Source organism: Ammospiza nelsoni, chromosome 4, assembly GCF_027579445.1.
Source record: "Ammospiza nelsoni isolate bAmmNel1 chromosome 4, bAmmNel1.pri, whole genome shotgun sequence".
Taxonomy (NCBI): Eukaryota; Metazoa; Chordata; class Aves; order Passeriformes; family Passerellidae; genus Ammospiza; species Ammospiza nelsoni.
The window spans coordinates 15,481,307-15,625,485 of record NC_080636.1 but is presented as its reverse complement, the minus strand read 5'-3'; the positions used below and the strand labels follow the sequence as shown (position 1 = coordinate 15,625,485).

Sequence of the window (144,179 nt, the reverse complement as noted above, 5' to 3'; positions counted from 1 at the left end):
GAGTGCTGTGGAGAAGAACTGCTTACGTTGCGAACAAGTGAATGACCTCCTTCTAATGGTGGCTGAGCTTAGGGAAGAAGTTGAAAGATTAAGGAGTATTAGGGAAAGTGAAAGGGAGATAGATTGGTGGAGTTCAGCACTATCATCTTTAAGGGAGGTTACTAATCAAGAGACTGAGGACTTATATGCCTCCCATTCTCAGATGACAGAAGGGCATTTGGTGGACGAAGAGGAGTGGAAATGGGTCCCTGTGTGGGGTGGTAAAAATTAAAAGACCTGCCCCCCTCCATCATCCAGCCAAGTACCACTACAAAACAGGTATGAGATATTGGATCCAGAGATACAACTAGATGGTTTAGGAGAGAATTGTCTGCCTAGTGAACCTCCTAATTATGTTTCACCTGCAACACGAATTATTACCTCTAGTACCAAGAAGAAAAGAAGGGTAATCGTCGTAGGTGATTCCCTCCTGAAAGGAACTGAAGGCCCTATATGTCGACCAGACCCATCCCACAGGGAAGTTTGTTGCCTCCCTGGGGCCCGGGTACAAAATATTACTGAGAGACTTCCTACACTGATTCAGCCCTCTGATTATTATCCACTGCTGATACTTCAGGCTGGCAGTGATAAGATCGAGAAGAGGAGCATTAAGGCAATCAGGAAGGACTTTAAGGTACTGGGTCAGGTAATTGACAAGGCAGGAGCACAGGTAGTGATGTGCTCAGTCCCTCTGGTGGTGGAGGATAATGATGAAAGAAATAGAAGAATCTGTATCATTAACAAGTGGCTGAAGGGTTGGTGTCATCGACATAAGTTTGGATTTTATGATCATGGCGAAACTTTTACAGCATCTTCTTTGCTGGAATCAGATAGGGTACACCTCTCCGTTAAGGGCAAAAGGATTTTAGTTCATGAACTGGCAGACCTCATTGAGCGAGCTTTAAACTAAGCTTGAAGGGGGAAGGGGAACCAGCTGAGCTAACTGGAAACAGGCCCAAGAATTGCAAGCGTAAGATAGGGGTGAACTCAGTTGCCCAGATGAGGTGCATGTATACCAATGCACGCAGTTTGGGCAATAAACAAGAAGAGCTGGAGGCCATGGTACAACTGCAAAGCTATGACGTAGTTGCCATCACGGAAACGTGGTGGGATGACTCATATAACTGGAGTACTACATTGGCTGGATACAGACTCTTCAGGAGAGATAGAAAAGGAAGAAGAGGAGGTGGCGTAGCTCTTTATGTTAAGCAAACCTTCGATGCCATTGAAATTGAAACAAAGGAAGAAGGTGTTGAATGTTTATGGATAAGAATCAAGGGAAAGGGCAACAACGCCGACATCATATTGGGAGTCTGTTATCGTCCACCCGATCAAGAAGAAGAAGTAGACGATTTATTCTATAAGCAGTTGTGCAATATTTCTAGATCATCAACCCTTGTTCTTGTTGGTGATTTTAATCTACCAGATATCTGCTGGGAACTTAATACAGCAGTAAAGAGGCAATCCAGAAAATTCTTAGAATCAATGGAAGATAACTTTTTGTTACAGCTGGTAGATGAACCCACTAGGGAAGGGACTACATTAGATCTGTTATTTACAAATAGGGATGGGCTGGTGGGAGATGTGACGGTTGGAGGTCGTTTGGGGCAGAGTGACCATGAATTAATAGAGTTTTCAATACTTGGCGATATTAGGAAGAGCACCAGTATAACTCGTACATTGGATTTCCGGAGGGCGGACTTTGGCCTGTTTAAGAGATTAATTCAGAGCGTCCCTTGGGAAGCTGCCCTTAAAAATAAAGGAGTTCAGGAAGGGTGGGCTTACTTCAAGGCAGAGATCTTGAGGGCGCAGGAACAAACCATTCCTGTATCCCGAAAGATCAGTCAACGGGGCAAATGTCCAGCCTGGCTGGGAAAGGAGATCTTGGATGAGCTTAGGAATAAAAAGAGGACATATCAGAGTTGGAAAAAGGGTCAGGTCTCCAAGGAAGTATTCAAGAGGGCTGCTAGAGTATGCAGGAAAAAAATTAGGGAGGCCAAAGCTCAGTTTGAACTCAGGATAGCGACTGTTGTTAAGGATAATAAAAAATGTTTTTATAAATATATTAATAGTAGGAAGAAAGGTAGGACCAGCCTTTGTTCCTTACTGGACAAAGGTGGGAAGTTAGTATTTGCAGACGAGGAGAAGGCAGAAGTGTTCAATGCCTATTTTGCCTCGGTTTTTAATGGGAAGATGACTTGCCCTCAAGACTCCCGTCCGTTTAGGCTGGTCGTTGGTTTTAGGGAACAGAATGGTCCCCACATTATCCAAGAGGAGGCTGTTATAGAACTATTGAAATCCTTGGATATTCATAAATCTATGGGACCAGACGGGATCCAGCCTAGGGTAATGAGAGAGCTGGCAAATGAGATTGCAAAGCCACTCTCTATCATTTACCAACAGTCATGGATCACTGGTGAGGTTCCGGATGACTGGAAGCTGGCCAATGTGATACCCATTCACAAAAAGGGTGCAAAGGAAGATCCTGGCAATTATAGACCAGTCAGCCTGACCTCTATACCTGGCAAAATAATGGAACAGTTTATATTACGTGCCATCATGCAAAATTTGCAGGACGGCCAGGGTATCAGACCCAGCCAGCACGGATTTAGGAGGGGTAGATCATGTCTGACTAACCTGATCACCTCTTATGATTAGGTAACCCGGCTATTGGATGCAGGGAAGGCTGTAGATGTTGTTTTTCTGGATTTCAGCAAGGCCTTCGACACTGTTTCCCATAGCATACTCCTGGACAAACTCGCTGGCCGTGGTCTGGATAGGAATACCCTTTGCTGGGTTCAGAACTGGCTGGAGGGCCGGGCCCAGAGAGTGGTGGTGAATGGTGTCACATCCAGCTGGCGACCAGTCACCAGTGGTGTCCCTCAGGGGTCTGTGTTGGGGCCAGTTTTGTTCAACATTTTTATTGACGATATGGATGAGGGCTTAGAGTCTTTTATTAGTAAATTCGCTGATGACACTAAATTGGGAAAGAGTGTAGATCTGCTAGAGGGGTGTAGGGCTCTGCAGAGAGATTTGGAAAGGTTAGATGCATGGGCAGAATCAAACGGGATGAACTTCAATAAGTCCAAGTGCCGAGTACTGCACTTCGGCCACAATAACCCCCTGTACCGATATAAGCTGGGGACGGAATGGCTGGATAGTGCCCAGGTGGAAAGGGACCTGGGGGTGCTGGTTGACAGTCGATTAAATATGAGCCAGCAGTGTGCCCAGGTAGCCAAGAGGGCCAATGCCATCCTGGCCAGTATCAGAAATGGAGTGGCCAGCAGGAGCAGGGAGGTCATTCTTCCCCTGTACTCGGCACTGGTGAGGCCTCACTTGGAGTATTGTATCCAGTTCTGGGCCCCTCTCTTTAGGAGGGACATCGAGTTACTTGAGCGTGTCCAGAGGAGGGCAACAAGACTAATAAGGGGCTTGGAACACAAGCCATACGAAGAGCGACTGAGGGAGCTGGGGTTGTTCAGCCTGGAGAAAAGGAGACTAAGGGGCGACCTCATCGCTCTCTACAACTTCCTGAAGGGTGGCTGTGGTGAGCTGGGGGTCGGTCTTTTTCTCCAGGCGATAACAGATAGAACAAGAGGACACAGTCTCAAGTTGCGTCAAGCGAGATGTGAGTTAGAATTAAGAAGCAAATATTTCACAGTAAGAGTGGTCAGATACTGGAATCATTTACCCAGTGAGGTGGTGGAGTCATCATCCCTTGAAGAATTCAAAAAAAGACTGGATGTGGCACTTGCTGCCATGATCTAGTTGAACAGTTAGAACATCGACTGGACTTGATGATCTTATAGGTCTCTTCCAGTCTTGAACTTCTGTGATTCTGTGAAAAAAACTCCAGAATTCAAAATGTCCACTTCCCTGTAACACCTATCACATCTTTATCCCACTCACCCCAGGTTGTTGTCAAAATAGCGCAAGAGTTCTATTGTCATTACATTGCAAAGGTTCCACATTGCTAGAGTTTCATACCTCTTCGATATTTCTTGTAGGCAGCTCCTCCAGGCACTGACTCTGCCTTATCCTCACAGCAGCCACTGACTCCAGTTCCCCTCAGCCAACCATTCCACTCTTTTATAACACTCTTATGATTGGCTACAGCTGTGGCCTGTCAACATCAGGCCTGCACCTAATCTTCAGTAGTTGGTTCAGCTGTAACTCCTTACGGAATAAGATTACTTTCTATACTACCTACATTATATTCCCCTACATCTGGTAACTCAAATACAAGGTTTAACTTTCTTATTTGCTTTTCTTCAGAAAGCAGCAATTGAATGGTTCATACAGTTTGTTGTTTAACTTGTTAAATATTAAACATTTTTCATGTCAGAACTCAACTAAAGTTTGAAAACAAACTTACTTTCTATTGGAAACATGGGGGGAAACAGCAAAAAACAAAAAAAAAAAAAAAAGACCCAATATTTTATCTTGAAAATGGTTATAGAAAAAAAAAATAAAAGTGTATTTCTTTAACATTGCACTACTCAAAGTAACTTTATTCTTTAGATAGGCTCATTTGTTTTCCATTATATGCTGTTGTTTTCCAATAAATAGATACGCAGAATATATCTTAGAAGATGTAACTGTTATTTCCAGAACTGAGAAGGAAAAATCTTAGATATTTAATTGGTATCTGAGCTCAAATGAGGTCATGACTCAACCACCTCCTATCTCCTGAAATGAGTCTCAAGACTTCAGCCCTGCTCTACTGTCCCACCCTCCCCTTTACCCTCCCCAAAACCATCCCATTGCACAGCAGCATCACCAGGAAATCACCTCCTCTGAAACGTGACTTTTCATTTCAGCCCCTCCATTACCTCCTTTGCTTCCTGAAGTTTCCATTCCTCACCAATTCCCTTCTGGTCCATGGGCATGCACCACATTTTCTTTGGACATTAACCTCATGTTTCCTCATAAATATGCAATTAAGAGAAACCTTCAGAAAGAAAGGCAGATGATATGATAAAACTCAGAATCCGGGGTATTTTGCATTCTTTGTCTTACTGCTGGGGAAGGCAATTTGCTGTAGGTCTGAAGAGGCACTGAATTAATCATTGGCCTTGACCAGCAAGGTGCATATAAATATTTCTATATAGTACCATTTCAGTCAAGATTATGCTTAATATTTAAAATGTTTATCACACGGTTAGGATGGTTTGTGTAGAAAACTATGAAATGCTACAATGATGATGGCAGCATTGGAACTGCATGGAAAACCATCCATTAATTTTTCTACATTAATCTTAATATTTTTCAATACTGTGTCAGAATTGTTTACCACTTCAAAGCAGCAAGTGATAAATACAAAAACATAACTCCTGTGAATAGCACTTTGTAGATTTCAACTGCATGAGCTTCATAAGAAAAAGGCAGTAAACCTTCCAAAATGTTAGGTGATGTTTCTAAAAACATCCTTGTTATTAAGGAGCTTAAACATACATCTTTTGAACTTGCACTTCAACAATTATGAAAAATATCATAAAGTAAATATAAAGAAATGTAAATTGTTGAAATCTAACACCTGAACTAAGTTCAAGCCCTGTGGAATACGTTCATTCTTTTAAACTTAGCTCAGGATTAATAAGTAACACAAGTCAGAGCCAGGGTGAAATATGGAAACTGTCATATTGAGAGATGAATGCACACTACAAGCTTACAGAAACAGGTCTGGACTTTCTGCTTATATAATGGGTCAACCAGACAAAAGCTGTAGCTCCAGGTTAAAGGTACATATTTATGAAACAGGTGCCACCTTCCTCCTTTTCTTCTACTCCCAGAGCATTTCTAACACAGTGGAGTTTTGTCTGCTGCTGGTTTTCAGTGCTATGACACTGTAGTGACTTGAAGGTTGGACCTCTAATTCTTTAGCCTTTGGGAGAGAACCAGCCCTTCAGCTTTTTTACTTATTTACTCCATATGTGACTCATAGCTAATAGCAGTCCCCTGTTTTATTCTCCCTTCTCAATACTGCTCAGAAAAAAAAAAAGAGCATAGTTCCTGTGCAGCTAAGCCCCAAAAGAATTATGATCTCTTTGGCCTTCTTGAAACTGGGACAAGTCAAGGAGTCCTTTGACTTTGAGGGTTTGTGAATCCTGTCACAAAGCCAACAAATCAGCTCAGAAGATGTAAGCAGTGCTTACCATGTGCTGTGTAGTTTATCCAGGTCTGGCATGCCTGGCCCTGAGACACTGGAACATGTAGCTGACCCATGGTCCAGGACAGCCTCAGAGTGCTGGGCTCACAGGCTGGAAGCTCTTGTTCTGTCACCTGCTGCACAGCCTCATCCCAGCCATGGTCAGCAGAAACAGGCCTACCCTGTTCATTTCAGCTACAGCTCATTGTCACAAATCCCACTCACTGTGTGCAGGTGACCAAGTGTCTCCGAATGCAGGACCTGCTGCAGCAAAAGGTAGAGCCCTGTCTGTAACTGGAAATATGTCACAGCTCAGCAACACTGAGGACCAGAATGCTTGGATTAGGGGAGACAGCGAGTGTCCACCTTGGAGCACTTGCTGCTATTAGTGTCCAAGAAGTGGTTGGGTGATGTTCTTAGACAAATAGTTTCAGTTCAAGGTTGCTCTGTGTGAAGACTGGGTTTGGACTCATTGATCCTAAGGGGTCCCTTCAAACTCAGGTTATTATTAATCCAAGGAGCTGGGTCTGGGGTGACTTCATGGTGGTGGAAGATATCTTATTCAGTGCTCTACTCCAGTAAATGAGCTTCATATAATCCTTTCATGACAGAGATGATTGGCATAAACCCTGCAAGGTCTGCAATTATTAAAGGCTGCTTTTAAAGGGAACAAACTGCTGAGAAGTAGAATCAGCTGGGACAGTAGTGTCCCAATATAAATATTTTGCTGTTGTATGTGGACTGTCATTAACTTCTATATGAATGAAAGTTTCACAAACAGAGGTTCCACCTCCTTCCAAAAAAAAAAAATAAACAACTATGGGTGAGCCAGGGTAAAATTCACATTGTAAGCAACAGAGTTCAATGTGCTAAAAACCATTAATCATGCTGAGGTCAACCAGTGCTTTACATATTTCCTCCCCAAACTCTGTCTTGTGGGTGTCTGTATCCTAACAGATTTTGTATTGCTGAGTTGTAAAGCGTTCCTGATGAATTGTTTTTGGCACTCAGTCCAAAGTCTTGAAAGCCCAAGCCCTTGAAAATAAAAAGCAGAACCTTACTTCAACATCCCTGTTGGACACAGCACTGGAACACACTCTCTACATTGTGTGCATAACAGGAGAGGAGTCTATTGCCTGTGCTTTGGTTTGTCTGTGATATCAAGGAGGCACGAGGCTATCAGCAGTGTTATAAAGAAAAGCCACTAAGAAATGAGAGCACATTTGAAAGAAAGGCTATTGGTATTAAATTTATTCCTCCTTTATTCTACCCCAGTAACTCTGGAACTTGTTACTACCTAACTCCCACCATCAGACAGTGATCCAGTACATTCTTCCTGCTGCCCTGTTACTCTCCCTGCCTTTCCTTAACCTCTCACTCTCATTAGTTTCCTCACACTTCTGACAGAAATGTGCCTTACTCTCCTTCACTGTTTGAAGAAGAAATGCACAAAACCCATTCTGGCTTCCATCCTTTTATCCTGCCTTTTCAACAGTTGCCATGAACAGGCATTCTGAATTCTTCCCCACTGACCTCATTCTTTACCCAGTCCAGTGTGACTTCTCCATTGAAATTTCATCCTTTCAGATACAGTGAAGTACACCTCCTACCTGAATCCAGATGTTCTTATTCCACCTTTAGAGTCCCTCAATTTTTATCTCTTTCTCATGCTTCTCCTTACATCCAGCCTTCCTTTGTTATTTGTGTTTTGATTTGGCATTCAACACATCATGCTTTTCTTTCCAACTTTCAACAAAGAATCCCAACACTCCATCTTCTGTTTATGCCCTTTCTCTTTCAGCTTCCATACCTTCCATACCACCTTAAAATTGCAACCCACAGAATTTTTTTGAGCAGAATAATTTTATCAGCTGTGTATTAAAGAGTCAAATTCACTACATTCAAAATAATTAGTATTGAATTCTGTCATTCTGTAAACAGCAATGTTCCTAGACTGCAGAGAAAGCAGAGCGCCTCTTTTTCCTTTTATTTCTCTCTCATATAAAATTGTTGTCTGAGAACTGCTATGGTATTTTTAAGCAGTAAGCATCAAAGCAATATATAATTATCTGTCATATGGCATGTTATGATATGTTATACAGTTATACCTCATCTACACATATTCTGTCAAAATTTATTTTGTCCTTCAGAAGACCACTCAGAACTTCCTACCTTATCCATAATCAATAACATAAGAGGACAACTCTTCTATTCTCAGAAAAATAAAACTTCAATTTATATTCCCTTTCAGGTGTAAAAATTATACTACTAATGTGCCTTGTGGCTGGGGGTTTCAGTGTGTTTAACTGCCCAGGCTAATTTTTCATGAAACTTACAACTGGATTTGAAAGATCATTTCTCTTTTTGTTTTTACAAAGGTCAATAGGAATCTATTCCTGGATTTCAGCAGAAGCTTGATCAGACACCTGTTTTCTGTGATACTCAGCTTCATTCATCACTGTTATCTACTATTTATTCTTCACCACTTGACTAGGTTGTGATTAAAACACAACAAAACTAAACAAGTCAAAGAAAGTTAAGAGACTTTAAAAATCATGGCAGCTTTAATTAAATAATAAATGCAAATAACTGTTCATAACATAAGAAAATATATTCTGCATAAGAATTAACAAACTGTAATGAAGAAAAATTTAATGGAATTCTGCAGTCTTCATTCCAGCAAAAAAAATTGTTTAAATACAGCATACAATAATTTTTTAAAAAACAGTTATGGATTGTTCAGTGGGATTAAAATTTCAGCTATGACTGTAAAAGCATATTAATGTGAGGATCATCTCTTGATGTAAGTTATTACATTCACTTAGTTATCCTACTTTTTATTGGATTATGTCCCCATGTCATGTCTTGTCTTTTTTTACCATTAAATGCTCAGAAATGGAATATTCAACTAAATGTTTATAAATAACTTAGCACAACAGGACCTCCATCCTGGTTATGAGATTCAGAAACAATTCAGCTCCTAATTTTAGTGACTTCATCATTACTCATGGCCAGCCACAAGAACAGTCCCATTTAACTCTAGTTAAATATGTCTGTAAAAAATATTGGTGCCAACCCCTTGTTTTGTGTGATAAAAACTATAGAATAAATGAATGAGCATTATCATTTTATCTCTCGTGTATGTTTTTATACAGCCTCTTCTGTCAATAAACTGAATGTACCATTTAGTTCTTCATGGAAATCCCTGATTGATGTTCCACCTGGACATTGCTACGAAGGGCTGTGTTGGCCTCTAACCTCGGCTGCCCCGGTATCTGCTGGGGGTAAGTGGATGCAGCAAAAAATTTCTTGGTCCTTGGAGCTTGCCAATGGTCTGATTTAAAGCAACCCACGCCACATCTGAGTAGCTGTGACCCCAGAGGGCTGCCTGCCAGCTGGGATCTGCCAGAACATCGTGTGCTTTGGACATTCCCCTGTTCCCACAGTAACGGCTTTGCCGGGGGCTGCAGGGAATGTGCTAAGCAATGAGAATACCCAGCTGAGGAGACACAGCAGTTTTCCAGACATCTACAATGTAAAATAAAAGAGCTCAGACTGACACACTCCAAAGCTGTGTGCAAAAGCAAACTCTCTTATTCCAGGACTGAAAGATCTCACCATGCTACACCAGCTGTGGCTCTGAAGGAGAGAAGGGGCAATGTTGTCAATGAAGGCATTTATATTTTAATTTATAGGATAGCTAAGATAAACAAAGAAAAACTGCAATTGTATTCAGACAGAGAGCACTAAAATAAATCCAGATAACAGAGATCTGTGGTTTCAGGGCACCATTCTGTCTTGAAGCAGTACTATCTTGTCCACAATTTTACATGTGCATTTAAAACTGTCCATTCATGGAAAAAATCATTTTTGTAAAATCAAAAAAAATGAAATATTTTTACATCCCAAGTATCTTTGCAAGGTAAAATACATACTTGGGATGGGCCTAAACCAATACATATCAACATGTTAAATTACATGTTTCTTTAAAATAACTTTTTTTTAATAAGGCCTAAAAGCGAGGCTCTAACTGCAAAGAGCACTTAAAAGTCCCAACCCATTTCTAATCAACCATTCCTAATCAACTACCTTGGCTCATCATCTCCTGCTCATTCACTTCCTGTCCCAATCGACTACCCAGGATTGATCAAAAACATTGGGTGGTTATTGAATTCTTCTCCCATCGATCATGGTGCTCCAGTGCTGGGTTTCTGGAGCTGTGAATAGTTTTGCAAATCCCTGATGAAATGCAAAAAGCACTTTGGGGGAAAGTTGATAAATGAAAGCTCCATAGAACTTTTTGGTTTAGCACAAGATCTTAATGGAGCATGATCGTGGTGGGTGGTGTTCACCTTCCATGGGGGGCAAGGAGCAAGCCAGAAAACAGTCTTGCTGAGAAGAAGAAGGCAGGGACAGTAAACATGCAGCCATGGGCTTTGCAAGAGATGAATTTTGAAACAAGCCTATTCCAGTATGCAACACATATTTTCTATTGCTTTGAAATTGCATCTGCTTTTTGTAAGATTATTATGTAACAAAAGCCTATTTGCCAGAGTATGTGGTTACACATTTTCTACTGACTTTACAAATTGCTCAAATTTCAGTATTTGTTGGCTTCATTATAGACCAGTGTTATTACTGGCAGCTACTATAAGGTATTATAAAAACTTTTTTTATTGCTACCATAGTGTGGCATTAGGGATCAGAAACTCATCTGAAATAAGTGAAAGCTGAAAGGGCAGGAGTCAATTTACATTGTATTACATTTTAAAATCTTATTAAAATAAATTATATTTTCCCAAAAGGTCAAGGTACAAACAGATCTCCCAGATGTGTGATGGCTTCTGAGGTGCCCTCAATAAGAGCCTTCTGTTTCAAACCAAATCCTCCCTGATTATTCTGCTCAGTTGAAGAGGCTCCGTTTGGCTGGCCTTTGTGCTTCAGCTCACTTCCTATCCAAGGCACTTTCTGGACTCATTTACAGTTGATCTTCCCCCCAATCTTTCATATTTTCTATTGGTTTTGATCTCATACTTGCTGAACACAGATTTTCCACCACAATCACCCATAAACAGACACACTAAGGAGGAAGCCATGGTGTGATGAGCCATGCACACAGAAGCTGAAGGGTTGGCCTAGGTCAAATCCAAAACAACCAGCCCTATTCTAGATAAATTGGCCACTGAGGTGTTTCAGTGTCACACTGGGGGAGGTGTTTCAGTGTCACATTTCTGCCAGTGTGGCACACTCTGACAGGCAGAGGAACCAACAGATTTCAACCAATTGCTAATCTAAGTGGCTGCTAACCTAATTTAATTGCTCATCTTATTTCCCACCTGAGTGGCACCAAGCACCAGGCAATCCTGCATCAGAAATGCAGGCTCCTTTGCAGCATCACAGAGGGAGCACATACAGCATTTTGAGGAAACTAGAAAATCAGAAAAAATTCCATTCCCAAACAAGATGGGTTAAATCTGTTCATTGCTTATGTTTTTGCTTTGTTTCATCAGTAAACTAAAACAAAAAAAATTGGTTTATAAAATCTCCAATTACATACTCAGGTGTTTTCCTTCAAAATACTAAACTAAATTGTAGAAGCATGTGGAGTTTTAGGGCAGCAAACCTGTGCCTACATTGACCCTGATAAACTGAGACCACAGAATGCTCCTATATTAATTAACAAGCAGGAAAATTTCAGGCTGAAAAGAATAAACACATATGAGAATGTTACACAAGCTGATGATTTGGAAAACTCTACAAAAACATCAATTATTTTTCTGTCTTTGAAAGTAAAGTGGTTGAAGAACATGATAATTGTTTATAATCCAAATGCCCTGAGTATGTGCAGGGCTTCCCTAACTTTTCAGGGACATGCCAAATGCAGGGGCTGAACTATTTCACTTCACAGAGCTGCCCTGAGTGCTAATGTCAGCAGAAGCCACCGCACACCCCTGAGGGCAAAACTCATCAGGTCTGCTCTCAGGTCAAGACATTCAGAAAAATCAGGTTTAAGGTCAAATGTGGTGGGACAAAAGGACAGAAAACAAAGCCGAGAAGCCAGCAAAATGAAGCTTTCATCTCAATTTATGGCAGCACGATATGCAAACTACTAGAAAGTATACACCCAGTTTGCTAAGTTTTACTGGGGGAGAAGGAAGGTCAGAGGAGTGCATGGCTTTCTGCAGCATTACCAGCCTGAGTAAATGTCCAGTATCTGCTGGTTTCACTAGATTTGACACAGCATCTGTAATACAGGCACTTACAGCATTGCCACTCTTGATAAATTGCCACAACATCAGCTCCATTCTTGGGTAAGGACACAAGACCCTCGCTGAGCCCGCTCTTCATGAACACTGCACGAGAGAAACCATGATCGGTGTCACACTGCAGTGGTACAAATGACAGGTTATTTTGACACCTACTGGCCAACTCCACGTACAGCATTGTTAAATTCCCAAATTCCCAGGCTTCAACAGTGCCAAGAGAAGGCAGATGTTTAAGTCAGACTCAGTACAATAAAAACTATTTTTCTTTCCTTTTAGGTTTTTTTTTTTTCTACTGGAAGTCAGTGTATGATTGGGAACTGTAAAGGCAGGACTGACTGCTAAATATCCCAGGCTAGTCTGAATCACAGGTTTACTTTAAAATAATTTGAGAAGATAAGGACAGGGAGAGGATAGGAAGGAAGAAGAACACAGGGACTGGGAAGCAGGATGCTGCTTGGAGAATGTAACATTTACTTTGTAAGCATCAGTGTGGTTGGTGGCTCTAAAATAGCTCTTATGCACTGAGGCATGAAATCCATTGCCAGGTCCAGGTGTTGAAAAAGGACTTGACTGATAAGAAAAGGCTGGCCAGAATCGAGAGCACCACCAATGATATAAACAACTGTCATCTGAGGGAAAAAAAGGATTAATCACAACTGGAAGCTAATCAGAACACCATTGCCCCTAAATACAGTTAGAGGATTATAGTATCAGGATCTATGCAGAGAGAGGGTGCTGGTATATTACAAGTCAGTTAAAATGCATCATGAAAGTAAAACCTGTGGATTCAGGATGAAAAGATTAATCAACTTTACAAGATTTTGACTCTGGGAGTCAAAAAGCATGGTTACTGTCAGTCTGTCCTGGTAGAGAAGCAGTAGATGCAGACAAAAAGTGATGATTCTGATTAGTTAGTTGGAGCTACAAAATGGAGAAATTATTAATTGTTAATACTCTTCGAGAGAGGAACTGAGTGTGTTCATTTAAGCACCAATCTCTGGATTCTCCAATCTTCTTTGCAAGAACTTCCACACTCCACATTTCTCTGGCTGTGCAGCTGAACAGAAAAGGGTTACCACAGAGAAATGTTCAGTTGAAAGAGAACAAATTTTCTATCTTTCTGCTCTTCCCAGCCAGTCCTTTGGATTTAGCTACACTGTAGAAAGCTCAAGCAACAATTCTTACCATATCTTTTGCAAGTTAGGACTACAGCAACATATTGCAAGAAAAAGCAACATTTTGCAAGAAAACAAGACAAACATACTTCACAATTTTTTTAACCTATGAAATTTAACGATTAGCACCATATATCACATTATGCACAAAGGAGAGGTGAGAAATGGGCAAAATAATAGATTCTTAATAGTTGAGGTCTAGTACTAGCTCACCTTATCAGCCAGACTTGGACATGCAGCAGCTGTTCAATTGGAACAGTAAAGAAGTACATTTATGATAAGAGATGGAAAAAATTTTCCAAGCTGAAAAGTTTGTGAAAAATCTTCATGCTGAACACTGGAAGGGATAAAAGTCTTAATTTTTTTTCTTTCTTCCCTCTCTTATTATGCTAGGGGCAATTTATTTTCACTCTGCCATTAAATGGAAACTTGTCCTCCATGGATAAGGAAACTGGTTTGGGCCCAGCATGGTGATTTCTCATATAATACAGAGAGAACAGACATTTTCATACAAATTTCTGCCCTTCTTAGTCCTATTTCTTTATCACCCTCAACCTCCATATTTTTTTTATTTTTTAGAGAGAAGAACTCCATTACTCTTTTTTTTTGCTTTTTTCCCACTGATTTTTTCCCTGCCCTTTTACCATACTGTTGAAATGAAACATGAACCTAGTAATGCTCAAGATTGAGCTGAACCTTGAAAGTGATGACATCTGAACAGGTTTCAAATATGACAAAATGAATTCTTCATTCAGTTGCTTAGGAAAAGATATAAACCTGTTTAGAGAGATGTGGAGACTGACTTATGTTTTCAAACAACACAGAATGTCTTTACAAGAATTCTGTGCAGTATTTGGGATACTGAGTCATTGCAGAAGGATTTTGTACCCCACAACACAGAGGGGTCCAGGAACTCACACAGAGTTCCTATTTTACTTGGGACATTTTTTAGGCAATGAGTTTATCAGTTAATATCACCTCTGCATGGTTGCAATTAAAAAATCAAAGCAAAGCCAAAAATGAAATACTATGAGAACCTCTTTTGAAGGTTGTCCTTATCTGGAAAAATATGTCTCCTCAGGCTGTTTATCCCACTGAGATGGGGAACAATTTTTGCTCTCCTCTGAAAATTTTAGTCCCAGTAACATAAAGCATTGCGGTGAGAGTGATACAAGCATAAATACGGATACAAGAGGAATTCCAGCGTGAGGATTTAGCCTGTGCCTGTAAGCAAGGGCAGTCATTGGCATCTGCAGAGTAAGAGGTGTTGACTGCAGTTCCTCAAGTGTTGTTAAACACATTATTCTTTGTATTTGACTTCACTGGATGTGGACATCAGTGTATTAGTTGTAGCCTGACCCTGAGCAGAAGAATGATCTCCATGACAGAAACATTGCGATTCCAGTACCAGACAAGAAGGTACAGAAACTGCAGAGGTACAAGAAAAGCATAAAGAAAACTGAACAAGTCATCTTGAGGGGCAGCAATCTCAGGGGCCAGGTGCTAATACTCTTTTTGTAGGCTTCTTGGGAAAACAGACTTTTAAGAACTGATACTTAAAATTCATCTGCATGTAAAGCCAGTGTCAGTCTCTCCTACTCAATAAAACAATAAGAAAAATTCTTGAGTTTATGCCCTCTAGCTAATTCAGCCAAAGAGCTAGAGGGAGCATCCATTGCATCTCATTTTAGCAGTGCAGAATCAAGGTTCTTGAAACTTTATACCAACAAATGGTGAAGCTAAAAGTCCCTGGTAGCCATTGAGCCTGAGGTCAGATACTCCACAGCTGCACTCCAAACACAAAAAGAACTTTTATCTTAAGCCTCCCATGATACTTCAGATGCCTTAAGCAAAATTCTCCCCTTTCACATGCACACTGGGTTTCATCTCTACTGTTTTTGCCCTCCCCCTGTGGGCAGTTAGTGGGATTCCGACTTGAACAGAGCAGGCAGACATGATCTCTTGATTCCTCAGGGAAAGAAGTTTTATTTTAACAAGTCTGCCCAGGAAGATCTGAAGGGATGATATTATTACTATTATTGTTGTTGTTGTTGTCACATTCAACTCCTTCCAGCATCAAGAATGCATGTACCCATTCCTGTTGGAAGAACAGGAAGATTGTGAAAAAAATTTGTGGCTTCATTCCCCTTCCTCACCAAGATTTTATCTCCTCATTGTATCATTAACACACCACACTTTTACTGGATAAGGAATGACACTGTCCTGTGTGTCGACACATACCTGAGTGTAATAGCTCGGGGATGGGTTAAGAATTACACCCAAAAGCACTTAATAAAGCCTTTATTTCCAGTGATGAAGGTTACATGCAGGTGCTGAAGAGTACAGGGATGACAAGACTAGTATTGTGTGCTGCTTGCTGTGCAGCTGCAGTTTGTACAAGCAGAAAGAAGCAATGTGTCAGAAGAGAGGAGAGAAGAGGGAGTCAGTAGTTGCCCAAACTAATGCAATTTTGCATCTGTATGGGTTGCAGATATATATATGGGTAAAACAAAGGAAACCCCAGAGCCCACTTTTCCTTCCACTAACTATCCGGCCTCTGAACTCTGATCATCTGCTCCCCCTACAGCTATAGTTCTCTTGGCTTGTTGGGAGGATTTAATTTCAAATTATACATGTGCAAAACCAGGCTGAAATCCCATTTTACCACTGGTTTGATCACTACTGCCTGAACTATAATTCTAAAATATAGTGACTGTAATGCAGTTATGCTTCTTGTTTGCTCTTTGTAGTATAATAAGATACAGAAGCCAGGAACCCACTGTGTCAAGCAATGTGCAAACATATCCCTGTACAATTCTTCCTCCATGAGTTTACAATTTAAATACACAAGGGTTGAACTATGTTAACAGTACTGCTACTTCCCTTTTTTTTACTAGGCTCTGAAAGACCTAAACATCAAGTTGACTGTATATGTTATAAACATTTTCTAAACATTATTTACCCAAAAGGCAGGATAGCAGCTCTGAAAGTATAAGTACAACACAGAGTCACTTAAAACACACATAACTTTCCCATGCCTCTCCCTGGCAATCCATTTAACACAAACACCCACTACTGTTTTCTCCTAACACCTTTATGTTAAATATTTCCACCAAAACCAGAGCTTCCCTTTAACTTCAAGGCACCATTTGGCAATCACCTCATCCCTTTGCCCAGACAGCAGTTTCTCCTAACTGCCCCATTTCTGACTGTGGTTTTTCCCACACTACCATAAGTTTAGCTGAGCTTCCAGCTAGACATGGCAGAATCCACTTCAAGTATTTCTGTTGCAAGCTAATTTCTCCTTGCTACACTTAAAAGAGAGCAGTTTCTGTACTGTGCTAAATTACCTTTTTTGTCTTAGGTGATACCCAAAGATGGCAGGTCCTCTAGGGCCTATGACTGAAATGGCTCCAATGGATAGCTTGACATGGAAACAAAGCTGAAGTTTATGATAAATATAATGCCACCTTCACTTCTGAATTAATTCCATCTTCTTCTTCCCAAATATGTAACTTGAAATTAATCCTTTCAGCATGTTTCCCAGTGCATATTCTCTTTCCACCTTTAAGCACTAAACTGAATGAGCAAGGGACTGGTTCTGTTTTGTATCTCACATGGAACTGAGCAGCTCTGTAAGTTGTGATGGATACGTGAAAGTGAACAAGGGAAAATACCACCTGAAGTTTCCATTGCAGACCACTGACTAAATTCATACCCAGACATTAAATATTGATTTCCAGAACAGACTGAAATAGTTTCCCCTTTGTGACCCACTAACAGACCTATTGTAATTTAGCTTTTTTCTTTCAGGAATCATGTACTTAAGGTTTAACTGGTTGATTGAAGTTGCATAAATTTAAGATCTTGATGGAGGTTCTCATTTGTTGTAAAAATATATGTTTCTTACCCTATTAAAATTATTTAAAAGTCATTTTAATGAAAGAATACCTCAGAATAATATTTCTGTCACATGTACATTGCTCAGGAAAACTTTCTACATTTTAAGCAGTTTACCCTTATTGCCATCAGTGCCTTCATCTTCATATATTGAATATTAAATAGCTGATTCTGATAATTAAAAAGATCCAGACATTTATTTAATGGAGATTTATTTGCTGAAGAGGCTACCATTTCAAAGCTATTCATCATGTGTTAAGTAGTTTATTACATGTAACTAGCCCATTCAAAATTCAAGGAGCTTTGATTTCACTAATATTAATATTTGTCCTAAGTTACTACTAATGATGGATACCAGTTTGAAACAATCTCTTTTCCTTTATATATATGACCTGCAACCACCCAAGCTGTGAGCCTGCTGCAGATGCACCAAAGTATTCATCTTCTAGTTACAGTCATGTCTAGGTTTTCCTCTTTGCTCTATACCTTATCAAAACAGCTGTAGGAGTTTGGTGAGAAATGAGCAATCTGATTTTATTGTGTATTCTAAATAGTTGACTACTCAGCCAAAATAAACTTTGGCCTTCTAGTAGCTTAAAGGCAGTATTGGCACATGTAAAACAAAACACACAACAATACATACCATGATGAGTGCCAGATGTTCCTGGCCAAAAACACACAGCTGTTGGGCTTAGATCACCTGGACTCATTTTAAAGCCAAAGACAGCAGTCACTTTTGTTGAGCTGTCAGATTAACAGCGGGACTGCAAAGACTGGAAGCAAGGGTGGGTCGTCTCAGTTACACTGAAGAATGCCAATTTATGCCTCATCAGCCAGCTGTCATGTAAAATTCCTTATGATAGACAGAACTAAAAATAACTCATTTGTCTTAAATGCACTTATGTACTTTGAAACAATCTAGTTGTAGTTACTCTTCTATCAGAAGTGGAATGTTTCTCAAGCTAAGTGCAAAACTCAATAGACCACAATTCTTCTGTTCTTCTATCCAGAAATATCATTGAGCAGTTCAGAGAGAACTTATTCAGGAAGACTAAATATCACCATGCCATGAATCAAAAGCAAATGTACTGCCAAACCCTGAATTCTATATAATAATAAAATAATAGCTAGGAATTACTATTATCCTTCATACTCAAACACAAGATAAATATTGGGTGATACATATCCCTGATATAGAGCTTCAATAAAGGTTAATAGATTACAGCAAACAATTGAATTATTAAAAGTGGAGTTACCCTCTTGCTGGAATAAACTCTGGTAAAACAAGTCCTCAGAAGGGCACTTCCCTTAAAAGGATATAGCTACAGGATTTTAAGTCATTTTGATGAAAACCAGTTGTAAGACTAAACACAATATTCATTCCCAGTGCTGAATTGCAGTAAAAGTAATAAATATTTTCCTCAGTTTTCTGAGCATTCAAACATCAGGATCGTGCATTTTGTAAGGATTCAGGAGTTACAGTATTTGGATTAGTGATCTAAAATTCTGCTAGCTTGCACAGACATAAACATAAGCAAACTATTTGCAAATGATAATAACCAAGTGAATAGTCTATTTTCAAACCTATTTTTCTTGATATTTATCCTACTAATGTATCTAGTGGAAGGCACCTAAAAACATGTTGTGTTTACACTTGTTTCAGTTCTTTCTCTGAAATTCAGTTGGGGCCAATTCCACAAGTATGTTTACCTGTGTGCTTTATATTCTCATCTTCTTACTATTTGACAAAATCATCTTTTGCCCTTTTTAGTTACATTAATACATAAAATAAAACTCCTTTTGGCAAGATATTCTTGCCTATAGTAAGAAATTTTAAAGAATTCTGATTACATAAAGAAGCAAAGCTTGAACAAAAACTATCTGAACTGGCAGCAATCATTCTACTTAAGAGACTAGAGCACATCTGGGATGTTTTCCCTTACTGAAGAAAAAGTAAAATTCACATGGTGCTAGTTCACAAAAGATTTGGCTCCCAGAGTCCACACCTTAAATTCCTTCTTCTCAGCGTCCATGTGCACATCCATATTGAATTTCCCCAGGACAACTCTGTAAATGGTAAAATTATACACTTAAGTTTTTTAGTTTTGTGTCTCTTAAGAGGACTTACTCTGGCCTCACTTAGAACTAATATGCTCTAATATTTGTCTGATATGGAAATTAGGTCATGATAGGAAGTTCAGGGTGCATTAAACATTTTCTGAAAAATTGAAATCAGCCTTTATGGAAAGACTTTATGCAAAGAATCTGTGAGGCCCATCTGCTTTGCATAGGGTATGAGATTCTTATAGTTTCATATTCTGCTATTAGGTAAGGACTTTATTGCTTCCTAAATAAATACAGCAATTCAATCCATAAACTTACCACTGTATAACATATTTGGTACGACAGGCCTGACATTACCCATCTGAACATGTGATTACCAGAGACAGGTGAACAATTCTTCCTTCAAAGCACTGTATTTCTACATGTGCTGAAAGAAACATCAAGAAAAAAAAATGAAACTATCGTAAGGAAACATAACAAATATCTTAAATATTTTCATTGCTGTAAAATCTCACAGGTGGTCTCATGGAAATACCACTTTTTTATTAAGTCTAATAAATTCAATGCTTCCTGCAGTTGTAGCCTCAACTGAAGAATTTAATTGCTAAAATAGCACAAAACATTTATTCACACATCTGGTTGGAATTCCTTTTCTCTGACAAATTTAATCAGTGTAATTATCTATTTGACAGACACACAGACAAGGAGAAACCTCAGCAAGATACATGCTTCAATTAATCTTTACAAAAATTTGTATAATCTAACAGATGGATCAAACTTTATGCAAGTATTTGACCAAAGGCTATAAATCAACAGTGACATGTTTTCTTCCAGGCAAAGAAATATTAATGTTGTTTCACAAAGTTAGACAACGGAATTGTTAATCTTACAATAGTTCCCTTCCTATCTACTACATAGAGAATATTAATGATACAGCATTCTTAACCATGGCAAAGAAAGGATAGGTTTAATATGTGTTATTCTTGTTAAGTAATTTTCTTTTATTAATGTAAAGAACTTTATAGCTTTGCACTACAGCAAAATAATTCACAGTAACACCGATGAACAAACAGTAAAACTCCCTGAGAGGCAGACCCACAGCCACCATCTAATCTCACAGCATTCTGTCAAAGCACAGGCACTGCTCTAGTTTCAAACTTTTCACTGCATTTTAAAAAATGCAAAAAATTGTGATATGAAAATAAAATTTGACCAGGAAAGGTGTCAGTATTGTAGGAAAAGCTCCAAAAGATGATTTGTGCTGTATAGGAGGGAGGTCTGTGTCACTGCTGCCCCTGCCTGTGACAGATGTCACCACAGCACTGCCTGTCCCTGGCCAGGAGTTTCTGCTGCTCCGGTGCCCGGGGCATTGGCACCACCAGGGCCGGGCTCACCTGCAATCAGGGCTCTGAGAGCTGCTCTGGGTGTATGGGCTGAAAGCCTCTCAGTTCAGATCAGCCTGGACCTCCCAGGCTGCCCTCAGAAGGAAAAGTAAACTCACAGCTTCTCCCCCACTAACCAAAACACCCAGCAGCTGAGGAGCCGTGGTCTGCTGCAGGTCATGTGTCACCCCCCTCGCTCCCCGTGCCCCCACACACCCACCTGGCCACGCTGACAGTGGCACCCAAAGCCTCAGCAGCCACAGGAGCTCCTGCCACCCCCCAGAGGAGTGACACACCAGATAAACAGCAGATCTCACCAGGGAAGGGGGTTTTCTTGCAGCTGAGCGCCTGCAGGCCCTAGAAATGTAGGTCCTATAGTGCCTGCAGGCCCTACAGAGATGCAGGCCAGGCCCTACAGAGATGCAGGCCAGGCCCTACAGAGATGCAGGCCCTATAGTGCTAGCAGGCCCTACAGAGATGCAGGCCCTATAGTGCTAGCAGGCCCTACAGAGATGTTCAGAACTGCTGCTGCCTTGTACACAGCTGTTGCTGATCAGCTGGGTGCTGGCACCTTCCTACACACCAGCTCAAGCAGCTTTAAACCAAGGGAAGAATTAAACATGCAGCTCTCTCCTGCTATGAGAGTGAGCACCATGGCTAAGACGAATGCCAAATCCATTCATTATTCAGGCAACCTTCAAAATGAAGCCTTGTTCCTCAGCAGAGCATGCTGCTGTCACAGTATGCTTTAAGATTGGTACCTTGGAGTGGCAATACTTCTTACTCCTTTAAGCAAAAGTGAGAAGCCACAGGAAGAAATTTTATCTGGCATAAAAATGTAATCTCTTGGTTATGACCTTCAGCATTCTGCTCTGTGAGAAGTAATAGGAGCTTTGACAGCAATTAAGGAGCTGGCAACATGCAGAGCAATTCAGACAGTGTAATGTAGAATTGGGTGGGAAAAAGAATTTCATTTAAATCTTCCACTTGTTAAATACATCTTTCCATCTGTCTCTGAGTCAGCAGCATCCCACTCAAGGCTGACACAAAGCTCAAGAGGAAACAAAACTGCTCCAAAATATTTTTGAACTTGACCTATCAAGCCAAAATTTAAAACCATTTGAGCTTCACTCACTCTCAAAGAGAGGGTGGGGGTATTCCTTTCTGAACCATGAGTGGACTTCAAAGGTGTACTCTTTTTACTTCAATGTGAAAAGCAGACCTAGTCCTCTAAAGCTACAAAGCCCTAACGCCCTTGATGTCTTAAAGATTATTTCAAATCAAATCAAAATTAATACCAGATGGGGAGGGGCAAGAGGGCCAGAAGAAGTGAAAAAAAAAAAACTTTGTTTTATCTGCAGTTATTTTTGGCATTTCATAGAGGTACTTTAATTTCTTTACCCTTTAGCCTGCTATGACTAACTAATTCCAAGCTTTACTGGTAGTGACTATTGGCAATTTTGCTCACTTGTCAGATAATCACAGCAGTTTATTTTCCCAGATTTTTTATTTAATAGTGCTAGGCAAATACATAAAAATTTATTTGCAAATACTATTCCCTTGTCGATTATGTCTTCTGCTTCTTCTGCACTGTTATTTGCAACCTGCTTCTTTACTTGGGCCCTGGATCCTGCTGGAGCTTGTGGACAGAACTTGCTGCTCACATGGAGCCAGGTAGTGGGACTGTGCATGAATCAAAAGCCATCTCATGCAGACCATGAATACATGTGGTTAAACTGCATTTAGAGAAAGAAAAAAAACCAACTCTTATTTCACAGTGTAGAAATAGCTATTACAAATTCAACTTGGAAACACAGAGCAAGATAGCACATTTTTCAGTCCTATGCTTTCCATAAGGAAACAAAAAGAATAATGTGCAAAACCAACAAATGATCCTATGGCACGAAAAACTTGCAGTAACCAGCATAAGAAAAAAAACCCACAGACTAAAATTAATTTGCATGGATTACTGATGGAACTTTAAGAACATGAACTCATTCCCAACACAACCTGTTTGTGGTAACTTGGAATAATCCTGAGGGATATATTTTAAGAAGATGAAAAGGTCCTTTTTTACAATGTTGCTAGTTCAATCTAACTGAAAACCAACAAAAATATAGGATAATTTGCTTTAAAGTCTACTAAACTTCTCTTGGCAGCCTTGGCTTCACCATAGCTTATTTATATATGCATGTATATTATATCAAACATATATATTATATTATACTATATTATACTATATTATACTATATTATACTATATTATATCTATAATATAATATAATATAATATAATATAATATAATATAATATAATATAATATAATATAATATAATATAATATAATATAATATAATATAATATAATATAATATAATATATAATTAATATAATAATCAAGGAAGCCATATGGAAAAACCTTAAGGCTCAAAAACCAGAAACAGGAAAGTTAACAAAAAAGGCAAAGTTGCCTGTTCATGCCTATACATTTTGACCCTATCTCTCATTACACAACCACTTACTCTTTCCCCTAAAGAAAATCTCACCCAGATACTGGATGAGATATTTTCTCCCTCCCTCACCCAGAAAGGTGTGGCACATTCTGTTACCTGCTGCCTGAAAGCCTTGCTGGAAGGGCAGGATTCATTTCCTCAGTGGTGGATGTGGTGTTGCACATCCCCATAGTAACTGACTGCTTCAACCACGTGTGCATTTTCACAACACCCCTGTTTCCATCCTCCACCACTCTGCTTGCTCCCAATCCCTTTGGCAGCCTGTCCCCTTCCACAGTTTCATGCCCCAGTCACCCAATTCCTCACACAATCTTAGTCTCAGCCACACCTAGAGAATAAGGTTTCCATCCAAGTCATGACTCCAGCAGAAACAAAATTTAGAAAAGGTGGGGTTAGACCCAGACTTCCTTGAATTTCTTCTCATGAGCTCCTCTCCAGCTCCTGAAGACCCATTCAAGAGTTGACCCACAACAGCCAAAATTTAGCAAAATTTTTAAAAATCCTGTGCAGAGAATTGGAAGGGATAATTTCATATGGTGAATCATTACAGAAGAAGTTGCAGCAGCTATGCCAATAATTTTTATACAAGGAGACATCAGTTTTTAAGAAAAATAAATTTGAACTGAAAAAAAAAAACAGCACATAGGGTTAAAAACACCCCCTAGTAGAGGAGGGTGTTTTTAACACCCCCTAGTAGAGGGAAGCACTCACAAAACCCACTTTCAAGATACTTCATTCTGCACCACTTTAAGGACCAGTTCTCAGCAAAACATGCCAAGGAGAGAAAAGTAATTTTATAGAAAGCAGGCAACATTAACAGTTGTAGTGAGAAGTTATGTATATGTATTTTCTAGTTCAAAAAACAAAATATATTACATATTCTGAATTGACTCTTGCTATCATTTCAGATTTGAGGTTTTTTAAAAAAATAATATGAAATGACACTTCATTACTGGATTTGTTGGGGGGCAAGAGTAATGTTTAAACACAATGTTACAACTTCTTGTCTCTACAGTAACTAAAAAAATATTCTTGGAAACTTTCTCCCATTAACATCATTTTGGTGGTTAAATCAGCACACTCATGCATGTTGAGGAACAGCCTCTGTTGATGAGCTGGTCACTCACAAACACAAATCCAGATTCTCATTACTAAGGCTGTGTTCCTCTGCATCCCTGCCTGCAGGCTCTTCTGGAACTGACAAACAAAGCTGCATTACAGGATGTGATCTGGATAATTCAGGCAAGCCAGACATGGGTGCATATCCAGGACGAAACATATCTCTTCTGCATATTCCAAGGTTGAACTTCATGATCTTGGAGGTCTTTTCCAACCTTAATGATTCTATGATTGTATCATCACTGAGTGCCAGCTCCTAAGAGGAGACCATAGAGCCACATGGGAAACACTACACTAATTCAAAATTTTACTGTCCTAAAACCTAATGGTCTGTCCTCTATTGGCCTCTGGACAGATGCCTCTGCAGCCCTCAGAGTGTGGCACTGTCTCTGCATCTTAGAGTTCACAGTCTGAGTGCAGATGCTTGGGGCCAAGACTGGCAGCCTTGGATCCAAGTGCTGGAGGTTTGTGTGCACTCCCTGGGTCACCGCTGTCCCCTGGAGCTCCCCTGCTGAGGACAGCGCTGCAGCTGAGCTCCTCCAGTGCACTCCCACGGCCAACAACAAAACACTTTCATTTATGTAGACTGAAAAATGCCACGGCAGCATAGACACACTGGCCTTTCACTCTGCAGTTTCACCTCTGGTAGCACATCTCTGTTACAGGCATGAACAAAACTAACCTTTTCTTTTATCAAATAATTTATACAAGAATTCCACCTGCAATATCAGCTTCCAGAGAACTCACAGCAATCAGGAGCATTCGGACTCTATAGGAAGCCTCCCCACCTCCAAACATCATAGAACAAGGCAGATAAATCTTTTCTACTTGCAGCTTTAAGAGCAAGTACAATATGTCAAGTAAAAAAATAAAAAAATTAGCAGCATACTGAAAAAAAATGAAGTTGGGTTTGTTTCAGTATTATCAAATCCCAGTAAATTTCTGGAACATTTATTCAGCTGTTCTGGATAAAATGTAATATCTTAAATATTTTGAAGTATCATCAGATATAAGTCTCTCTCATAAATTACAAATTGAAAGGTCAATGACTCTGTGAGTGTAAATGGTAACCAATTAGAAATCAAAGGCAGAAGTCCAACTATTATGAAATCCATCTCCTGACTCTACTAAGAGGAGATTAAGTAATGTGTATCTCCATGGATAAACTCTTATTTATTAAAATTTAATAAATGGTTTGAAGGCCACATCACCTTAGTATAGGAACAACCTTGGATCAAGGAGCCTCTGCTTTTTGTCCATAATTACTTTATAATTAATACTTTATAATTGCTCATCGTTTTAACACTTTCTAAAAGAGCCACTCTGCAGGCAAGGGACATAAACCCTCCTTAGGGTGGTGCCAGCCGTCTCCTTGGGTAGTGATGTATTGATCTGAAGGAATGGGAAACTTGTAATCTCAGAACACAACACGTATGGATTTCCTGAGCTGCTGCTGCATGTCTGTCACAGAACCAGGGGGAAGTCCAGACCTCCTGGCCCTGATCCAAGAGCTCTGTCCATGGCCCTCTTTTTAAGTGCCTGATGAACAGCGTTGAACCAGAATTCCTTTCTGATGGGGATCTGCCTAGGTGTCACCATTTAGCACAGAAGAAAGGATTTTTTATACAATAACACAGAAGTTCCTATACAGTCAAGGCGTCCTCTGATCCTAGCAGTGATGGCTCAGGCAGTGCCACCAAACATGACAGTCATGTCCCTAGCTCTTCCCTCCTACTCAAGACAGTGTTGCAATGCCACCATGTAACTTCTTCATGTTGAAAAAATATTGTGGGCATTGCTATCCACACTGCACATGAATGTAGCATTTTGAAGAGCAGAAATTTATGGACAGACTTCCTTTGCTTCCCCTGGGAATCCAGGAAGCCTTTTTTGGCCTCCACCTTGAAAAATGGAAACAGAAGGCCTACTCAGCCTTTACCATCTGAACAAGTAATTTTAATGACCAAACCCAGCATCAAGAAGCATCACAGATCACAGATGAGCTCGCTGCCTTTGTTCAAATCCCACCACAGAGCTTTTTATTTCCCCCTCTAAGGGTACATCTGAACCTCTCTTCACCCTTATCTCTCTGCATCCGTGTTTGGCTCCTGACTCCTATTTACAATGTGAACTCTTTGTGACAATGCCGTCATTTGTTTTTGCATTTGAACAGCAATCAACTTTTGCTAATTCCAGAACAACATTGGCATTTTAGCACTTTTTGATAAAGATAATGAATAGATATTTTTCTGTTTCCCCTAGCAAAGAAACAATGCCCTGCAAATCATAAAGAGGAATGTCTATATTTGATTGATTTGACCAAATGTAGATCATTTACATGGCATCTTCACTTATGTGGCATAAACATTTACATACATGACATACTCACACAGCAAATACAAACTAGCAGGCTATTCCTAAGGATTGTAGTTTCCATACAAGAGGGCAACTTCAGCATTGGTGCAGGTGGGCATAATGACATTAGTTAGTGACAGCCATATACCAAACACATGATTCTCCCTCATGGCTGTTCTTGATCCAGGAACAAAACTACACAAGAAAGCTTCTAACCACTATGGAGTCATATATGCCATAAAGTTACACTCCCTTCCTCAGGTCACTTATTCACCTTCAGATGGACAAGAGAATAGAAAGGTACACTGGAAACTGCAACTGTTCCTTTTGTGAAAAAAGTGCCAGAAAACACAGGGATGAATGTAAAGTGTTTCTTTGCAATGGATTTCAGATTGGCTGAAAGGGGACTCTGTGCATGTCTTCTCTCTTTCTTCTCTGCTGTTTCAAGAAACCACTAAAGAGGTACAGAAAAGGAGTAGGTCATTTTTGCTTAAGGTAATCATCTTTCTTCATTGAAGTTTATACTTTAAAAGAAAACACAAATTATTTTATATAAAAAGAAGTTAAAGATATCAATTTTCAAAACCTGAGGTAACCCTAGCCCTGCAATCTGATTCTCAAGTACTCATCTCATCTTAGGCATCTGAAATATCTCCTATATGGAACACAGTGAGACCTGTCTTTTGGTGCCAGATATTCTTTGATGAGGCAGCTGATTAAAAAAACTTGAAAATCAATATCTGTTGTGTTTATGCCATTAACAGCAACATGAAAGGGAAAACAAATGATGGCTTGAATATCTAGAGCCCGGGAAAGGATGTGTTTGTCACTTGTCTTTACAACTTTTGCATGGCCTGAGGACTGCAGGTGCTAAAAAGGTGTACATTTTCCCAGGTCTGTGATTCCATGAGTTGTTTTCACCTAAACACTGACCAGTAGTGCCTCTGTGCTCCAGCTCACTGTCACCTCAGCCATGTTTAAAGAATGCATGCCAGGCAACATGGATCCCATCTTCTAATGCTCCTCTTCCATATTTTTTAAGCTGGATCATTTTCCCAGTTTATATTATAACATAAATAATTGTGCTGCCTTAATGACAGTGAAGCGGAGTGCAAATTTGAAATACTGCAATCTGATACTGCTGTGAACATCCAAGTGCTTTGGTGAAATGACAGTGAGAGTTGGTTTGCATTCCCATTCTCCAACCATCTTCCCATTGCCCTAGTTCCCACTGCAGTTCTTTCTGCACCATGTAAATAAAAGAAGAAGGTGAGTTCTGGTCAGGAATGGTCTGGCCATTTTTGCTCCACAGCAAACAACAACATTCCAGTGCTCCTTGGACCTGCTTTATTTACTGTATTGATGTAGTCAACATAGCTTAGAGATGGATATATCTACTATCTACCACTAAATACTGCAGCTATTTCCAAATTTTAGCCATGTAGTCTGATATATGCTTCTAGCAGTACTGAAACACTTGGCTTAAAACAGTAAATAGAGATAGGTGGAGAGAGAACCCAACACCTAAAACTTTGCTAGCACCAACTACCAAGACACTCATTATGTGCCAAAGTGTTTGGAGGCTCCCATATATTTATAGGCACACAGATGTACGTGTGTGTGTGTGAGCACAATGTCCTGCTAAAATACACAGGGATAGAAGAAACAGCTCAGAATGATTGCTGCTGAGGGTGGCTGCAGGTGTGAAGGGCTCAACAGAAACCACTGCTCCAATGAGCGGGACAGTAAAAGAAAAAAAGTGGTTTTGGTAACTTTGTGGCTTTTACAAAAATAATTAGGGAAAGGAACAGACTAGAAAAAAGACTATTTTTTTTCATTAATTTAAAGGAATCCCAAGATTGACTAAAGTGATTAAGGCACACTTAGGCAAAGCATTCATCTATCCCCAGGCTTTGCCGGAATGCCTCAGTGATAACTTGCATTAGCCTTCAGCTGCCAGTTGTGTGTCTTCAGAGCAGAAATAGACAACATCTTTCAATGTTTATGAGTTGCATGATGTAAACAGTCAACTAACCTTGCTGGGATAACTCTCATAAACTTGGGCCTATTTGTTACCTGAAATACACCTTGTCCAGGTCCATCCCAAATATTTGGCTACATGAGGGATACCATCAGACTGTACACTTGCACAATGGCAGCATTGACAAGAATCCTAGAAAATATTGCTTGATGCCTCCCATGTCTAAACAAGGAACCAGTCAAAGCTCCCGCTCCACCACAGTACACAGGCACAGGACATTCCCACAAACGCCCACGGCAGCTTGCTGGATGGAGTGCTGTGGTCAGCCTGCAAAGAGCTCCAAGACATAGACAGTTTAAGTGGTTTGTACAAATGCACACAGGGAGCATTTGCAGCTCCTCTAATTCAGAGCCAAAGATTCTGCCTATTTCCATTGAAAATGCTGGTCTGCAGTGTCCTGTTCCAAATAAATTCAAAGATATTATCATCTGAATTTCTTGGTGAATATGTGACAATTAGACTAATAAGATCCTATAAACAGGCAAAAAAACCCAATTCACCAATCACCAATTTTTATTGCCTAGCACTAGTACCACACCAGGAGGTTAGGGGCAGAGAAACAATCACAAAGACCAGAATTATTATGAGCTGCTTGTAGCAGCCCCTTTGAATGGATACTGCAGCACCATACTGAATGCTCCTCAGAGAGTCAGCTAATGAATTGCCTGCACAAGCATCAGGATTCAGACTTTCTCAAAACCTGCATCAGAAACTGTGTCCAACCTGAATCAGTATGGTTCTTAACCAAAGAGGAAAAGACTGCCCAAAATAGGAGGACACAGAAACATCCAACCTGTTGTCACAACTAGAACAACTACAGTAAGTTTACATCTACCCGAAAACAAATAATAATTTTTAAAAGTCAGTTGGTGTCTTATCCAAAAGACAGTGGAAGACATTCAACTGCTGCTGACATGTGCAAATCAAACTAATTGTGTCTCAGTCAATTAACTTACACTTCCCCAGCTGCAGTATCTGGCTGAAGCTTCTCCAAGCCTGCTCAGCTGCACTTCAGTGTCACCACTACCTGTCACCTGAGTCTCTGCTGCTGGGGACCTGGCTGGCACCAGGTGCCCTTGACAAAGGAGATTGGGAAGCCACCTCATCAGTTCAGCAGCTGACCATATGGAAACAGTTAGACTCTGAATTTTCAGAGGTTGGTTGTTTAGTCAGCAACATTAGCAGAACCTGAGTGAAAATAAAAAAGATAGAGAGGACCCTCTTTAAGAGTCCTGATTATATCCAAGCTTACTGGCAGAAACACAAGTTGCACTTTTGTATAACCTGTTGAATACAGGCTATTTGCATCCCTGAATTTCTGCATGATAAAACTATTGAAGAGGTTTAACTGAAAAAGTTCCATTTCCTTTCTTGTGTGTGATTCCTGGGGGATATGATTAGTTTTCTTGTAGTTTATGCTAGGTTGTGAGCTCACTCCCTGTTATAAATGGGTTGTCTGTATAATTGTTACCAATTACATGCAAATTGCTCCTAAATGGCACAGACAGCCCATTTGTGCCAAACGTTGGTTTACACTTTGCTCTCTTTCCAAGACAGTGGAGAGATAAAAAAGCAATTGGATTATTGAGTGGGATGTCAACATTTCTCTCCAGTTTCCATTATGCAGTTAAACATTGCCTCACCATTCTTTGACAAATACTGGAATATTTCCAGAAATCACACTTCATTTTTTCCAAGATGGTGATCAAATACCTCCCCAAATCTGAGTAAGGAGTACCAGCTCTTGTTTATCCTCCATGTCAGATCTGCAATTCAGACACTACAAATGGGAACTTGATATGTTTTCCTGCACAATCAGTTGGAATTCAGTTTGCAATGAGACTTGTCAAATGCCTCCGGATTCTTTTGTTTCTGATTCATTTTGGATCTGAGAAGCATTTGTTCCAAAAACAGCACTTGCCCAATGTCAAGTAAATATTCTGCTCACAAAACTGAACCACATTTCAACTTCTATTTTTTCAATTTCCATATCATTCATGCTAGAGAAAATATCAGAAAAACAACTGATCATATGAGAAACTTTTTCTTTTTTTTTTCTTTTTAACTTGGGAGTGGCTTTAGTTTTAGTGGCTGTAGTGGCTTTATACCCTTCACAATGGGTAAAAAAATCTAAGAAACACTGAAATTCCTGAAAGAATTTTATCCTCAAAGGCATTTATTTCAATGGAGCCAGAATTTCTGTGTCAGCAAAGTATGAGAGAATGTATTTAGCTTCAAGTGTGTACTTAAACAGCATAGACTTCAAGGGAACTTAAATACATGCTTAATTTTGAGCATATGCTTAAGTGTTTTTGGCGAATAGTATTGAACCACAGCATTAATCTCTTTTTTAAAGGAGAGAATGCCTTCCAAAGCAACATTTACTTTTCAGGGCACAGTGTGTATTTTTTAAATCCTCCTTTGATGTTTCTTGGTCTACTTTGTTTTTAAAAGCTCACTAGAAATCAAAAAGGATTAGTAGGTCATGATCCTCCAAGCTACCTGGTATAGATCAGCCCAGGAAAGGACAGAAATGAAGTTTAGCTAGCAAAGAAAAAATGCTTGCCTGAAGCAGTTTGAAGGACTTTTTCTGAGTCACAAATTAATTAAAACTGCTTTGGTATTTTGTTTTCTATTTATAATCATTATCATTTAAAGAATACTTTAAATAAGAAAAGGAGAAAGCAGAATATGGGATATTTAACAGATCATAACAACCAAATATGAATATTAATGTGCATTAAATATCTTCAACTATGCCACTGATATTTCATACAATAAGCAGTTTTTTCCACTCATCCTTAAAAGAAAAACTTTCCTGAACCAAAGTATGCTTACCACTTTTTTTTTTAAATAGAGACTTGAATTAATATTTTCTTAAAAGCATTGATTGCTAGTATGATATTATAGAGTAAAAGTAGAGGAAGTCTTGAAAGTGATATTAAAAAAAGCTCTGGATTCCTACTTCCTCCAGAATTCAGGGCTCTAAATGTGGTATCTGAGCAAACACCAGCTCTTGACCTCAAATCTATATTCTTCGCTGAGGTTCGTCCACTAGGATAAGGACTGCTGTGTAGCAGTTAAACACAAAACAAACCTGAAATTTGTACCTTCTGAGGTTTGGTTCTGACCAGCCTTTGAAACAAGATTGCTTTCAGTCAATCGGTTATTTCAGCACTTGACATCACCCCCACATAAAACAAGGCAAATGGCCAATTAGCTAACTGGAAGTTTTCCAGTTCAAAATGGTGCCAAAATGAATGAAGATGAAGTGGAGTAGGAAAAAAAAAAATAGTTTAAATTGGCTGAACAGTCAGCTCTCTATGGGAAGCTGAAAATAGAAATCAGTTCATGGAACTCAGGAGCTTCACTATCTTCTATTTGGGGAAGATCAAACTTCGGCATTTGCAAGTTAAACAGGGATCCCCAAGGCTTCTAGAGAGTACTTTATAAAAAGAGGTTTTATACAGGACCTGTGTATTTTGCAAATAAAACTGCAGCACATTAAATTCTAATCACATTCTATTCATAGCATCTGAAATCAGAGTATAAATTTGCTTCCTACAGATAATTATCTGGACTGGAGTTTTAATCTTATACGTATGCCATTACCCCTATGCAAACATGGATAACTTTTAGCTTTTTCTTTTCAGCAACATTCAGCTATTTTGACATTTTAAGTGGTTATGAGTTGGTTTTAAATAAAGACAGCCTAAAGAAATCAGATTATATCTTAAGCAATAGTATTTGAACTGAGAAAGAAAAGAATACAGCCTTGTAGAATAACAACTTTGCTTGGGAAATAATGTGCAAATTCCAGAAAGAAAAGTAGTTAATCATGCCAGCTTTGTAAATATAACTTCTATAAAAGTCAATGCTGCTTTAAATACATCTATCAGGCCCCTCAAACAAACTGTTAAGCTACATCAGAAATGCATATAAGTATCCTAAATAGGAAAAATTCCCCTGCAGAAAATTTCCCATTATTATAAACTTGTTAGTTATGTTACAGAACAGCACTTCAATCTTCTGTCAAAACATTAGCAGCACACTACAGTCCAAGTTAGATATACCAATGTTTACCTACTAAATTGTACCCTCTAATACAACTTTGTAAAAATGTCAAGAACATCATGAAGCAAAGATTATAAATCTTTGTGAAAAAGCAACCATATTCCTGATATAAAATAAATTTTAAAAGGAAAAATACAACTGCAATTTATCTAAATTGTCATTCTCAAAAAAAAGCAGAATAACAAACTTCAAATATTACTATATTTTTCTTTACAAAATTATTATAAAATTTTGGATATCAGGCTATCAGGTGCACCTGCTGACAAGCAAATTAGCTCTGCATTTAAAAGGTGCTGCCTGATGCAAAATTCATTTTCTTCCAGTGAAAATCAAGCAGTGATTTAAAGAAATGGGGTTTTCAGATGCCTAATGATGCAGATAGAACTGACAATTATCAAATTCCTCAAACAAGCACATTTCACATAATTTGGTGACCTTGTATGTGTCTAAACTTAAAAAAATGTCTGGTTAAAAAGCAGCTTCACATGTTTTTATGACTTTTATGAACTGTCAAAAGAACAATGTATTCAGAGAGATTGTGAACTCATCACAGGTTCTGGCACTCACAGCATCCCATGTTGCAAGGGAAAAGAACTTCACACTGTTGTTTGTGAAACAGATTCAGTTTGACTCACCAAACTTTAGAACCACAAAAGACAAGTTGCATGAGTCTAATAATGCTTCAGATCCATGTTTTAAAAGCACTGATATTCAACCATGCAGCCAGACACAATGAACCTCCTGGTATCCACCACATCACAGAGGCTGACCTTAGCAAGGAGCTGAACTTAGCAACAACCTTTAACTGCAGAGCTGTTACTGAAATGATTAGTTACAACAGCTCTGAGCAGGCAGATCACTTCACCAGTGTGCATCTGTGTAAGATCAGGGCCTGAACATGTTTCTTCCCTTCATCTGGCCTCAGCTTCAGGAAAAAACACGTTTCACTTGTCCCAGCCCACTCCCCATGTCAGTGGACATTAAGCACGTCGCCTCACTTTTGGAGAGCGCTGCATTTTTTACCTCGTAACTGTTTGCTGAATTGCCTTCCACCAGTTATCACCTTGAAAAAAACTTTTTAAGTGCATTAATATGGTACAATTCAACTCTACTATACATGAATCACACGAATCAGCAGTGGGACATTACTTACAGAAGGCACCTGGACCCAGAGGAGTCCTTACACAGTCCTTCTCTAAGCAGATTTCTGTCTATCCCTCCAGTCACCAGAGCCCTTGCCTTCCCTGCAGAACACTGTCTATTCCCTCTCTCCATACTGCTTAATGCTTCAGAATCATCTCTAACCTTGCTGCTCTGCCTGGAGGAACTTGTGCCATAGCACCAGCAACAGCAGTGCTGCATCTTCAACCATAGCTGCTGCAGCACTTCAAAAGCAGCTACCACAGCCCAGGATTTAGACTGCAGCTGGAAATTGAAGGCTCAAGGTGGGGTCCCCAGGGCTGAGCAAAAAGAGCAAAGCTCATTTGTAAGGATTAAAAGGTGGACAGGTAATGGATCTCTGTGGGGCAGGAAGGAGAGGGAAAAGCAGAGAGAGTGGAAGTCAGTATACAATACAAAAAGCTGAGGAGGTTAAGAGGGGCAGCAAAAGGAGGGGCTGAGGGCACAGAAGAGAGGAGATTCCTGGTTAGTGTAAATAATATACATGTATGTTAGGGAGAAAGAATGAGGGCAGTCTGGAAACATAAACAAAAATATCTTCAGAGAAGGTAGGCCTTTAACATAGCAGTTGGTGAAAAGATCAAGAGGAATAAAATACAAAAGGATGTACAAGTCAAAGACAGCTAGAAAAATAGGCATTGAGAGTAAAAAACTGTGATGAGACCAAGACATAAAATCCATCTGTAAAACAGCTTGTACTGGGACACATAAAACATTTTTCGTACAGCAGAATACCCAAAATATAAAAGCAAAAATTTTTGTTGTTCAAGACGATAATGGACTCTGCATATGAAGTTATAAAAAAGCATTTTCTTTTGAAAAGTAAAATTAGAGAAATTTTTTAAAGAAAAAAACTTAAACAACTAAAGAAGTTGGGTGTTTATGATCATACTACATATGACTTGGGAAGCAGGACCACGAAGATGATACACCTGGACTAGAGAAAGACCACAGCCACCTGCCTGAGCTACATTGTGCTCAGCTTCTCAGAGGGGGCAGTTCTTGTCAATATCTGAACATTCGAGCAGAGCTGAGGCCACAAACACACCAAGAAATGTAAAGATTTAAAAAACGTTCCACCTGCCTTGGAGGCCATAAACTTGTGAAGTGAGTAACTATAAAGAAAAACTCTTTGAAGATAAGTTCTCATTTGGTGGTAGTGGAAGAGAGTTCTCCTCCATAGCTGCAGTTAACTATACAGTAAAGCAATGCAGTGGGACACAAACCCTATGGGAAGGAGCAAGAATTCAGACTAGAATGAATCATTTACTGCAAATCACACCTACCTTAGTGCAGCATAATTTCTCAATATCTCAGCTTCTTAGAATTCCCCAGATCTGAATGCTAAACAATGCACACTAAGTCATATCACAGAGTTATATAATTATGTGTTAAGCTAATAAATAGGATTTTTTGCCATCTGCAATTTTTTGACATAGTTAAAACATTTTAGATATTTTGTTAAACTGCTAATAGTTTAATTGTTCCAACTAATAAGTACTTGCTTAAACAGCTTAACATTCACTTGAAGAACCTCATAATTTTCACTTGCAATATACAAGCCTCCTTCATAGCCTCATTACTCTCTGAATCTCCAAATGTTTCCTTGTAGTTATTAGAAAGCACATTCTAGAGTTTAAACAGGAAAAGATTTCCAGTTTGGGCATTGAGATGGCTTAACTTCTCTCTCTTCTTAGCTTTCTGTTTAGATGTGCCAGCAGAGAACTGTGTGCGCTGCTAGAAAAGCAACAGGGAACAAGTGTGAAGATCACAGAGCACACAGTTTTTTCTTTGTCATTTATTCTATATTCGAAAGAAAAGAATACCAGGCCAAAAGTCATTCTGTTAGTCATTTAAAGTGACTGATGCTAATTGATCTATCAACAGTTTCTAATGCATGATGAATATACCACTCATCATTTACAGACCAAACTGTTGACTGAGATTCATCCATGTTCATAAAGACATATAAGCCTATTTATTAGTGCAAGAAGAAATGCTGATGTGGTGATAAAAATACACAAAAACACTAGCATTTTTCAGAGCATCCATGGAGACAATTTCATAGAAATAACTACTTTTATAATAACAGCTTTATTTCAAGCACTGTTTCTCACTGGATACAACTTATACATTTTGTGCTAAGTGTATATATATTAATTGAACACTTTCAAAATTATCCCTAGATAAAATATATATTATGTGTTTAAAGTTATTCCAACAACAGCTTTTCCAAGTAACATTTTGTTGAGTGTTAGTTCAAATAACTGGAGAAAAAAATTAAAAATGCTTTGGCAAAATACCATTCCACGGTGATGTCTTTAAAAGCATTTTGAGTGCAGGGCTTCCTCATCTATTTTTATTCTGGTATCAGACAAATAGAGAGGAGGAAACATAAACACAGTTATACAGTTTCATTTAAATATAATTTTAAAGAATATAGACTGAAATTTTTCAAGTGTGTTGTCTCATGTTTGAATTTGAGCCAGTCAAAAAACTGCCTGCTGCTTCCTAATGGACAATGGTGAAGATGTTTCTGAAACCTCTAATGGCATTGTTGTGCTGGTCCCTGTTAAAACAAGGTCCTGGAATCCCAGAGCCTGCATCAAGGCAGGAGCACTGCAAAGGTATCGAGCCAGAGAAGAACAGGGTGGTCACTGAACTGCACACATTGAGCTCCTGGAAGGATTGGCGGCTCTTGTCACAGGCTCCTGACTGTAGTTGACAATATCTGCCTTCACCACTCTCTGTCACAAAAGAAAACACAGTAACAATCAGAAAACAGAAACTTCATGCTGGCAAAGCATTCAACAGATTTTGATGAAATACAAAGGGGAAAATAACAAACAAATCAGTATTTTTTTTCCACTACCTTACAGGAAACCTTATCAGGTGCTAATGCTTGTTATAATTCTAGGTTTATTCATGCTAAGCAGAAGCAAGTGCCTTGGTAGGTTATCACAACACTACAAAAGGACTAGAATTTTCTTCCTAAAGCAGTGAATAAAGTTTTACTTCCATGAAAAGTTTTCTGTGTCAGAGTAATAAAACAGAATTTATTTGCAAAAGTTGTGCCATTCATTCTTTAATAATAACTGCCTAAATTGTAACTGGAAATTGTACCTAAGTCTTTTTGTCTTTACTCCAAGCATTTCATCAGAAAATATGGACAGAATTCAAAGTAAATTTTAAATACAGCAATATTTTTAAAAAGCTTTGATAGGCACACTAGCTAAAGATTATATGAACCTAAAAAGAAGCTCTGCATACTATATTTATTCTCTAGTACAATCTAACAGATATTACACATTCTATTTACAAAGCACATGATAAGACTGATGCTCTCTCCTACACAAGGAGACAGAAATATACTATTTTGCATACATTTCCATCTGAGACAGCTATGTAATATTTTGAATGTACAGCACTGAATACACTAACATGAAGCGTTTCAAAGTTTCTACAAACTGACTATTAGAAACACTACATAATTAATTGTAATTAAAAAGTTCCAAAATAATATGTTGAGTATTACAAGTACTTACACGTACAATACACAATCTTCCAAAAGAACTTACTTTAACAGTTGTTACTTCATGTAAAAGCAATGCAGCTCATAAAAAAGAAACAAACCAAGTTTTCCATCAATACCTGAACTACTGCATTGAGCAGACTTTGCTCTGGCAGTTGGAAGTGTGATGTTGGTTATCTTCTTCAGGATATTTCACTAGTTCTGCCCTGACAACATTCTGTTAACCATGTATCAACATGATGGATAGAGGGCAAGGAGAAGAATGTAAAAAGAAAAGAGAAGGAAAACAATGGAGAGATTAATCAGTAGTTGAAAAGAATGAATGGATAACATAAGATTATGCAGAAGCAAAAGGAAAGTGCATTTTCAGGCCTTAGGCAGATACAAGAGCAACAGTCTGGCTGAAAGCAGCACTCAGCACCAGGGCTGCCTGTTGAGCTTTTTCCAGAACATGCCCTCTCAAAGCACCAAAGTGAAAGGCTCATACATGCAATCAACAAAAATGTATTAAAGCTAGAGAAGGGACAGGATAAAAAGGCAGGGAATTTAGTGGAAGAAAAGATGACAGTGGCCTATTCCTACTTTAAATCAAATATACTTAAATACTACATTTTTAGCACATAACAAGTGCATTAGCTGTACACATGAATCTTTTTCATCACATAAGATGGAAATAAATATCTAATCCAAAAGCAATGACCAAATTAACAACCACATATCAAAATGCTATAAGTTTTGATTTATCTTTGCTTCATTTAAAAATAAAAGGCTCCCATTTTTCCCCTTAGAGACAAACCAAAAAAACTGTTTTCTTATTATTAATACAGGTAATAGATACAGGGTTCTCATTATTAATCCAGGGTCAATACAGGGTTCATGCAAAGGGAAGTAAAATTCATGGAACAATTTCAGCAAAGAAGCAGCAGAGGAGGTAAGTCTGCTATGAAAGATACCCTAAACCAGTTTAATACTTTTTCTTAAATACTTCAACTTTCCTACAATATATTCTCAAAGTTAAAATGAATTCATAAATAATTAAATTATATTATTTTAAGGGAAACAATATATAAACTGGATTAGGAATATATAAACAGTATACATTAAAGATTACCTCTGTAAATAAAACCTGTATGTCAAACAAGCAACAATAATCGAATAGGCTTCAAAGGACCTGGATTTATGAGCTGCTGAAGTACTCTTCTTGAGCTTAATTCATCACATTCATATTATCTTATCTAGTGGACAACACTCATGATTTACTGGACTCCTGGCCTGATGTTATCAAGAGAAAGGTTGCCAAATCCCATGTAGGGCAGTAGTAGGAGTTTTAGCATTAAACAGCATTATCTGACCTCACAGGACCTAGTTTCTTCATACCAATCATTTGACTAGAGCTGAGGGGCAAAAAAAAAACCCAAGAGAAAAAGTCCTGCAATCAGCAGGCAATTAATTGTTCCTCAAACATTGGTCTAAATCCCATCCTGTAAACACAGGCAGGTTAGTGACCTATGCTTACCTACACTGTAGCAAAAAACTGATGATCATAAATGACTTGGATTTTCTAATGGAATTTCATCCAAATAACAGTTTAAAAATATCATTCCAACATTTCTTTCATTAACTTTTTGGTAATTAAAAACTTGGGCCTCTTTGCATCAGATCCTACATCAAGTGTATCATTGCCATGGTTCAAATCACTGTCAATAATGAGAAATAACCTTTCTTGGTCCAGGTGCTCCGTATTCCAGTTCTGACTTATCTGCCAAACACTTTATTGTACAAAGCTGGCACACACACACTGGTCTGCTGAACCAGTATTTAGTTAGAGAGAAAACTACACATCACTTCCAAAAATGCTAGCTCTTGCCAATGCCAAGGAACAAAGCTGTACCCCATGCAGTTTTTACACTATGGTTGGAAGTAAAAAATACAGAAAGAAAAACATTTGATTAATAAAGGAGCTATTTCCTCACATTTCATCAGACCCTTGCAATTTAAAAGGGAGAGTATTTTGAGGACTGAAAAGTCAGACTCTGCAATTTTCTCATTTTGAAACTGTTCTATTTGAAAAAACATGCTCTACTTTCCAGTCACACATGAAAAGTAATCTAGTTCTTTGTTTCACCAGTTTTGTCCAAATAAAGGTTTGATTAACAGCCATCTCAGCACGTGAACAGACAAGGTTTAGTAGCTCTAGCTGAGATAGTTTAAAAACTTACCACCCCCAAATGTCTGTCCTACTCCTCTGCTGGAGATCATTGCTGCCAAAGGAGAGCTGCTGGAATGTAACGTGTACTTGCACCTCATCCACTTCAGCAGAGTCTGGCAGCTTCTCTTTAAAACAACTTTCAGCAGCAGTTTAAGCTAAGCTGCTCAACTTCACCCTGATGTGGCCAAAGCACATGATCACCTTCCATGTTCTGATTCTGATGTGGGAGCAATACATTCCAACAAAAGGACAGCAGCAAATAGCTTGGGCTGCATTAATATCTTAAACTGCTGCAGCTGTTTTCTGAAACAATGCAGAGTAAATATAATTCAATCTCCAAGGCTTGTTCTTGCAGTCAATTAACAGAAGTTGTGCTGCTAATCTGAAGGCAACCAAGAACCTCACATACTTTTCACAAGAGCATCTGCAGTTCTGCTACTCATCAAAGCTCAAAAGTCATGAGCCAAACCCCACAAATTCATACAAGTTAAAATAATATGTTTGGGAATTCCTATTACTTAGTTGTATCCACCTATGAGTCATATCTAAAATCTTCTAGACTATAATAATCATAACTGAACTCTAAACACAAGAAATAAGATCTTCAGGCACAAAATCAAGCACTAGAAATAACTTTAAAGCATGTTCTCAATACTAGACAATAAAAATACACATATAGCATTTGACTGTTGGCATTTTACACAAATTCAGTATTTAATGCCTAGATTGAATGAACATATCTGATGTTGTCTGACAAACAGATTCAAGCAAGAAATATCTCAGTTTTTAAAATAAGGAAATCTCACATTACACAAAATATGGAAAACACAAATATATAATCCAGTGTGTAAATAATGCACATTTGTAAAAACCAAAATCCTTATTTAAAGATTGAATCCAAGTCAACACTTGTATACTTTACAGATAAGTCACACTTACTATTGTCTTGTATTTATTAGATTCTTTATAGCATTTATCTAGCATCTGGTTATCCACTGATCTAATTTTATAGCCCAGTACCTAGAGTATTCAATGCCTAAAAACTTTAAGGAACACACATCATATAATTGACCCACAAATTAAGGAACACACATGCTCATTTTAGAGATGGAAGAGGGAAAAACTCACACCACCACCACACTGAAGGGACCTGCATTTGTCATACCAGAGTCTATGGTAAAACAGAAACCTGATTATGGCATTGTCCTCTAACTCCACCTCCTTCCAGCCAAGAGAACAGCTCCATGCTGCTGGCAAACAGCATCTGCACATCACCTCAATTAGACTTTTCTACTGCAGACAAATGAATTTCTCTCAAGTGAATTTATCTTCCTGAGGATATGAAGGTTCAAGTTTTCACTCTCCAGATTATGAAGAGACTTTCACTTTTCTGTTCTTATGAAGTATTGGGGGTGTTTGGTTCCATACAACAATGAGCCTTAAGATACAGCTAACAGACTTTCCAACTTTCTCATTGGGGAAACTCTTAGAATCCCTTCAAAATAACCCTCTCAAAAGGAGCAAAGGTTTTACTGATAACAAAGAGCTATTGCTTGATTGGAGTAGATTAAAATTATGCCCCATTAACAGAACTTTGCAAATTAAGCATCTCACACTCCTTAGCTACAAACACATGTTGCACCACATAGTGACTTCTGCTGTACCTGAAAGACAACAGTGAAGTTCATTTTCTGTCCAAATTCATTTACTGGCTTTGTTTCTTCTTTTGTTGCTTATTTTGTCAGTGGTGGTTTTTCAGAGTTTTTTTTTTTTTTTCTTTTTTTTTTGATAATCAGAGCCTAGATTCACATCAACAGTAATATATGCCACAACATTTAAATTATGCAAATTAACTATTTATAGGCTATTGCTAATGCAACTTGTGTAATATCAACTGACCCATATATTCCATTGATCTACTCAACAAAATTAAAAGCTAATTACAATACTAAAGTAGAAGGAAGCCTACTTAAATCTGATACCAGTTTGATATAATTATGTACTCTTGAACTGGGGCCATATGGAGTTCCTGCTTTAAAAACAATCTATAACCAGACCCTTTATTTGGAAAGATAAAGTTTTCCGTATAACCTATTATCTCCTTTAAATTTAATTACACACCTTTCTACAATCTTACACCTGAGTTACAGAACACCACTCATAGCACAGAAAGGTCTTGGACTGATAGTCCAGTGCTAGCTAAACAACCAAAGAAAAACTGAAGAACTCTATGTGCTCAATTATTTAGAGACAAATAATCACAGAGCTCAAAATAATAGATGAATAGTACCTTAGCAGTAAAAGAACATTTAAAAGACACACTTAGTATTTCTCTGCCTATAAATTACAGCTTTTTAAAACTAATTTGTTTGTTAAGTATGCCCTGTAAGTTTATTTTACAATTTTACTGTTTGCAATACAGTTTTCTAGTTAACCACTTCAACACAGATTGCAAACACTGCTGTGGCAAAGCACTTTCAGAAATTACATATTTATTGTATAGTTCAAAAAGAAGGAGACCAAGCTGTGCATAAGAAATGCTTTGCCATTTATTTTAAATAAACTTATAGGCTTATTTTGTGGTACTTGTTTAACACTGGTATTGAAAAGCAGATCTAGGATATTACACCATTTTAGAATAGCAACACTTGGGTTCATTAAGTAAATTTAAATAATTGTAATCTCAAATGTCATTACACAGGGTTGCCTCAGTAGTTTAATCTTTCTTTTTGAGGTTTCTGAAACTAGGCTGTAGAAAAATTTTTCAGTTTAAACCGTATGATACCATAATATCATTAGCATATAATTTCATTAATATCTTCCATGCTACCTGTATATGCACACATATTTAATTTCCAAACTAATCTTAAGCGCTATTTTTAAACAAATATCCTTAGAAATAAATTTTTTTCTTCATTTTTGAACATGTTCTTTCTTATTTCAGGGAGTTGATCATGATGGACAAGTAAGGAATTATCGTATTTCAAAAAAGCTGTTATGAAATCAAATATTTACCTTCAGAACAACAGATGAAGATTTATTTAAAGAACAGTTATAAATCCACAAGATCACTTTTAATACTAAATAAAATACCAAAAAATCCATGTATTTGTGGAAAATCACCTGTGATTGTTCCAATTCTGCTTTGTTTAATTTGATGCCGAGTATGTCAGCAGCAATTCTTTGAAAACACAGGAAGACCTATGGAAAGAAAATAAATTGCATTTCAATGATCAAAAACAGACATCTTTGAGGTTCTTTCAAATATATCAAACCATTCCTGAACAGTAAACAATGATATACAAAATTATGACCTGTGCAAAACAGATCTGAATAAAACCTCATCTGGTACTTTCAATTTTGTTTAAAAATTTGAGAAAATAACTCAACAATGGTACAAGGAATGAACAGTATGCTGGATTGTTAAGCAACACTTCTACTTTGCCTCCAGAGACCTAAGTTTAAACAAGCTTTTACACAACCCACCTTTCAAATCCTACTCTTGGTGCTATAAAATATGAATAAGGGTATTCACTAATGTTGAGCACAAAAATGTATTACCAGTGTATTGTGAAATAAGAGATGTAGGTTTCTGAAACTGAGAATAACAGAACTGCACATCTACATCACAAAAATCTCTACCACATATGTCCAAAAAACAGCAGTATGAGAGAGTTCTGAAGACTCCCACAAAACATTCACTAAATAGAAGTATTAGGAACAAGCAGGACGTTGTACAGCCTGCAGCAGCAGCCTGGCAGAGCTAGACTTTGGACATGGTTTAACACATAATACTGGGTGGCAATGCTGTTTTAAACAAGTGCTTTAATTCATCTCATGACAGTCTACCTATCTCACTGTTTAGGTAAAACTGCATTTTAAATGTGATGAAAGAATATGACATGTTCAAGAGGAGCAGCTTAAGTGTGCAGTCCTGCTAAACACTGTATTGCCAAGCTACAAGTTATATTTTATCTGCAGGGCTGTTAACAATGTCTGAGCTCACCATCTAAACACCTAACAAACATTGGTTTGCATCATGCAGCTGCCACCCACAAAAAAAAAAAAAAAATCTATGTACATGCTCACCGTCATTTTCAGTGAAAATTAAGAAAAATACTATTTACACAATCTCTTCCAACACCCCAGATGGAAACCAGAAATAAATTAGTGGCACAACCAATGAAGTGTGGTCACTTCCAAAACAATTGCTCTTTCTCTCAACTCCTTGGTGTAGTACTTGTCTGTTCTACCAACATGTACACAACAAGAAAGGGCACACTGAACAGAGATTCTGAGGCTCAGAGACCTAGTTTAACCCACACCAGCTCAGGAGCTCTCAGCTACATCACCTGCCCTGAGGACACTCTGCAAAAAACATCAAGCACAAGTCCAGTGCTTCAGCTAAGTGATTTGGTGGACAGTAACACACTTAGTAATAATAAAACTGTAATAATAAAATTACATTAAATTTTTTTGCCCCTGAGATGACTTTCAGATTTTTCTATACACACAAAATCAGCTTTTGCAAATAAGTCTGTTGAAAAGATCTGACAGAAACAAAACAAATCATATAACTAAGACACCTCTAGTCTATATTCACAGTAGCAATGGATGCCTCTTCTAAAATCACTGTCTAGGATAAACACTCCATCTTCTAAATGATCAGCGTGCAGCAGCAGTGAAAGGGATAATTCAAATTTATATTGAAACTAAAAATGAACTATTGAAACTACTTCTTTTGTTAGTAGATATTTAGGCAGAGATTTCTTGTTAATGTTTTCTAGTCATGTTCAGATTTACTTTTATTTTAAACAGTAAATTATGAAAAGTAAAATCGGTATATATAGTGGAATGTTGATGTAATTAATGACTTAAAAAGCTGAAATAAAGATTCTGTCATAATTAGAAATGAAAAATGTATCAATTATAAAATTAATTGATTTTGGTGGTCTCCTTGTGAAAAGAATATATTTTATCAGACGCACATTTTACTAAATGTAGTATTACAAATTTTTTTTCTGTTTCTGGCATAAAAAGCCTGTATTTTCACACTTAAAACAAAAAAAATATGCCAAGGATTTAACACAAACTATAAAGAGAATCAGGACTCACTGCATTTATAACAGCAGCATTGTTAGGCTTTACAGAAAAACAATTATCTTACAAAATTAGGCAGTTCACTGCACAAGATTCATCAAAGAACTGAACAAGTCATTCCATTTGTGGACTATACTTCCATGTACTTGACCATGGTCTTGCTATTCAATCACATTAAAGTAAACTTTCTTGTCAACAGTAATATTAAGGAGACAGATACAAGACTGTTTTATGGCAATGACAAACTCATTAGGCATGAGACAGAAATCAAGCAAAACAATACAAAATTATTTAACTTGACTGATAGTGTCAACTGAAAAAGAACCTTTTCTTTCATATGCTTCCAACTAAAACAAATAACCCAGTTAGCTCAGAGTCAAATAATTGTTCAAAAATGTACTCTGCAAAGCATCTGGTACAAATGTCAGAATGTTCACATTTCAATGGAGCTGCAAAGGGAATGTCTCTCATGGCTCAGGACTCATATTAAAATCTTTTATTGCAACAGGGTCTTGTCACATTATTTACCAATTGTTGGAAAATTCTATATTGATGGTCTATAGATGGGACTCCACCTGGAATAAAGAAATATACTTAACTACAGGCTGACAGCAAACAGAGATTTAAACTGGTCTCAGTTTTTTCACACTGATGTATAAGCCAGAACATTTCCATTAAAATCTGTACCTCAAACTGAAAATCAGATGAGAAACCACTGTAATTTAATAAGAATAGTACACATTCATACAATAATCTACTTTTCATGCAACAAAGGGAGTCAAAAAAGGGCCTGCAGCACTCTGAGTTCTCAACAGTTGTGAAGAAAAATATAACTGCTGCATCTTGAAAAAAAAACACAGACATCTACAAGTTTGGGGTTTTTCCTTACTTACAGAATCTCCTGTCTTGGCTGACACAAAATGGCTACTGAAGTTGTTTTCCTGACAGAATCGCTGGTGCTTGTCAGCTTTCACTGTGCGAATATGCTCCAAGTCAACTAAAAATAAGTTGAAGAAATGAAAAATTGTTACACTGGATCCTGTTCAGTTACTGACATTAGAAATTTTTCATTGGAAACACCAGATATAATACTTTCCTTTACAGGTAGATGCAAATGCAAGTCTCTTTCTCTCTGTAATAATTTGCTAAAATAAAAGCAATTAATTCTATCAGACTAATTTTGTTTGCAAAACTGAAATAAAACCACAACTAAAATTTTATGGCCAAATGCAACAAATTCATATGTCAAAGTACAAATTTATTTCTGCATACAATCAAATACTTTGTAAAACTCTGCTGCTAGCTACATACTAAAACAAGACAGAACTAATATTCCATATTCTGTTTGAAGCAAGATGCATATTGGGGATTCCAGTGTAACTTGAAGACTTATACAAAATAAATTCACCAGGCACATCTGAATCGACATATTTTTCCAAAGTAAAAATGTAAATAAGTTATAAAGAATTTTATTGCAGAACATGGCAAAGGAAAAGCATTCACTATAATAAAAAAATTGACTGAGTAAAAGCAGTGATGCTTAGTTACTTACATATGAGACTTTCAATTCCACAAAGGTGTGGTTCAGAAAATTTTAAAGAGTAAAATGCACATTTCAAGACACATACATATTTTCATTTTTATCACTTTACAACCATTGGAAGCAGAGTAAAGCTTTCAAATGGTATTTTATGCTGAAAAGTACTGGTTCCTTCCAAAATCTCACAGAACTCAAGCCTTGTGCAGGTTTTATTGTGTACATTCCAGTTTCTCCAATCTGATCCTAAGGTAATTGGAAACTATATTGAACAGTTTCTCTTTTTTTTATTGCATTACAGTTCCTATAAGGGTGTTGACTCAATGTAGTCAAATTATAAGGCAAATATATTCAGAAGGATTTAAGGACAAGCAAGCTCTTTGAGTTAATACAGGAAAAAAAAACTTCAACTGATTTCCTGAGGAAGGGACCCAACTGACTTGTAAAAACTTGTAAATTTGCAAATCTAGTAAGCCTGTATAATAGTGTTATTTGATTATCAGCTGAAAAAATGCTCTCCTACTACATAAAAGGCTTTATTTTTAAATGATATTGGAGGTCTTTAATTTGTAGGCTCTGGAGATTTTCTCTTGGAGATTTTTAGCCTAACAGGGGATTCCTACACCCCATTTATACTGCTTACCTTGGTTAATGTGGAGTTTTTGACACGTATTACTGTTCCTTGCACATCAGTAAGGCCTTGTTTGTAAGAACAGGCCTAAAATCATCCAGTTACCACAGACATTAATTTGTGAAGGATTAAAATACTAAGCTATAAACACTAATGTTTCTAGTATGGTTTTTCTATAATACTAAATATCCACTCTATAATAAAGTTTCATTTTAAAAGAGAAGAACAAATACATTTACTAAAATAAATCCTGAAGTCAATAACAATTTTGTTAAAAACTCATGCATTTAATTTTATTCTCTGAAAAATAACTACCAAGATAAAAGATAGACTCTTTTGAAATGCCTTTAAGAACAAAATACAGCATACTGACTAAAACATTTCATTATTAGCTATTATTTTTATGCTTGATATATTACTTTTAAGTGCAGCTTAGAAAAAACAACAGTGCGATTACTCTTTTGGGAAAAATAAAAATGTATTTTCTTTATTTTCATTTCATGAACTTTTAAAGGAACTTAAACCCCACTTCCAGATTTCACTCATTATACTTCTCTGATTATACCTGAACTCCAAAAACCTACACACAATTCCAATAGAACTAACTAAATAAATAGACAGCATTTATACTATATTCCTTTACAAGACCATGACATGCTTACATAAATTCATAAAAACAAGTTCACTAGTTAGAATCTCTCTCAAACTCTCTTTCCCAGGAAGGAAAGAATAGAGAGTGTACAAAGAAAACAACAGGCTAAAAGGTTGATGGATTTCCAGGAAAAAAATGCCACAGGCATATTGGAAATCATCATCAAATGCCTCTTAGTTCCTATAAAGAAACATCAATAATAATATATGGTCAGTAGAGTATATCCTTTACTACAGAAGAGAAATTAAAGCACACGAGATCATAGAAACAAACAGACTGAAAGTGAAAAATCAAGGTGTCATTATGTTTTTGAACTTTGTGTGTTTCTCAGTCCTTCTCCCCAGTCACAAGTACTTCACTTTCTGCCTCCTGAGCTTCAGGCTGTCTGCTCTCAACTGCACAGGCACTGCCATGCCAGGGAGCTGCCAGGTGACAGTCCATGTGTGCATTCAGAGCCCACAGAAAATGCCAGGTGATTCATGTTACGTTAGCTCTTGGTGAAAAAGGGCACATTTTTAGCACAAGAAGTGTTTCAAGAGTTAATAAATATTCAACTACCCAAATCTGCAGTTTGAAGTCAATGAAGGACAATGACCATAAGTCCAATTGCTTTGCATTGCCCACGGGCCAAGGGCATAATCATAGAGTTACTGAAGATCAGCTGAAGACAGTGAGCAGTTACCCTCCAGTCTTTTTACTTTAACATCTGACATTGGTCAGCTCAACAGGCAGAATTCTTAGCACACCAGGAGATAAGTCTTGTCCAGCTTTTATTTAGATAACAGCAAAAAGACTTTAGGGAGAGATTTGGAGGAGAAAAAGGATTTTCTAAAAAAGATGTTTATAAGGAATGCAGGGACTTTACAGACAGAAAACTAACAGCTGGCCAGTGTGGGCTCATATGATGAGCCAATTAACAGCAGGAATAGGTATCTTGGGATGAAGAATGATATGAGAATGCACTTAAGCCATGAAAAGTTTAACAGCAAAGACAAATAAGTTTTGGATAGAAAGAAAGCGAATAAGATACATAAATACCGTTTGATTTTATAAACCTGGAAAATGATCTTGCAGAATATTCTAAATGACTAGATAACACAGCAATAGCCAAGAAAAAGGAATTATTGAAATTTAGATACAAAATGAGAACATTTTAACTCTGGTAATGGCTATGCTAGGCAATATCTAACAAAGGTCTCAAAGAAGGAATCTGCAAGATTTGGCCACACATCAAACACAAACATTTAGAGAAAGGCCCAAAGTGAAGTTTACGTGCCAGATGGTACAGTCATCCTCTTCATCTTCAGGAATGAGAAAGAGGGTAATAGCAGGGCAAAATTAATAGCTTCATTTTCATCAAGTAGAATACAAACTGATGGCTAGAGATTCACAATGGAATGAATAAAGGAGACAAAAGGACACAAGACACAAGTTTGAAAAGTAGAAAGAGATTTAACTATTTGCAAACAGTGACACACGACAGCACACAAATGTTACAAACCAGTATTTTTGATTGAGTGCTTGAATACAAACTCTCTTATGTGCATTAAAGGATATTTTCTGATCATGAAAAGCTAAGGAACACCCAAGATGTGTAAATGTTGGAGAAGGCAGTGAGGCTATTTCTTTGATCTACGATTTCAAAAATTCTAAATGTCTTAAAAATGGGATCAACAGGCAGAAAGGGCAGTTAAAAATATACATTATGAAAGCAATAGTTAAAATATCAAAGGAGTACATTGCTAATTCCCTGGCTAGAATGGAACCACTTAATATATTTTCACTAAATGGAATGCTTACATGAAAACTTGTATCAAGAGAAGCAGAGGGACGTCATGAGCAATGGGGGAAAGAGAGTGAGATAGTATTGTTCCCCAGACTAGCCTGATGAGGACAGGAAAAGGGGGCTCATCAGCCTCAAAAGTCCCTTTCAAAGAAAAGGCATCCACAATATAGGCTGTTGCAGTTTTGCTCATTTTTATGCCTGAAATACACACTAAAAGCCTCAAGTGACAATACAAACAATACATGGTTGACAGATATTCTCCAAAATTTATTGTCATTGCCTTGCTTATCCTTTAAAGAGCCCATCTTGTTGATTCTCTAAAATAAGACTAAACACTCATCTTTAAGGTTTTTTTAGTATGAAGAGTCATTTCAATTACACTAGCAAGAAAAAGTGCTGTTCCATAACAGGTTGATGCACATCTGTATGTACATGTCTCATAAAGATACCAGAACAACAAAAACAGAATAGAAACTTTGAGAATTCAAATGCAGCTCTCAGCAAGGCAAACAGATCCAATGAAAATCTCTGAGCAAGCACAGATCAACATCTGCTGTTGCAAAAGTAAGGTAAGACTTACTAAAATGCTTACTTCTCATAAATTCCAGGGAGTCCCATTTTGATTTATAGGTGAGATTAAACAGAGATCTAGTGAGGTGAAAAGAGAAAAGAGAATATAGGGGGAAAGTATTGAACTCCCACAGAAATCCCAAGGATACTCCCTCTAAGGCATTCCTGAAGACTTCTTGGAAGAAAACCAACTCTATACCAGCCAAAACCAACAAAGAAGAAAAAAAAAAAAGAAGAAAAAAAGAAAACACCTGTAAGAACACTACAAGTGACATTTCAAAGAAGGACAAAAAAGTAAGATTAAATAATAAACAGAGAGAACTTGATTAGGTTATATCTTCAGGTGATCTATAGAAGGATTTTCAATAACTACCCCTCAAATTACTATTATACATCAATTATTTGCAGTGAAAATCTCATGGACAATGCTAAATCAAAATGGAAAAGGAAACCATACTTTAAAATACTGCAAGGCAAGATACCTATCTTATGATTTAAAAATTCTGAGGAAACACTCGAGACAGCATAAATTCTTCTTCGAAGTCAAAAGTCTATATGAATTTACTTGAGAAATTAAGTCACTAAAATTTTAGCTTATTGGGCTGTGGCAAGGGAATGGAAAAACCTTTAAAAGTACTAGATAAAACACAAATGAGTGCTTTATAATCTACCCACACCCAGCCATTCAACAGCAATTCCATCTTGATTGAATAGTTCTGCTGCTTTTGGCTCTGAAACCACTAATGGTAAATAAACTAATGCCGAAGTTGTTTCTCTTCCACTATTTAGATGCTTGTGTCATTCCAAAAGCTAAAAAATGTCCTGCAATGAACCACACAGCACCACCATGCACAGACTATCATTTCCATTCCACTACACCATATCTGATGTAGCAGCTTAAAAACTACTTGAACTCAGCTGGTTCTCTAAAATCCAGGAGCTAGGACCAATATAATTATCTCAGCAGTTTGCTGTGAGGACTAGAGTGTGATATCTAATCCCAGAACTGTATTGTCTTAAAATCAAGGTAATAATAAAATACATGTAACTATTTACCTAAAACAACTGGTGCAATGACAAAGCCAGGAAGTACTTTAAAATATGTATCATCAGTCAGAAGAATGATGAATGTTCTTGTTTAAAATCTTTCAAAACTATGTAAGTAAATAACTGCACATGCTCTAAAAAAGACAACAGAGCATCATTTGTGCAGAATGTAAAGGCTGCTACTCATTTTATTTCTCTCTCTTTCCCCCAGGACTGCAAGTCTGTCTCTTCTTTCATAACATCATGGGAGAAGAGCTTCACGTAAAATTATAGGAGTTTTTTTAGTAGGAAAACATCCATTTTGCATGAATGTTCCTTTTAATTTTGGAAGAAACACAAAAACTGTCTGTAACTTGTACAGGTACTTCCAAGCAGCTGAGAAACTAGTGACAGTACTTGCTGATGACAGCATGGACAACTGAGTATAATGCAAGTGAAGCAAGTCTGAGTGTTTAATACTTTGTTGGGACTTCCCCTGGATTGTGAGATTATACTTGCAAACCATAAGCTGTTCTCAATGATTGTACCAGTGATAATTAACCCATCCACTTTCTAAACCATATGTATTGGAAAGAAACAAGAAACAGTTTAGAGGGATGCCTCTCCACCCAAATCTGACAACCTCCTGCTTTCAGACCTTGAATTGTAAAAACTGCAAAGGATTCAGTTGCAAAGGGGCAGTCCTCTTTAAGATGAACTTTTTTTTAATTGATAACAGTATTTTCCATTAAAACTGGTAGTAAGACATAAATGAAGTTACAACTCTCTGGTTTTTACTTATTTTACATATTATAGCTATTTCATATTTCAATATAACTAAGAGTAGTTTTAAAGTTATGAGTAAACACCTTTATTAATCTACAGTACCACACAAAAATATGTTCTTTTATAGTATGCTGTGAAAAATGAAATATAAATCTTTCTGCAAAGTATTTGCAGCTGTGCACACAAGGTATACAATTACATAATGTTTAAATAATGAGCTATCACGATTAGCCCACACAGACATGACAAGTAAAATGCTTTAATAATTTATTAATTTGATTTACATGTGCTTAAAATTATGTACACATTTTCTCTTCTGAAAATACTCCAGGGTCATTAAAAAAGGGGTCTGTATATGACAATGTCTTTTTCAACCTACTTTTTGCTATAATTTCTGACTGATTTCTTAAGAACAAAGCTGGCTTGGGCACCTGAAAACCTAGCAGACTGAGGACAACACCGCTGTTATGCAGCGCTGTCCTCATGCAGCGCACGCTGCTCAACAAGCACAGTCAGTTCAATTCCAGAACGTGACGGTTCCGCTTCCTCCGTGCATAAGCAAACGTGTATGAAAAAGGGAATTCAAAGAGGGATTTCTCCAGGAGGTGCCAAATATCCACTATTGTTAAAAATAAACCAGAAATCAAGCTGAACTCTGACAACAACATTCTAGGTAGAAGGATTTACTTTCCAGTTCATCACAGCATGTCAACAGAGAATAGCTTAGCATGGCCCACTGCTCTGGCCAGAAGGAACCCCCTTTCAAGCCTCTTTTGCCATAAGCAATATTATCTGGTTTTAATCCTAATTCTACCACCAAGCCAAAGAAAAAAGTAAAATAAAAAAAGGGCAACCAAAAAAAAAAACCCACCCTCCCTAGTTTTTTATGGTACAGTTTTACCAGCAACCTACTTATATTTTTCTCATTAAAAGATAGAGCTATTTCATTATATCTTAGAATTTTAAAGAGTATTTCAATAGGTTACCTAGAATTTCAAGCAACTGCACTTTCATTTTCTATTTAGACACAAAGGTTCTTTCTGTGTAAATAGAAAGCATCTAATATCTAATTATTATTATCCAATATAATCAGATTTATACAGAAATAACAATAACTTAACTTGCCCACGAACTGGTCTGAAGCACTAGCAGACTTTGTGTATCAACTAGCTTTTTGAAAATCTGTTTTGATTTGGTACTTCTAAATAACTACAGCACACATTCTCAAATATTTAGTCCCAAATGTTAGAGTGAAAACTGCTGCTTTTCATAGTTAATTTTCTGTTAATACTTTCAATCTTTTTCTCACACTAAAATTGTGTAACTGCCAAGAAAAGAAAACTCTTTCATGGAAGTCCTGAAAACTATGCCCCTATTCTGATTTAAGGAAGCTCAAAAGGAAATATAAATATAGTTCCAGTACAGATTTTCTCAGTAATTTTTTTAGGTTATCAAGAAAACATCTAGAGTGTTGATCTGGTTATACTCATGTCAGACAAACTACATGTCACATTAACTACCTCCAGGAAGTTATTCCAAACACAAAATAAACTGTTTATGCCACTTCTCAGATAGATAGCATGACAGATTGTTATTAATTGAAGACAGATGAAATACATTAATTTGATTGCAAGCATGTGTTTACTTTCTCGCTGTCATGAACACTCTACTGCTGATGCTTTCCTATGAGGACATAGTAACAAATCAAATGTTGTATTAGAAGACTTGCTAAGGCAGAATAATAGGTGGTGCTACACTTTACTACTTTAAAAACTACACTTAACATTTCCAGCTACAACAGGAAATCACTGGTTTCAGAAAGCAAAAAAATGATAGCTTAAAATCTCTTGTAATTTACACAAAACACTGTAACACATCCTCCTCTAAAAAAATTAGAACTATCAGCAAATATGCTTCTCAATTGCAATAAGAAAAATTGCAATGCTTTCTAAATGACAAATCTATTATTTGAGTGCCTTCCAAAAGACAAATTCCTACAGATGCAAGACATGAAAATGTATGCCTAATATGGGAAAGGAAAGGTGAACAATTCCTAGGTCTCTGCTTAAAAACAGAAAGACCTCATGCCTGTGAATGAGGTTTGCCTGGTCTTATGCACAACTCTCACATAGGCGTCCACTTATTTGTACAAAGCTTATGTGAAATTATCTTTCTTGTCCAAAAAATGTCATACAAAGACACAAAATCTGAGCTTCTTGGAATAAGAATATTTCATACATTAAAATAAAATTGATGAGGCTGACAGTTTCTTCTAACACGGGAAATAATAAAAAAATAATGTGTTTAGCATGACAAGTTCTCTGATTGGCATTTATGAAAGTAGCTGCAGTTATTACATTAACTTCTCTTTACAAAAAATACCCCATATTAAATGAGACTTTCAAATGCTGTTAAACAACAAACAATTACAGCACTTCTGCTAAAGCACTAAAACAGTGGTTCTTGAGCATCTTAGGTTAATGAGGTTAACACTTGCAAGATTTAAAATAGGTTTCAACAGAAAACAAGAAGACCAGCCAGAAGCAAATGCCTCCCTCTCAGCACCAAGTGCAGCTAACTAAAGAGTGTGACAGGATTCTTGCCTAATAACAAGCATGTTTAATGTCTGGTAGATGGCAGGTCATTTTTAAGATGATGTTAACCTTTGCAAATACAAAGAGCAGGCATATTTTCATACAAAAATAAAATTTCTTATGAAGGAAAAACAATACACCCAAGTTTCTTTTCAAAACTGGGATGACAGATGACTGGCTTACACAGCTAAAGAGACAGTTAGAGAGAAAATAAGATTTTTTTTTTCTCAGCTAGACATTTCCCATTTTCATTTTTAATAAATTCTTGGCAGAATTTCTTGCAACCATTTCTCATTTGGCTGAATGGACTAAGACTACACTGACAGCTGGAATCTGATCTCTTCTGTTAGGTACCTGTACCACTTACCCCTATCCCTAATGCTGACATTTTTGGAAACAAGTATTCAGAAAAGATTATATTATTAAACTAATACAAATTTGAGTCACCTTGAATATTATTTTTGGATTAAAACAACTGGAAGTACTCTGCTTTTTTTATTTTTGAAAGGGTAAGGTCACAGAAAGCAAGAGGGGTGGAGGAAAGGCACTGTTGACTGCCTTCTCCCCATCCTGCAGCTCAAGTGGCCAAGTACACTGAAGATCTATTGAGGCAGCAGACAGTGACCTCAGAACATTAACCGAGGCACAGGGAGTTTGGATGTGGTGCACACACCTCTGTGCAGGTGATTTTATCATGCATCTCTGTTCACTGCAGTGTACAGACCTAAACAAACACATCCTTTGAATAAGCCCAACAAACAAAGTGGGGCTGTGAATGAAAAAGAACATGAAACACTTTTGTGCATTCTGGCATGGAGAACGAACAGCCTGGCTCCAGCAAACTAATGCTACTCTCCCAAAAGTATCGTGTCACAAGATTTTGATGTTCCCTAATTTCACACCTATGGTTAATTAGTTTTTACTTTCCTCACAGAAACATGTCCTAAGATAACAAGCTACTCCTGGAGAGAAGACAATTTGTTCACTGTTGCTTTTTATCCAGTCTGTCAGATTCTTATATGGCCCTAGTGTAAGATCACAGGAAATTTCACTGAGCCATCAATTTACTGCTTTGTGCACTAAGTCATCTTTCATCTTCTTTCACACTTATGTTCAGACTTCCTAATCTTAGTGCCAATCAGAAGTTTAGGTTACAAAGTTAAGTTAAATGTGTTAATCTAGACTCAAACATCTTTATGAGTGCCTATTTCCTAAAGAAAAGGAGAAATGAGAAAAAGTCTAGGACAGGAGAACACAACCCAGCTGAATTTATCTTCCTATATTAGTTCAATTATAAAAATCACAGGGCAGGCACAGTGACCAGCACAGGACAGGAACACAGTTGAAAATGTTTATTGAATGATGCTGAGAAAGCAAGGCAAATAAAAATAAGCTGTGTTCACACAAACCATAATCCCAATGCCCAATACCAGTCCCCACAGGAACATTAAAACACCAACATTAGACAAGGACATATTAATGAAATTATAAATTATACTGCAATAGCATTAGTTCAACCATCTCTGAGAAACAGAAATTCTGTTAATGAAGAACCATAACTCAAATACAGTAGAACATGAAAATATGTAATAATTCTTTTGTATCTCTGAAACTCTAGTTGCTGCATTTCTTCTGACATTCTTAGAATTTTATGTAAGTAATATATATGATATTTCACATTTTGATCCAGCATCCTTCATAAACACAGTAATTAGGCATACACATTGAAAAAAAAATCAAGTTTCAAGTGAGGCATCATGTTCTAATTCTAACGTGTTAGCAATACCAACAAGAAAAAAGTTATACCACTTAGAATGAAGATTTTCCCTCACCAGTCTAAGACAACCCTTTATAGAGCAACATATAAGAAACATAGAAACATTTGATTCATAATATTTTGAGAGTATTTTCAATGCTGCAATGGCTGCACTATATGTTTTAAATGTTCATATGCACTACAAGTTCATTTCTATGTGCCTAACTTCAAAAACCACATTTCTCTTTAGATTAGACATTATTGAGTTTGACAGTAGTTTCCAAAGTTCCCTGTAATGAATTTCAATGACTGCCCCAGCACTTTAAACAAGACTTGCTGACAGAAAAAAAAAGAAACTCTTCTCTGATTCAACATGAAACTATTTTTATCAGGATTACTGCAAGTCAAAAAAAAGCTTAGATTGATTTAGCTGAGCTAAATAGTGACAAACTACTAGGTTCAATAGATTTTTTTCAAAAATAAATTTCCTCCTTATATTATTAAAGTTATGTTTTAGGACAGAAAAGTGTAAAAGAAAAGGGTAAAAAAAAAAGTCTATTTTTCCTACCAATTCAAACAGAGATGTCCATTGTTTTGGCTGAATTTAACAATTCCAAAAGGTCAACAGAGTGTAAAAAAAGATATTATAGTAATGCAATTTCTGAAATTCTAAGTTGAATGAATATCAAGTGTTCTTTAAGTGCATTATTGAAGACATGAAGTTGCAGTGTACTAAATATTCAGAAGATGGTGCTAGTCTAATATATACACAAGCCATGTGTGGATCAGCTTTTCTTCATCTCTTTCAAAATCTTCTCTAGTTTTCACCTATCTACTACATTATCACAGAATTTATCAATACCAGGACAAAGTATAGTCACCATCATTTAAGTACTAAGAGGACTACCAAATAATACCATTCTGAAATTCATGAAGATTTACAGGATTGACAGTCATAAAATATAAAGCTCACTATAATTTCAGAAATTCAGGATCTTTCAATCTGTATGAAAACTTATACAACATTTCTTACATCCTGCCTTCACTCACATCTGTTTCCTTCTGCAGTCACAGTTCCAAGACCTACTGATGCCAGCACCAAAGTTTGGAAAGTCTCACCTGTCCCACTCCTGGCTCTTCATCCCCACCTTCATGCCAGAGTGTAACTATTCCCTCCTCACCTACTTAGGAGGCCATGCAGCTCCTGTGAGCTTACCAAGCTCAGTGAGCTGATCCATGTTAAAAATAGCCATTTCTTTTTGGCTGCTCCATTTAACCCAGATCAGGTCTCAGATCCGATTTCCCATGGAGCAGCAGTGGTAACTTCAAGCTGCAAACGTGCTTCAGCACAAGGCCAACCAATTGTGGAACTGCAGCCTCCTTGAGCTTGCAAGGGCTGAATTCCTTCTCAGCACTGGAAAGGGCTGGCAAGTTAACAAAGTCAGTCTCATTACTGCATATGAAAAACTAATTTTTTCATATTATTAAAGGCAGATATCTATTTATTAGATATGAGATGCAATCTGTAGCTCTAGACAGAAATCAAAACTAATTCCATCTGCCCTCCCCCCACCAAACCCCTAAAAAATCTTGGAACCAATTTCCAGTTTTGCCTATTATTCAAACATTATACAGCCCCTTCCATACTAAGTAGAGTTGGACAAATACTTTCTTCCAAAAAATAGTAAATCTGGACATATTAAAACATCAAAAAACAGTCTTATCCTTATCTAGCAGTTCCTAAAACAGAGTTTTAAAATAATGCATAGGAACATATCTCAGAGTAATCTATTTCATGAAGCCATAGAAATGAACTATTAATACCAAACTTACTTCTATAAAAAGCATTCACCTAAAAAAAAAACGCAATTCCCCAGAGGGCCCATGCCAGCACTCTGGATGGCTACTGCTGCATCCATCCACACAGACTGTTTCCACAGGTATGCCTCTGTTGACACCAGGCCAGCAGCTGTGTTTGGCTATCCTCTCCAGTGTGATGCTTTTATCCAATACTCTGAATTATTTGCTCCAGAGCCAACCCAGGTTAACTCCAGGGCCCTTCCATGCCTGATTCCTTTGTGGTTCCAGCAGATGTAATAAGGAGTTGGAGACACTTAGTCCTTCTCCTACATACCCCTCTGGGAACTCTCCCACAACAAAAATTATAAATGAACATGAAATCATTCACTGGGATATAAAAGCAAGCCTTAAATGTTCAAAGATCAGGCCAAGTCAGTATTACTGCTATTACAATAAACCTCCAGCATTAAGCAATTTCAAACATCAGTTCTTCTTCCAAAATTTTTCAATGTAGAGACAAGATTGGCACATATCTGAGAGAAATTACTCAGTTACTAGGCAATTTATTACTGCTTAACTGTTCCATGTGTATCAAATCCTATTTAACAGCAGCCCAGTTTTTCTTCCATTTGGAAGCTTTTGTAACTAATTATTACTAAGCCAAACTGATTTTAACTGGCAGTTAAAAAATTAATAGTCCAAATGAAATTTATATTAAATGACTTTTTATAAGCAAAAAAGTGAGGCTGCTTAGTAAATAAATATAACATTCTTCAATTAACTACAGAAGGAGAAATTAAACCCAAGCACATTCAGATCAATGATAGTAAATTTATCAGCTAATTCTTAAAATGAGCCACAGCATTTCAAAGACTACAAGAACTGAACTCAAGCTACTTATACTTAACAATATGATGATTTCAGAGCAGACACTAGAAATCCTATGCATTTGCCAACTCACATACTTCATCATCGCAATCTAGTCATGCAGGCAAAAAAGCCTACCTGAATTTTAATCAATACATCAGTTGGTTCATCACTGTCTTGAAGAACTATTCTTACCTCTGAGCAGAGTGAGTATATATCTCATTTCTCCCTGACATAAATTTCTATCATAATGTGAACATGTGGTCCAGAACTTCATTAGCTTAACAGAAAGCCATTATTGACTCAGGTATTGAGGAAATGCTACAAAAGCCTTTTCCCAAACAAATTTAAAACATCAAATAGTGGACACACTAATATGGATTATATTAATATTGCAACTTTACTGTATTAACCAGTCTCAGATGAGGAGAGAGAACCAAGTCATCAGGCAATCTACAAGGGACTGAACAAAAATCATTAACAACCTTGTCCAAGACTTTAGAAGCTATATAATGCATAAAGGAACCAAGGGAATAAGAAAAGTACTTTATACACAATTTGTTACAAATGAAGGCCCATACTCTTATCAAAGCAAACCCAGTCATCTGCCTTTGCAAAGCAATCAAATTCCCTCTTATTACTTCTCTCTCACACACAAACGGAAAAAAAATAAAATTAACCAAACCAACCTCACACCAAAAAGACTATCATCAAGAAAGTAGATGATTCAGCAGAAGAGGCAGGCCTCAAATCAGTTAGAAAAGTGATAGTTTCTTCAGTAGTTTAAGCTACCATAATTGCAAATCAAAGGGATGATCCTGGCTTTTCCTGGGCTACTGGCTGAGGACTTTCAAAGCTTCTGAAGTGATAGCACCACTGCAGAAAAAAAGAATCCACATGTTCAAAGAAAACTCGTCTTTGTTCTGCTCATTTGAGGCTGGATTAGTGAACAAAACTGACTTCATGCAGTGCTACCATGACTGCAGAGGACAAAAGTGAAAGTGGGTGAAGACAATGACAAAACCACCTCAGACTAGGCTGTGTTGTGGGAAATACATCACTGAGAACAGCTAAATTTGAACACAATGCATGCTCTCGTAAGTTTTTGTCAGGATTCATTTTGATTTGAAAATATTAAGTAAGTTGGGGTTCAGCTGGAACTTCTTTTTGTGAACTTTTTAACATTTCTTTTCTTAGACTTCCTAAAACCAAAGGTGATTTTAAGAGTTTCTGCTTCATTCCATTTTTAACTTAGAGAAATCAGCTACATCTGACTTAAAGCAGAATTTAGTTGCTGAAAGTATATTTTCCCAAACTATTTGGTCAGTCATGACCTCAAACAGTGAAACAAACCCAATTATTTTTTTATAGTTTGGAGTCCTCAAGGATCAGCAGAACTTCCTCTGCTAGGTTTGGAAAAGGAAAGGAGAATTTGCATCAAGAAGCTAACAAGTCCCTTGCAAATAACCCCAAGATATTATCTACTAAAATTTTAGCACAGCCCCGCTGACGACCTAATTTCTTTGTGACTTAGAATACTCCTCCTCTTCTAATATACATTAAGAGTTTCCACAAGCACATTTCCATGGGTGAAGTGTTCTAAATTAGGATAGTAAATAAACTTTTTTAGCTAATGGTTAAACATTTGTTTAGGCCATCACTTTGACCACTCTTTGACAAATTTATGTCAACATCAAAATTCCATTTAAAACATATTAATAAAAACATATTAAAGAACATGTTAGATTCTTAGAACCTTTCAGTATCACAATTTTCTTTAATATAGTCTAGGCAAGACACAGGGTTTTCAGAAGAGTCTGTGAGATTCACACAGTTTAACTGGTTAAGAGCAGATACTTTAAAATAATGACCTTGAAGGCCTAAAATTAATTAACCGGGGACTACTGAGTACTCAGTACCTCTCTCTGTTCCCCAGCCTTCTTAATTACTTTATCCAAAGACAATTGTATTGAAAAATAATTAAGACTGTAGAGCAACCACCAGAATCCAGATCACATTCTCTCACCTGCAGTGTTCTAACCAACCAGCTACAAAGTAATGCACACAAACACAACCTGAGGCACCAAGGTCAAAACTGCAAGGATGTATGGAAGTGTTTTGTTCACTGTCCCAGAAGATTTTTTTGGAGCTTGGAGTAGGGGAGCAGGAGTTGTAACAGCTTGAGAGAGTGAATTTGGGGTTTTTTAAAGTCCAATACTTGAAGGTCTAACACAGTCCACTCCAGCAACTTTCCTTTAAGAGCATTCAGCAGCAGGTACTGAGGCAGGAAAATAAGAAACAGTACAACTACAGTGATCACTCCTTGATACACACCCCACTTTGAGGCACCCTGAGTTCCTCAGCCTGACACTCCATCTCCAGTTTGCCAGGAATACAGCTGAAATGTTTTATAGCCACTGGTGGCCCAGGCCTTCACAAGCCTCTATGGTTCCTTTCTGAAGCCATGTGCACTTCTGGCTTCTACAATGAATAGAACTTCAACAATTTAGTTGTTCACAATGTGAAAAAAGTAATTTAATATGTTTATTTTAAGCTTGTTGCTTAAACAAAAGGCATGAGATTTCCTTGGGTTTGTATTGAAAAGACGCCATGTAATTGTTCTCTACCCTCTTTTCATGGTTTTATACACCTGTTTGTCTTTTCCTGACTTCTAGGAAACTCAATCTATTTTGCTCTTCCTCATATAAAAGCTTTTTCATTCCTCTGGTCACCACTGCTCTCCTTTGTAAACTGGGATCATCAAAATTTTTCTCAATTCTTGAGGATAATTCTGAGATTCATACCCAAAATTCTAATCCCAGTCTTATCAGAGCTTTGCAGTTTGACACCAGGGATACACATTGTGTTGGAAAGAAATTACTCACCTGGGATTTTGCTTGTCCTACTTGTTTCTTCTTTTCATTTCAGAAATGATGGTAGGAAATTTGTGGAGAATTCAAGCTAAACATAAAAATGAGATATCTAACAAACTGGAAGTGATAAAAAAGCTTTTTGGGTTCTTACTTTCTAATAATGTGAAATCAAAACACACTCAGACATATAAGGAGAAAACAATGACCAAGTTACTTAGAAAGAATTGACATTCTTGCAACCCAACTCATCTTCACCAGCTGTCTATGCAAAGCAAACAGTGGCATATTCCAAAAGCAGATGCATTAAATGAATGCCACACCAAGCCTTTGAACATGAAGTATTTGGCTGCACACCACAGGCCACACTGTTGGGAGCAAAAATGATACTGAAGGTATTTCCACAAGTGTGGAAACCACAACACAGCAAAGCAACAAGTACCAAGACCAGTGACAGCACCAGTTATGACAGGCTGTAATCTGCTAAGATTACAAGCCAACAGACACTCCAACAACCTCAATTAAAAATAAAAAAAAAGAAAATTTCAGCTTTGAAGAAACTTCAGTAGCATCTCTGCTCCCACACAAAACATTCAATGACTACACCTTAGATGCTCCCCAGCTGTCTGAAGACAATTCCATATCAAGATGCATGCTCTGAACGAGCACTGACACAGTAAGCTCAGGCTAAGTGAACTCAGTATGGCCCTGCCATGGGGTAACCTGGTGGGACAAGTCACATCTGCTCCAAGTGCCACCAAACCTCTGGGAAGGCTTTGCAGTGTGACCACGCATCACATCATAAGTGACCATGCATCACTTATGGAATAGACCAGCCAGACAGGACAAAAACAAATTGCTCAAACAAATCCCAGAGATATGTACACATGGATATAAGGTTATGGAGCATTTTACACTCTAGCCCCATGACCCCCAATATCAGTAAAGAGAAAATGCTCTTGAAGGAATGACTTTTTGCTTTTTCTCTTTCAGAAGGTAGATTAAACAAGGAAAAGTCTAAGTCTTGCCTCTTTCTTTTAAATATTCAACATCAGATGAACTCTCTGCCTGTTTCCGCCCAACTGATTTTCATCAGATTTAGTAACCTAGACTAAAAAAGAAAAATCCTATGATTACCTCAAAATACTTAAATCATGAGCAGGACTATAATGCCTGCAAAATATGGCACAGGGGAAGTATTATGCTTAGACTTGAAACTTGGGAATTTCAATGAACAAGATCCCTCATTAGAATCAAATGGGGACAGATGTACTTACATGTGGGTGGGCATGGGCAGACATCAGCCCCTCCAACCTCTCTAATGAGCAATTTCCTCAGATTCAAAGAAAAATTTCATAAAAAGTTAAAGAGAAATGGCAACTTGCCTCCTATTACCACTGGCCTAACTGCTTGGGCTGCTGGTTCTATAAAAAAAGGTTTTTTTCAAAGAAAATTATTGTTAAAACCATTTGGCTGAAAGTGAAGAGCCATTGAAAAGTACACTCAAACTGGCAGCTTGCTCTTAAAATTCCCCCCAGCACTTTTATAAGTATCGTTTTGCTTGTGGCTTTTAACAGCTGTTCACACACGTCTAAGCTAGATGTGAACTTTTATTTTCCCAAAACTAAATGGGAAGCTTTAAACAGCATTTGATTTAATTTTTTTTTAATTAAAACCGGAGGTTAAAAGGACTGTGGAAATGGATGATGCAGCTGTGCTGATGCTAGGGAAAATAATTCCAGAACAAGAAGTGAGGTAGAGTAAACACACAAAATAAGTTTCCCTACACTGGTGAGTGCACACCACACTCAAGTGATTTTATTTGCTAAAGAGAAGTTAACTCTATGTTTCTTAAAAAACATTTTGAAAAATTAAACTAAATTTTGTTTTGCAAATATAATAGAATTGTGATGTCTACTATGCTTTTCCCTTGGACCAATCCTAAAATTAATTCCAGAATGAAGTGGCTTCACAGGTTCCAATGTTGTCACAAATTCTTTTAGAAACTCAAAAAACGCAGACACTCAGGTCAGAACTAGCTCATTAATATTGCCAGATATTTACTGCTTTGGTTATCAAAATAATTGAAGTTCCCCTACATTTAGACATCCTCTTCAGAAGAATTAAACATTAGAATCACACTTGCAATGGTACTGAGAGATTGAAAGATGAAAACAGGCATTCCTAGGGGCACTTTTTTAAGTACCAAAGCAACTGGGCAGCTAGGCAATGGTTTAAGCCCATTTGAAAACCCTACCAGACAGCAGTCTACATTTTTAACACCAGCATACTCAAAAAATTCTGCCTTCTTGGCCTAATTACTTAACAAGCAGCACTAAATACAAAATTCTAACAACCCACAGAAAGAATAAAAATAGCACAGCTTATTTCTACTTGTACATGTTAAGTACAAAAGCACACTATGACAATATAACAATTCTGGATATCAACACATATTTAAAGTACATTCTACTAAAGTTCTTGAAGAAAACATAAAAGCGGCTCTAAGGGAGAAAATGCATAGGATTATGAAGGAAATATCACATTAATTCATGTAGATTATGCACCCAGTAGACTGTAACAGCTCCAAAAGAAATCTTCTTCAGTACACTAGTAGAGCTACTACTTAAACCAAAAGAATTTAGTAGTTCATCCATCAAGTTTATTCAAAGAAGCTGTTAGAACTTCTGTAATAGAGTAAAAAATTATGCAAAGTAAGCCAGAGAATAGAAAAGAGGAGAAGAAAAAGGAAAAGAAAAACGAAAAAGAAAAAGAAAAAGAAAAAAGAAAAAAGAAAAAAGCCTGCTATATTGGGCTGATGAAGTAACGCATCCTGGTCATCTATGGATGAAAAGAAAACCAACAACATTGGGGGCATTGTCTTTGCACCGAGCACAAGGGACAAGGTGTAGAGTATGAAGAACATGAAAAAGTGGAAGAAGAGAGACAAGTAATCCAGCCTGGACAGCAGAGCCTAACAGAGAGAGGCAGATGGAAAATTACAGTGATGCAGTCATTTGCTGGATTCCCTTGTTCACCCACATACAAGAGGCTCACTATAAATATGAAAATCTGAGCTAATCAAAACCAGAAATCCAGAACATTCCAGTCAGGTCCAATAAAAAATATTGCAACCTAGATCCCTTCGTTGGGTTTCCTCTGGGACAACAGCCTCTGGGATATTGTCTTTGATGATACAAAGCCTTGATTTCTCTTGGGTTAGTTCCTTGCTAAGTCCAGGGCACAAATCAAGTCATGCAGGTGCATATAAATTACATTTGTACATTTTAACAAATCAAAAGCCAAAAATAAAAATTTACCACAGGTAAACACAAGGATATAGCAAATACAGCATTCATGTCTCTGACCCTTCTATAAAAAAAAAAAAAAACATGCTTTAAGAACTGACATTAATATACTGAACACCACTTGCAGATAAAATGATCCAGAGTGCACCAATTCAAGTTTTGTATTAGAGCAAAATGAAAACTTAAGATCCAGAACTGTTAAAATACTCTGAGTTACTTTATGTTTTATTTCCTAATAGTACTGTCCTCAGCATTACAAATGAACTAATCATAAGAGTATCACTCAATGGAAAGACAGAAAGAGCTATCAATGACAATATATATTTTGCTGAAATATAGTTTCTTAATATTCCACAAGCGAGCTGGAGAAAAAATTGGCCAAGCAACTTTAAAAATGGATACACACTATCAACATGACAGAGATTGACCCACACTACAAAATGTTCCAAAATGGATGACATAGAAACAGAAAATGCCTTGCTGCTACAAGACATTTCTTTGTCCAAAGGATTATCAGATATCCTTTCTTTTCCCTACTGTCAGTTAGTATGAGCCTAAATGTATGAGAAAGTACCCAAAAGGTACACAGAAATTTTCCTGTCCTGAGAATTCTCAACTGCAAGCGTAGCCCTCAGATTAAATAACTACAAAAGCATGTGGTTTTGCAACCTAATAAATAAGGCATAACACAGTTACAGTGATCAAATTCAAATTAAAAGAAAGCATTCAAATAAAAAGTAATCATTTCCATCAATAAAGCAATATAATCCGTTGAGAACAGGGAAAGTGATTTTATTGCACATTTGCTCAGTATTCCTTCTACGTATTGGTTTCCTAATCACAGACTTTGTCAGGATGTTAGCAGTCTGTACTGCTTTAGAAAAAAAGTGATGGCCTTCCAAAATGATCTGCTCTAGTTCAATCTGAATTACTGGACATGAAGTAAAAGATAGAGAACAAAATACGTCCTGTGCTGTGCAGACCAAGCCTGATTATGAAAGAAGGCTTGTGGCTAAAATCTCTGAAACTAATCTTAGTCACAGTGATGTCAAAAGTCAAACAGTACCACTGACAATGGAACTAGACAGTTTTAAACTTTTGATTTTTCAGTTCCTTCTCAAAGCAGATCAGATCTTAAAGCTTACCCTTACATATCTGTCAATATGACCAAAAAAGTAGGGTACTATTCCATGTAAATATCACAATTAAAATAATCTTTCTATGATTATTTATTTCAAAAATAGGAGATAAGGGGAGTTAACAGTTGAAAGACGGTAAGTATGCTTCAATTTTAGAGAAAAAATGTACAAGATATTTTTCTATCCAGTTTGCTCTCTAGCATCCTGCTTCCATTATTAGTTCATTGCCATGCTCTAAGCTGAAAAATATGAAGGAAACTGCAGTCTTGTTTCAGTGCTTTTGAAGGCAATGAGACTGCTTGGAACAAGTGAGGGTAAGTGTATATGGTGGGATTGTGATGTTGCTATAGTACTCTTTCATGAACAGTAATTACTCTGCAAGTGTGTAAAGCAGACAGGCCCAGTTGCATAAGGCTCAATGCAAGTTTTATGAACTGCAGAAAAGCATGATTAGTATGGGGGGAAAAACATGTTTCACACTTTTATTGTAAAGAACATGAGAATCTCACAGAAACTGCCAGAACAGATGTTCATAAATTGGGCCCTTAATCTGCAGCACTTTCCAGGTTTTAAGCTATATCCACTGGTCTGTAGAACATATTCCTCTCTTTTTAATATAATTCTTCTGTTTAGTTTTTTTAATAAACAAGTTTATGACTTTAGTAGTGTTGCCAGCTGTTCAATTTTGATTTACTGTCAGAGTCTGCTTTAATATATAGTGGCTTTTGTGGCTTACCATATAGATTACATTTTAAGCTTCAAGATATCACTATAAAGCAGCTGGAAAAAGTGCTGGCTGTGCTCAGAAACTAGCATTATTGCCCTAGTGATCAACCACTGAAACACGCAACTAGACCAGTAACCATTCTCTAATAAACTTTTGTATACACCATTCCCAAAATAAAACAGCAAAACTTACAGCGTAAAAGCAGATCATCTTAGCACATATACTTTAAGAAGTCAGCCCAATAAAATTGCTCAATTATTAATTAGGCAGCATATTAGCTAGCAATAGAGATCTCTACAATGACTGCTCCTTAATCTTTCTTTATATTGTTTCCTTTACTTCTTCTGTACAGCTTGAGACAACTTAAGAAATAAAAGGTTTTAGAGCTGCTTTATGGAGTGCTTTCTAAAAATTTACTTTAAAGCAGTACTGAATATTACTGGGAAACAACTGTCAGTACTCTTCACACTGAACCATTTTCAACCTTGCAAAATTACAGTACAACCAGACTAAGCTTCTTTTCTCCAGCATCTGCAAGTACACGGGGTAATGTTATTAAAATAAACTACCACAACAGTATATTTAGAATTAAACAATGAATTAAACTCAAAAACTCTGGAAATTTTCTACAGCTGAACTAGTTCAGAACTATCAGTCATAACTACTAGGGCTCATATATTACATTGAAAACTACTTTTTCTGCTCAAAAAGATTCCTTTTTCCATACAAAACTAACTCCCTAAAAAAATTCCAATCAAGAGAACCAAACTGTTTGAATCAGAAGGATCAGTATGGTGCCTTGTGAGAGGGATTTTTTTGCTTGTCTTACACTGTTATTTCCTCCCAGTTTAGATTTGCCAGTTGGACAGTATTCCTGGTGCACTACTCTCACTAAGTCCTATCATACCTAAGGGGAAGGCATACCTACATCATGGAAAATATAATGGGAAAAATAAAACAACTAAATCAGCCTTTCTACCCATAGCATCAGCAGCAAAGCCTGTAGGAGAATGAAGAATGAAGAGAAGCATAAAGATACACATCCCATGAGACATCACAGTGGCATTTGCAAAACAAAACACATCAAGCTCCTGGAAATGTATGAAGTAAGGTTTTAGGAACTGAGGGTCTCTCTTCCTGTCCACAGCATCAAAGGTGTGCTATCTGTATAAATCTTGGTTTTTCCAGCCTTCATGTTAAATTATCTACCACAAAAAAATGCTTGGTTACAAAATCCAACAATTTAAAGCTGTCCTAAATATACATCATGATTATATCCCTGGATTTTTCCAAAGCAAGCCTTTCCCAAGGCATTTTACTGTTCTTGTGTTCCATTCAACTATTTAGGCCATACCTTTTTTTTAATGCTTTTTGTTTAGATATGAAACAAAAAGCAATAATCCTGATGGCAGTTTTTAAATGGTATGACCTAGGTATGATTGAGTTCTCCAGTCAAAGTCAGAAAGATTTAATGTTATTCCTCTTTCTGTACACATATTTCAAAACTTTAATGAATTCTACCATGTGTAGAATTCTACATACTAGTATTATACCAGTACAATATATTCCTGTCATCACACATAATTAGGTAAAAATATTGGACAATATTTGCAACCAAAGAAAACCCTCATAGTATACATATTAAAAAAGGTAATCCAGAAGAATATTATAAACTAGGGGCTAGCACGAGAACACCAGAGTAAACTTGGAGTAGCTCACTAATTCTGCTATAAATTTACACACATGTAAACAACAAAAATTTTTATCTTAAGACTACTTCTGAAAAAAACTAGAGTTAAAAAACCAAAAATATATCATGAAAATTTCATAGGGAACTCAGTATTTTTGAAATAGAAACTATGTGTAATGTACATAAAGGCCTCCTCTTGTACAACTTTATTTTAAATAAATAAATTAGATTACTAACTTACCATTTATCATCACTTTACTCCACCCTCCTTAACCAACAAATTTCAGTAAATCTTAATTGATTTTAAACTGAATTTAATGTGGAGTCTTAAACCTTTCCTTCTAAAACAAGGATATTTTGAAGTTATCCTCCAAACCACAATGGCTGGAAGCACAGAGTGTAAATAACAACAACACTCTCTGCATTTAACCAACAGACTTATCTCGGTGATCTGTTTGATAGTGGCCTGGTAGTTACTTCTGTGGTAACATCTTCACAGTCTCATATTACACACACATAAGGAATGACTTCTTTTTTTTTCCAAATACAAATTTTCCCCTCAAAAAACCATGATCTATAAAAAACACCAAAGTAGAATGCAGAAAGAAACTACAGCACAATTGGTACCTCATCAAGACATGTCTTCTCAGATACTGGAACAATATTTGAACTCATAACCATAAGTGCTTAATATGCTTAAAGCTCTACCCAAAAAAAGCCACGCATTTAGCAGAGCACACGTTCCTGTACTGAAATGGGTATCATAAACCCACAGTGTCTCAGGAATGGAGCTGTTACTGTGGGCTAAACTCAAAATGGCACCATTAATTTCCACTTCGCTAGCAAAACCCCAATAAACATGATGATGTCCTGACAATTACACAATTAAAAAATGTACATACAATGCATTCCCTGTCATTTTTCTTTGTTCTTCAATCTCTATGCACATCAGTCATACCACAAAGAAAGTGAAGGTTATCCATTATGATTATTTCCCATATTAGCATAAACTATCCTTCATTCTCTAAATTGAACTGGAATAATAACTGCTTACTTCCAATAAAAGTCTTGATTTTCTTTTTCTGGTTCATTGAAATCAGTAGAACAAGCTGAATTTTTCCCTGCTGGTTAGGAATAAACTTCTCTTCCACACTCTCTGCCCATACAGAGTATTACATTTATTCAACTACTACCTGCATTTCAGTTAAAACACTGTACAACTGTTACTACATTTATCAGTCTGACTCTGAAACTCAAAAGCTTTAAAAAAATATTAGTTTACTGACTTATCTAGACTTATCTTTTAAATAGAAAATAATGCTACAATAACATTTGTCTTTTTCTCCATTTTATCCAAAATCTTAATAGTAATGCCCTATTCACATTCAAAATTTGCTTATCTTCTCTCATCAACTTCCTTCAATAATAATATATGAGAATATATTTCCACAGTAGCTAATGGAGACATTCCTACAAATCAATGTGCTGCAGTGATACAGAAACAAAAGCTTACTTCACTGTAATGATGCTTCCAGACTTCCCTCAAGTCAGGTGGTTACTTGCAGTTAATGATCTGTGACATACCACACAAGTAGTCCTAAAAAGACTTATTATCCACTGCATGTGCAACAATATTTGCTTTATGGATGGCTAAATGAATGAAGACATTCAATGTAACTGTAAAAGTAAAATCAAAAGAAAACTTACAAGTAACATGTTTTCTTTAAGTAAAAGAGCTGTGAACATTTTCCATTAATACTTAACCTTTTGCTGGAGCAGTGCAACCACATATAATGCTTGAATCCATAAAGCCCAAGAGCTGCTCAGGGTTAACACTGATTAACTACCCCCAATCAAATGTTATAACTTTTAAAAATTTCAGAGAGTTTCCCTCCACTAATGAAATCGAAATTGCATTTATGTCATGTGGCAAAGGTAGGAGCAGGACAACCAGCAAAGAAAAGAAATTCTGCCCTGTTTTAAAACCAGGTATTTTTTTTTTCAATCTAATAAAACAGACGTGAATTTGACTGGGTTTTAAAACTATGGATATTATGCTCCACTGACTTCTATTAATATATTAATAGAAAAGAATAGCAAATTAACCTAAAATAAGCTCCAATCCAACAGCACAATATCTCCCATGACTCTCAGACTGTGCAGACATTCACACATTTTCTGTTTATAATTTTTTTCATTTACTAGACTCAGCTTTTGTCCACCATATGTCCACCGTAGATTAACTATTCCCTTAGGTACAATTAAGGGCTTTCCATTTGTTGTAAGAAGACCTAAGTATGAAGGACGCAGCCAGAAAAAACATTTCTACCTAAACCAAAAACAGAAGCACATTCAGCCTGAACTATAGTTTATGCAGCATCTTTTTTTATTGGGCGTATGTCTACATTGCTAAATAAACCACAGACAAAATCCATGGAAACAGTAAGAGATCTCTCAGCATTTCATTTGTGTATTATTATAAAAACATGATACATATACTGTTCTAACCTTTGTATTTAAACAGTTTACTTCTATTTGCAATTTTCAATGACATTTCTACAGATTTTTCTCAATTTAAGCATAACTGTTAGGGAATGAGAATACATTATTTACTGGTATTTCTGTAGCACTGGTGTTTGAGTTCCAAGTACACTAACAACTGTCTACCAGGTCCTTCAACTTGGTTGTGGTTCTTGGTTAGTCATAGCACACAAAACTCAAGGGCACAAAACAAAAATCTCAAGTCCAGCTCAAGATTTTACATGTAGGAAGAAGAAACCAGTTTATTCATTGTCACTAAAATAAAAAAAAAAAAGTGTAGCATAACTTAACTGTTTATTAGTTGGAATAGTTCATGACTATTCACTTTCTCACTCACTTTCTTGTACAAGCACTGTATGACCCAAATGAGAAAACATTTTTTCTGCAAATAGTTTGCACATACCTGAACTGCCCTGGTTCAACTGAATGTAAATTCATTGATTTTCATAGAACTACACCTATTTATGTCAGGACTCTGTCTAGCTGTACATATCTCAAACTCAGACAAGCAGTACAACAGTAACATACCTTCTGTGTGCAAGTTGTGTATATTGTTCAGCTTCAACTCTGTCATGAACCCCAGACTGCAGCAGAACACAAATGAAAAAGAAGCTCACTACTAACTAATGCTATCTGGGCTGAATACAGGCTCAATTATTTGACAAGGATTGTTAATTATCTTTTGAGCAGCACGAAAAAAAAGGATTCACCATCAAAAACTATACCGTATACATGCTTCAATAATGGCTGCAGCACTCTAAGAAAGTCCAGAAGTCTAAAACTTTGCCTTTAACCAGGTTACTAATCAGCTTCTGTGTCCACTGCCTTCTCATCCAAGAGATCATTTAGTGAAAGAAGGCTTGAAGTACAACATGGGCTGATTTGCAGCCCTTTGCAACAGATCACAGCAAGTCACACAAAGACAGGAGCCAAAATGCAATACATACACACAGATCCTTGTAATCTTTCCTGCCAGGTGTTTTCCTTTCACAGACAATACAAAATGGCAAGGTAAATACTACACAAGAGCAATAAACCTTCCTTCTTTTCTTCTGTGTAAAATTCTGTAAGCTCAGATCCTTTCCAAAGAACAGCACTTGAGGCTCAAGCTCTGCCTACTAATCACAGTTTAGTAGACTTGTCCACATGGCAATTTAACAGACATACATTAATAGATCCCTTCAGCATGGATGGAACTCAGGCCTATTAATGTTAAGCTAAGCATGATTTAGGATCAAAATCTTGCAAGACAAATGCTTTCTCAGACAAGCAAGGTAATTTTTTCACTCAAAAATGTGTGTCCTCCTAGGTTGCTCCCACTGCTAAAGTAACACAGAGCATATTGAGATACTGGGTTTTGGAAATATAATATTATGGCAAATAAAAGATCATTTTTACCTGCGGTTTTCTCTTCCGTTAATTTAAGTTTCTTGTTAAAAAGCTACCTGACCTTTGAAACAAATCCATAGGACTCCAATCTTCTATTAATCTTACAAGCTGAGACAAACATTTGGTTGAGACAAACAGGTTTGGTTGAGACAAACATTTTATATATATTTTAAAACAGGGTATCATTCTACATTTATTCAAATGAGTTGGTAAAATTATTGTAGCACAGGACAAGGCTTTCTTTTTAAGGGAGTCTCTACATGTAAGTAGTTTACCCTCCAATCCCAAGAGCATGTGTAAGGCTCAGGTGACCAGACCTGCTGCTGGGCATACAGGAACTTTAGTTTAATCAGGCATAATACTTTAAAGAACAGGGGTCTTTGCATTAGCTGCTCAACACTTGTCTTAATTACAGGTGAAGGACCTTAAAAGGGCAAGCTCGCAGGAAGCAAGAGCAGAAAACTGGGGACGGTTGGGAGGGACAAGAGAATGAATGCACAGCTCTGAATTTAAATAAAACAGATTATCAAAGTGAGTATTAATGAAGAAATTTTCTGAGTACAACGGAGCAGACTAAGTATATAATGCAGCAACAGAGTCAAAAAGCACACTGGGCAAGTCCCATGACTAGCCAGATTCACATTAGTACACAAAAAACCAAATGTTAATTTGTATCTGGGCTGGAAAATGTTTCTTTCTCTGCTCAGATAAGATAGGTAAAAACATTTTATGTTGCATGTAAGGGCAAGTTAAAGGGTACACTGAAATGTAACCTTTAAACTTCACAATGTAACAGCATCCCACTTCCTGTTCAGAGATAGCACTCCAAGATCAATTAATCATGGCCAAGACGAACAAACGGTCAACATTCTTAATTAGTGTTGATGCATTCTCCTCTGTGCCCTCATCTGTCATGAAGATTGTTTAAAAATCTGAGTTATTAGTCTTTATTGAGGAGTGGATCTGGTTAATATCTCTAAGAACAGAAATCATTCATCTAGCCACTATACACCAGTACCTGATAATTCCTACCCCCTACATAAGCTACAGATAACCAGCGCCCTAAGACCATCTTGGGAGTTATAAATCACAATGAGTATAGCTCCCATGCAACCTGGGTTAATTTTTGTTTACAATATATCCACTGAAAATGCTGGTATGACACTTGAGGAGACTGCTTATAGATTAGTGCAGAAGAAAATACATAAAGCCATCAAGGTAGAAAGGAAGCAAATACATCAATCATATGAAACATGGTAAACCCTCTCTAATTCACACTTAATGACTAGAAGATCCATTGTGATCACTGAACTTTATCAATACCTAATTTAAGCAACAATCCTAAGTGCACAAAACACAATTCATTCACTTAATAACTATAGTCTCATTTATACCATACAAATCAAAGTATTTGACAGCAAAATATATACAAAAGGTTTGAGTTATTGCATAGAAACTCCAAAACATAAAGTTAAAATTAACAGTAAGGGTTACTCCCCAGTCAGCAGTGCAAAGCAAGTGGTACTAGCAACACAGATATAAGCACACTTCAAATATACTTTGTATTCAATAAGAATAAAATAACACAAGGTAAGCTACTAGGAAATGTCAGCTGTAAAGTTCAGGATGATTAAGATCTTATGACTTAGAATTAATAAGAAAAAATATCTCTACATTAAATTTTTTAATTCCTTCTGTTGTTCATCAAATGCACAGACAAAAATCTATGGAAAGACAATTGATAATTGATCATTGGTGCAGAAAGCAGGTCTGGGCAAGACCTTGATTCAAATCAGCTTTCTACTGTCTGATCAAATGTGTCGGACAGGCTATAGAAAAAAAGAAAAAAGGTACAGGAGGGAAAAAAGAATGAAACTGAAACTAAGCACCCAGAGGGAACCCAGACAGCTTCAATAAAGTCCTGGATTTACAACGGAGATCAGCATTTCTGAAGCTCTTGCTCTCCCAATTTTTTTGAATAAATAATTGGGCAACAACATGGCTTCATCTAATTAAAAAAAAAAAAATCAAAAACAAACAAGAACCAAAACAAACAAACAAAATGAGAAGTGGAAAAAAGGGAAAATAAAAAAGAGAGGTGGGAAGGTCCAGAATTCCAGAATTTAGGTATCAATTCATACTGCTCTACTATTTTCAAATAAATCTCTGATGGATGAGACACCAGCAACTGATAGGAGCTTTTTAAGTAGAAATTACCTTTCAAATGTTTCATGATTAAATCTTAACCTCTTACAATCACAACAGGACATTTTAATAGCTTGACACCACTCTGAAGCTAATTATCATGCTTTAAACAGACACAGCAGCTTACTGTGTTCATGCTGCTAATCTATTGCAATGCACAATAAACCAGAACAGTGAAAACAAGCATGGTTTCATTTAAATCAGCACTGAACAGTTTCTTCAAGTTTTATGGAATACTAGAGAAATCCCCACAAACTTAACATTTAACAAAATGACTACAAATTTATACTAGAAACCACTAATAAATTACCTATAAAACTGCATGACTTAACAGTAGTAAACAATTATGCACCAGATACTGCTAGGTATCAAATAATTTGCTTTCAATGACAAAATTACTCAGAGAAGTTGTATAGAATTCAAGTGTAGAGTTTTCTGTATCATATTGTGTAGAGAAATATTTTTGTTTTCTTCCAAGCTATAGCTTTTTCCTTGGAGAAAATCCAGGTATGTCTCCCCCAAATGGAAAAAATACACATGTATTTCAGACAGAGTTACTAAGAGAAAACAGACAAAGGACAGCCCAAGTTAAGTAACTAAGTTTAAGCCAAAGTTTCAAAACAGAGGCTGAGCTTCCAAATTCTTATCAGTCTAAAGACTGGCCCAAAGCTTTCCAAATGCTATGAATGAAAATAACTGCATACTTGGCAAATTTTAAAAGCTTTTATCAGAAAGTTAAGTGTTAGAATAACTTGCCTGTGGATATTGACATTTCTAATCTTTCAGTGAGCTTACCTGGATATTTTCCTAAAAGACATGTACAGCTCAAAAAAACCAAGTACAATCCTGAGACAGAAACCACTCACTAGAGTATTTCTTCTGAATGATGCATGAGGTCAAGTAAGTCCATCAATTCATCAAATGGCTTCTCCTGGCTCTTAACCTATTCTTGCTCTTGCATTGCATGAGTGTTTTATCACTTACTAAGCAAAAAAGTTGATCAGAGTGATTCCTCCTTAATATTTGCTAGTACCAGTACTATTATCTCTTCATAATATGTGAGAGTCAAAACCATGCTTCTATATAAACACTTTGTTTTCCATTTATGTAACGACAGCAGCCTACTATTAATTTTTTTAGTATTGGGGTGGAAGCCCTCCTAGATATTCTTATCCTACAACAGAATTCAGAAAAGCAATATACTTTCAAAGTCTAATTTTTATCATGCTGAAATAAAAATAAAGCAAAAACACCCCTCTGTAAACAGTATCCCCTGCATGCTCAACATGTGCAACAGCAACAAACATTCTTAGCATCACATGAAATCAATATTTTGCTGCTTTTCTTTATACACAGCTTCTGACGGAAAACAAGGCAGCAAGTAATTCCTTCAACTGCTATTTCCATAAAATGAAAGCCCTTTCACCAGTCAGTGTCAGCATTTGTCTGAAAACTCACCTAGGAAACCAGATTCTACTTCCAGATGCTCCCAAGGAAACATCAGATATTAAAGAATTGTGGGCATGTATATTTGAAAAAAAAAAAAGAAATAACCTCCAAATCAAAGACAATGTATCATTTTCTACACCTATTGTGCCAGTTCAGTAAAGGAACATTTTTTTATGCTATGTTACAGTGTATCTTACTGCAAATACTTAGTAATATTTGCAGAACTCCAGCAAGGAAGTCCAAATAGGGCAAAATAGAAACCAGTGAAAAATACTTTTCATTTGAATTTCAACAGAATTTGTATTATTGACTCTGGTCAGCTAGAGTACAACACTGTCAGTGTTATGCTTTCAGAAGTGCTATTTATATATTGTAACTCTAAGACCTTCTCTGTTTTCTTCACAGGAAATTAGTCTTTCATAATTAATGTCATAAAATGTTACAGCATCACTGTAGCAATGCTACAATTAATGGTTCTAAATGAAAGTGTTGTCTCTACATTGTTTTCAAATTATTTTAAACAATTCTAATATGCTGGATAAGGTTCTTCTCTCAGGTTTGTTGATGACATGGTCACTGTAACATAAACAAATTATTTGCAAAGAGAAAAAAATATAAAATATTTTCTGTTGCTCAAATAACATATTTGTAGTGTTTAAAAATTATGTACCCACTTCTATCACTTTGATTCTAAAATTTTTATATGTTGCTTTTACCATCTTCAACAAAAAAATGGGTAAGAAAGCCAGGATCAAGACATCAGGTATGTTAATAATAATGTTTGTGTAAGATTTTTTAATCGGAAATGGGGAAATTTGGAATCTATATAATTAGGACACTACCTAAGTGATGACTATATAAAGTGATGTATTTTGGTGGTCAGAAGAAAACCGTTATATTATACTTATGTGATCAAAAAAGGAGGTTAAAAATCCCAAAACAACACAAATCACCTGATGTACACAACTACAGATAACCTTGAAAAAAGTCTGATAAGCAATTCCTAGGTATTATGCCTAATGCATAGTGTAGTTTTTTAAACATATACCAGTAGTTAATGCAGCAGTCTCTTAACATACAGAACCATGAAATATACCTTTTAATACACCCAGAAATGCTCCCCAGTTCTCCATTGCCATGGTTATTTCCTGGGGTCTATCAAATTCAAACATGGGGGAGTGATCTCCCTCCTCCTGTGTGCTGCTCTCCAAGTAAAGAGGACACAGGGAGAGAGGCTGCAGGCTAGGCAAAGCATGATGCAACAAATCCCATAACATAATCTATCTGCCCACAGCCATAATCCTGAAGTATACCCAAATATGTCATCTGTACACAGCAAAAACACACAAGATAGTATTCAGTTGCATTTTGCTAAATATACATATACCTTATGTCATTTCTTTAATAGCAAACCACATCCAGAGTATTTCATTATAAGTAAATATGAGTAACTTACTTTTATTTCCAACCAAGGCCACAAGTGGCTGTGTTTCTGATCCTTCATTCACTTTTTTCACCACATTATACCAGTCTTCCAAATTTTCAAAACTCTGGCCATTGGTAATGTCATAAACCAAGAGAATGCCCTAAATAAAAAGACATGTTTAAAATGTTACAGACTGGAAAATAATTTAACATGGTAAGATTTGCAGCAGTCTAAATTATTATTGTCATAGAATAGAGCAGTAACAAATAATGGCATCATATCTTTCAAGGGTCAGTTAAAGGAATTATAAATTTCTACACTATACACATACAGTATTTCTCCTGCATTTCATGTGTTCCAAATGCACATTTCAGGAAATAACTGGCAATACAGTCAAGAGCACAATTATTTATATCAGAAATATTACAAACTGTATAGACTTTATGATAAACCCAAAATAGTATTTCACACTAACAGGAAAATAAAAATTACACTGGAGAAGGTCTTTTGTTTTAACAAATATTAGTTGTAGTTTCAATGTTCCCTTTTTTGAAAGAAAAACAAAAGGCAGTTCAATTATACATTTCTGCACATTGTCTGTCATGTTTCCTCTGCCTTTTGGGGATAAAGGCCAGATTCCATTCCTTCAGTGTTGCAGAAGATAAGAAGTTATGGGTGAGCTTTAAACTTTCAAAAGAGAACCTAAAGACATGGTGAGAACTCAAAAAGGAGTCCCATATATTTCCAAGGTTTTGGGCCAAGCTACAGGTGACAAATACTTAAAGCAGACACTTCTGATGATTCCTCAGCACAGATATTCAGTACTATAAAGCACAGCCTATTAACAGTCCAAATGTCATCCCTGTCCCCTCCACAATTCTAAGATCAGCTCTCAGATCTTATTGAGTCTTCTGCCCCTGCTTTCCACTACACCCTAATAAAATCAGTATCTTATAAATGAGGAGTAAAGTCAGAACTGGTTTCAGGCACACTTGTTCTCATGAAGTTCACACCTGGCAAAAAAACCCTACATCTGCACACTGTTTCTCACACGAAGTTTTCACAAATATTCTGAAAAAACAGTATGATCCATATAAAATTGCTGGGTGAAAGACCTACTCTCAATAGAAAAGCTTTTTCAAGTTTTTTCAGGCATTTGTCTGGGCCCAGTTTTAACTGATAGTTAAAAGGAGTGTCTCAGATCATAAGGAGTGCCTTAGATCACAAAACAGAGTGTACACTTAATAACTTCACATTTGATAACAAATTAGTATAGACTGCAAGACTATTTGAGGAGAGCTCAGATTTTATGATGACAAACAGTGTAAAAATAAAAAGATGCATTTCAATAAATACCATGACAAGTTCAAAGGAAGCAATAGCCAAGTGCACAATAGGAAGCATCTGGCTCTGCAGCAAGCTCCATATAATAGGATCAAGGAGTTACAGCTCACAGCTGAAAATGTCAAACTTATTTTGCACATATCACATTGACATAACACATTCCAGGAAAAAAATCCATCTTTGGACACTTGAATGCCCATAAAGGGTACAATAGAAGAAATGAAGAACAGAATCACAGGTTTGGAAACCATGACTGACATGGAAAAAGTGGGAAAAAAAACCTTCAACAAATGCATGACTTAGCCATGATGATACTGGTAACAAATTTCAAGAGAAGATAACAGGAGCTCTCTTTGTATATGCTGTTATACATAGTTTGCAGAAGCCACTAAATTGGGAAGACCAGCCAATGTGCCCAAGGGCAGGGTTATCTCAAAGGGGTATGTAGACATGCTCAAGGAATGGGTGAACAGGAGCCTTTCAACATTCAACAAGGACAAGTGCCAAGTCCTGCAGCTGGGAAGGAATGAGCAATACAGGCTGAGGGGAGCAATACATGACTGGCTGGAGAGCAACTGAAAATGACCTGCAGGTCTTGTCAGACAGCAGGCCAAATCCAAGCCAGCAACATCCCCTGGCAGTAAGGATGGCCAACGTAATCCTGGGCTGCATTAGCAGAAGTACAGCCACCAGTCCAGTAAACTTTTCTACTCAGCACTTGTTGGGTCATAGCTAAAATAACACATCCAGTCAAAACACATCTTTAGGTCCCTCAAGATAAAAGTGGAGTAACTTCAGCAGAGGGCTAGCAAGATGATCAGAGGCTGGAGCACTTGTTTTATGAGGAAGAGATGAATAAACCCAAATTCTTCAGTATGGAGAGGAAATGGCCCTGGGAAGACCTAAAAGCAGCCTTCCCATACCCATGAGGAAGCAAAGAAGGAGATGGAGCCAGGCTCTTCACAGCAGTGCACAGCAAGATAAAACCTAGTGGGCATAAGCTGAAATAAGAGAAATTCAAACCATAACTAATGAAAAGCTTTTTCACCATGAGGAAGATAAAGCAGGTTGACCAGAGGTTGCTCAGTCTCCATCCTTAGAAGTTTACAAGCAGGACTCAATAGATCCTTGAGCAGCCTAGCTCCATCTCTCAGTTGACCCTACTTAGAGAGTGTTGTACTCCAACCTCCTGACATCCTTCCACCCTGCACTTTCTTACAAATCTGTGATCAATACAACATGTAGTGATAAGTTTAACTCACAGCAAGATTATAGCAAGAGTACTAAAAACAAGCAAAAAACAAAACAAAAAACCCTATGGAGACTAAGAATAGCAAAGCTCTGAAATACACCACTTATAACAGTCGTGTACACCAACACTGGAAAAATTTTTGAAGGTTGATAAAAGTCATTACACATGGATAGCTTTGAAGGAGGGCAACAGATCCTACTGAGATCCCTCCAACTCCTACTTTCTTATGACAGCAATACCACCCTATCTTGTTTCCTCCAATGTTACTAACTCTTTGGCAAACTTGATTTTTTTGTTCCTTATATAGTTGCTATTAATTTCTGAGGAACAGCTTTCATCAGTTCCTTCAAGGAAATTAAGACATATGACATCCAATTCTTGCTATCTTGCTATCTTTCCTTCTTTACTAATCAAATATAAGATTAAACATCCACTTCCCTCTTCCAATTTTGGTACAATTTATTACTTAATATCTTACACCTCTAAGTTAATCTCAGTTAATTTCTCCTGACTATTTTTATAGCTACCCAAATGCCTGGGCACTTGGCAATTAATTGTCAAATTAAACTGTCTCACAATCTAAATTTTGCTCCAGGAAGGATATACTTAAGTTATTAAATGCTCAGTGGAAAAGAAACTCAATCTAAAGGATAGGTATGGTAAAAAAAATACCAGCCATAATGCTGGAAGTTGTAAATGAGGAAAGAGCACATGGCAATGCTTCTTTCACCAGCTGTCAAGTTCTTTCACCAACTTGTAGAAGAGCAGATCATCTAAACAATCTTCAACACTAATCAGAGTTTGATGGAGAATAAATAAGAAAGTGTGAGCATTTAAGGTTAGTCAACTCTTTCTAACCAATTCTTCATCAAAATTCCACTCTGCTTCATGTCTTCTAGACAACTGTAGCCTACCTACCCCTCTGGATAAAAGGGTATTCAGAGTGGATTTACCATCAAAGAAATCATTTAACAAAGTTTGCAACTAGGGCTGACTTCACTTCCTTTTGGTCCCTTTCTCTGTGATCTAAAACACTGCTTCTAAAGCACGTTCTTTTCTTAAACATTTTTTTTTAGTCTTGGCAATATTTGCTGCACTTTCAAAAAGCAAAGATGGCAGGTATAACATCATAGAGATGCAAAACAAAGGCAGCATGGCATCCAGGTCATAAAGAATACTTTCTCCTTAGATTTTCACCACAACAGCACTCTATAAACAACTTAGTATGATAGAGATAATTAATGAAAGACTAGTCACAACTCCATGGCTAAAATTTATTTCATCTTTTTCTTTTATTTTACAGAGAAATCCCATAACTTCTTTTAAAAAAATACATCGTATTTTCAACAAACTTACAGTATATGGAGTAAAACGGAGATCACCCCACAGATGAGAGTGAGTAAGGCTCTGTACGTTTTTAATTTTCTAAACAGTTCAAGTACAGAACCAGATCCACCAATCTTTAAGCACTTTTCAAATAACACACAAGCAAAACTGAAAGAACATCCTCCTGTACTAATTAGAAACCCTGACTCTTGACAGATAAAAAGTCCGTTCCAATTAATAACGTGGGGCAAAGGGTATGCTTCTGTCTCCACAGGTGCTGGAATTGAGTTCCTGCCAAAAACGTCAAACCATATCGCACTTCAGAACCTGTTGTCGAGCCCAGAACTGAAGAAGCAAGTACGCAAACGTGAACCGAATCGAAAGATCCCGAGTCTCGCCTGACGCCTCTTGTGCCTGATGTTCTTTGTGCATCAGTAGAACCCATGAACTCTGATTTTGTGCCAATATTATTTATGAGTATGCTAGTTAAATGCTGAATGTTTATTTAACAAAGCTAATTTTTAGTAAAAAATTAAGTTATTGTTTTTGTGTAAAAAGAATTCTGCCAAAACTTAGTTCCTGAAAGAGATGGAGCAAAATCAAATAGTATACTTGTTTTGCTTGATTTTAATTGTTTTTTGTCGTGCAGATTTGCCTGTAGATCAACCGAAAACGAATGTTTAGGTGACCTTAGCCAAAGCTACCAGATCAGATACTATATGTCTGTTTAATTCAGAACCAGAAAAGCCTTTTTCAACCTGTTTAGTTGGTGTGCCAGTGAAAGAGTTGCCTTTAGTCAAAAAACAATCCAATAGTAAACCAAGTAGAATTGACAATAGAAACAGTCCTTCCTTCAATTAGAACATTTAGTCCAAAAAACTTCTCAAGACAGCATCTGAACCTCAAGAATTAGAAATCCTTAGTTCTTTGACCATAAATTTTTGTTTTACTTTCATGACTCGTGCCTAGCGAAAAAGTGATCCCCCAAAGTTCAGTGTTACTCCTCATTATTTTGCATATAAAAATTTGAGGTTTTAGTGTAATGTTTCAAACAGTTGAGATGTGTTTCCAAAGATAAATCAATATCCACAGCAATTGCCGAAAGAGTATTAGTTCATTTGCAAAGACAGAACTTAGCAAAGCATTCCAGCTCACCTTGAAAGTAACCCTTGTGGCATTAGTATACTCACCATAATTACCCCCACTGCCAAAGCAGCGATGAAAAAGAAACAAAAGAGAGCGAGAGCTATTCCTCATTATGATAAGAACTGTCAGAGTGATTTTATGCCTTAAAATGCCGCCACAAGAGTTTCAGCAAGTATATTTTTACCCCAATTAGCTTCAGCAGTAGCATTGAAACAATTAGATCGAGTTAGATGTTAGCTAACCAAACAAGCTAATGCCACATCCTCTGCAATCAGTGATATGTTAACCAATGTTGATAGTATTAGACATGCTACTCCTCAAAACAGAGCAGCCATTAATTTTCTTTTACTAACACAAAAGCATAGTTGTGAAGAATTTGAAAGATTGTGTTATATAAATTTGTCTGATCATTCTGAACCCATTCACAAAATCATTCAAAAATTAAAAGATCTGACAGCCCAAATTAAAGAAGATAGAAGTTCCTAACTAAATGATTTGTTTCAAAATTAGAGTTTTGCACCTTAGCTAAAGCAACTTTGCAAAATAAGTCTTTACGTATTAAGTGTTCTAATACTAATATTAATAGTAGTACCTTGTATACTCTGTTGTGTTCAGTGAATGATGAACAAAACAGTTCAAGAAGTATTTGTTATACAAACAAAAGAGTTAAGAAGTAGAAACACAAAGAGTGTACGAAATCTCACAAATGCAGTAGATAAAAGTATTGACATGAACAAAAGTTTTGAATTAAAGCCTTAGAATCGACCAGAGTTTTTCGAACAATGACTTGTGACTGTTGCCAAACGTGAATCATCATCTCTTTCAAAAATTAAGTCTTCACAGCATTAAGTTGCTGTGCCATAATATAGCAATGCTTCAGTCTAGTGTAAATAAGTCTCTAACAGATAATAAGCAGAAATTTTGCAATAGAGCTATGAAACGCAAGTAGCAAGCAACAAGAGAATGAAAACTTCTGAGTCAAACAGAGAGAGAGAAATGTTAGAATCCATAAAGTTAGAAAATTTTTGAGAAATAGTTAAAATAGTTTAAAAAAGTATGTAAGCCTCAAGCTGAAATTCTGTTACAGCAAAAAAGTTTCCCAAGCAAGCAGAAAAGTTTCCCAAGCAGTAGACGTGACAAATAACAATAAGCCTCTGTAAAATTAGCTTTAAAATGACAACAAAGTTATTTAATGTACATCTTTAGAAAGTTAGCATAAATAGAACTCTGTTCTTTGTCTCCTATAAACTAGTCTTTGTTTTAACTATCATTACGTGTGCTTTATGAGATTAAATAGAATGCTTGTCAATATGTAGTTTTCTGTGTGTAATTAGCTAAAATCTAGACTAAAATGATTTTATGGCTTTCTGTATTATCCCACCCTCAGCAGACATTTTGTGTAAATCAGTGAGCTGTTAACATCATATCTTGTTTTGAGACTAATGTTCTAAAATTAAAAGCAAAAATCTCTTCACTAGTCTAGTTCCAATATTATCCATATCTAAACATTTTACCACAACATAGTAAGTTCCTTTTTTAAAACGTAAATTCCTAACACAATTAAACTTATATCTACCCTTCCCCCACAATAACTGGTGTTCGTGTGAGGTACAAACCAAGTAGCATAAAAACTGTTGTTTCCCTATTATGTGTGAGGAATTCAGGAGGAAAATTAACACTGCCATTTTTACACAAAAGTACTGTATTTCCCTGCCATGAAAGAGGTTTGAAACACATGGTAGACGACATGCCAAGAACAGCACATTGATTCTCTAGTCTCCAGCAACATGGTGAATAGTCCCTGCTTGCATAATTACACTCTAGTAAGAGACATTTTGTCTATGTTAGTGCACATGTGAGTGCTTTTTGTTTAGGAATTACAGAGCATTTTCAAAAATAGGTCACTGGAAACTGAAAATATTGCAGAAATTATTTGCTGCTCCCTGGAGAAAGTAGAGTCTGCAGTACTCCTATTAACAAGCCAATTTATGATGTAGCATATGCCAGATCTTAATGATAATTTAAACTAGATATGTGGGTAGGGGCAGCAATTACAGGTAAGTATGGGAGTGCTTCTGAAAGATTTACCATGCAAACAGCAGCAGCCTTATTTCAAAACTGAAGTGTTAGTATGGACGTGTTTTAACCAGGCAATATATTTGTAGTGATAACCAAAATTTAAGACATGCCAAGTTAATGTCAAGATCTGGCACAATAAAAGGAAGTTAGAGAAAACAATAATTAAAAATATATGTTTTCTTCTTCATTTATCCTCAGCTACCCTCGTCCTATGACTGACTTTTGCATCAAGGAACTTTCAAATTTTCATTAATATTATAAAATAAGCCAGGCCAAAATTCTAGAGTATTTTTTCTAGTCACAGAATATTAATTTAGTAAAGAGCACATAATTGTTGCAGAAACATGCAGATGAAAACAGAGTTTTTTGCAAATGAAAGCAGCTTACAGTCCACACATACTTAACCACTCCTGTCTTTGCTGATCCTGAGGACATGGTCACTCAAATACATGTGATTAAGTGATTAAATTGTCATAATTGAATTATTTACTCTCTATCAGTACAGCTGTGGCAACTGACTACACAGTTACTCTCAGCATCTCTCAATTCTGAGATAAATGTGGTAGTTTTAAATAGCTTTCAGTCAGTGTTGATTATTAACACCCTTTATTTATAAAGATCAAAGGGCTCTTCTTTTCCACAGCTTGCAGAGTTCTTCTGCCCCATCACTGAAATTCAGCTACCAAGACAGGATGCAGTAACCACATTGTTCTAAATGAGCAATATCACAGGAAAAAATTTAAAATGTGCAGGGAGAAAGCAACAGCTTAAAGACAGAAATGAATTGCAATTCCTCCAACTGCAACCAATGAAAGTTCTCATGCTCAAATCTGCCATTCTTTTTTTAAAATATGGCACAAAAAATAGGGGATCTCAATCAAAATATGGCATCTTAACAGCAACCTAACCAAATGATCTATCCTAGAGAATTGATTCATCTCTCATTAGAGAGAAGGAAAATTCTAATGGCAAGTTTTCGCAGTGAAGTTTAGATGGATACTCCATTTACTCTTGTTGATGTTCTGATCAAATTTCAACCAAGATCAGGTGAACTGTAGACCATAATCTTTTCAGTTGCTGGAGATTCTCTAAACTTCCATCTCCAGCTGGCCATAGGATTTCAGAAGTAGTCCTACCATACATATTTAATTCTGAGCACAAAAATAAGAATTTAGCAGCTTATGATTTCTGAATCTCACAATGATCAAATAGATGGAAACCTACACAAGGCTATCGGCATCTGCCATAGATATGCTACAAACAATTCCACACATGTACTTTAAATCTGAATTATTTAGATTTGAAGAATACACAGACAAACACAATTTCTGCAACAGATCCAAATCACCTGCTTTACCAATATCCGTATAGCTTGTGTACTTTACAAACAAGATGTTTAAAATCCCAGCTGCACCATACACGCTGACCAAGTGCCCATCATAGGCACACACACTTTTTTTTTAGCGACCTTCACTCAAGTTACTAAAATATTTTAAAGGCTCTCTTGCACTGGGGAACCCCAAACTGAATACAGTACTTCAAATGTAGCCTCAAAAATGTCAGAGAGCATGATAATCACTTTCCTTGATTTGACTACTTCATTCTTACTAACACAGATCAGTACTCAATTAGCTTTTACTGTTGCAAGGATGCATTGCAAAGTCCCATTCAACTGGTTTTTTACCTCAATAAGACATCCATCCAAGAGCTTTTTCCTCCAAAGCCATTTCCCAGAATGACTGAGGTAGGAAGGGACCTCTGGAAATCATTTGGTGCAATGATGCTGTTCAAGCAGTGGCACCCAAAGCCAGCTGCTCAGGACCATGTCCAGACTGCTTTTGGCTATCTCTGAGGATGGAGACTCTCAACCTCTCTGGTCAACTTGTGCCAGTTCTCAGTCATCCCCACAGCAGAAAATGTGTTTCCTGATGTTCACAAGGAATCCCCTGTGTCAGTTTGTGCCTATTGCTCTGGTTCTCTACACAAAAGAGCCTGCTTCTTTCTTCTTTGCATCCTTCCTGCATGGTGGATATATATTGATTAGCCTTCTATTCTCCAGGCTGAACAGTCACAGCTCTCTCAGCCTTTCCTCATAGGACAGATGCTCCAGACCATTAATCACCTTTGTGGCCCTTCACTGCACACTCTCCAGTTGATTCCCAGCTGCATAAGATTGTTCTGTACCAGGTGCAGGACTTGGCATCTGTCATCAGCTGAACCTCCCAAGGTTTCTCTTGGTCCACTCCTTCAGCTGGTCATGGTTTCTCTCAGTAGCAGCCCTACACTTCAGCACAGTGACCATTCCTCCCCAAATTGGTGCTATTCATAAACTTACAATGTTTTGCTCCATTGATAAAAGAATCAGTAAAAGAAACAAGTCCAGTACCAACCCTTAAGAAATAAATCAGTAAGACACTGAGCTATAGACCTTTAAATCCAGCTGTCCATTCAGATTTTCAGTAAATTTATTGTAATATTTTAATAATATTGTGGGAGATTATGTCAAAGGCCCTGCTGAAGCAAAGACAAATTACATCCACTGCTCTCCTCTCCACACAGCTAACCACCTAACCACAGACAACAATCAAGTTGGCTGTGCACATTTTACCTTTACAAACTCCATGCTACCTCTTCGCAGTTACTTTCTTGCTGTTTTGTTGCCAATTCACAGGAATTTTTTATTCATATTTAAAAGGATTTACCCTTAAAAATACTCCTACTTGTTCTTCTTTGCTTTTCCTATTTGTCTTATAAAAAGGTACCGATGTTCAACATTAAATAAGCTTATGCCTAGAAATAAGCTGAAAGCAGCGCTTTTTCAAACTATTCATGTCATTTCATGAATAGATGAAAATAGAGACAATTTTATGCATCTTTAACAGGCATTGTTATAAAGCTAATAGAAAAGTGTGTTAGAACTCAACTTTGATGATAAGAAGCCTCTTACAGACATTGGCAATACATGCCAACATTAGGAGAGAAAAATCACCAGTCCATTAAAAAAAATTGGGTTAAAATGAGGACTGGAGGAAGATTAAAGACAAAGAGATTGGACACAGGGTTTTTTTGTTAATGTGTTCTGAATAACAAAAAAAAAAAAAAATCAAACTTTAGTCTTATTGATATAAACTGCTTATGCACTTTTGGGCACAGGTATTAACTCTTTGACCTGCTATTTTTGGTAAGAAACTCCTACATTTATCACCAAATTCAATACAGACAAAGCTAATAGCCTTTTATTTCCTTCATTAAATTTACTTTGGACATATGGCAACAATTTGTGATTAATCAAATTCCCTCTGTCAAGGAAGCCACATTCTCCTACTGCTTGCTAGATCCGTAACAGGTTAGCAAATGGGGTTTTATTAAAAAAAATAACATGCTATAAACAGATGCAACAGCTAAAAATATTGACATTGTTTTGAAAGTGACAAAACATTACATTGACAAGTTTCTCTTTATCCAATTCACTAATAAATCCCAATCTCTTTCATTAGCCATTCCTGTGTTGTATAACATTATCAAATAGCACATTTTATGCCTATTGGTCTCATTACAAACTCCAAATTAAGGAACAAAGCACATATTAGGATCACTCACGCTAAGAAGTTTGGCATTTATAATACATCCTCCTAAATCATCTCATGACTCAAGATGCAGTTATAATACTTAACTCTTAATCCTACCATCCACTTAAAGTTGCTTAGTTAACCTGAAGATAAAGTTAATTTTCATTGGATAGGAGTTCTGCAAAAATATTTAGCTACCTGGTTGTCTCTTTTTGTTTGCCCCCTTATAACCCCAGTTGCATGTATGAGTTTAATGGTGTAGGATTGCTCTTAATTTCCTCCTTCTACTTTTTCCCCCCAGGAGGCAGCTGTTCTGAAAGCAGCCACTCTATCTACCATGTGGATAACCAAATAGCCTTTACTATTTATTGTGATTGCTTTTCTTAACTCAAGACACAAAGCCTGGAAACAACCATCTGTTCTTGGGAGTTATTCAGTTCTATAAATGCACACACTTGCTTTGCTTTTTATGTCAGCTCTAAAAAATTAGCTACACACCAAAATTAAAGTAGCATATTAATATCAATTAAGTTTAGATTGAACAGACATTCAACATTTTTGAGATTCATGAATCAGTCAACTAAAAGCTAAATATAATGTATGTATGCATAATTTTACAAACAAAGTTTCAATTAATTTTATATCATTGCTATAAGATATAATTATCAGCATTTATACTGTACCTGAGCTCCATAAATATATTTATCCAGCATTTTGCCTCCTATTGTTTGTCCCCCTACATCCCATACTTGAAGAGTAACATTTAGATTTCCTGGAAAAAAAAAATTATACAGATATTGTGTAACCTGGACAATTTAGACACAAATATATTCAACAACAATAGCTTTTAACAAGTATACAAGAAACAGGAACTAAATTTTGAAACAAAAATAATTGTATCATCTGGGAAAAAAGTCATTTGTGTCCAGCTAAGTCATTAAGATGCAATAAACTATAGCTAGCTGTTAACATATCTAATAGTGACAGAAAATAATTGGAATTGCATAAAGTATAACACTCCTGAATAGAAATTATATAATATATTCCACTGACAAAACATGTAAAAATGCACAAAGAACGTTCTGTAGTGGGGTACTTGGAACTGAAAGGTAACACAATTAATGCCAACTTATCCACATTATTTCATACTGTGTGTTCCTTCCTCATCCCCTCTCCAAATCTTCCTTACAGATCAAGAAGTGAGGAAAATCTTCATGATAACTTCATTTTGGTAGTGATGCTGATAGCAGTATACAGTTACAGAATTGTATAGTTGACAGAGTAAAAAAATGGAAATGCTGACACCCATCTAAGCTGAGGATGCAAACTATGATTAATTCCTGCACTCTTCACCTTAAGGCATGAAGCTAAATTGTACATGATTTACACAGTCTCATCTTCAAAGAATCTACACCAAGAATAGACCCTCCTTTCTACTCTGAACCATTTTAAGCTACGTTGAAATTGTTAATAGGTTTTTAAAAACAAAACTAGCAAAAAATCATGTAGAATATTTAACATCCTACAAATCATACATATTCTCCAAGACAACTCAGCAACTCACAGATCAAAAATATACACAGAAAGGTAAGGTACCATATACATACAAACATATTAAAGTATACTTTCTCACATTTTGCATGGTAAAAACTGTTTTCAGAACTGTTCTGATTACCTGCAGCACCAAACTCTAACAGAGTAAGGACTTACAAATTTTTTTCTAACCCACACACAACTCACATGACACTTATATGTTAATACAAATTCTACATACTCACAAATAATCACAACTGCCTATTAATTTTACTCCTAGATTTTAAAAAATGCAACAAATTTCACATCACAACAATTACAAATCAAGTGAAAATAAACACATTACTTTGGCTTGCTAAGATATATTCTTAATTCAACTATTTTATGTAGTTGACCATCTGATTTTACCCCACAGGATCCATTCAGCTGTAAATTTCTAACTGACACGCTGCCATTGGTTACACAAGGGAATGTGCTCCATGGAAATGTATCACTGTACTAGGTGAAAATAACAGCAAATTATATCTATATAGCTGAATATATGCTACCAGTGAAATTACATATACCATATTATATTTTTATAATGCAATCTTGCTTTAATCTGGTTAAAAGAGCAGATTCCCAAAACTACTACCTTGGTGTCAAAAATACAGAGATGATATTAGGCTACTCTGAGTTTTATCTAATACCAAGAAAAAATCTACATGGAGCTTAGAAAACACATCATAAACACCCCAATTCAATCAAGGCAACCTTTTATAATCAACAAAAAGCTTGTTTGTTTTGATAATTCATATACTATGTATTAATTAATTAATTATTTTTAAAGCCTAGAATATAAATGATCGCAAACAATGCAGGAAAGCCTTCCATAAACCAGTGCATCCTCAGTCTGAAAAGACTACCCATCCTCAGTGGGTAAGCAAACTATGCAGGCTCAAAGGCTCACCATGCTGCAATATTCTACCCCTATGTACTCTGCTGGAAAGTCACTGTGTTATTCATGACATGTATTTTGGAAAAAAAAAAACTTTTATGCATATTATCACTTTCAAAATCAGTAATTTTCAGATGCCTAATCTTGTGTTCAAGTACTCTAAAAAGTTTCAACTTGATTTTCCTCCTAAGGAAAATTATGCACAGCATTCTGGCCCCAGTATCTGGATAACTGCATGGAACCTTAAAAATTGTAGTGTAGTAAGTTACATTAAATAGTCTGTGACTGTCCAATTAAAAAAAATCTCCTATTACAAATTATTTACTCTGTTTCATTAACAACAGAAAAAAAAAAAAAAAAAACAAGGAAAAGAAAATTGGGATGTTTGTTTAAGGTGAACTTCTTAATTAGGACCCCACTAACTATGAAATTCATACTGATCATCTCCTGTGCAAAATGCTGCATTTTCCCTTTTTTCCAAATAGGTTCTGTAATATTTGCTTTGTGCTCAGATTGATTCTGGGGAAGAAAGAAGGATGTTAGGATTATTCTGACAAAAGGAAAAACTGCAGGCAATTTACCTAGCAAGTATTTAATTAACAACTGAGATAGTAGCACACAAAGTTCTCTGCAAAAAGTTTGAAATCTTTTATTTTTTCAATTTAACAGGAACATAAAAACTAGAGACTTAGAACAAAACAAAAAGAAACCATGCATAATAAGACAGTTCTTAGAAACAGTCTTAACTCTCCAATAAAAATAACAGGAGAATACTGTCAAAATAACATGTAACACACTATTAAGGGACAAAAAATCCCCAGCACTTCTTTACTCTGTAGAAAATGCACGCAATGCAAAGCTGAAACACGTGAGGTAGCACAGCGCAGGTGTGCAGACTGCTCCTGGCATGGAGTGAAGCCACTGGGCTGCAGCAGCAGAGACCCTGCAGGAGGAACCTTGGTGCACTGGTTAACCTTACCTGCAGTGCTGCACAGTCAAGACACAAGTCTGAACACTTTTTACACAAACAACTTTAAAAAAATCCTTTTAACAGGAGAATCCTGTTTACTGAGCTGCACCCACAACCTCCCCAAAAGTATACAACTATGGCTCTTAGGAGTCTCTATCAGCAGACCCTCTGAGTAACAGATACACTATTTAAGCACTAAAACTTACACCATTGCTGCATCCAGACTATACAAGATTCTGCATCAATAAATATAATGAAACTGATTAGCACTTTAAAAAAAAGTGTTTTGAACAAACTGCAGGAAGTGAATTTCTCATGTTGAACACTAGACACATGTTGAGCAACACAGAAAACATTCAAAATTTATCAAAGTACTTCTGATTTGTATTTAACTGTACTGTTTTACCATGCAAAATATTTACTATATTTACTGCAAAACTGCATTAGTTACTAAAACAATTGGAGACAAATGCCTCTTTTATCTTAAAAAAAATTTAAAAGAAAACAAAAAAAAATCCAGAAAAACAGTACTTTATTTTGTAAGTTATAATATATTTCAATGAAGCCCAATGCAAACTCCTGTGTAATTCTAGAAATCTGTAATTTTAATTTCTGGAATCTTTGCTTACATTGAAGATGGAAAAAAAAAACAACAACTACTGAACCATAGTTGTTCATCAGTTCTCTTACTGAACAAGAGAAATCGAGTCCTTTTTCCTACTGATACACATAATTTCTGTGCAGTGGTCTCAATTAACCTGTCAAGTAAACAAGCATAGAGTAAACTCTGCAAACCCAGAACTAATCTAGAAATTAGAAAAATCCACTTACTAAAGTAATGCTTCCCATTCCAGCATTTAGAAATGAAACCTCCCTCTCTCTTACTCCCTACAACTAATCCAGTTTACCTATGAAACAGAGAGCCATATACACCTAAATACATATATAGGTATAGGCAAAACCAGAGTGACAACCTACAGAAAAATGTTTCTTCCTGAATATGAATGCAAATGCTACTGTTTTGAGGAAAACAGATGTACAGATTTTTGGAGCTATTTTTACTAGCATTCTGATTTTATTACAAAATAAACTATGAATGAATGAAATTCACACACAATATAAACTATGAACAAAAATGAATGAAGCAACAGTTGATAATTTTCCAAATTTTCTACTCAACAAGGATATTTAGAATCCCAGTAACGTACTAATAGTTTCTGTATGCTTAACAGCTGGAATAAAAACCTGCAAAATACAAGTTCTCAGCATGCACACTGCATGATTTGTGTACACATTCCACTTGCAAGTACTGCTGTTAAGCATTATACACACTGGTATTTTTAGAGGCATGAGCAGGACAATAAAAAAATTATTCTGTTGATTTTATGGAGAAATAAGCACTGGGATTTGGTACTTTATCATTCACCAGATACTAAAAAAGTTCAGCAAAATGGCCAAACCAAAATAGTGAACACAGGGGTAGTCTGAAAAGATTATTCTGTTTCACTTAAGAAAATATATAAACACAATCAAAAAATTATTTGCAATATAATTTTTTTTAAAAATAAGTTCAAGAACTGTATACATTTTCTTATAACTTCAGTTTAGAGATAAAATGCTTACTTTCTGGGTTTCCTTCCCTCCTCATCCTCCACAAGGAGAAGACAGAACTACAGAACTTGCATCAACTTTATCAAATCTCTCTACAGCTCTTAATAATTACACTAACTTTTTCTAACTTCTGATTTCTGAATCCAGAAGCAAATGTTTTTAATTAAATACTTGCATACTTAGAATATGAGCACACACAAATCAGTGAAAAGACATATTTTAAACCCCAATTGTCCAGAGACAAACTTAACCAGCAATTATTCTTTTTTAATTATTTCTTTGCATTTTCCATGCAGTGTGCCGCAACTGGCATCTAAATAGTTTCTTTGCCTTCATGAAGTGAAACATCTTGAATGCTCAAACTGTATTTTTATGAGTGCCAAGGGACCCTAAATTTTAGTGGTCTATTAAATGCCAGCAATTTCATGCTGCCTTGCATAAAACAGCATTCACATATTAGAGCCTATGTGAGTCCATAGCTGCATTATGCATCTCCCACACAACTCAAATATAAGCTGTGTATTTAATTTAAAAATATATATATTTCTTTCAAAACACATATACTTTTTCAATTAATATCTCTAAAGTTCCATTTCATTGTTGTATGTTACACTACCCACGTGGAAAATGAGTGCACTTAAGCAGGGATTATAAAATTCATCAATATAGATAACACTCCTTTTATTTGAATTCAGTGCTTTACTTAGAGATGTAAGTTGCAAATGCATAACTCTATGACACCTGGCAGGAAAGTATGAACAAAATATTCTCCAAACAACCTAATTTACTTTGCCATAAAAATCACTGCACTTCGCTTATTTAGTACACATTACTCTGAAGAATCTGTTTCTGCAAGTCCTGCTGCCACCCAGCCTTTCAGAGTTAGTTTTTATTCTCTTACCTGGCAATAATATCCTTTTCAAGAAGAAGTCCAGTCCTAAGGTTTGTTTGTACTGTTTTCCAAACGTTTCTTGAGCAAAACGGGTAGCTAAGGATGTCTAAAACAGAACAGTATCAAATTAAGTCGTCATTTTTAACAGCAACAAACTTTATGTTAACCCAAAAGTATGAAATACAGTTAAGCACTTTTTAAATCAATGAATGCTAACAGTGTTCATGGATTTGGATTGACAAGCACTCCAGTCAGTTTCAACATAATAACAGGAGGTGGCAAAGGCTACTAATTTATGCAAAAAGAAGCAAGGTGCATATTTGCATTGATTTCAAAAAAACTCTAATAGTTCTATTAACGAAATACTATGCAGATTTGAAGGAGGTATCATTAGTATGCTCAAACAGACATAAATCTAGGCAACACCATCTGTACCTGAAGATCTCAGTATTTTTAAAAAGCATTCATTTCAAAAACAAGGGTCCTCTCTGGTAAGGAACACCATGATCCCAGACCAATTTTCTGGGAGAGAATAGAGACCTGCACAGTGCAGGATCCCACAGAGGGCTCCTGAGTGTGGCCAGATTCTGCCACTGTACATCAGTTTTGGGATCAGGGATTACACGAACTCTTAAATGGGAAGAGTCCTTTCTTGCACACAGAAAAAGAAAGTAAACACATATTAAGAATGCACATTTATAGATTTATTCCTTTCAGCAGAAATTTGAAAATTTATTTCTTCAATTGGAATTCTGTGGATTTATGAAAGCAAACCAATACTCTGTTAACCTAATAATAAGCTTTTAGTGTATATGGCTGAAAGGATACACAACTAACCTGGGCAAACTACTGAAGCAAGGCACTTACATTCTATTGGTAGCAATTTAGTGTCTCCATTGAAGACAAAAAAAAAAAAAAAAAAAAAGAGGTGGGGGTAGAAAAGGAAAGAAATATGCAAAGAAGGCCCACAAAAAAAGTAAAGGAGAAAATAGTGGTACAATCATAAATAATTCAGAAGTCTGTATTGTGAAAAAAATACTAAATATTAAAAATTATAAAATACAAGCAACATCAAATTAGTGTACACTTAAAAATCTCTTGTTGGCATGACATTTGTAAACAAATATACAAATTAACTACAGAAAAAAAATCTAAATATTTCTTTATCTATATAGAGAAGGAAAAATACTAAGAAGCTCACAAAACCTTTACACTGTCTAAGAAAACTCAAAGCAGGCCAGAAGGGTTTTTTCTTGCCAGTTTTCCATTTATCAAGCCATGAAGAGATAAGTCATACCAATTGTTATCAGAATTGCTGTTAGGAGCACATTTAATCAAAAATGCAATAGCAAAATAATGCAAATAGTTCTGAAATATGAGAATAGGCAAGGTCCTTGAATAGAAGGTTATAACAAAGATCTAAATTAGGCTAATGCCAAATGTACACAGAAAAAAACCACCCTTTTTAGCATTAAAACATTATCACCAGAGCTCCAGCAGTAACACTCTATTATGAATTGGCAAATATTTATTCAACTATTAGATTTCCTATCAAATAAATAAAATAAGATTTACTGTTTTCATGTTTCTGTATCATATTTATATTCCTATCACTGGCATATATACAATGAATGATATTTTCATATCAGAAGACATGTTTAGGAAACAATTCCACAAGTCAGTGTTAGCCTAATGCAACATTTTCATTTACTTCACTGAACTCAAGCCCCAAGAGGATTAAAAATAAAAAAACAAATGGGGAAAAAAGCAAGTAAACTAGAAATAGCATGAGTACACTTATATATTTATATCCCTGTGGAAAGGGGGAAGACCACAGAGAGCAAATCGTGAGAAGATTCTTCTGCCTTCAGCTATGTGACAGTAATCCTAACAACACACACAAAATAAAATTCAATACAGATTCAGACTACAGTACTGAAAGAGTCTGTAGAACTGATTCACTTAATCTCAACAGTTAGCATGTCAAGATTACAATGACATCTTTAATTTATTATGACCTTAAAGATGTAGATGAGAATAAGACAACTGCATGAATACACTATTCAGTTTTCTTGAAATTTTCCTTTTTGGAAAAGTAACTAGTGCCTAGAGTACAGATTCAAGTAGCATCTGACTATATCACAGTATTCTATATTCTCCAACACACTAATTAAGATCCTCATTAAATAAGCAACCACTCCCTTCTTATTTTAAAGGCTCAGTAAATATTAGCTTATCATTCTTTGACATTCAATAATCCCTGAGGACTTCTAGGGCTGTTAGTAACAAGAAATGACACATATTCAATAACAGCTGACCTATAAGAGTAGCAAGTAATCAACACCATGGCAAAGTCCTCTGAAACAGTTTTTCTCCACTGTGCTCTTGAATGCAAAGGAATTTATAGCACAAAATCATTGACTAACTCCTTCTTAAATTTTTTCCTAATAAATGTTAGAGCTCAAGGTGTTGAATTACCAGTCTAGGGTCCTCTATTTTTTCACAAAACAAGCATTTATCCACAAAATGCTAAGAGCAACAGTTCAAACTTCTTTACAACAATAAACAAAGAAGTTATGTCAATGCATATTCAAGCGCCTCTACAATGCAAATACTCCCTTCAAATCCCAGAAGTGTTCCCTGCCATGCTTGCCAGAAAAGATTTTGCCCTACTGTTTTACCTGAGGACATGTTGAATACAATCTATATAACAATTAATGAAAGTTAAATAATGGTTCAGTAGAACTGTAGTTGTAAAAATAAATAAGTAATCAGTGACCATTTTTTAGAAAGGTTGCATTCCATACAATTCCACCCCTTAATGTCAGGTTCAGAAAACAATACAATACTATGAAGGCCTTTGTTCCTTTGCAGCTCTATTAAGACAAACAGGTCACCAGCTTGCATAGCAGAATTTCCAGCAAAAATTCCATCCGTTTGGAAGGTTCACACACCTAATGTAAACATCCTATTCCAAATATCAATACTTTATTGAAGAAGGTTGGGGTTAAAGAAGCCTTGTTAAAAACAAGAAAATGTCTTTGAACTCTAATATACAGCAACCAAGATAGCAGTAAAAGAAAAAAAAGTACAGTATTCTAAGTTCAAAATACAATAGGATATTTGGGAAGGCTTTTTTCAAAGAAGCAAAGATTGAATTTAACCATACATAAAAGGCATAACAGTTCCTTGCTTCTATTTTTCAATGTCAACAATTCACTATAAACTGAATTTGACATGCTGTTCCTGAAGACCTACATAATGAGTAAAGAGGGAAAAAAGCAAATATCTATGAAATAAACTAAAAAGTAATTAAATTGAAAGTCATATGGAACAAGCAATGATAGCCAGCTCTGACAATGACTACTCATCAGGGCAACCAGAAACTTGTAGGGAAAACCCCACCAATGAGACCTCTTTGAGTAAAGTCCTATAGAATTAAGTTTTGAGAAAGCGGTGCCAAAGTGTAGTATCACAGTTGTAAGAAAGAAAACTAAACCAAAAATTCAATTAGATGCAAGCACATAGCTCTGAAGCCATGAATTTCCATTCACACACAAACTTTAGCCACAAATTGAAAATCTATTTTCCAAAAACCACATGTATCTATCCTTTCTCTCACTCCCTTCTAGAACATCAATGCCATTATCCAAGCACAGCTACACTAATCCCTCAGTCATGTCCTATCTTACTGACAAGAATTTTAGGACAAGCAAAACTAAAACAAACACTAGGCTAAATGATGAAATGCTTTAACTACCATAAAAACACATAACTGTCCAAGCTAATGTCCTTCCATCCCACTGCCAACTACTGATGCAACTTTCTCCACTGAAAAAGAGAAAATTATCATAACTTCTTGACATTTGATGTAGGTCTCTTTGATGCAGCTGGGCCAATCTGCACAGCACACTTCATTCAGTTCTCCATTCGCGAGACTCAACAGTGATAAAAATATTTTTGTCACCATCTATGAAGTTTTTGAGCCCAAGTGTAACAAGACAATTCAAAATGCTTAAAAATCTTCTATTCTAAAAAATCCTTAAGTAAGCAGGACACTACTTTTTATGCCAACCTATGTTTTAGCTCCTACAACTCCCATAGCTTGAGCATTCATTATTTCATTTTCATCATCCAATGTTACCAGAAGGAAAGGTAGGATGTTTCTGATACCATACTCCAGTTCCAGCTACAACAGACAGCAAACAAACAGAACCTCATCATACCTATTTTTCAGGACCTCCCTTCCCATTAATAGCTCTGAGATTTACTTCCAGAGGCCCAAAACCTTTTTCAACATTGGCAAATCATAATATTCTATCTTAAATCAGCATCCTTGTATATTTCAGTATTAAGCCAATCTATGCACAAAAAGAGTAGAAATATCTGGATCATAACATCTTTTTTTTTTTTTTTTCAATCCATACTAGTAGTAATGTTGGTTTATTTTAATGGAAAATCATTTTGGCCCAGGAAGAGCGGGCTGATTTAAAACCTAGACACATAAGGCAGCTGTGTGTATATATGTCCTTCCTATATTCAAAATCAAAGAGCCAACTGCTATTAATAATTGCTGGATTTTTTCATCTCCCCATTGCCCCCACTTCTGATTGGTCTTTAGATTGTTTTCATAGTTTGTCTAGTTCATTAAAATCATCCTCTATTATCTTCTGACTAACCAGCCTTTCTTCCCTCAATTTTGATTTTCCACAGTTTACCATTATCTTGCATCTCTATTTTACTCTAAGAGTTTTACACATTCTACTGTCTCACTTCTCTTATGCCTTCTTCCACTTTTACTCTTCTTTACTTATGTTTGCTCCAGCAGTGCTTATTGCTACCCTTAAAAATTTAAGTATCCAGTTATCAATTCAACCACCTCAAAACAAATTAACAGAAGCACATCATGCCTCCCTTGCCTCATGGATAGAGCAATTCCTAGCTAGTGTAAGTACAAACATTACCTTTAGCTTGAACTGACATTGATTTGTTTTGAAGCTGCTACCAATCCCTTCACAGAACTCGAGTCACATTGCTTCTAAGCAATGGGTGAGGAAAACAGCAAGTTTCCACCTGACCCATAACAACAATTTTTTTTGTTGTTTCTTTGGAAAAGAGGAGGTAAAAGAAGACAAATGTGAACACCTCACACTAAGTACAAGATACAGCATTTCAGATATATCCCATCATTTTCTACACACCTCCTGTCTCATGGTCCCAGGGTGACAGGAAGAGAAAAACCAACACCTTGCACAGTAAAAGAGAGGTAAGTATGCATGTGTGTGAAGACCAGCTGTGAACCAGATGTGAGAGCCAGGCAATTTAGAGCTGAAAACACATAGACATACACAGGTTTCAACAAGTAAGCGGAACGAGTAGACAACAAAAGAGAGGAGCCTCAACAATTTAGTCTTCTGAGGCAAAAAATAGTAGTAGGTACATTTTATCCTTCCATTCCATGACCCAATTGCTTCTTTATTTTTACAAGACCCTACAATAAATCTGTGAGTGCTGCCAGCCAGTGGGATGGTGGGAAGGAGCCTCTATTACAGCATCATCTAGGGGGGACGGGAGGAAAGGCAGCCCACCAGAGTACTGCTGCTGCTCGTGCCCAAGAACCTGCCCTGGAAGCGTGAGATTCCTGGAGTCAGCAGGAGATGCAGTGAGTGGCAGCTCCTGAGAGAGAGGTAGGAACCAACAGGAATATACATCAAAACTCAAGAATGCTTGAAAATCCATGCTTGGCAAGAGGTCTTGCCACAAGCTGCTCAACAGCAGCAGTGAAAGGATTCTTCAGTGTGAATGGGAAACTCCTGGGAAATGCTACCCATGAAACAGCACTTCAGCTGTCAATGCTGTACATTTATTATGCTCTCATCACACAGCTGGTTGGAACTGCCCATCTACTGACTCACATGAACACAATACCACTTCAGACTGGGTTTAGAATCACTGGAGACAAAAAAAAATGTTTTGTTTCTTTACAGAGCTCTGAGTAAGTAAGTGAGCAAAACCACATGTACTTTCACTTAGAGCTTATTCCTATTAATGCAAGGCACTACACTTAAACCAGCTCTACGAACATTTCCTTTTCTCATATGAACTGTGAAGCACGCAGAATTTCTTCTCCTTGCAATTTCAAAAGTTAATGACAGAGGAAAGAACTGTATACTTCAATCATACAATAAATTTACTATTTTCAGGTGCGTCTCACAAAATTATTCAGGCTATATATGCCAATATGCAATGTTCAAGGGAATAGTTAGGATCAGTAACTATTTTAAATGGTCAAGAAAGCAGCCTTTCTTTTGCCTTCTTTGGTCTCTCCTTGTCAAAATTTCTCTTTTACAAAGAGAAATTTGTTGGATTATTGTTTGATTGTTTTGATTATTGTTTGATTATTGTTGATAAATAAGCGTTTATAAACAGGGTTTCATTAAAAACAAAAACATAGAAGTTCCAAACTAAAATAGACCCAGCAGTGCCTTTTCAAACTCTGAACAGTAACTCCGCTAGATGCAAAGTGTTTCATCCAGCTCGGGAGGCTGGCAGCTCTGTATCCGAAAGGAAGGGCGCTGCAGCCCCAGCTAAGCGACCTTCCCTGCTCGTCCCTTTGGAGGGGAGCCGCGAACCCCCGTGCCCGGTCCGGACCCCAGCCCTGCCCGCCCGGGGCACTGCAGCCGCCGAGAGCGGCTCTGGGCTGCTCCAGCGGCTGCGGCCGAGCCATTCCTGCCTCCGTCGCGACATGGGCAGCGCACGGGGACCACGGCAACTCCGTCAGCACAGCACGAACTACGTTACTGGCCGCTCCTTTGCTCGCGGCTCAAGAAAATTGGATTACAGTCGTGTAAGTCTTTTAGGTGACGATACTCCTCGGGTCGGAAGGCCCGCCAGAGGGTTCGGCTGCGGGGCACGGCGCGGACACCGGCGGGAAGAGCCCGCGTCCCCCGTGCCTGGAGGGCCTGGAGCCGAGGGGGAGCAGCCAGCGGGTATCGCGACAGCGGCTGCGCGACAGACTGGAAGCGCCGCGAGCTGCTCCCTCCTCAGCAGCAGAGCCGGGGCAGCGTGAGGGGGAAGGCGGCGAAGGGGCTCGGGGCACCGCGGCGAGGGAGAGGAGCTGCCGGCGGGGCCGGCACTGACCTTGCCGGTGGTGCCGTCCCCCAGCACCACCAGCTTGAGCTGGCGGTCCGGACTCTCCTCCTCCTCCGAGTCCGACATGATCTCTACGGCCCCGGCGGGAAAGAAGAGGCTGAGAGCAGCCGGGAGGAGCCGGGTGCAGGAGCGAGGACGGGACAGGGAAAAGAGCGAGCGTCGCGCTCACAAAGCCGGCACCAACGGCGGAGCCACCACCGCCATCTTCCTCCGGCGCGCCCTCCGTCGCTATGGTCCGCGCGGGGCGAAACCAACGACAGGGCCGAGAAAAGGGGGGAAAGCGGTAAATTGAGGGCGGGAGCTACAGCAACAAGTCCATCTACTGCTTCGGGACACACCCACTTCTTCCCCCACAGGATCGGAGGATGGTTCAGCCCGGCTGTCGGCCGCTCGCCGCCGTGGCTCGGGCCCCGCAGTGACGCCCTGCGCGGTAACCAAGCAACGGGGGGCGGGGCGAGACTACGGCCCGGCCGCCCCCGCTGAGGGGCGGGGCCGCCCCGTGTGGGGCTGATCGGGCGGGCGGCGGGGGTTTGCTATGGCAATTACATATGGCAACTAAATAAATAGCTATGGCAGTCAAATCATAGTCACTGACTGGTTTGCATTGGAAGGGACCTTAAAGATTATCTCATTCCAACACCTTTCTCTAGGCTGGGTTGCTCAGAGCCCCGTCCAGCCTGGCCTGGAACACTGCCGGGATGGGGCAGCCGCAGCTTCTCTGGGCAACCTGTGCCGCGGCCTCACTGCCCCTCACAGCGAAGAATTTCCTCTTGATATCTGATCTAACCCTGCACTCTTTCAGTTTAGAGCCGTCCCTCCTGTTCTATCCCTGCATGCACTTGTATGAAGTCTCTCTCTCACTCTCATATCCCTTTTAGGGGGGGTACATAAAGGCCTGTGCAGTAAGGTCTGGAGCCTTCTTTTCTGCAGACTGAACAATCCCGATTCTAGAGACTCCACCATTTTCTCACAGTCTCAGAACTTTTCTATCCATATAAGGAATCAGTAAGAAAACTTGTCAAGGTAGCCCTAGCTGAATTTTAGGCCATTACTTTATTACATATAAAATACATTGTATAGCCAGGGAGAACAGGCTCTAACCTCCTCTTTTGCATCAGCCTTCCCTGAGTTTGAGAACTGCCAGTGTCCCTTCAGCCTGTCATCTTCCCCACAGACTAAACAACTCCTCTTCAGTCAGTCTTTCCCTCGGTTGTCTTTTCTAGACTTCTGATTATTCTTGTTGCTTTCCTTTGGCCCCTCTCCACTTTGTTGCAGTACTGTGCCAAAAACTGGATACAGTACTTCTGTTGAGGCCCTGGGAATACTGAGCAGAGTGGAAGCATTACTTCATGTGTCTTGCATACAAGACTTCTGTTTACATATCCCAGTATGATGTTTGTTTTCTTGACGGTGTGACATTGCTGACTCATATGAGTCCTGATTTACTAAAAGAGCCTCTGGATGCTCTCCTGTTATTGGCATTTCATACATGTTGAAGCTTTATTTCTGTTTGACTGTAGTGCCTTTCTGCTTTTCCCCATTGAATTTAATCCTGTTTCAGGCAACTTGCAACATTTGTCTATAAAGTTTTATTTATAATGTTATCCTCTAAAATGCATGCCAACCATCCTGACTTGCTTATATCTGGAAGTCTAAGAACCATACGCTATTCAAAAGTCATTAATAATGATATCCAATAGTACCAAATCTCTTCAAGCCTCCATTTGACATATTTTTCCAGTATGAGTGACAACAATTCTTTGGACATTGTTTGTATAACAATTTGAACAGAACCATCTGGAACTCTTTGAGGTATAGATGTATTTTAATGGATTCAATTACAAGCTAAGAATTTTTAGAACAAGTTTGTATAATGTCTGAATAGCAATCATACCTGTTTCAGTCTCTTTCAGGTTTTCTTTATGATATGTATGTCTGAAATTTCCAATATTACAGGTACACTGTTTTACTCAATCCTCAGTTGGATGAAGAAGGTTCCGTATTGATCATGTATTCATGTGTTTGCATAATTGAGGCTAAATACTTTTCTAATGACATTCTGGGAAAAAAAAATTTAAAAGAGGGGGGCAGATACACCATAAAGTACATTAGATTCTAATGGAAAACAAGACACACACCTTTGTCACTCCATACTTTGAATCAAATTTAACATGTTCTTCATTATTTTCCACTTCAGATAATCATTTAGCCTAATTGTACTGCAAGTTCTCTTAACTTAGGACTTCAGCAAGATCAGCACCGGAGTCAGCATTTCTTGGAAGGAAGAGCAATATGGACAAACGTGAAACTTGCCCTTTATGATTTCTGACATATTGAATAGCTGTACAGTTGGCATTAGACATTTAAAAGCTCCACATCTCACACCAGGGCAGACACATGCTTGACAAACCACTGTTGGTGGAACTGCTCATATTTCTCAAATGCCACCTCAGTCACATTAAGAAAAAAATATGAAATAATAATTTAAAGCTTTCTTGATTTTGAGGGGAAACAGGTTCTATTTAACTCACAAGATGAGAAGCTACATGTGCAAAAGCAGGATGATAAGAGAGCAAGGTGCTCTAGGTGTCCAGACTATGTGTATTTTCATTTGAAATACCACAAAGAAATGTGTGTGTTGTAATAAACATCCCAAAATTTAATTTACTTCTTCCTTTTTATCTTCGATGTTGCATTCATGGGCTTAAATTTGTCTTGAGCCTGTGTATCTGATCTGTTTAAATAAGCAGTTATATATTAAAACATTATTTTGGAAGTACAATAATACTTGGTATGGATAAACATGCATGCTTGCTACTGGCTACTAAGAAAAATGAATGGAAACTACCCCAGGAGATGGCATAGGAATGCAATTGGGCAACTCAGCTCCCAAAAACCTCCTTGCTTAAGTCTATGAATGACAGGAATGTACCAAAATCACTTTTTACTGTATAAAAGATAAGTGTACAAGAAAAAAGGTGCCTGGTGGAGTTAATGCTTTAACAATAATACTACTAAAGAGTGTTGTTTACCCTTATTTAACTTAAGCAGCATAACAGGGCAAACAATCTGACTGGAAATCTTGACACATCTTGCTTGCAATGTTCAGCAAGCTCATTAACAGCATGGTGTGGTCATTTTACAGAGTGGTACAAACTTTTGCTACAATACATCCCCTCTGGGAGGCTTTCAAATTGAACTATTTTTGTCATTGCCATCTTTACTAAATATGCATTTTATAGATGAAAGGAAGCTAGTTTCAAAGTGTTTGATACTTCACAGTTAAAGGAAATATATGAAGTGTGTTGAAAAGCACTGGAATTAACAAACAGATCACTGCAGTGAAAAAAAAAATCATTGATGGCAATATAGAAATAATTTGAAACTCTTATGCATATTTAAAACATTAAGAAAAAATCTTTGAGCAGTTACTTTGAATGGAGTTTTCACTGAAAAGAGCCTGGGTCACCAAGTGATGCAGACAATAAATATATATTGTTAAGTAAATATATATTGTTTGACATTTGGTCTGTATTTTGTAACTTTCCATAAGTAGAAGCACTGCAACTTCTGAATGAGTTTTTGGGAGACACAGGTAGTAGAGTGTGACAGCACAGGCCAGAGATGTTCAGGAGAGGAGACAGGCAGCAGTGGAGGAGTTAGAGCTTATATGTAGGTAGGAAAGGAGGGCTGGATAGGGAAATCTGTGGGAATTTCTAAGGGGCAGAGACAAGAGTGGGAGTTTTTAGTATTCACTCTTCGCTGTCCACATTTTTATGTAACATCTTCATCCATCTCAAGAGACAGAGCCAGGTACCCAGCTCACCTCATTTGGGTTTAAAGGAATTTTCCTTCCTGGCCCCTGTGAATTTTTGTGTTGCGCTTGTTCCCTTCTTCACATTTTCCCCTACAAACATGGTTAAATTTTTTAGTGCAAGCCATTGATTTTCATTTCTGCTCATGTTTTGAGCTGGAAGTCAGAAATACTCTCTTTTTTAATCCTGTCATTTTGTTACAGTTTAATTAGAAAACTATTTTTGATAATCAGTTTCTGTTTGAAGAAATAGTACAGTTCCAGTTTTGATTCCTTTGCCTCCTTGCTCTTAAGCTACCCTGACTAAGTAATTGTGGCACACACAGTCCACCATGTTTGCAAATGCAAACTGTACAAATGCAAACTACACCTCTGAATGTGGGAGGGTTTTTTTTGAATGTAGTATAAGGTTGTACTCCCTTATGCAAGTATCTACAAAATCACTAAAAATCATTGCCTACATAGGAAATAGATGTGTGCTTCTCTCAAGCTCTGAGAAAAGGTGTGAATCAAGCTGAATGAGGTGGAATCTACACTGAGAGAAAAAAGAATAGCATGTGTGAGAGCCTTCAACCTTTTTGCCATCCTCTTCAAGAATGCATGGTCATTAGCTTCCAAGTCATCTGTGCTGTCCTTACAGCACTTGATGGAAACAACACACTTCTCAGAGTGATTGACATGAACTGTGTCCTCTGTTACCAATACAAGACATTCTTTTAATATTTGTTCTGCTTTTTATGCCCATGCTTACACAACAACACTCATTCTCTTTTGAGTTTCATTCATATCAGTTTTTCTATTTCAAGTCTCTGTAGCTGGGATCTGCACACACTCCTCTTCTTCAATGTGGACATCTACTTTCCATTTGTTTGAATGAGGAAAGTGTCCTTGAAAAGAAAAGCAAAAGTGGGCATTTAAAAAGAAAATATATTTACTTCCATTATAATGTTGGGTTTGCCACTCATCTCTGGAGCAGAGTAGAGAGCTGCTGTTGGTTTTAATTGCACTACAGATCTGCAAATAAAACCCAACTTGTTTCTACATCACCAATACCATCTCTAATGTCTTTACCAGACACTGTTTTCTTCTGCACTGCTTGATGACTGTGCCTTGAGTGAAACTCAGTGATTAATGTGCCTGACTAGACAGACAACTGAGTGGAAATGGTAAATAATGACTTGTTTTTGTACATGTAAAAAACAGTTCCTACTCAAGTTGGAAATCCTTGCTTTTGGAAGGGCATTCTTCCATCTTGCTTCCTGCTAACCTAAGGTCACGTAAGGAGTGACTGTTTTTAACACTGTTGGCTGCAGTGATGTAAAGGTCTTTGGCCCAGACACTGCAGTGAACAAGAGTTTCCACTCAGGAATATGGTTAAGCTGAAGGCCGCAACTTTTATGAACTACAATGCCTAACAAAACAGAGAAGAACCACTAGGCAGCTGTTCCCCACAAACTGCCCAGTAAAACAGGGCCAGTGAGGTTCACCAAGCACAGGACTGTGGAGGCCAAGCTAAATGTTTAGGAGAAAGCTGACCGCATCCTCCCTCTGGCAATAGTGACCATGGCATGTGGTCCCACTGGAACTATCTCCTCCTGCATTGACTCTGCTGGGGAGGGGAGAGAAATGTCAGCAGTAGCTTTTTAATATGTGTAAGGCACTACCTTTTTCCCTGTAAAGGGAAATAACTCACTGACACTTGGCTAGTATTTAAGACATGAGCAGTAATTCTAGCCATAGCTAACATGAAAAACCCACATTGGAAACCTGCTCTCCAGTTGTGTGAATGGACAAACAAGTTCTCTTGTCTTTCCACTAGCTGAATTTACTAATAAAGCCACACCACATTTTCAGTGTGGTAAACACTTTTTCTCACTAAACTACACTATGTAACTCAGAGTATAAAGTCCAGCAACAGCGAGGCTAACAACAGTTACAGAAAGAAAACGGGTCAAAAATACCTACAAAAAGAGAGCTAATTTATAAATTAAGTAATTCTAACTTCTACTGACACAGTCATGCAAATTTGGAATTTCCCACATGAACACAGAGGATCACTGGGAACTCCTGTTTCTTGACCCCAAACCACAATGCTTGTTGCAAAAATGGATAAAGCTGTCTTTCTCACAGTCTTGACCTGTTACCAGTCCAAAAAAAAAGATTTTTTTTTTCGTTTTATAACACCATGGAAAATCTAGAATTATTTTCTAGCCTGTACTGCAGCTTTGGAAGGACCCACCTGAATCACTGGTGTTCTGTTGTTGAATTCCTGAAGGATACCATCAAGTTCCATCATGAAAGCAGGAAAGCCATGTGCTCTCACCACTCATCATGGAAGTTTGTCTAAGGCATGGTGGTTTCATTCCATGTTATGGGTTTACCCTTGCAGTTCTTTCCCCATCCTGCTGATGGTGGAGTGTGCAAGCATCTGCATGGGGCTTGGTTGCCAGCTGGGGTAAACCACAACATCCCACCTGACAGAGAAACTTCCCCCCAGTCACTTGGTCCCTCTCCCACAGCAGGAGCAAGGTAAGAATCAGGACAAAAGCAAGAGATGAAGGTTGAGATAATCACAGTTTAATAAGTGAAACAAAGCCATACGCACAAGCGAATTTTTTTAAAGGAAATTAATTCTCTACTTCCCATCAGCAGGCAGATGTTTAGATGCTTCCTGGAGGGCAGAGCCTCAGCCTGCCTATTTGGGAAGACAAGTACAATAATCTCAAATGTCCACTTTCCTCCCCTTTCCCCCAGCTTTTTTTACCATGCACAATAATTGCATTTGCTTTTTTCACACAGAAATCACATTTCCAGTAGATCTAGTAGCCATCTCATTCTTCTCCTGAACTATTAGCTATTAAATCTCATCTCCTCCTGAATACTCCTGAATATTTAGTTACTAGTTTCCAAGTGTATGACTTTACAGTCTATATGGCTGAATCTTACCCCACATCGAGGGTTTTGGGCCACAGTTATCCAGTTCTCTTGGCCCAGTATCTTGAGCCTCTGCCATAGTTTCCCAAAATCCTCTTAGCCAGTTAATCAGCCAGATCCTGCTTTTTGTGGGCAGCTCTTTAAGAAATGCATTACACAATGTTGCACCTGAAACTTATTGCTCAGGTGGCCCATCCCCTGCAACCTGATACTTCTTTCAGTAACATCCATCATAATTTTCTCTTTATCTAATTCTCCCATCTTCTCCTTATCTACCAATTTCCAATTTTCTGCCTTAATGTGTAGCTACTCCCACACAGAGAAATGAACTCAAAACTTAAAACACCTTTCTGTCACCCCTGCCTTTTTCCCAGGCTCATCTTCACTCCCTGATTCTCCAGCTCCTTCCCCTGAGGGGTGCAGGAGGATAAGGAAGGGGGAATGTGGTCAGTTCATCACACATAGTCTTTCCCTTTCCTTCCTCTGCAGGGGAGGATCCTCACACTCTTTCCCAGCTTCACCATGGGTTACCCAAGGGTCACAGCCTCCTTCAGGGATCTGCCTGTTCCAGCATGGGGTCTTTTAGGGGCTGGTGGTGGATCTCTGCTCCACCATGGAGCTCAACAGAGCACCTGCCTCTCCAAGGTCTGCACTACAGGCTGCAGAGGGATAAATAATCTCTGCTCCAGTGCCTGAAGCATCTCCTTCACCTCCTTCTCCACTGAGCTTGGTGTCTGCACGTTTGCTCTTCTCACATATTCTCATTTCTCTGTTCAGATACACTTGTGCAGATTTTTTCCCCCTCTCCTTAACTCCTAGAGGTGCTGCCACTGTTGCTGTTGGCGTGACCTTGGCTGGTGGCAGGTCCATCTTGGAGCCACCTGGTATTGGCTCATGTTGGACATGATGGAAGCTTCTGGCAGCTTCTCACAGAACCCACCCCCAGCCCCGCTACCAAAACCTGGACACGCAAACCCAATACATTATCATGTCTAAATTGCACATGTCTAAAAATCTTTCAGCAAATCAACTGTCTCATTAACATGACATGTGAAGTAAACCTGTGTTGCAATGTATCCTATTTTTCACTTGCCTACAGGTCCTTATTAACATTCTTTTTCACTCTGAACTATATGTCAAAAGAAATCCCTTGGAAATACATCAATTAAAGCTTTTATATAATCTATCAGTCTGTGAAGACTGTGTGAACAATTCAGAAGACAAACTCAATTTTCTGAATAAATTATTAATTGCAAATTATATTTAATACATTTGACATAAATATGATAGTGGATATATCCCTTGAAGCACTTTTATGATCAGCTTTCACAGCAATAATTATTCACTATTGATATTCATCCAAGGAACTGCACATACATGAGTTGAATGAATCTTGACATTGGAAACCCTCTGCAATCCCCTTTCTGCCAAGTCTATACAACCTAGCCTCAAAGGTGAGAAAAGAGCTCCAGGTTTCCTACTTTGACCTTTCCAAATATACATTTATCTCCAACATTAAACTGCAGATGTCATAGTCATGACAGTGCAGCTCTGTGTTCACTGCAGCACATGCCAGCCATGCTTTTAGAGTGCTTACAGCTAGTTAGTTCCCCAGACTCCTAGACTTTATTATACTGGCTGCTGTAGAGCCTCTACTCCTCTGCTCCTTCACTGTGCAACGTCATCTATAAGTACTTCGCAGCTGGAAGGTACTGATGATCCAGTACAGTTGTCTGTCATTTTGTGTAAAATTGTCTCATTGTTCTTTGATTGTCCCCCATGAATGTGGAAACTTTTTTTTCTTTTTCCCTAGATTGCAATTTGCAGTTTTTAGGGAACAAATATGATCTGTTGGCTATACCTGTGTACATCACCTAGTGAACTGAGATCCTCATGTCTGACTACAGATTTTAGCTGCTGTGAATATTCAAGCGATGCAGTCAGGTGTATTGCTCAGTCTGGAGTTATTGGATGCGCACTTTCCTGTGAAACTTTCATGGGAGAGGTAAGTTTGCACAGACTGCAGACACCCAAGACTGATTTTCTTGAGCAAACAATGATTTCAGCCCAAAATTAATTTGAAATATCCATGGAGTGTCATTTAGTATCCTCCAACTCAGCTATGTCCTGTTGTAATAGTCTATATAAGATACAGTACTCTGGTGGATGAGCATTTCCTCCACAGACCTACCAGGCAGCCATCAGCTGTGCCATCTCATTGCCATGTCTGAAAATGAAGGCAAAGCACTAACTTTGCCAGAAAACGGTCCCCATCTGAATAGCTTAATGCAATATCTTAATCAGCTTTGAAATATATTCTGTGCCAAATAGGTGTGTGTGTCACTACCCACCGTGACAGAGGGCTCCATCTGTGTTCAGGAGCCAGCAGCTGCAGCAGTTCAGGATGTCACATCCACAATTTCTCCATGGTTTGCTACCACCACTGCAGCAATGAATGTGCACCCACACCTCACCCACACCACAGCCTCACCTGTGGATGAGCTCATCTTCATCCATGACCTAAGCCATGACATGAGCAATCAGGCTGGGCACAAGTCCCTCCAGCTGCTGCAGCTTCTGTGAGCTGTGACATCCAGCAAACTGGAGAGCTGACATCCTGTCTGGAAGTTGGTCTGTCCTAGCTCTAATACACACACTTTCTCAGACATTATTTATATCATTTAGCACAGTAAAGTTCACAGCTCAGTGTCAATGTGTCTCAGCTGGAATGACAAAGAACTAATATTTCTGAGTTTTTCCATTCGTCTTTCTTATTGCACATGACAAACTAAAATCAGAACTATCCCCCAATTTTCCATAAGGGACTATGACCAGCAGAATTACATCTCTTGGATAACTGGTTTTCAAACCCCTACTTTGTATCAATTTTCTTCTGATGTGGTATCAAAATTGTGACTCACTCAAAGTGTTTTTCCTCAACGCTAGCTTATATGCTTCCAAACTAATTTCTTCCCAGGAAATTCTACATCTTGAGGGCAATTTTATTACTGCTGCCAAAACTGTAGGTGTTTCTGATGGAGATGAAGTGCTTTATGGCATGATTATCTCAGATCTAAGTCAAGCCAAACCATAGAGGTGCATTAGCAACGTGGTAAATATAGAAAATACTAAGGAAGAGAGACTTAAGAGAAGCATCCCAGCAAAAGCTGGAAGAAAACTGTGACAGAATTTGCATATCTAGTACTCTACTCAAGCAGACCAAGAAGAAATGGTGCAATTAAGGTTTTGAGAACATGCAATTATTACTAATTAAATTAGGTATTATTTTCTATTTCCTGAGAATTCCACCACCTACGCTTTTAGCATCTTATAATGCATCAGTTGTTTTTTATCTTACTTTACTTTGGTAAAATTCTCACCAGTTAATAACACACTCAAATTCATATTCAATTTGACAATATATTCAATTAATTGAGAGCTTACTCAGCTTATTGCATAGACTTAACAGAATACTATAAAAATATCTAGGCTACTATGAGAATTGAGATTCTGACTTAAAATGAGATGTGGTGTGTCTTTAATCCTTCTCATCATTTGACACAATTTAAAATGTTTGGAGTGATTTTCAATTCTCACTTGTAAGTAGAATGCCTGGTTTTTTAAAGGAAATATGATATTTGAGTTGCTAGTGTTCCTTTTAAATGAACGAATGTACACTCACAGACACAGACACAGACAGTATGTGTCTGTGACTGCTGGAGCACATCAAGTGAAGTGGCTGGATTTTAGATCCCTGCTGGCAAACACAAACATGTTGGATGCTGTGCAATTCTGTCACTTCACTTCGGTTCTTCGATGGCAGTTATAATCGTCCAAAAAAAAATTGGTCTCATAAATTTCTGAGCTGTCTGGCTGAGTTCCTGCAATCCTTTGCCTATGCAAAACTGCCTTCTACTCAAGCTTTGTTATCCAGTAAAATATTACAAAAGTTCTCCACTGATCTCACTCTGTCATACAAGAACTTTTCCAAGACACTGCCTGCTAGATTTCAGCTTTAACTGGTAGGCGTTATTATGTTTTCATTTTCCTCATTCAGGCAATGTCTGTCTCAAGAGCAAAACAAGGATCCTTGAGCCAGACTCTTGCACTGCACATGCAAAGAAATTTTTTTTGAGATCAAAGGAGAAAATCTGGCTGGTCTGAAGGGTGATTTCACTGCTAATCCTGTTTTATTTTCTGCCTAGTGAGAATGAAGAGCAGAAAACTTTATACAATATACACTGTAAACATAACAGAGGGCATGAGCCTGCCAGCCTATCATTGACACGAGACATGCAGACCTGGATCCTGACAAGGATATTTTGTGAGCAAAGGCAATAATGAGGTTTTGAAAAGCACACATTTAGGAGTAATGGATGCTATAGAGCTGTGCTCCTACAAGTTGTGATTTAAAAGGATAGAGGCTTCAATTTCAACCACTAAAATTCAAAATGACAGAAACTTACAAAATTTTATTGCTCTGCATTTAATAAAATTTACATTTACAAGCTGTCAATTTGAAATGCTGAATAACTCATAGTTTAGAACACTGAAAACCAGTTTGAATTACTCTTGCAGTCCATTGCTTCCTACTCATCGTCTTTCTCAGATACCCAGAATAATCCATTCATCACACATTTTTCCTATCTGACTTAATTCATCTTTGGCCCCAAAAAGATATTGGCTTTGAAGGAAGGTCAGGGAAAGAAAGTCATCTTGCTGCCATTAAAAAAAACTACCACCAAACCAAAACACATAAGCATAATGAATGAAAAGCTCCCTTTCTGCTTGCCTAATGTGCTAATATAAGAACATTAAGGCCAATGTACCATCTGCAACTTGGTTGCTCTGGCTGTCTGGATTTTTTTGTTAATTTACAGACTCAATTATGTAGACTCTTAAATTCACAGCATTAGTGGGTGGGAAGGTAGATGGTTAATGAAAAAACAGAGTAGGAAACTTCTGTTTTATATGTATCTTGGGTAACATTTTTAGAAGAACAAGGATCAAAGATTGTAATTTAAAGAAACTCTCAAGACAGGAATAAATGTACATGACTTTAAGGCACCCCTAAAAATTATGGGATGGCTAATATCCCCATGCTTCTGTGGTCTGTTCTAAAACTAAAATATTAAGCCAAATGTTTGGCTCTATATAATAAAAACAGATTATCTAATGGTTTCCAGTGGGAAATATGAGAAAGAGCATTCATCAAGACTCTGTAATAGTTATGGATTATAAAGACTTCCTCATTTTCAGTATGAACTGAGTTCCCAGTAGAAACTGCTATGTATTTATTCACATGCCCTCAAAGGGACTGTGCATGGACATTTTTAATTAACATTATTTGCAGCACCCTACTCAAGTTGTTCATTAGGAATTTGACATGTTTTGAAGTCCTGACCAGAAAGTTTTCATCACTTACTCTAATCACACCATTCTTACATGATTTTAATACTTTAAAGAGTTACAGTGATTTGCAATCTATACTTATGTTAATGAAGAAAGAAAACAATGTTTAAGTAATCAAGATCATAACATTAACAAAAGAAGTCAGGAAACGTAAAATAAACTTTGGCATGCCATTAGGCCTTCTCTGTAAGAAAAAAAAAACAAGTAAAAAATAAAGGTACAATTTGACAGCACTTCTGTGTTTCCAGAGATGCCCATTTTGTTGCCATTACACTCTTCTCTTTTCAGCTGCCCAAAATGTTTTGACGTTTATTGCTGGGTATAAAACCTGTATATCAACTTCACTTCTCCTCCATCTGTCCTCACCGGCCTGATGTCTGTGCCTATCAGTTCAAATGATTAAGATGGGGTAAAATGTCTTTGTCTTGCCTCATTTGAATGATTTTCCTTAGCTTTTCTCTTTCATGCTGTTTTAGCTACTGAAGCCAAAGCTGCATGGTGAGTCTGCATAGATTTGTCTTAGGTTACAGCACTGGTAGTGAAGGCAGAAAATATGCAGTAAAATATTGACATGACCTTCAGGTTTGTGTCTGCGCAGGATAAATAAATTCTACTACTTTCTTCCTAGAGAATGATAAACATAACTAGAAGAAAAGCGACGCTGGAGAGAGCTGAGAGTACCTGAGAGGTGTACCATGACAGAGACAGAGAAACCTGCTCATTTCATGAAGGTCTCACGGGCTCAAATATGTTTAAACTTTGCTCTTTAGCTAGGAGCTAAAATGTTGAAATTTAGCCTTTTAAATAAAACGGGCGCTTGGCACCTCCCTTTGAGAGCATGTGTTTAACTATCTCAGCTATACCTTTTATGTTCGTAACTACACGTTTTCGTTGCAATTGGTTTCGTAAATAACAGCTGGAGCTGTAGAACACAAGATGGCAGTGTCAGACGCCACGTACCAGCAGGGGACTGTGGGACGGTCCAGAGGGATCTCCTGAGACAGGAGACAAGCAAGAAGCGCTGAGATCTTCGTCCTTTCTTTAATACCACTGTGGAACAGTTGCTAGGAAGCCGAGAGACCTTTCTGTTCCAGCAATACCTAGAAAATACTCTGCAGAAGGAATGAAGATACAGTATGCTCTACAGAATAGGTTTTGCTCCATAATTCACTGAGATCTGCAGGTCTAAGGTGGTGTGTTAAGGCATAAAGTAACATGTATCTTACAAAGTTATCAAGGAAAAGGGACCTTCTGTCTCTGGAACATTGCTTTTCTTATCCTAGCAGAGAATGAACATATGAGTTCTTTTTTCCCCTCTCTTCCCCCCCCCCCCCCCCCCCAAATTTATATATCACCAGTTGATACATAGAGTAAGAGGATAATCTTTGTCAAAAACATATAGGAAAGTTTATTTACTAGTTCTTGAATGCCATGGTGTTTTTCCTGGTTTTAGGAAGCTCCCTGTAATCGATGAGGGTGTGCATGTGAAGGTCAGGGTGGAGAGGGTGTGAATGTGATCTAAACCGTGGCAAAAGCCCCAGACCGAACCTGCCCGAAATGGAGCTATCTGAGTCCGGACGCCTGCCAGAAAATTTAGGGGGAAATAATTGTAAAGAGCCTTTAATCAAACCTGTATGTCCAAAGCGAGGAAAGGTCATTAACAGTTACTGTTCTGCTGAATTTGAGGGATTCATACTGGGGTGTCCTTCATGACTTCCTTAGTACTACCGAGCACCTGAGCCCGAGTCCCGCTCCCCGTGAGAAACGTGGGTCTATTCCTTGGCATGCTGCAGTTCGGGCCCCAGTCTCGGAACTCCGGGAGGTCCGTTTGGAGGGGCGTTTCAGCCCAGCCTGCCTTGCCCAGGCGAGAAGCGCCGCTCCCGGCAGTCGGGTGGTTCCTGCTGATGCGCAGTTGCTCGGAGTTTTTAGTGTGTACTGGGCTGGTGATTTTTTTTTTTCCATCATCTTTACCTCAAATTCAAGAGCTGAGAAACTATTTTGTTTAATTCTTGGGGAAAGTGCAATAGCACTTCAGACATGCTTGGAAATTTAACTAGAAATAAACTAGTTTAACTAGAAATCCTTATCAAAATACCTCATCGGGATCCAAGAAATCTCAGACAGGCAACCCCTCTAGTCTTTATTTTAAAGTGTTATTTTAAATGGACGGCTAAATCCTTGCACTTGCTCTCTTTAACAGGCTGTGAGACTCCATTTCCTGCACCTCAGCTGTCCAAAGCGGGGGTCGGTGTGTTGTTCGCCCTTTGCGGGGAGGTTTTGCTGCCGCAGAAGGTGCAGCAGGGCCAGTGCCCGGCCGGATTCAGCACTTTCCCGGCAATGACAGTTCCCTGTGGCTGCACCGAGCCGGGCTCCGGTGGCCGCGGCCCTGCGGTGCCCCCCGTCCGCATCCCCGCCTCGCCCGTCGGTCCTCCCGCCCCGGCGGAGAAACGAGTTCATGAGTGGCTTTTGTAGGGGCACTCGGGGGGAGCAGCTGGGGACTCATCTCACCAGGGGTACTGCGCAGGGCCGGGTAAAGCCCCGGCATGCTCCGATGTGTGATCTTCACCCCGCTAATCACCAGCCCCCCTGGAAACACGCGTGGCTGCGTGGCCCTGTCTGGGTTTCTGCGTCACTCTGACTCTCATCGGGCTGCGTCGGGGAGCGCTACAAAGCGGGGCACAGGAGCACAGCATCAGCACCTGACTTTGCTCCCTCTCTGCCCGTCCCTGCAGCTGTGACCGGGGTATCCACGGTCAGTAATTCCTGACGAAGGGAATGTTTCATGTGGCTCAACAGACGTTAATGCAGCAGAAATACCCAGGGTTTAAAAAGCAGGCAATGCCTGCCGCTCTGTACAAACGTGGAGTTTCTGCCTTGCAGCACTTGGGCAGGAATGCTGTGCCATCGACGTTGAGGTCGATGCGCATGGTGCTTCCATCGTGCGGGGATTAAAGCCAAATGACGGTGGATTCATTCGTTTAAGAACGATTACAAAACCGAACCCAAACACAACTAAACAAACAACAAATAAAACAAAACGACCCCGAAAACATCACCCAGAGTGAATCGTCACGCTTTCTTTTTGCCAAACGAGACCCAGTACTGGGGTGAATCTGTCCGCAGAGCGTGTGGGTGCCCCGACGGCCGGGCCGTGCCGAGCCACTGGCGCTGGGGCTGGGACGGAGGCGCGGAGCTGCCGATTCTGCTTCCACTGGCTGCACCGGGTCCCACAGGGACACCTCACACCGTGTGCACCTAGCTCTAGGGGAACTGCGGACGTAAATACCCCAAGAAACGCGATGGAAGCAATGCAAAGGCACTGCGCGCCCTGTTTGCAACCAAAGCTCCCCGTCGCGCTTTGCTGTCTCTCCCACAAAGGACAGTTCAAGGCCGTGGGCCGTGGAGGATCGAAGCACAAATACGCGCGGGTTTCCCTGGCCGAGATGGTGACGAGAGCGGCGGAAAGGGAAGCCCGCAGGGACAGCTCTGGCTCGTGGATCGAGCCGCTTTCCATCTGGGATTCCTCTGAGATGCGTCAGCGCCTCGGGGAGAGCACAGCCCGCTGCCCCGAAGGGCGCCGGGGTGGGGAGAGGAGAGGGGAGAGGGGAGAGGGGAGAGAAGAGACATGAGAGAAGAGACACGAGAGAAGAGAAGAGAAGAGAAGAGAAGAGAAGAGAAGAGAAGAGAAGAGAAGAGAAGAGAAGAGAAGAGAAGAGAAGAGAAGAGAAGAGAAGAGAAGAGAAGAGAAGAGAAGAGAAGAGAAGAGAAGAGAAGAGAAGAGAAGAGAAGAGAAGAGAAGAGAAGAGAAGAGAAAAGAGAAGAGAAGAGGGCCCGACTGCTCCGCGTCGGACTGGCTGCGGGCCCCGCCGGCCGCCTCACGCACACCCACGGCCGCGGGCTGCCCTCCGGGGCTGGCCATGGCGAGCATCAGGGCTGCGGCGGCCTGGGGAAGGGCCGGGGGTGCCGGGGGGTGGGTGGCATCCCAGGTGCCCCGCTCAGAGGAGAGGGGCTCGCTGCAAATGTCATCAGGACCTCGCCGCCGAGCCCGGCGCGTTTCAGCCACATATGGTGGGTGGATTTAGGTGTCAAAAGCCGGCGAATTAGAAATGGTAATTGTCCGTCATTATGGGTGAAACGCGATCTATCACAACAACTGGAACATGTCTGGGCGCTAGCAAAAATAATTTGAATGATTAGCGATCATTATGGATGTCAAGCCGCGTCCATTAAGTTGTATGAAGAAATTATCCTTGACGTGCGAAATCAAACTACAAATACACAGGCCTGGCATTGAGAAGACCCTCCCTGCCGGGCCGCAGGAGGCCGGGAGCAGCCCCGCGGGGCGCTGGCCGGGCCCGGGAGAGGCGCTGGGACCGCCGCGCTGCCGGGGCCGGGCCGCCCGGAGCTCCCGCCCCGCTGCCTGCACGGCCGGGGACGAGAGCTTGCATGGCCCTGCTCATGGCCAGGGCACAGGCGACAGGCGCTCGATCAGTCAGAGAAGGCTTTGCTGGGAGTGGGAGGCAAGGAGCAGAGAGCCGGGCGGGATGCGGCAGCGATGGGAGGCTGTCCCGAGCAGCCAGCAGGCACCTCCCGGGAGTGCAGGAGAGAAAAGATGGGGAGAGCTTCTGGAATATGTCTTCTGCCAGGCACACGCTGCATCCCGCGTAGCTGCTCCTGTCCTTGGTGTGAGGGGATGTCCCGGGACCCGCTGCCCCGGTCCCGCGGGTGCAGCACCCCGGCCCCTCCGCCTCCTCCAGCCGCACCCCGCTCAGCCCTGCCGTGCCTGCCTGGCCGAGGGCTTTGCACCCCACTGGAAACAACAATCTTCCCTAAGCGAGGTCTGTTTACAAGTAGTTTCCATATTGCAAATCTTGCAATTTTCCAAGATAAAAATGTCGGGGTTTTCCTTTTAAATTTCACCCCGTAAAGAGGGCTTGCGATAGATTTTTTTTTCCTTGCACCTTCTTTTCTGTTCCTTTTTAGTGAAATAATTTGTTCGCAAAAACGAAATGGTTATTTCAATATCTTTTGGAAGTATTTTGGGTAAAACAATGTTATTGTGTTCCCACGAGCCATGACCTGACATGGACGCCTAAACACAACTTCCCAGTGGCCGCGAATCCGCGCAGCAAAAAGCAAAAGATTTTCTCGAAGACCGAGGAAACCCGTCTGCTTCTTCCAGACATTTTCTTTTTTGACCCGGGAACTTAGTAAAATTTCAGACAAATTAAAGGAAGCTTCACAGTTGCTTGACAAGATCACAGTCTGCACCCCTGCAGAGTGGGGTTTATAACCAGCAAATGAGCACGTGTTCTTTTCTTCTTCTGGGAAAATGTATTACGTCCATAGAAGTTCCCCCTTTGCCACCATTTTTCATTCTTTACTGAATAAGGAGAATCTCGAATCGTCTATTACTATTATTAATAATAATAATTATATTAATAAGTCAAGTAAAGACTATTTGTCTGATGTGGTCATTTTAAGTACCGTGCCACGGTGCAGAACAGAGTGGCAATGCCGCCGCCTCCGTAAATCCGCGCACGACACGAAGGGAAACGTCCCCGTGGCTTTTCGGCGGTGCCTTCAGGGCTCCCCCCGCCGCCGCCCCCCTGCCGCCGCCCGGTACCGCAGTCGAGCGCCTGAAGGCAACTCCCAAACACGACCTCGCTTTCGCCCCCTGAACAGAGGAGCCCGGCACAAACCCCGCCACCGAGTTCTGGCTCTGCCGGCAGGACCACCTTCCCTCCCTCCCCTTCCAGACTTCCCGGCTTTATTCGTACAGTTTGCAAATCCGTATTATTCCCGCACAAGCCAAAAATAATATTAGTCCTCTCCACGCGCATTTCACCCCTAATTATCACTCGAGTCCTTTGCGACACAAAGCGTTTCTCTGGCCAGTTGAAGCGCGGCGCAGATCCGTGGGCAGAGTGATTTACCCCGGCCCGGGAGAGAAGCAGCGGGGGTTTCGCTGTCGGACGGCTCTAGCGGGGGGCGGATCACCGCTGCTGAGCGGGCTCCTCAGACCGCCGGAGCCCACAGGCAGGGTCGGGCTCTGAAGCAGCGGGCAGAGGTGTTGTTCAGAGCCATCACTGCCCGCAGGATTTGCTTTCCCCACACAGCAATTTAGGGAGCAACGCCGTAACCCGCGCCCTGCCCCGAGCAGCGGCTCCTGTGCCGTGAGCGCTCCCCCAGCGCCGGCCCCGGCCTGCGGCCACCCCCGGCCGCCGGAGCCCCTCGCAAGCCGATACCCTCCAGACCCGGAGAGCTGAAAATCACACCCGTCTTTTCCTTTTCACCCGTTTTATGGTTTTCTACCATTCTTGTTCGGTGTGAAAGCACTGTTTTACTTGTCAATCGGCCGTGCACGAAAAGATTGCGTGTGGCCTTCCTAGCTCCCATGATTCTTTTCTTTTTTCCTTCCTTCCTTTTTGTTTTAATAAATAAAAAAATATTTTAAAACCTATGAGCATTTAAATCCATTTATTACTACTACTATTATTATTATTATTATTATTATTATTATTATTATTATTATTATTATTATTATTATTATTATTATTATTATTATTATTATTATTATTATTATTAGTGTCCCTGCTCTGGTGGGAAGAACATCGTTCACCAGTTCTGGTGGCCATTTGCACCCCTCTGTAGACATCAGGTAGTCCTTGCCGGTTGCCTTCCGATCCCCTTTCTGTCTCTCCCAGCGCCGAGCCACTGCTGCGGGAGAGATTTCCCTGGCTAGTTTCTGTTTCAGCAGAGGATATGTTTGCTGGCTGCCATCCCTGTCCTTCTGGAGCCCAAGCCGTGGCCTCTTTACTACCGAGTCAGATTTTAGGCAAGAAGCCACAGGCGCACCTGAGAACCACAAAACGGCTTAACCTGCAGCTCTACTCTAATTTTTTTCGAGGATCACGCTGACTATCGCCAGCATCACTTGGGATGCCAAACACCTCTGTCGGCTCCGCAATGGGGCAGCAGTCTGGGGAAACACCGGAGAAAGAGCCGGGGATATCTCTTCGGTCACCCCAAGGGCCTCGGACCGAGGAGCCAACCCCTCAGGCTCTGCCAGGGCTTTCCTCTGTGGGCCGTAGGACCTGCCAAGGAGGGAGCCAGGGACGTGTCTGCGGCTGCGGGTGGAGGAGGGCAGCTCTGTCCCTGGCCTGCCCTAGTCACCGCCACAGCCCCTCCCGGGCCGGCCCGGCCGTGAACTCGCCCTCTCTCTCCGCTCCGTCCCTCCCTTTAAAAAAACAACGAACAAAACCCAAAACAAAACAAAAATCCCACACCACAAATATTAAACGTGTTCTAGGAAAATGGCAAGCCCCACCTGCGGGTAGGAGTCCGCCCTGTTCCGCGGTCCCTCGGCAAGGAGCGGGCCAGGGCCGGTGCGGGGCAGCGCGGCTGCCCGGGCGCGGAGCGGAGCGGGTCCCGCAGGCGGCAGCTCCAGCGGGGCCGGGAGCCCCGGGCAGAGCCTGCCGGCCCATCCGAGCCTCTGCTCGGCCCCGGAGGAGGCTGTGCTGCCTGTCCCGGAGCGGTGCGGTGTCGTGACACTGACCGCCGTGACACCCGCTTGGGAAACGCGCCATTTGCTCCCCGGTTAATCACGCTGTTTCCCGCAGCAGCGGACAACGCGAAGGATCAGTCCACTTTGTTGCGGCTTTCAGAAAGGTTGGGAGAGGTAATATCCTTGATTATGTGGCCGGGACAAAAGGACCTGCCCTTTATGTCTCCCATCACCTTGGGAATAGCCAGGCTGCTCGATGGAGACGCCGCAGCGCCCTGGATCTCCAGAGCCCGCGGGGTGTGGCTTTCCAGCACCCCTGTCCTTGTCTTCGGAGCTGTTCCAGAGGAGCGGCTGCTCCCGTGGTTTGGTGCTGCAGCCCCGGGAGAGCCGCTGGAAAGGCGGCCGGGATTCCCCGCGGCCCTCGGGGCTCGTCGCCGTCCCACTGACAGCAGCAGCGGAGCGGAAAAAGCCTGCCAAGGCCTGCCGGGGAGAGGCCCTTAACCTCGGGCCACCTTTGGCCCCTGCTCCCGGGAGCCCCTGGGAGGCTGGGCAGGTGCTGCACGGCCGGGGGGGCTGCTGTGCCCCGGGGTCTTCTGCTGCTTCTCCTCCTGCCGGGAAAGTGTCGCTGATTTCTACCTGAGTGTGTTTGTGTGTGTGTGTGTGCAGAGAGGGGGGCAAATCAACGTGGTTTCCTGTTTTATTACCCTGCGAGCGAGCGGGAGGTAGCTAAATATAGGCAGCCTCCCGTCTGCAGAGCTGGACTCTGCGCCTGTGCGACTGTTTAATACACAAACACAAGCGCCAATGGAGACATATGCAAAGATATACACAATTTACATTACATTTCAACAATCGAATTTCTTGGAGCTGCGGTATTTCCCCCTTCTCCCCCTTGTCTTTGCAAGAATTTTTTTTTAAGACTACAGCTTGCCCACGGTCAGACGGAAAATGATTCCCACGGCCCCTGTACGGTTCGAGGTTTGTGAGAGAGACCGAAATTGAGACACATCGTTAGGGAGATTATTTTTACGTAGCAGCCGTGTATGTGCTGATGAGCTAAATGCGTGTCTGAGGGTGTGTGAAGAGAGCGTATTAGAGCCCAGGTTCTGCTGATAACTTAAGAGCCGAAAATACGGAGTAATTCCTTTGGCCTCATACAGTTACATGCGTGTTACTGGAGATTTTGCCATTAAGAAAATATAAAGGATGCAGAGAGTTTGCTTTATGTTTCAAAAATCAAAATTATTAAGAAAAAACAGGAATAGAAATACCTCAAATTCCAGAAAAACTCCATTAAATTATCGATTAAATTTTCCCAGTATCACATATTGACGTTTCTCAAGTATCAGATTTTGTCAACGTCAAAAAAGGACACTGTCGATGCATAAATGTTCGATATTAAACACCAATACTAAAATTCCGGGCAACTTTATTTGGATCATCTTTTCCAGCAACTTCTATCTCGAGTAAAATGCATGTTAGTTTTACCTGGTTCATAGGAAATTACTTGACGCTTCATTTTGAGTCTGTTACCCAGTGTTACAACCCAAGGAATCTCTAATAACAGTCACTTCCCTTTTATATCAGGAGATTCCCTAGAGCACAACATTTGTTAGCAAGCACAAATCAAAATAATACAACACAGTGACCAAAGGGGGGCGAAAAAAAATTAGGCTTAGAGATAGTCTGCTCCCTCGAACAGGGGGTCCGATAGAACCACAGCCGACTTTGCCAGAAGCCACCTCCGCCGGGGACAAAACCTCCGCTGGTGTGAGCTGTACCTTTCAGTTTGCATCACCGTGCCATATTTCACACAAAATAATCCAAAACAAGTCAAAACAAATCAACTTCCCTTTATCTGCAGCACTAAAATCTAAAGATGCATCATCCCAGACACGTCAGGTAACATCCCTCTGCTGTGTAAAACCTACCTCCCAGTAAAGGCTGTGAGGAGGGGGCTCTGCAGTCCCCACACCTCTGCTTTTCTGTTTAGCATCCCACACTGTCTGCAGTGGGACAAATAGAGGAGGGATCAAGCTTGGCTGTACCATCGAACCTGAGATGGGAGTCAGCGGCTCGGTGCCTTGTACGGGGCTGCTGGCAGAGAAACGTCCCCAGGGGCCAGGAAAAAGCAAACCGCGGGGCAGCAGTGGCACCTCTTTACCTCCTTAAGTGCACGGGGGTCCAGATTCTGCTGTCCAAAAGTTTCGTGTTTTCCAGGAAGGAAAGTGTTGGGAATGTCGGAGGGAAATAGTTATAAAAAATAATAATAATAATAATAAGAAGAAAGAGACAAGAGCTTCGGATCCGGCCAAATAAATGTCAGTCCTCCCGTATCTGCCAAGGGACTGCTGCATCTGGAGCACTCCTTTCGGCAGGAGGACCGCCGACACGCCCGGCAGAGCAAAACCAAACCCAAAGCATTTCCTCCGGTGTCACGGCGGCTGTCGGCTTTGGGAACAGAGACCTCGTCCCCAGCCCGTGCTGCCGAGTGCTGCTGGAGGTGGCAGCGCGGGGACATCTAACCTGCGGTGTGCCCGAGCCGGGCAAAGCGAAATGACAGCAAGGGGAGCCGGAGCGAGGGGCTGACAGGGAAACAGCCCGGCGGCATCTTGGGGCGGCTTGCAGGCACAGCGGCCGGGAAGCGATAGGGCAAGCCACTCGGTGCCCGGGAGCCGCAGCGAATGCCCGTGCGAACCGGCAGGAAAGGAAAGAAGCCGGCGGTGATGAGGAATCAGCAGCGCCCAGGCAATGCGGCCGCCTGTGAGCCTGGTCCGGGCAGGGCTCCTGCGGCGCTGACAAACAGCTGCAGCCATCACCGGGTCCGGTCCCTCCGAGCGCCGCTGCCCGGCCCCGACCCCCGGGGGAAGCTGCCCGCCCCAGGTGAGCCTGCCCTCCCCTTCGGCCAGCGCTGCCCCGGGGAGACACCCAAGGACAGCAGCCGATGGCGGGGAAGAGCCGCCAGCACCGCGCCGAGGGCCCGGGCTCTCAGAGAGGCTTGGAGGAGATTCAGTCCAAGGCGGGAGGCTGCCCCAAGCGGCTATCGCGGCAGTGTCGGGATACGGACGGCCTGGGCAGTTCCGCCGAAGGCCCCTCTTGCAGCCCAATCCTGAGCCCGCGCCCCGGTGTCTCTGCCAGGCTCCGGCAGAGAGAAAACAATGCACCCAGCCGCGCACTCGCCCCGGGATCCGCCAGGGTTTCACCGCGGTAGAGGGGCCGCAGCCCGCACGGAGAGGCTGCCACCGACCGGGAAAAGCAGCTCGAGTGGCTCTGCCGACTGCCCCGCGCACTCACCGCTACCAGCGCCCGTAAACACAGCCACCGATCCCGGCTCTCCGGCAGATGGGGGATCGCTCCATCTGGAACAGGGGCTACCAAAGAAGTGATTAGGGCACCCGGCCAGAGCTCCTGGGTCCCCTCTGCCTCCCGCAGAGGGAACGGGCATCAGCGCTGACCGGTGCAGCCGGGCAAGGCGGCCCAGATCTCTGCCAGGTTCTACGATCCCCACCGTGCGAGTGGGAAAGGAGGGACGTGATCTGAGCTACGGCCTGAGGTCTGCTGCGGGGGAAAATATCACTGGGGAAATCCGTGTCTGCTCTCAGAAACGACAGAAGCAGCAGGGGTAAGTGTTAAACTAAAGTTTATAAATTAAAAAAAAAACCAAACAAACAACAAAACAAGTACAGCGGGTAGCTTAAAACATTCACAATTCATTTGAAGTAAATAATCTAGTTGAGTGCACAGTGCCATTAAAAGGGAAATGGAGGGGGAAAAAAAAAGAAGGAAAAAAAAAAAGCAACGAGTTACCTTGGAAGAAAGAGACTGTAATTACATTACTGAGCAGATCAGAAACCCCCACCCCTGGAGGAGAGCTCTGCAGAAGAATTGTAAAAGGCACTGACGGTATTAAAGTTTCCTGTTACATCGATTTCTTAAAAAGCCTGACTAGAAATATTCACATTGAATATAAAAATAACAACTTTAATACATCTGGAAAGTGCGAAAAATCCATAACTCCTCCCTCCCCGAACACGGAAAGATCTCAGGAAAAAAAGGAAAACAAGAAGTCAGAGTTTCGATATAAGTCTCACCCTTTTGTGACATATTTATCCTTTGCCAGGGATCATGGAGTACAGGAATAACATGGGCAACAAGAGCAGGGGGACCTGAAAGAGGTTTCCATACATTCAGCACCATACAAGGCACACTCAGTTTGCAACAAGTTGGAAGACCAAGGACTCAGACGACAAAAATTATCTTCCTTACAATCCACTGAGGGAGTCCTTGATCTCCTCTTTTGAGTTGCAATTGGTTTTGCGGGTTGTATTTTTTTTTCCTCTCCTTTGTTTTCTCTCTCTTTTTCTCCACACAAGATCGAGTCTCTACCCCTCCGAAGCAAAATAAAACAAACAAACAAAAAGTCTACACCAAATACACTGACAACATGGATACCATGAACAAGTTGTGCCGAATCGCGAGAGTCCTCGGCTGGCGGGATGGGGACAGGGTGAGGGTCAGGGTGGGGGTGGCCAAGAAGTCCTACGTTGAAAGAGGAGAGGGTGAGGAACCATCCAAAAATATTAATAATAAAAATAACAATAAAATAATAATAAATACTGTCCGAGGCACTGAGAGCTGCAGCTGGGGCTCTGGACTTGAGAAGCTGAGCGGACGGATTGATGGATGGGGGGGTGGCAGAGGGAAGATGGGTTTCCTGGCTGCCAGTGTGTATGCTGGGGGTGTCGGGGCCGGGGGTTGTGTGTGTGTGCCTCTCACTGCGTGCCGGCAGCTGCGGCGCAGGTGGACAGAGCCCACCCGGGAAGGCAGTAGTAGGGGTAGTAGTAGGATGGCTGCAGGGAGAGCAGCGAGGGCGGCCGCAGCACCTCGCCAGGGTGGTACTGTCTCTGGTCGTCGCGCACCAGCACCTTGACGGCCACCTTCTTGGCGGCGGGGGCGGCGGCCAGGAGGTCGGCGGCCATCTGCCGCCGCTTGGTCTTGTAGCGCCGGTTCTGAAACCAGATCTTCACCTGCGTCTCGGTGAGCTTCAGCGAGGCGGCCAGGTCGGCCCGCTCGGGCCCCGACAAGTAGCGCTGGTGGTTGAAGCGCCGCTCCAGCTCGAAGACCTGCGCGTGGGAAAAGGCTGCGCGGGAGCGCTTCTTCCGCGGCTTCGGAGCCGCCGCCGCCTCCTCCTCCCTCGGCAGCAGATTCCCGCACTTGCCCGCTCCGTCCTCTTCCTCCGGAGGGCTGCGATCTGCGGGCAGGGCGAGAGCACGGCGGTCAGGGCAGGCAGGCAGCGGGACAGCGGCACCCGCGCACAGGCGGCCAGGAGCGCTCTCTGCGGCCGGTCCGCAGCGACGGGGCGAGCGGAGAGCCCGCTGAGCCGCTGCCCGCCCCGTCGCCGGGACAGCCGCCGGCGGCAGCGGCCGGGGCTTCTCGCTCTCCTTTAAGCGCCGGGCGCCCTGGCGAGCTGCGGGCTCCGCCGGGCCAAAGGCCCTCCCCGATCCGCCCTCCCTCGCCCCGCGGGACGCGTTTCGGGTTTTCTCTCCCCCCCGGCACAACCGAGCCTGTCGCACAACTCCAGGGAGCCGGCGAGAGCCGCGGTCATCTCCGGTTCCCAGCCCTCCGGGGCCCTCCCGCCCTCCTCGCGCGGGCGCGGAGGAGCCGCCATCGGGGCCGCCCCTACCTGAGACGGCGGCCGACATCTCGCTGTCGCTGAGGCCGGTGGTGTCCCGCTCCGCCGCCTCCGGGGGCTGCGCCTCCTCCTCCGCCGGCCGCCCCCCGCCCGTGGCTTCTGCGGGGCGGGCGCTGCCACCGGCGCCCTCCTCCTCGGAGCGCCGCTCGCCCTCGGGGTCCTCGCTGAGCGCGGAGTCCGAGTCCCAGCCCGCCGGCGTCCGCGGGGCCGGGGCGCGGGCGGCGGGCGCGGGCAGCGGCGGGTCCTCGGCGGCGCCGCACAGCCGCCAGCCGCCGGCCGCCCCCGGGAGCGGCGGCCGCCCCGCCGCGTGGCGGGCGCCCTCCTCCTTCTTGTTGAGGATGGCTTGGATGGAAAAAGGCGTCAGGGCGTTGCCGCCGCGGACGGACATGGCCCGGCGACGGGCAAGCCCCGCGGACGAGCAGCGGACCGTGCCGCGTCTTCAGCTGGGCGACCGCATCGCCGGCCGCCGCCGCGCCGGTGCCGGGCCCTGTTCTGCCGCCGGGAGGGCGGGCGCCAGCGGGAGCAGCCTCTCTGCGCCACTGCCGGCCCGCCCGCCCATAGGGCCGGGGCCACCGGGGCCACCGCGCTGCGCCGGGCGCCGCCGCGGGTCCCTGGCGGCACGGGCGCTGCCTCCGCCCCGCTCTGTCCCGCCCCCGCCCGCCCTCCGCTTTTTCTGCCGGCGGCGCTGCCATCCCTCACGGCCGCCCGACAGCGCCGGCCCCGCGCCTTCCCATTGGGCAGCCCCCGCGCGCCCCGCCCGCCCATTGGCTCCCGCCGCGGGCCGATGCGGCTCCGCGGGGCGCGCGCCGGGGCGCGCCGTCCCTTTAACCCCTTGCGGCCCGCGGGGCGCCCCCGCCTCGCCCGGCCGAGGAGACCCTCGAAGGGACGGTCCCTCTCCGAGGCAGAAAGCGGCGGCTTCCACCTGGACAGTGCGGGATCGCACTGCAGAGATGTTTCCCCCCTCGCCGCGCCTCAGCAGAGCGCTGTAGCCTGGCGCGGGGGAAAGGTTCGGTCCCGACGGGAGAAGTGGAGGGGACGGGACTGACGCCGCAGTGTGTCGGGCATTGCTGCGCGCCGCTGGGGAAGGGCGTCGGAACTCGCCTGTTCCGAGTCTGTCCGGGGCCGAGACGCCTTGCCCGTGCGGGGCAGTACGAGCTGCGGGATGAGCGCCCCAGCCCCCGGCCGCCCGCACTGTCGGGGTAAACGCAAATCAGCCTCGGCCGGTTTTGAAAAATGCGCTTTTCACTACTGCGTTTGTTTAAAAACATGGTCGGGTTTATGTTAAGTACGGTCTTCTGTCCATGGGGCTTATAAAGCCCGTATTAGGAAAGCAATTTCTCGCAGATTAAACTCTTTTCCCTAAACGATGCTTTCCCTAAAAGAAAACGGCCCTGCAAAGGAAGACTTTGGAAACTATTACACGCACGTGAATTGTATATCTGAGACTCGCTGCCAAAACAACAATATACCCCCAAGCATCACGCTTTTCTCTTTTTCAAATATTATTGGCTTTCTCGGAGCTAATAAAAATACCGGCAAGGGTATCAAGCAGGTACACGAGAAATGAAACGCCTGTGCTGCACGAACATGGGTGTTTGGTGCTGGGTGAACGCGGCAACATAAGGAGATAAAGCACAGAAAAAAGACACCCGCAAACTCGCTTTGCTCCATGAACTAAATTCTCAGGGTGTCACCGGGCTTCTCCACAGGCGTGTGGCCACGCCAACACCTCCCTACTTGATCTCACAGAGATGAACGTCGGTTTGCAGTAGACTACGAAGTGACAATAATTGATTTTCAACGACTCTGGCACCAATTATATGTTTTCAATCATAATTTTTACATAAAAAATAAATCCATAAAATAAATAATTCTACTTTCATACACAGCGCAAAGCTGGAGAGTACCTCTGCCTGACTAAGCGGGAACTGTCTTTATCTTTCTGAACAAACTCAGACCATTTTAATAACCTTGCTTGGACTCACCTTTTACCTATTTTTTCCCTAGGAAAGCCATCGCTTTGCCACCAAAGACTTCGGTATCACGATACACTAAAGAAATATCCAAAGGGAAATTTTTTTAAGAGCTAGAGGTAAACGAGAAGCTTCTAGGGAAGCTGCGAGAAATCCACTTACGAGAATATACGTAGGGGGATACTTAGGACGCTAGGAAGGGTGTCCTGCACGAGTGTTTTAAAGGCTCCTTAACAGCCAAGAGATGAAATTTGGGATGTCAGAAGAGATGAGCGGCCTCAAACACGGGGATAGAGGAAGGGCTGGGAGCGCGGGTTGTGGGAGACGTGGTTTGGATTGGCGGCCAGAAGGGGGTTCGGGGCACGGCGGAGACGGGAACTCCGGACAGGGGGTTTCTTTTGTCGGGCTCTGCTCAGGTGCGGCAGAGCGCCCCGAGAGAGGCAAAGCGGGCGATGCCGGGGACCGGCGAGCGGCGGGGAGGAGAGCGAGCCTCTCCCGGTGCAGCCTCCCGCCGTGCTCCGGCACGGCTCTGATTTACAGAGTTTTGTGCCCAAGCTGTTGAAATACCTGCATATGGTTTACAGTGGCTGTAATTCTTTGCTAATTTGCTCAGCTCTTCCTTCCCCATCTCCTTTTCTCTTTTTCTTTCTTAATTTTTTCTCTCCTCCGCCTACTCAGGCGATCTCTGCACCCTATTTCTGATCAGCAAACCTCTGTTTGGGGGAGGAAATGCCTGGGGAAGAGGCCGGGAGGAGAGCGGGGTAAGGCGCAGAGAGCGGCGGAGCGGAGGGAGGCCGGGCAGGGCCGGCGTGCCGGGGCCGGGGGCCAGCTGGGTGGTCCCGGCCCGCCCGGCCCCCAGCCCCGCCGGGGAGACGGGCACCGGGAGGGAGGGAGAGAGGGAAGGAGGGAAGAGGGGATGGATGGAGGGATGGGGGAGAGCGGCGGCCCGGCTGTGCCCCGTGCTCTGGCGTGGGGCTGGCCCCGCTCCGGCCGCGCTCCGCCGGGGCAGCACCGGAGCACTCGGGCTTCCCGTTCACGGCGTGAGGGGGCACAGGGCCCCCTCCGAGCGTGCGACGGAGAAACCGGGAAAGTCTCTCTGGAAAAGGCTCGGAGTGGACGTGATGGACGCAGTGGAGAGGCAGGGGATGTCTGAGGGGGGCACGATTCCCACCTTGCCTCCATCCTTGGCAGAGCTCCGCACCTCCCATTCCTCGCCGTCTCGAAGCGGCCACAAGCCTTAATACACGCACCGTGATATACCATAACACACGGATCCCGCGTTTCTCAGTCGTGTATTACATTTCAGCGGGGAAACAACAAACCCGCCGTGCCCACAGCTGCCTCTCCGCGCTCCCACCGGAGACCCTCGGCTGGCTGTTCCGGGGCCCGGCTCGCTGTCCCGGACCCGCCTGGCTGTCTCGGGGCCTGGCTCTCTGTCCCGGAGCCTGGCTCGCTGTCCCGGACCCGGCTCTCTCTCCCGGGGCCTGGCTCGCTGTCCCGGGGCCTGCTCGCTGTCCCGGGCCCGGCTCGCTGTCCCGGGCCCTGTTGGCTGTCCCGGGCCCGGCTGGCTGTCCCGGGCCCGGCTGGCTGTCCCGGGCCGGCTCGCCCCACTGTTCCTCCGCCGTCCCGGGGCCGTGCCGGTGCCGCCGGTGGCCGGGCTGCCCCACCTAGAGGCGGCCAGGCCGCACTGCCCGGCCCGGGCTGCCCTCAGGGCCGTGCTCGGCGGGGACAGCGGGGCCGAGGCGGACACCCGGGTGCCAAGGCACGGCCCCGGTGCCCGGTGTGCAGTGACAAACCACGGCGGGAGCGGGACAGCGGAGGGGAGCCTGCCTGCCTGGCTGCCCTGTGGGGCGGCTTCTCTCAGCCACCGGAGCTTTCTGAGCCAGGTGAGAGGCAGCGCTCCCACAGAAACGCTGCCGATGACACGTGGGGTGATGAAATGGGGAAAGATGTTCTGCTTATAAAGCCTTTTTACCACATGTGAAAGCACAAGGAAAGGTGTCTGCAAAACCTTAAAAAAGCCTTTGTAAAGAGCACAGATTTCTCCAAAATATATAATACTGTATAAAGAGATCCAGATGATTCCCTGGCTGGGAGTACAGTGCACTGGGAAAAGGAAACATTATAGCTTTTCCTTCAGGGTAGGATTTGCCCAGTATGGGAAAATAATTAGTGGTGTAATCTCCATGTGCCAGTTTTGGGGCAGAGCCAAGCTAGCACGGCACCACTTCTGCCTTCCAAGCTCTTCTCAGCTCTGAGGAAGGCCAAGGAGCTTCATGGCCAGGGGCTGCCACACACTTGCAGCACCTCCCAGAGCCTGCATGGTGGTATGGTGGTAGCTATTACTTTTGCCATACCTTATTAGAGGTGATTTTTTTCTAGACACAAGCTGTCTTTCCAAACTGGTTTTCCTCCTCATATACTCAGGGCAATGCAAATCCTTGCTGAGTCTCCTGCTGGGTCTTTCAGGGACTTAGATGGAAGATGGCAGTGGTAAAAACAGTGCTTCCTTCTGTAAGGAATTTGAATCCCTTCTTGGTAATGGGGAAGATTTCTTTCATGGCTTTTACCTCAGCTGTGATGCTCTCTGGCTGTGCAACAAAGGCACACAGACATATCCTGGACAGGTTTTGACTCCACTTCTTGAATCAATTTATTGAAACAATTTATTTCTAACAAATGTAACTGTAACTACACAGTAGGTGAGAGCTGTACATCTCTAAACCACTCTCCTCTCAAGATTTCTCTATGTATTTCACAAGGGATCTCATATAAGTGACTGCTGCAACACTCAGTCTTCAAATTGCTTTTTGCAGTTGACATCAGGATCCTGTGCTGTTACTGAGATGTCACCTGCAGGATGCTTCAGACTTGAGTGAGAGGAGGATTTACCTTCCACAATTAAGAGAAAAATTTGAATTATTTTTAGAATTCAACTGAATATGTGCAGATGTAATTCTGACAATGAGATCTTTATTCTCACTAATGTGACAACCTTTTAACAAATTAGCTCAGTAGGTTTTAATAGCTGCTTTACAATCCCTTTCATTCCTTATATGGGGAAAAGCCCATGTCCTTTAGGGCTGGGAGGCTCAAACAAAAGCACTTCTACAGCAGTTTATAACCAAACTGGAAAGAATGCCTGAATTTTGCTGGTTGCATATATGCAGTGACACAATTTCTCCCAGTTTTATTGTTCAGAGATGCTATTTCTGGGAAAACCAACCCAAATCTCCCTCTTGTTGCTTCATCTTTACACTAACAAGTGAAGGCTTGGCATGCAGAGAACCAAGCATGAAAATAAACCTACCAACATTTCATTTCACTGCATGGCAGTTTCTCCTGAATTATTCCTCCTTGCAAGACCTTGACAGGGAAAAGACACGCAGGCTGTCTGACCACATCATGCTCTCAGGAAGGAGTGGAGCTGCATGGTTGTGTCTGCTGCTTAGTGCCAGGAGGCAACAAGTTCTGTACTCACTGAGAGCCCTGTCCCACAACAGCCTCCAGGCACCACCAGCTTTTGAAACAAATCTTCTCTTTGACTGTCTCCTTATTTCTATGCTAGGTTTCCTGCTAAAGACATAAATGGCTATAAGTTCCTTACTTTCTGATGCAGTTACTTATAGGATAGCAATACAACCTGGATAAGATTAGCTTGCTTTACTAACAAAAACAAAATCAGCATGTGCAAATAGCCAGGTGCTTCTCACAGTCATTAAGTAAAGCTTTTGTAGGTCCTGTATTTAGCTTTTAATCTGTTTTATTTGCAGTACCTGATAGAAAAATTGAAGTAGAAGTGTCATGTATGAGTGAGTCATCCATACAGTATATTTACTTGTTCTGAATTTTTCCCTATTATTTAGTAGAACATTTTAATGACTATCAACCATATTACAGTATATGCATTTGTTGTGTGCAAGTTTCCAGGCTTTTAAGAACACTCCTAGCACAGATGAATCATTTGATGTTTATTTGGTACAACATCATATGAAGTCCAGGTTTCCTTTGCTACTGCTCTTTCACCTATATAGAAATAATAACCTTTCCTACTTTTTGTTTGAAGTAGTGGAGCTCATATGATAGACTATGATTTCACATATGATAGACTAACTTGGTAACTAAATCAATGGCTGCATTGGGGTATTTAACATTTAAATATTTTTATTGCTTTTGATGCTCAGATAAATCAAATGAACGTCTCAGGATACTGGCACTGTTTACATTTCTGAAGTGATTTTACCTCTTTGTCTAGGAGACACCTCTTTATTGATAGCAATTCAGTAGTAATTTTATATTAATGTTTCTATCTCTTTATTATTCATATCAGGAGTAGACACCCACCAAAGGTAAAATCTGGGAGCGTTTGGGACTTAAACATTTTCACAGATCACTGGTTGCTCAAAAATTTCAGATTTTGAGATCAAGGACTTGTTTGTTTCACATCCTTCTCCCACTGAATAGGAAGTCTGAACTGTGGAGATGGGATGTAACATTTCTGTGTGTTTTGGGCAGTCTCCTGCATGCAGTGCTGGTTGATGGGATGCTGCTTTGAGGAGCAGCCTGACTCAGGATCTCCTGTACTGACTCAAGTGTCTCAAACATGGTGTGCTGTGGAGATGAGAGTTGTGGAATATCCATCCTATTTTGGACCCAGGCCTGTGTGATTGCCTTCCTGTGTTGGAAGGGCAGTCAGAGGTGTCAGAGCAGCTGCAGCTGCACCCAGGTTTGGGTCTGGTGCCAGCAGTGCCCAGCAGAGGAGGAAGCCAGGCAGTTTGGACCAAGATTCTCACTCCATGTGAGGGAGGCACCCCAGCCTCCTTGGGAGCACTGTGACCCCTCTGGGAGGGAATTCCCCAGCTCTGCCTCCAGCTCTGCCTTCTGTGTGATGGGGCTCCCTGCCTGCAGCTGCCCTGCAAGCTCACACTGCTGGCCTTGCCCAGTGACCTGGGGTGGAGCAGCCAAGACAAGCAGTTTGAGCATGGAGAGCTGGGATCCAGGGCTGAGTTTATGGAGTTAGGGCAATTAGCAGGTTCACTGTGTGAGTTGTTTCCACTGGCAATGATTTTGTATGTACAGTGACTGTATGTTACATCTGAACACAGCTTTTACATTCAATCACTAATTCTTTTGGCTTGCTCAGTGAGAATGCAAATACTTACATGAACTTCACAACTAAATTAGTGACTCTCTTTTGTTCAGTACACCTGCAGATTTAATTGGCTGCCTGAAAATAACGAACCAAAAAATCAAACATTACACAAGTTGTCTTCAGGCAATACAGGTATTGTTCTTATTTTCTAAGTATTTCTTGAAGGAAAGATACTTTGGGCACGTCAGTTGTGGATGACTACAAATAAGCACTCTGTCTTCTCTTTGTACCCTACCCATTACATGACCAAGTGTAAATGAGATGGTTGGAAAAGCATCCAGTACTAAAGGATTCCTATGACTTAGTGGAAAACTCTTGTGATGGGAGATGGACAGAAATGTAGGTGGACAAAACATCAGTTATGGATTCCTTGGAAAACCAAGAAAATCCTTTTATTTCTCCAGGTTTTTCACAACTAAAGGATTCAGAAATATGCCTGCAAGTAAAACAGGCATATTTCTGTAGTAGAGGAGTAGAGGAGTGCTGTCTGGAAGGAATTTTTCCAAGATGGCAAACTGTGATATCCTGCACTATGGACGAGGTTATTTTTGGCAGGACAAATGAGAGCTTTCTGCTCTCTCTGCTTTGGAAGGAGGGTAGTCTGTAGTGTGACCTTCTGGTGCTTTATAGTATCATCTGTATTTTATGAGAGCTGATTAACAACCCCATGCTTTTATGCATGTTCTCTTAGGTTTCCAAGCCTGTACAGGACCAAAGTAAACTGCTGCTTGTAGGAAGCATTAAAACACAGGCTTTGGTAAAAATGTTGCTATCAACTCTCCTTTCAGATCTCTGGAGGACTTCAGATGTGGCTATATTTCTTTCACACACTGTGCACTTTGTGCAACACCTCTCAAAGACTGTTCTGCACCAGATATGCTCCCCCATCAGGAAACACAATAAAATGAGTTGTTATGCTTGATAGCTCCAAAAAGATGTCCGCAGTATGGTCTTCTGCAAAATAAGCAACAAAGCTGTTGTAGTCCAAGATCTTTGTACTATTGTGATGATTTGGTCAGGCTGACTGAGCTTTCCAAACACAGAGGGAATGTATGTCTCTGGATCAGTCATGGATATCCATGCCTCTGACTTTACCCATAGTCATCATGCAGGGAACAAAAATCTCTCATGGGCAAGGACCTTCATGTACAATCATATTTCTTTCACAAGGTTTAATTTATCTATTTTAGTGTCTCCTCAACATCTAACTGTAACAAACCCCTGCAAGAGTAAGACCTGAATGCTGACCCCGAATCCCTGTGAGCTGCTGGCAGGCTCTGGAAGAGCAGCAGTGTGCCAGAAGGAAGAGTGGACATCCTGCTCTGTGGAGGACATGAGAGAACTTCCACCATCCAACCCCAAATGCCTCAGTCCTTGGCCTGCACATGGCCAGGTGCACCCTACAGCTCCTGGGGCTGCTTTCCTCATGGTGACTTCAGAAGCAGGCCTGGGCAGCTCAGGTACCTGCTTTGGTATAAGGTAACAGCTGCCTTTACAGAGGATATAGTAAATGTCAGAACACCTGGAGAATGAGATAGTGAGATCCTTTCAGTGAGGAGGAGGCAAGTCTAGCAGCTGAGGAGCTGAAAAGACAAATCGGTGTCATGGCAGGGATCTATGAATTGTTTTGTTCCAATAGCCCTAGCCCTTTGGACTTGAAAAATTGAAAGTAGTAGTGGTGCTTGGGAGCATTGCAGTACCATATTCTTGCATTCAATAAACTGCCTTTCAGAAAGTGTTGATTCTGAGACTCCTGATAAGACCAGCTTATGAATATAATGGGTTGTTACAGGCTGTAGCTTGCTTAGATACACATCCCTTGTAATGTGCCCCATCTGGGCCCCAGCTGACAGAAAAATTCCCTGTGCATTTTCTCCAAGAGCCAGAGACTGTTCAATAATTTCCTTGAAGAACAGGTTTTATTTCCCCAACTTCTGGGTCAGCTGCTTTTTGATGTTGAGTCTGTCCCAATTCTTGTTTTCTGCATCCTGGAAGCCTAAAAAGTGATTCCAGCCACATCAGAGTTAACTGAAAGAAATGAGGAATAAGGATGGCTAAGGAAAAGGGGATTATTATTGCTTTACTTGATATTTACACAACTTCCCTCATCATATTGACTCACAGAACCCAGTACAAATAAGGTAAAGGCCCCCAGGTAAAGGCTAACCTTTCAATGTCAGTATCTCCATGTACTCTTTCATCCACAAAAGTTCTTGGTCATGCCAAGAAGACTGAGACAAGGGAAGAATGGAGCTGAAGAAAGGATATTTTAAGAAATTAAAGGAGGACAAGGGCAAAGGGAGAGGTTACAATATATGTTACATTATATTATATGTGATTCAAGGTTGTGCAAAAAGCTGATGAGGAGAAGGGAAAGGGAAAGGGAAAAGAAAATAACAAGAGGAAAGCAAAGGAGAATGAGGTGGGATTAAAGGGATCCTGTGGGAGAATTGAAGTGCTGGGATGGGAACAAATGGACATTCAGTGAAAGACAGGTCAAATAAGAAGTGAGGATGGTGGGAATTAGTCTGGAAAAGTGCTAGGAAGAGGGGACTGGAAAATGAGAGAAATAAGAAGGACCTAAACAAGGAAACAGCATGGAATGGAATAGATGGATGGCTTCTATTAAACCACCAAATCTAACTCATTACACTTGAGGAAAAAAATGTTAAATGCACTGCTCCTGAAGAAGTTTGATGTGCCTATAAAGAGAGACCCACATTATATCGATTTTAATATTATATCTGAAAACAAAACACTTGGTGGATTGGGCTTGTGCATGGCGTGCTGCACAGCCTTCTCATGGATTTAGAGTTGAAGAAAGCTGTTTCTGCTCAAGGGGTGAGTCCTTCTGTGCCGTGCCGAGCAGCAGCTCAGGAGGAGCTAGTGGGTGGGTGGCTCAGGATATCCATGAGTGGTGGCCCAGGAGCATCCCAGCCCTGCCTTGCTCCTCTCTCGAGCCCTCGTGTGTCCTGTCGATGCTGCGCCGGGCTCTGGGTTCCAGCGGCAGGAGCGGGGTCCTGCCTGTGCCCGCCGCTTACCTGGCAGGCACCCGTTGCCATCTAGTGGCTATTGTAGGACTCTCCGTGCCTGGAAAACAGTTTTTTCCCAACCGAATTGCAACCCAGCGATTGCTTTTCTAGAGAAGGTTTGCACAATTTGTCCCCACGAGCTCCTGAGTGACTTGCTCAGAAGCACAGGAGCGATGCTTGGAGTCCCTTTCTGTAGCACCCAGAGTTTGGCCTTGCTTTGCAATTAGATAGATTATTCACCTGCCTTCTAGGTGGGCATTTTACAGAAGGAGGAGGCTGGGAAAATCTCAAAAGCAGCTGAATAAGACCTCAGCCCTGCTAGGCTGGCTCCCTTACTGGCAAATGGGAGCTCAGCAGCACCAGGATCTTCACCTCTCACTTTTGATGATTCTGGCCAGATTATTGGAATAGGCTGGAAGTTTTTTATTAGTATATTTTAGTATTTTCACCCTTGCTAGATCCCAACTGGACCAAGACAAAATACTCTAGCTGTTGGGCCAGCACAGAGCAAATATTGGTCCAATGGGCATGTTGAACTGGCTCCAGACCATTCCAGCATGATAAAAGCTGAGAAAATTTGAGAAACGTGGAAAAAGAAGGAGAGGAGTGAAGGAATGAGGTCTGTGGAGCAAGCCCTCTATTCACTGGTGTCTTTGAACAATCTTGTTATCTCAAAAGATCAAGCGGAAAAGTCTTAAGAAAAGAATTAGGAGAACTTGAAAAAGTGGAGTACCTCCCTTGCCCATTATATGACTTCCTTGAAAGGGAGACCACTATGAAGGAATGGAAGAATTTTCCTTCTCTGTCTCATAGAGTGCCTCAATACAGAACATCCCCACATCCTTTACTGTGGCAGCACCTACTTGGCTTTGTGCTCACTTGTGATGGATTATTCAGTTTTGGGTTATTGCCACTGTGGTGTATAATCATCATAGCAAATAATAACCAATTATTAAGTGCTTATCACTTACACACTGAGCCTATTGCTGTTTTCAGAAGAAAAACTTCCCCAGTTCTGGAAATACAACAAAACTCTGTGAATATTCATCATGAGGTGGTAGTGGTAAGTGGGCAGTATTTTGTTCATGCAAGAAAAATGAAGGTCACAATATGTCTGTGGCAGCAAAGCCTTGTGCATGTGTTACATGGCCCAGCTGCCTTTCTTTTTTCTTGGATGCACTTGCAAAGGATCCCTGAGTCTGCTTGCTCCAGGCTAAGGCAAACCAAGGTATCCCTGCAAAGCATGACTGCAGGGCAAAAATCTGAATCTGTTGTATGAAACTCCCTCCACCAGACATGTTTTATAATGAAAAAAACTCCCATCCTTTTATTTATTTTTTAATGCAGAACTCTGTCCTTTTTATATGTTTATTTCAAAACAGACAAAACCTTTGCTCTATGCTTCTGCCTAAATTGAGGGTTTTATTCTGTTCTGCCTTTTTTTTTCAGTAGAAAAGTGGGAAGAAAAATATATGAGCCACTGAAAGCTCAGAACAAATACAGCTTTGATTTTTGAAAACAAAAAAGTAACAAAACTAGATCAAGCAAAGTGCAGGTCTTAAGGGGGTGGGACCCCACTGTAAACAGATTTGGTCATACAGGGAATAAAAGGCAACAATTGCAACAGAGAATTTCAGGCTAGAAAAAATTCCTTACACCTAATGATCAGCAAGGGTTGGGTGCCATGGGGGGTGGTGTGTGTTTGCCATCACTGGGTATCTGTGGGGTCTGGTCAGACATCACATACTTGGGACAGCCTGGAGTGCCAGCCCAGTGGACCAGGCAGCCTTTTCCTCTCCCCATCAGAGAGGCTGTCCCGTGCCTGACTTCCAGAGGTGTTGGTGCCAAACCTTCATAAAGAAATGGACCAACCTCTCAGAGCCTCCAGCCCCTCTGTGGTGATCTGGTGGCACCCACTGCTGCTGGCAGCAGGGTGTAGAAAGGGCACAACCTCCAGGGCCTCCCTGGCCTCTGTGGCCCTTCATGCTCATATCTGGTGGCTCCTCCACCTTCATGCCAGTCTCTGTCCACATGCCCTCCTCTGATCCAGAAAAGGAGGTGGCATCTTGCTGGGAATGGATGACTACCATTTTACTTTGATTAGGGCTTCCCCAAGAGGATATTTCCTGTCATTGAGGACCACATAGAGTTCTAAGTTCAAAATTAGTTGAAAGAAGTTTTATCATAAGTTTTATTTTTCTTTTTAAAGTGGCCTTATATTGCCTATTTACTTAGCATGAAAAATCCTGAACAAATAGAGTTAAATAAGCACTATATTACTGAGCAATCCTTAGCTCTTGTTTATACAAAAGGAGCAGAGTGAACCTATCATTGTCTGAAAGGAAAGTCACATTCCAAATCTCTGCTTGCTTTGGGCACCAAAGCAGGAATGACTATTTAATTTTAACATTTTCAAGTTTATATACTGGAACTGATGCTGGAGTATCATGAATGTGATCACAGAGCATTTTTCTTTCATGTATTCCTCTTTATTCATTCATTTTAATGTACGTTGACTCATATAAATCATGGCACAGCATGTGTGACATTTTACAATGAAATCTAGAAAAGAAAAAGCCATCATTGGAGGGCTGAGTTCTCCAGCTGACAGTAGGACTGATAGCTTTGATGCTGCTCTGTTATTCATTCTCAGTTACATCCTCCGTACACGTACAGAGGTACAGCCAGTGCCTGTGCTGTCCAGCTGTGTGATCAGCAAAGGAGCTGTGTTTAAAAACGTGGCTCAGTTTTGGTCTGTTCGTGTGGTTTCTGAGGGTCCAAAATATTCTGAAATATTTATAGATTTAGCTTTACTCCCACCAGCTAGTTAAGCTGGATAAGAGCTGCACTTTGTGTATGGCTCAGCTGGAGCCACATGTAAGCATTGTCCTTCACAAGGAAAAGCCCCAAATGGAGCTCACCAGGACTGCAGCAGGTACCCAACCTCCAGACTGAACTGACAGAAAGGTTTATGTTTCCCCAGTGGAAAGCATAGATATTTTCAGTGTATTTGGTGATACCAGGGACCAGGGCCCTGCAACAGCTTTCCTACATTTCAGGGGACCTGAGCTTACTGATGTGCGATATTGATGGTGAGGGTAGAGATCCACACCTTTCAATTGTCAGTACAATTTGTTGTCAACCCTAAACAAATACGTGAAATAAAAATTAGAATCCTTGGGGATGCATAATCTGTCCTTCTTTCAAGAAGCCTCTTTGTTTTGTCACTAGAAAGAATGAAGCCCACAAATTACCTCACTGCTCACTTATACACCAATTATTGATAGAGAGGTACCATAAATGCCATAAATGGGAGAGCTAATGGTGCACCTCGATGATGAACATAAGGGCACTCAGATCCATGGTACAATGGGAAGGTGATTTCACAGCCCCTCTCTGCCACATGGATATCTTTGTGCAGGCAGCAGGATTTGCCCAGTTTCATCAGCAGCTGGTTTAATAAAACAATCACATTAAAAACTAATCTGCAGCTTTATTTTGCAGAGGTAGTTTCAAGCTCCCTGATCCAGCAGTCTGTGACTGTACAATTCAACACTGGCACGGAGAAAGGCACTGGCAAAGGGGCAGAAAAGGGAAGGTGAAAAGTGTCTTGGTGAAATAGAGTCACTGCCTGACCATGCAGCCCCACCCCTCTGACAGACAGTGCCAAAAATCTATTCGTGCCCTACTACGTTACGGCCATTTCAAATCATATTTTCATTCCCCGGTTGTTTGGCAAGAGTGTTATGTTCCTAGCTTTAAATACAGCTATCCAGGGACTCCCAGCAAGACATTTATTTTTATTATGTTTTTCTTTTGGACTTTATTCACAAAGGATAACTAAAAAGTTGAGATTTGAAAGAGAAGCGGGTTTAAATGAGAAATACCCTTTCAAGGAATTTTGGTGAAACATCTTGAAACAGAGATTAGAATGGAGATAGAATTTCCTTGGTGTTTAAACTTTCATGTTTTAGTAGAGAAAAACCCACCTTGTTTGAAACAGGCCCCAGATTTTTGAGGAGCTGATGGAAGTAATGGAGTGTGATGGACATAGCTGGGACAAGGAATATTCAGGAAGAAGAGAGCACAGTACCTTTAAGAAGTTGCCAAGACCTGCAGAAGGCTTACATGGGCAATTTCCTCCAAACTGAAGCTACAAGCAAATGAAATAGATGGAAGAAGGTTGTTGAAATTGAAGGTATGAGTCTTCTGAGCTCTATACAAAACAAATAAGCAGGCAATTATGAGGATACCAGAGTTATCAAGAGTTTGGAGTAAGTGTATGCTGTATGAATGTGCAGTCACCTTTGTCAGGATGGTCCCATTAAACCTTAAAACTGAAAATTTTACTGGGAAGAGAATTAAAGTGTACCAGTTACTTTCACCCTTTACAATACGAACAGGTGCAGCTTCAAGAAAATCAAGTGCTGCTTTGGAAGGATCTGTAAAGGCACTCAGTGCATCCCAGATTCAGGGCAGCAGATCTCCCTCTTCAGACCAGTGATGCTCAGCATTGCAGAGGTGCCACCACCTCTTCCAAAAGCAGGGGAGTACCAAAAGTCTGTGGTGGAAAACAATCTTTTCCTAATGCGGAACCTGATACAGGTATCAGACTTAAACCACTTTTAGGTGTAGACACCCAAGCTGGTGTTGGACTTGCTTCACAGTGGACATCTGCTGATTGTCACTACAACCAGGAGCACCTGCTGCTCTTGGTTGCCAAGTGTTATGGGACAATTTTTTACTGAGTTTCTGGAGAGATTAAAGCAGCTCAGGACCTTATGGAGCTTTTGAGGGACTGGGGCCAGAGATTGCTCTGTATAGGATAGTCTTGGAACATTGGTTGGGAGAGAAGAGTAGATGTGTATTTGGGATGGATGTCACAGATTAACCCGGCCTCCCTCAAGAGAGAAGTAGATGTGTTACTAGAGAAGCTGTTGGAATAGAAAACTGAGGCACTCAGAGATCTGCCAACATCAGCAAAACCTTGCCCCAGCTGCTGAGTGCACCTACTGACTTTGGATCAGGCTCTAGAGGGAAATTTCACCAGTTGCAAGACTGAAAATCTTGCCAGACCCCACCTAAAAAGGAAAACTGAAAACTTGTAACTGGTGACCCTCTAGCTGGTTTAAAAATCCACCACAAAAGAAAATTCATTAGTGTGATTTAAAATCTATATAGTACATAAAACCATAGTATTTCAAGTTGAAGAGAGTTAAGAGGTGTAAATAGCCTTTAAGTAGAATGCATCAGAAATATGAAGAGATCCTGAGAACAAGCCAACAGGCAGCTGGTAACACAGGCAGCTGAGGTATGGCAAGCAGGACTCAAGGTCCTGTTCTGTAAAACTCTGGGAGGAGCTGAACTCAGTCTTCCACCAGCACATCTCTGCACACTCAGTATTTTAATATTCAGAGAAATGGAGTTGTCCCAAGAGAAGGAACTGGAAGAACAAACAGCCACTAAAACATAAAAACCAGCCAAGTGGTTTAGGAATTGACTGGGATTGAAGCCTAGCCATGTTATTGCACCAAACGGCCCTGAGCAAATCTCTCCACAAAACACTTTCAGGACATTCTGTTTCAACACAATGCAAGACAGTATTTTTCTCCTGACCTCTCAAAATTTGCATGGGCTAGGAAAGTGTCACTGCTTTGGACATATGTCAAGATTCAAGCTGGAGTACAAACCTCACTTCTGAAGATGGGTTGTGCGTGTCTGTGGTAAAAGATAGGTGCAAAGAGGGAGCGGGAGGAAGGGAGGAAGACTTTTTTACAGACAGTATGATTTGTCCCAAGATGAAAACCAGGTGAGAATTGCAGGAAGAACTGTCACATAATGAGATAAAATTCTGAAGTAGCTCCAGAGGTGCTTCTTGTATAGTAATTGTGGATTCTGCAAAGCCAAAGAATGCAAACACTTCTAGCTCTTCCTGCTGATGTATAAACCCTTTAGACCTGCTTGTCTTACACTGGCAATACTCAGATACTGTGTCAGCAATAAATCCAGTCAAAATCATCCACATAACCAGTGTCAGAGTTACTGAGCCTGACTCTTCTCTCTACTACTTGGCCTTAACATGACTCTTGTTGCATACACCCAAGGAAAACAGATTTTTCTTTCCCTGCCTGTCATGCTCAGAAGGGTTCTGGGCGACAGAAGGTACAAAAGAAGTGGAAGTTGTGAACATTCAATCATAGAACCACAAGGTCTGGAAAAGGTCTCCAAGATCATTGAGCCCAATCCTTGATCAAATGCTGCCATGTGAACTCAAACACAGCACAGTGCCACATCCAGTCACTCCTGAACAGTTCCAGGGATGGTGACTCCACCACCTCTCTGGGCAGCCTGTTCCAAGGGTTAACTGCCCTTTCAGTGAAGAAACCCTTCCTTATGGCCAACCTGAACCTCTCAAGTTTTGCTTAACTACAGCAGACCAGTACTGTTCCTGTAAAGTGCAACAGTAATTTAGACACTTTGAAACTACTGAGCAAAAAAAACATTGGGAAAAAATTCCCAATAGGGATTGACAGTGATTGGCCTTTCTTGACAAGAAAGGTGGCAGCAAGTGAAAAATATGCATAAGCTGAAAGTCTGTGGAACTGGCAGGTTTTACCCTCTCTTTAAGTGAAAGTGGATGTCCTGCAGAAAGGTAATTCCTTTAATGCTTTCATATTACAGAAAAACTTAATCAACAATCAAAGATACATTCCATACATGAGATGCTGCCAGATGTTATTCCTAAATGTTATCCATCACTAGGGGAAAGGACAGTAGGCCTTAAGAGCTTAGTTTTGAGACTGACACTGATCTTCAGAGCTGTTTATCTACTGAGATATCAGACAAGAGCCAGTCAAAAGGATCTGACACAAGTCAGAGCTTTGTCAATCATTATAATCCCTCAGAAGAGCTCTGCTTGTGAAAGAGGCAAATATGAACTGTCCTGGAGCAGGACGGGTACTACCAGCAGAGAGAATAAATGTAGAGTGCAGTGGCAAGGCTTCCTTAGGA

At 40.1% G+C, this 144,179-nt stretch overlaps 2 protein-coding genes across 5 annotated transcripts; both read right to left on the bottom strand.

The window, feature by feature from the left end:
* Window positions 1–36,326: 36,326 nt before the first annotated feature.
* On the bottom strand, window positions 36,327–101,877 carry RAB28 (RAB28, member RAS oncogene family). 4 transcript variants are annotated; one of them, XM_059470312.1, is made up of 8 exons: window positions 101,641–101,877; window positions 94,510–94,606; window positions 89,241–89,329; window positions 77,872–78,001; window positions 45,986–46,089; window positions 43,116–43,193; window positions 37,903–38,000; window positions 36,327–36,998 (listed from the first exon to the last, which is right to left on the bottom strand). In XM_059470312.1, the coding sequence occupies exons 1-7, from the start codon at window positions 101,716–101,718 to the stop codon at window positions 37,908–37,910; spliced, it is 669 nt and encodes a 222-aa protein (XP_059326295.1). In that variant the 5' UTR covers window positions 101,719–101,877; the 3' UTR covers window positions 36,327–36,998; window positions 37,903–37,907. The 4 variants fall into 4 exon arrangements, with proteins under 4 accessions (XP_059326295.1, XP_059326294.1, XP_059326293.1 ...); XM_059470311.1 differs by lacking the exon at window positions 37,903–38,000; XM_059470310.1 differs by lacking the exons at window positions 36,327–36,998; window positions 37,903–38,000 and adding an exon at window positions 40,132–40,295 and having other exon boundaries at window positions 43,008–43,193.
* A 23,113-nt stretch (window positions 101,878–124,990) lies between these two features.
* On the bottom strand, window positions 124,991–127,399 carry NKX3-2 (NK3 homeobox 2). The gene is made up of 2 exons (XM_059470899.1): window positions 127,003–127,399; window positions 124,991–126,570 (listed from the first exon to the last, which is right to left on the bottom strand). Exons 1-2 carry the CDS (start codon window positions 127,397–127,399, stop codon window positions 126,092–126,094), a joined length of 876 nt encoding a protein of 291 aa, XP_059326882.1. The 3' UTR covers window positions 124,991–126,091.
* Window positions 127,400–144,179: the final 16,780 nt, after the last annotated feature.

Bases quoted from the DNA above. Each gene is read 5' to 3' on its own strand.
- NKX3-2 (XM_059470899.1), bottom strand. From the start codon at position 127,399: ATGTCCGTCCGCGGCGGCAACGCCCTGACGCCTTTTTCCATCCAAGCC. The intron at 126,571-127,002 runs GTAGGGGCGGCC...CCCTGCCCGCAG, and splicing joins GATGTCGGCCGCCGTCTCAG to ATCGCAGCCCTCCGGAGGAA.
- RAB28 (XM_059470310.1), bottom strand. From the start codon at position 101,718: ATGTCGGACTCGGAGGAGGAGGAGAGTCCGGACCGCCAGCTCAAGCTG. The intron at 78,002-89,240 runs GTACAGTATAAA...CTTTTTATTTAG, and splicing joins AATATATTTATGGAGCTCAG to GGCATTCTCTTGGTTTATGA. The intron at 43,194-45,985 runs GTAAGTAAGGAA...TTCTTTCCATAG, and splicing joins CAGCCAAGACAGGAGATTCT to GTCTTCCTGTGTTTTCAAAG.